Genomic DNA, 144179 nt, shown 5'->3' with positions numbered 1-144179 from the left:
AACGTTAGACAGAGTGGCATCTTGAACTCCCGAGAAACCTCAATGAGCTTGGTTACTGTGTGGATATAGTCGATGGTGCTGAATCCTTTGCGGAACCCGGCTTGCTCACATGGTTGTCCTTCATCTAGTGTTCTGCCTATTCAGGATTACTCGAGTGAACAACTTGTAGATGACAGACAATAGGCAGAAGTAATTACAATGGGTCTCATTCACCTGACCCTGAAGGCTTTTTAGCTGGGAGTGAGAAATTAGTAATAAGCATGGTAAGTGCCTAGTTGCAGGAACTCCCAGTTGATGGGGATAGCTTGCAGCATTGTAGAAATTATCATGAGAATGAGTTATTATAAGATCATGGATAATTCAGAGGGAAGGTGGGTTGAAGGAGAAGCTGTCTAGAGATGTGTTGTTAGGATTTGCATCTGTAAGAGGATAAGGTGGGTGTATTGCAAAGCACAATGCACAAAAACAGAGGAAGGCTGGTGGTAGGGTGTGGGGTGTTGGGGGGTGGTGGAAGAGAAATGGGGGACATCGGTGGTGGGAAATTTACACTGGTGGAGGGATGGATGTTGGATCATTGTATTACTGAAACCCAGTCATAAATAGCTATGTAATGGTCTATCTCATTTATATTCAATAAAAAATCAATGTTAGAAAAAGAGGGTAGGGTCGGTCACTCTGTAATTTCTTAATATCTGTGGGTCTGAAACTCTGCTGGGTGCTTGACACTCAGGAGTACATTTAATATTCGCATCAGAAGAGGAAATTATTATCCTTGCTTTAAAGATGAGGGAACAGAAATTTAGAGATGTCTCCATAGATGGCCCTGAGCATGAGTGTAGAAATTGAATTCAATTATGTCTTGACCCAGAACCCACAGAATTCCCAATACACCACAGTGGCCCACTCAATCCCTGTCTACTTGATTAAATCACAGAGTAGAATAGGAGGTGGGAAAGAAAAGAGAACAGAGGGAAAAAAGACACTATGATCATAAGTTTTTATGTGGTTTTTCTCTCTTTATTTCTCTCACTCTTGTTTCCTAGGATAACCTTCTAAGTTGTCCTCAAGTTATTCCAGGCTCTGATTTTGGATCATGGAAACTATGATAACTCCCTGGGCCAGAGCTATGGTACCAGTGTAGGGTATTTGCCTTTCACAAGGCTGACCTCAGTTTAAAGCCCAGCATCTTTTCTTTTAAGTTTTATTTATTTAATCACCATGAGAACAGTCACAAAGCCTTTCAGTTTAAGTCTCGGTTGGTTGATCATACAATGATCAAACACCCATCTCTTCACCAGTGCACATTCTCCACCACCATGAACCCCAGTACACCCCCTCCCACTCACCTTCCCCCCGCCTGTGTGGCAGATTTCCACTTTACTCTCTCTCTCTCTACGTTGATCACATTCAATATTACGTTCGGCAAAAGACCCAACATTATTATTTGGAATTTTCCCCAACATTCAGACCTGCCAAAAAGACATCATTAGGTAATTTGTTTTCTATTGCTTATTATGAAGAGAATATGGTGGAGCGATAGCACAGCGGTAGGGCGTTTGCCTTGCACGCAGCCAACATGGCCGACCCGAGTTCGATTCCTCCACCCCTCTCGGAGAGCCCAGCAAGCTACCGAGATTATCTCGCCCGCACAGCAGAATCTGGCGAGCTCCCCGTGATGTATTCGATATGCCAAACACAGTAACAACAAAGTCTCCAATGGAGATGTTACTGGGCCCGCTTGAGCAAATCGATGAACAACGGGAGGGCCTTTACCTTTACATTTTATGATATTGTATGGCTGCAATAGCGGCCATGCGATTTTGGATTTCTGATATTTTAGTAATAAGCCTATAGGGATTACTGCCAAAATCCCCTGGGTTCTGAGATAGGTTTGTGTGTCTCTGGGATCATGGTCATTCAGGAGATGGAGGAGGTGTTTGTGAGTGGCAACCCGGGGCCTTGACAGAGCGGGGAGCAGAGCCAATTCCATCCCCCATCCCATGAGGCCCCATGTGCCCCATCAATGCAGTCTCATACCTGGCTGTCCATTAGGCTGTAAAAGATAGAGGCCACCATGCCGCCACTTCAAGGGGGGACAGGCGGAGGGACAAACACCCTTCCCCTCCCAGGGCGGCATAGCACCATAGTTTAATGCACGGTCCAGATACATTTCGGTTGGGCATTATATTTTGCTCAAATTTTCCCACCACTATTCAAGCCTGCCTTCCAAGGACAGACACTAGATCATTTGTCTTCCATTGCTCACTTTACATATCAAGAAAGGTCACATAGCTGCATAAGCAGTCACACAGTTCGGAAGAATAGTCCTGGTGCCTGCATACTGGAGTCATGCTTGTAGAAGCTCATGATCGCTGGGATTCCATCTGGAGAAGGCGCGGAAACAGCACCCACCCCATCTGGGACCTCCCAGTGATATCAGATTGGTGTGGGGCCCAGAGAATTCTCCAGGAGTTGTGGAGCCCACCAGCCAGGTTTCTTCGCTGCTGTGTGCTGCAATATGGCGCTGGGGGTGGGTTGAGAAAGCCCAGCGTCTTATATAGTCCCCTGAGCCCAACAGGAGTGAACACTGAGTACAGAGCCAGGAGTAAGCCCTGCACACTGCCAAATGTGGACCAAAACAAAGAGTAAGAAAGAAAGAGAAGGGGGAAGGAAGGAAGGAAGGAAGGAAGGAAGGAAGGAAGGAAGGAAGGAAGGAAGGAAGGAGGGAGGGAGGGAGGGAGGGAGGGAGGGAGGGAGGGAGGGAGGGAGGGAGGGAGGGGAGAGAAAGAAAGAGAGAAAGGAAGGAAAGAAAGAAAGAAAGAAAGAAAGAAAGAAAGAAAGAAAGAAAGAAAGAAAGAAAGAAAGAAAGCTCCTAAAATAAAATTCATTAGACTTGATAACCTTTTGGATAAGAAGGACAAGAGGAGCAAATGGGTCGACCTCTTAAACATTTCCAGTGGCCATTTTACCTGCCATATACTCAGGTGCACTTTAAAACGAGTTTAAGAAGATGTGTCTTTTCTAATTTCTTTGGTTTGGATTTTGGAGAAACTAACTTTGGAAGCTGTTCCTATTTGGACTTTAACCCAAATGCCTCTTTTTCTAAGCAGTGATCATCCTTCAAGGAAATAAATCCGACATGAGAGCACAGATAATGCTCCTGGAAAGAAACTGAGATCTCTTTTAGTTTTTACCCCCGATTTTATCAGAGAGAAAGGGGAGACTCAGAGGCAGGATCACTGCCCAAGATCACAGCTCTCTGTCTATGGGCAACGGCAAATCATGAGGGATGGTCCAGGAGCCAAAGCAATAATGGGAGCAGAAAAGGAACAAAGGCAAGGAGGAGTAATGGTGAGTAGAGAAAAAGAAATCTAATGAGATGCATGAAGCCATACACCAGAGGAAACAGAACCCTGCTCACCATCTATTTTTAAACTTTTTTATTGAATCACTGAGAATATTTCAAAGCTCTTCATGATTGAGTTTTAGTCACACAGTATTCAAACACCCATTCCTCCACTAGTTTACACTTCCCAGCACCAGTGTCCCCAGGTTCCTTCCCACCACTGCCCACACCCAACCCCCTGCCTGCCTCTATGACGGGCACTTCTCTCTCTCTCTCTCTCTCTCTCTCTCTCTCTCTCTCTCCCTCTCTCTCTCTCTCTCTCGCTCGCTCTCTCTCGCTCTCTCCTTTTGGGCATTTTGGTTTGCAATACTGATACTAAAATGTTATCAAGAATATCTCTTACCTACTTTTAACCCTCATATCTTGTCCAGGGTGATCATTCCCAGCTATTATTGTCATAGCAGTCTCTTCTCTAACTTACTTACCCTCAGCACCAATTGAGAACGTCCATGGTCCTTAGAACTACCACCACAGCTCCAGGAAAGCTTATTGCCACTTGGACTTTCTCGAGATGCCAGAATTCCTTCCTCCCTTATCCTTTCCCTTCCTCCATAATTTGAAGATACAGTGAGAAGAAAATTATCTTAAGAAGGGCACCAGAAGCCAATCAGTAAGACATTCTGATCTTAGCCCTCCACCTGCAGACTATAAGAAAGTATCCTTTTGTCCTTTGAGATACTCAAAGTAGCATTTTGTTAGCAAACTAACATACATTAGACTAATATTAGTTTTCATATATTTTCTTTCTGGGCTGGAGCGATAGCACAGCAGGTAGGGTGTTTGCCTTGCACATGGCCAACCCGGGTTCGATTCCTCCATCCCTCTCGGAGAGCCCGGAAAGCTACCAAGAGTATCCCGCCCACATGGCAGAGTCTGGCAAGCTCCCCGTGGTGTATTTGATATGCCAATAATAGCACCAACAAGTCTTACAATGGGAGACGTTACTGGTGCCTACTCGATCAAATAGATGAACAATGGGAGGACAGTGCTACAGTGCCTATTTTCTTTCTACACACCTCTACAGTTGGATTTATAGTTTAATTTTATATCTATATATCAATGCCTGTATTTATATATAAATGTGGGATTCAGATCTGTTTTCTTTTTTACAGGTCTTGTGATCTGAATCTCTCAACACTAATAGCTCAGTTAGTGCTGTTTTCAATTGGTTCCTGAAAATAAAACCTCTGTCACCAGAATCACATGGATGGGTCTCTGCCTCCTACCAAGGACCATTAAAACTGCATAGATGCTCGCTCATCCTGCATCCTTCGTGTAGTGGTCATGTCTGTTTCTCTCTCCCACACACAGTCAACCAATTCTAGTGGTTTTTGTAAGAACAAAACATATCTCATCCAACACTGACACCAAGGGTCTGACTTGCACCATTGGAAAGAACTGTCCAGAGTGTGGGCATGACTCACCAGGCTGCTCCCTTTAAAGCTGCTCAGAGCATATGTTTTATGAGTTGGCTGGGTCTCCTTTTCCTTTTCTTCTATAATGCATGGCTTTCATCAGGGTCTGTAAAACTTTTTAAAGGTCATGTAACAGCTACCCAGTTTCATGTGAAGCTATCAATAAATTTCAGATGATGGCTCTTCCAAATGAATGGATGATGATGAAGAAACCAATTTGGACTGGGGAGTAATTATTATATTCATTTTAACAGCCACTCTGCATTAAGTCCTTACTATTGGCAAAGCACTGTGTTAAGCGTTTTCTTTAGACATTTCAAATAATCCTTATTCCAGCCTTATAAAATAACTGGTACCATAATTCCAAATGTACAAGTGAAGAAACTGAGATTCTAAGTTTCATGCTCTTAAGTACATAAACTGATGTCTTCAGCTACATTTATAACACAATGACAAGATGTATATTGAGTGTATTTTACATACTTCATACAAGACCACAGGGTCAAGTTCACTGGTTCTGAAAATTATTCAGGTTTGTTAGAACATCTAAAAGATAGATAAGATGCTAAAACATGATTGGAGTTTCTTAGATGCTTATATAAGAATCAGTTTTAGGAGCACTGTGTGTGTGAGTGTGTGTGTGTGTGTGTTCATGAGTCAGTCTTACACAGCATAAGACCCCATAAACATGGGAGTCTGGAGGTTTCCACCTTTCTTGATCACTTACTACCTACCCATTAATTTTGTTCTTTGGACAGACATGCAACCAGACATTCAGAGAAGCCAGTACAATTTTTAACTCCTTCTAGGATAAATGCTTCACAGTAAGAAAAGTTTATCAAAGTCTGAGGGTTTGGATGAGACCCAAATCCCATTCTGCTTTTATTTACAATCTTAAACACAGTTTTCCCATCTGTAAAATGAGGCTTATATGAATAAGTGGCACTATACTTTTCATGAGGATTTAGTAGCACATGTGATACATTATGGAAGAAGAGTCCCTTTCAGTTAGTAAATACTTGTAATCCCCATCATCATAAATGTGCCTTTCCCTCTAACTTGGAAACACCTGCCATTATTCTTGGATCCCATCTGAATGTCCATGTTCCACAGAAAGATACTAGGGGCTAGTGCTCTAGTTTAACTTGAATGAGCCATTCCAGAAAATGGCACCAATTTGACACTGCTATCCCTGGCTATGGTACTAAAAGGGGGTGTAGGGAGAGATCATAATTGTCTCTTTTAATAACTGTATTTCTGGTTTGTTGAGATAGCATATATCACCAGAGTACGTTACTTTTTGACCTAGTAAGGTCTAAGTCTTTTCAACCTAGTAAAATCTAAATCAAGCTATCATGATTGTGAACATCAAAAAGTAGAACTTGATTTCCTTTTCCCTCTGCATCTCACTCTCACCCAGTCAGAATTGGGGTCTCTGGAGATGGAATAAGCCTTGTCACAACTGAAAGCTGAAAGCACAGGAAACCGTACAAAATGCCTACCTCATTTAGGGCCAAGAGGGAGCATATTGGTTTCTAGCTTCTGTCTTTTTTTCCCCTTTTTTTTCAATTGAATCACCATGATATACACAATTACTACAAAGTTGTACATTTCCAATCACCAATGTCCCCAGTTTCCCTCCTGCCTTCCCTACCCCAAACCCTGCCTGCCTCTATGGCAGGTGCTTTTCTTCTCTCTCTCTCTCTCTCTCTCTCTCTCTCTCTCTCTCTCTCTCTCTCTCTCTCTCTCTCTCTCCCTATCTCTCTTTCTCTCTCCCTTTCTCTCCGTCTCTCTTATCTTTCTTTTTCTCTGTCTCTCACTTTTTCTTTCTGTCTCTTTCTCTCTTTCATTTTGGGCATTATGGCTTGCAATAGAGGTACTGATAGATCATCGTGTATATCCCTTTACCTAGTTTTAGCACTCAATTCTTCTCTAGAGTGATAATCTCCACCTGTCTTTGTCATAGTGGTCCCTTCTCTATCCTAACAGCTCCCCTCTATTTTTGGCAAGCTTCCAACATAGAGCAGTCCTCCTGGTTCTTGTTTCTACTTTCCTTGGATATTAGTCTCATACTATGTCTTGTGTTTTTTTTTCTAATATCCTACAAATGAGTGCAATCATTCTATGTCTGTCCCTCTCCTTTGATTAATTTCACTCAGCATGATACCTGAGACATACTGTACCAAACATCAAGACATATAATTTGCATTGCTACTTTTGTAAATTATATATGTGAAAAATAATATATATATAAATATATGATATATACTATATAAATATATGTATATACACTGATGGTAGTGAAAAGATATTTCTGTTTTTTCAGTACAGGGATCTGATTTCACCATTTTCTTTGTGATCAGCCCAACTCACCTTCAAGTGTCCCCCAGCCCCTCCCCCTGAAAGCCAGCTCAGAAAGGAAGGAAGGAACACACAGCACATGCGAGGCAGAGGACAGAGTTCACCCTGTGAAAAATCATTAATCATCCTGAGGTCACCAGCCCTGAGCACGTTTCCTTCTCAAAGCCTGTCCTGTGGGTGATCTGTCTCCTAACAGGTTCTGTGACATGGGGTTGTAAAGCGTTCCTGATGAATTATTGTTGGCACTCAGTCCAAAGGCTTGAAGGCTCAAATCCACGAGAAGGAAAAGCAGACTCCCTCTCTGAGTGCTTTTGTCTGTGGGGCCGGCAAAGGGCTCACTTTGTGTGTGTGGGCAGATGGCCTGTGGGCCCCTCAGGATTGCAGGCCTGACTCGGGCAAGGGCCTCAAAGTGGGGGTTTCCACTTTGCTTCAGAGCAGGGGCATTTGGGAGCACATGCCCCTTATGGCAAACCCCTCTAGGAAGGGGGGGGGGGATTTATGCTCTCTGCTAAGTTAGGAAACTAAGGATAGGTTGAAAGATGAAATGGCCAAATTGACCCAGATGCATTGTGGCAGAGCCAGAAATAGAAGTTGGACCTCGGGCTGGAGCAATATGTAGGGGGCCTGCCTGGCACTCAGCTGACCTGGATTCAATCCTTAACATCCTATTTTGTCCTCCAAGCAACATACCATAGGGAATTTCTGAGAAGAGTAGTAGGAGTAAGCTTTGAGTATTGTTAGAAAAATAAAAATATGAAGTTGGATCTCCTTTTGTTTTATTTTGTTGTTGTTGTTTTATTTTATATATATTATTTTAATGAATCACCATGAGAGACAGTTGCAGACTTACAAATTTTCGTGAAGACATGAAATCAATGTTTGAGTACCCATCCCTCCACCAGTGCTCATTCTCCACCGTCAATATTCACAGTGTCCCTCCCGCCACCGTCACCTCTTCCTACCCCCTGCCTCTGTGGCAGTCATATTCCCTCTCACTCTCTCTTTCTCCTTTTGGGTATTATGTTTTGCAATATAGGCACTAAGCACCCATCATGTCTGATCCATAGTCTACTTTCAGCACTCATATACCACCCTGAGCGATCCCTCCAACCATCATTGACTTAGTGGTCTCTTCTCCATCCCACCTGCCTTTTCCCCCAGCACATGAGATTGGCTTCCAAGCCATGGGGTGATCCTCCTGGCCCTTATCCCTACTATCCTTAGGTGTTATTCTCCTATTATACTGCTTTATATAACACAAATGGGTGCAGTCATTCTGTGTCTGTCCCACTCTTTCTGACTCATTTCACTTAGCATGATACTCTCCATGTTGTTAGATCTCCTTTTGGTCAAGTTCCTTTATGTGCTCATCCTGAGATAAGTGACTCTAAGTGATAGAAGCTTCCCCAGTGGACTTCAGCCCTTACCACTCCTGCCCCCATTCTGCACTGGAAAAGAAACAATCACTAGAATAAAAAGATACCCACAGATTGGGAGAAAATAGTTGACCACCACTTATCTGTGGGTAAATATCCGATAAATATAAAGCACTTATAAAACTAACAAAAATACCCAAACAATTATATAAAAAATAGGGAGAAGATATCAACAGACACTTCCTTCAAGTGACCAAACAGATGTCCAATAGGCATATGGGAAAAAGTGCTTTCTATCATTTATTATCAGGGAAATGCAAATCAGAACAATGAGATATCACCTCATACCAATGAGAACGGCACACAACCAAAAGAACAAAACTCACCAGTATTAGCATGGATGTGGGGTGAAAAGATACACTCATCTACTACTGCGTGGGAATCTCAACTGATTCATCTTCACTGAAGAGCAATATGGACACTTTTCCCAAAACTAAAAATTTAACTTCTGTACAACCCAGCAATTCTGCTTCTCAGCATCTACCCCCAAAAATCCCCAAAACACTCTTTTGAAAAGACATTTGTGCTCCTATGTTCACTGTAGCACCATTCACAATAACTGAAATCTGGGAGGAAAAAAAACTAGTTTCCAAGAGTAAATGCCTGGATAAAAAACATCTATAATAAAACACATATATGTAATGGAATACTACTCAGCCAAGAAAATATGAAATCATGCTATTTGGATGGAACTGGAAGATATTATGTTGAGCAAAGTAGGCCAGAAGAGGAGACAGATACAGAGTGATTTTTCTCACTTGTGGGCTAGTTCTTCCCAGATAGTTCTATCGATAACTATTATTATTTCAGTATAATATCAGTGCAGAGGAACAAGATTGTGCTCCCAGCTGAAACCAGTTGCAGAAACCTTCTGTTACCAGGGTGACAGAAGCAGAGCTGCAAGCGTCAGGCTAAGCACACGGGGTCACCGGACACTTAGATTCCCCACCAGAGACTCCGGGGCAGGCATGCCTCTGGGCCCAGTTACTAAATATTTCAGACGCTACTGATTAGAGAGTTTCTTTGGGAATGAAACCTTGTAGAACAAGGCTGCTATAGACTGATGGATCAGCTAGTGTGGCTGTGGTGACCACCTTATTGATAAATCCAGCTGGAGGTGGCAGGGAAATAGTTCAATGGACTGAATATTGGCCTTGCGTGGGGGGATCCCAGGTTTGACCACCCCCTGCTCAGTGCCACATCATCGACCACAGTGTCAGAGAAGAAGGGGAGGGGGAATACAGTGAAAGCAGGGAGAAGGAAATGCAGAATATTGAGCCAGGACGATAATGGTTGGTGGTGGGAAGGTGGAATATTGAACGCTTGTTAAGAAATCATCATGAACCACAGTATTTATAGAAAGCAGAAGAGGAAAATAAAATTTTAAAAAATTAATCAGAAAAGATAAAATGGATTGAAATAGTAAATAGAGCACTATATGCTCTCAATTAATTTATGGGATGCCCCAAAGGCATATCTCAAATAATTTTTCTTACTGTTTACACCCAAATAAAATCAGTGAACCAAACAAAAATTAAATAAAGAAGCAAAGAAGCCCACTGTCATTAAAAAAGCCACTAAAGTGAACCAGGAGTAGCCCCTGAGTACTGACAATTGGGAACAAAACTGTGGCAGAAGGCCAGTGATGCTGGCCCTAGTCTGCAGCCCTTGATGGAGGAGGCCCGAGTGGTCCCCTCGGGGCGTCTTCCATGGGTTTTTGGGAGGAGGCTGTCTCAGGCACCCAGACCAAGTCTGCAGTGTGGAAAATTCATCTCCAAAGACAGTTCCTGGGAAAAGGCTGCCTGGGGTGCTTCTGTAACAAACCAGGATCACTGCTAACAGTGCTCGGGGAACTATGCAGTGTCAGGGGTCCCTCTTGGTCCTCCCACACGCAGAGCTTGCACTCGAGATGATTTACAGAACTGTATTTGAACACACCTGCCCCCTCCCCCAGCCCACACTTGAGTTTCTTCAAGATGGAATGCTTATTCTGTTCTGTCAGAAAACTCAGTAAAAGCAGGGGTTGCCATGATGGGGTTATTGTGTATTTTAAAGATTTTTTTCAGTTGTGTTTTTGTAGGTGGGTACAGGTAGGTCATTTGCCATGCATGCAGCTGACCCGGGTTGGATTCTTCCATCCCTCTCTGAGCTACAGAGAGTATCTCGCCCTCACGGCAAAGCCTGGCAAGCTCCCCGTGACGTATTTGATATGCCAAAAACAGTAACAACAAGTCTCACAATGGAGATGCTACTGGTGCCCACTTGAGCAAATCGATGAACAATGGGAGGACAGTGCTACAGTGCATTATTTTACAGTGATGTCATTTTTAAGAATGAGTATGTCTTTTGTAATCAGAAAAAAAAACATAAGAAGACAATGTTATGAGTTGGGTCATGAACAGGCAGAACTCAGAGGATGTTTATGACAGCAAAATTACACGACAAAATTCCATAATGGTGGATATGTGGGTACACATATGTCCAAATTCATAGGATAACAGCACCAAGAGTGAACTGTATTTGAAATGGGAGCCAATGATATGTCCACGTGGGTTGATCGATTGCAGCAATCTACTTCAGGTGGTGGGGATAAGGGAAAAATAATTGAACATTTGGGAAGTGTAGATAGCAGGGGACAAGCTGTATTGAGGAAAGAGTCCTTCAATTTTACAGAGCACTTTACAATGCTCTAAGCATATTGTCTTAATTTAATACAGTGCAAAGTTGGCCCAGGGAGATATTAGAGGGGTAGGTGCTTGCCTTGTACATGGCCAATCCTGGTTCCATCCCTAGGATCACATAAGATCCCCTGAGCACTGCCAGGAGTGGTCCCTGAACATAGGATGGATGTGACTCCAAAATCAAAACAAACTAATGCAGTATCTTTTCCAAAGTAAAGGGAAATGCACTGTTGTGATCTCTCAAATATAGACACTCATCCTTACAGTCACAAATGTGGCATCATTTACAGTTATATTTGCATGATCATAGAATGTTTGAGCCTGAAAGGGTCTAAGAAATCATGTAGTCAAACGGTATCAAACCACATTTAGAGAACCCTAGGAACCCCCAGAGATATAATAAGGAGGAGGGGAAATGGGTGACCACGATCTTGCTTCGCTACTTCTTTGCATCTGCTTTATATTTGGGATTTACCTACAAAATTCTGTTTTTAAAAGAAATTTCTCTATAATACACAACCACCCATGCATGCTCAGAAACATGCACTCATATGTTCACATATAAAAACACCAGGAATGAGTTCAAAGCGACCTACTTTGAGTAGAGTAGAGAGTTCAAAGCCCTTTTCACAGGCTGAAGCTGAGTCCAAGAGAGCTCCTAAATCCACTGATAGGGACACAGAAGCAGAAAAATCAGGGTCTGGAAAAGGAATCCTAATGCCTAATCTTTTTTCTCCATATACCATTGCAAAACTCCCAGGCTGAGAGGCCCAGACAGACATGGCTCAGATCCAAGGATCAGATCATTGTTGGTGCTGTTTGTTTGCACAGTGTAGAACATTATTTAAGTCTTCAAGCTCGGAGACATCCCCTGGCATGGCCCTCTGAATTGGAGCCTGAAGGAGAGTGTTTCAAGAGCTAGTGGTCTGGGAGAAAGAGTCACAGTGAAGACGGGGTGGCTCTTCCAGGGAGTGGGGGGTACTCTGCTGGTCCACGTCACATCCCTTCCCAGTACTGTAAACACAAGTCCACTGTATGTTTTTAAAGCGTGAGAAGAAGCAGGATCCTGCCCACATGTTTTGACAGAGCCTGCAGGGAGGAAGAACGGGATGAGCAGATCTTGCCTGGACAGAATGTAATTACTTCCCGCATCTGATGGTTAATCTCAGACCCTGGGATGTCGGACAGACCCATCACCTACCTGCCCACACCCACCATCTATGCTGAGCAGATACCTGGGAGCCACATCAGGAGACGAGTGCAGTTCTACCCTCCAACGATGCTCAGAAATTGTGGTCTTTGGTTTTTCCTGAAAAATGAAAGGCTTGATCTAGATCATGGGCTTCCAGCTGTCAAAGAGTCTGTTAGCTTCTGTTTTATAATCACTGTCACTCTTCTCCTGTTGTTCATCGATTTGCTCGCCTGGACCTAGTAACTTCTCCACTGTGAGACTTGCTGTTACTATGTTTGGCATATCGAATACTCCATGGGGAGCTTGCCAGGCTCTGTCATGCAGGCAGGATACTCTCGGTAGCTTACCGGGCTTTCCGAAAGGGATGAAGGAATCGAACCCAGGTCGGCCACATGCAAGGCAAACACCCTACTCACTGTGCTATCACTCCAGTCTATGGTTAGGTACAAAAACATTAAAAAATAATTTTAAAAAACATTTAAAAATAATGGGGCTGATGTAGGAGTACATAGTTTAGGGCATTTGCATTGCATGTGACTGATTTGCATTCCATCTCTGGTGTTGCTTATATCACTGAGACATCCAGGATGCCCCAGAATGGGGCAGGTAGGCCCAGCACCTACCCATGCAGAGCTCTGACAGCTGAAAACCTTCACACTCCAATCCCGCCAACCTCATGGCTAGACTCCACAGGCTCCAGATGAGACTCCTTCAGAAATGAATAAGTTTAAAAACTCAGATATGCAGGTTTTGTTACGAAAATTTGCAGGCTCTCATGGAGTCAGGGATGGTGTACCTCCCCCCATTTCCCTGTTCTTCTGAAGCCTGGAAGTCACCCCCGTGAACTGCCTCTGGCACCAAATAAGCATATTAACTGGCCTGATACAGAGACTCATATAATTCTCAAAAGAGAAACAAGTTGCAGAGATTCTTTAAAAAATAATTGAAACCTCTATATGTGATGAAGAAAACTTGACTTAGGAACACAGACAAAAACTGAGCATGGAAAAAGGCAGGATACAGTTGACTCCATGTTGAAGAAACTGACTTCAGTTCAACACTGAAGATATCCAACAATAATATGGATTATCTGAACAAATAGTGAGTTCTTCAGCACTAAGAAAATTAACAATATTCTCCCAGGAGTCTGACTACAACTTTTGAGTCACAAAGCATATACTTTCTTTAATTCCTACATAGTTCCCAGGAAACTCCCTCACCTTTGCTGATGCAGAAGATGGAGCTCACCCTTAACAAGAATGATGTCTAAATTTGTGAGGATTTCACTCTGTGGAGTTTGTGGAATGCTGGCAAACCCAACCTTTCTCTCAGCATTCTGGGTCTTCAGAGTCTGGTCCCTTCACATTGTCACGGAATATCCTACCTCACCCACTTACCCATCTTTTCTTATATGAGTAACTCATGGAAACTCGTAGAATATTTTTTTAAGAAAATTAACAGACTTGTCCCTCAGAGAGCCTCGCCGTACAGGTACTCACCTGCTCCATTCATGGTCCTGATTCTCCTTTGACAGGAATTCTCATTTATTCACCAGGTAGCTATAATTGTCATGGTTCAGACCATGGGTGCTGTAGACAGATCACATTCATTCCCTGTTCTGTAAATCTGTTCATTATACTATGGAGGGTTAATGAATAAATTTTCTTACTTACAAGGGTCCTTACAAGGATCCCAATATGGAATTGGTCTTCAAAATATATTTGCTATTTGTCATATTGGTTTATTCTCTACCCACCATAGCACTTGTCAGTAAATATTTTCTAAACTAAAACTAACAACTGACTGTTGATATTGCATTCACTGACCAACCAACACACATTAATTAATCTAAAACAAGTAACTAATTCTGTGCTGGGTACTTAAAAGAATGAGGTGAAGAAATGCACTTTTTTTAATTTCTGAGAACATTTGCCATCTGATGCAACAAATACTATTATTTTTCAAGTGAGTAGGGTTTATTAAAGTGAAATACAGCTTTGTAAATCTATCTTTTGGTTGGGACCTCTGAGTTTTCTTAAATTATCCCATTGAATAATATTCTAAACTGCTAATAACCTCCAAGGAGGTTATTTTCTCTTTAAGAGAGAAAATAAAAACTCATAAGAACTTTCTGAATGGAAAAACTTTTTAACATTTTTTTCTAATGCTCTTAATTTTCTTAATATTCTACGAGTTTCCCTGAGTTACTCATATAAGAAAAGATGGGTAAGCGGGTGAGGTAGGATAGTCCATGACAATGTGAAGCTCGTTGGTTTTATGCTTTTTATCCATGATAATGCATTCAACTCCAAACTACTACAGAGTTTTTCTATGGGAGATTCCTGGGCTATGTTTTCTCTCCTCCCAAGGTAAGTATTCCCAGAGATGCTTCTCTGACAAAAGAGGGAACTCTGCCCTCTGATCTACCAAATGCCAAAAGGCAAACTGCTCCTACAGAACGGGTGTGTGCAGAGTTCCAGGATTCTGTGTACCTTTACCATCAATGTCCTCACAAAAGAAAAAAAATGAGCACCATTGACTGCCTTCTAATAACCATTTTATTACACATTTTATATTTATGAAAGGGCAGTGGGGGAGAACTGTTATTTTTCTCTAATGCAAAGCAGATGGGTCTGACAGAGGTAAATGGGACTTTCTGGGTGTGGCCCTGAAAGTTTGCGTTTTCCCGGAAGGTTTTGAGCCAGGGCCAAACCAGACCCAAAAGTTCCCATCCACCCTGGTCTCAACACATGACTTTCATTAACAAAATTGCATTGCTCTTTTCTGCAGAAAGTGGTACCATTCCTCTAATAAAAACATGTCCATTATGGATCCATTGCCACCTACGTGGTGGTGAGGACTCAGGGGCAAGAGGGCAGGGATTGGTGAGAACAAAGAAAGACTGCTTTCACTGCCACGGGGCTCCAGGTGGATGACTGGGCAGGTCAGGAGAGCCCAGACCTGTGCCTTTAGCACCACCTCCCCGAATTCATCTCCTGTGACAGAACTTGACCCTCAGACAGCTCCTGTTCCCATCACCAAATCAGTCCTGCCAACTGACTGAACACACCCTAAGCAAAGAATACATGCTTCTCATCGCTTCAGTCCACTCCTGACTTGGATCCTCAAAACTCTGTGTTCTTGTTTCAACCAATTCCCTTGAAATTTCCAGCCTCAAGCATATTTTTAAACTTAATTTGGATTTCTTGGTTGGGTCATGGTCATAGTATGTTCAAGTTGTTCCTTGCCTGGATAATATCCACTAAGATTCTGAGATCATGTACACTTTTGATAACTAAGAAATGCCCACCTTGCTGAAGGTGTTCTTCCCTAGGTTTCTGGTTCTCAAAATTTTAAGTTCATGAGAATTAGCTAAAGAGGAGTTAGAAAATGAATTTTGGATCCTACCTTCAGAAGTTTTGATTCTACTGGTCTACAATAGACCAAGACTCTGCATTTCTTTGGGGGAGGGTGGGCTCTCAAGAAATGTTCTGGGGGCCCAGAAGTTACTCCTGGTGATATTCAGCCAAGCAGGCTGGACTGTTCAATGCTTGGATTCAAACTATATGAAGCTAGTTGGTCCCTTTGGTGCCAGCAAGCTCCAAAGTCACATGAAAATCCGTGGAATGTACCTGAGCTATCTTCAATGGTGTTAGGGGACTATGCAGCATTGATGACCTCAATGCATTGGCACTTAACCACTGAACTAGCTTGTCAGGCCCAAGAACCTGTGTCTCTTGTGGTGAGAATTGGAGTGGATGAAGAATCTGTTATTCACTTGGAAGCACTGGCTCAATCTGCCTCCACATGTCCTCAGAGGTGGGTGACCCATTGAGAAAAGAGCAACAAGTCATTGTATCTGCACAACATACCATGATTTTCAAGCACCAGGGACTTTCTCATCCACCTATCTCTTTTTCTCCTTTCTGATTTTCTTTCTCCTTAAGAACATACCATCTCCATTTTCCAGAAAGGAAAGGACGACTTGGAGCTGTGAAATTCCTGAACGCAAGGATCCCAGCCTGAATGACTCTCTCCAACATCAGCCAGGAAATTTCTCCTTGAGGTTACTATGAAAAGAGCTTTCCATCTTGACCCAGACTCTGCAGAATGAGAGCTACAAGACGATGGCATGCTGAACCTGTGGCTACAAAGATGGAAGGTTACTCAAAAGGCCACAGAGGGGACCAGCCCACAGTCAGGAGACGGCTCTCTGAGGCTTGGGTTGGTGTCCATCAGGGAGGTGCAGTTTTGGCTGCCCACCTCATCTCTAAGCATCAGCACTGCCCAGTGGGGCTGAGTCCCACAGAAGTTTCCCAGGCCTCTTCCGAGAAAACCCAGCCTCCTTCCCATGCCCGCAGAGGCCAGTCCATCCGGTCACTTCTCACCCACTCACCCCCACTACATGCCAGCCACACTGGCCTTTGGTAACAGAACCAATCTCTCTCCCACCTCCATGCCTTTGTGCTTGCTCACCCTGCCCAGAGGATTATTCCCCAAGTTTTTCTTGTGGCTGCCTCCTTCTGATACTTCAGGTCTCCAGCTACAGTCATTTCCTCCCCTGAGTGAGTCCCACCAGCCTCTCTTAAGTAGGCCCCTCCTCTCTTTCTCCAACTGCTTCCTGTGTTCCTCCTCCACAGAAGAAACCAATCATGAGGTTACTAGTATCCCCATAGACAATAAAAGAATAAAGAACTTGCTTGCTTCTCTTCCATCATATCCCTAAGGACCTAGATGGCGTCTGCAACAAAGCCACCTATGTAAACCTATAGTTCAAATGGAAAAAAAAAACACAAATGTTCTCTGGTGAGAAGCTGGAGCACACTGGAATTAAACCCTAGCATGATAACTGTTCCAGACTATGTCCTTCCAGGGGACTGTCCTTCCAAGAACTATCCTCCCCCACGCTATCCCCACCCCACCCCATCCCCACAACACCCCTCACAAATAAAGCACTCACTCCAATATGACCAAAACACCATTAGCTGTAGCACATTGACTGGATGTAGGCTCCTGGGCAAACGAGGTCAGACTCCCATCATGAGCTAGTGTTGGGTGGAGCCAATTGCATCCTTCAGCAGCATTTGGCCTGGGCGGGGTGGGGTGGGGTAATGAGTCTCACATAAGACAGTGGGATTCTTTTCCTCTAAGCATTCCAGTTGTGTCCTCAAGACAAGCTCCGCCGGTGGGATGAGAACATTCTTCCCTTCCAAAGTTACCCAAAAGCACTGCACAAAATTAAAAAGAGACACTGTCTGAACATAAATTTTTTTAATCCCTAACTTGGCCCCTTTTTTCTTGAAATATCCTCTACAGAGGGATGCAGTGACTTGAGGAGGCCACCCACCAGGCTGGGGAGACAAGACTGAACTGAAGGCTCATTATCAAACACCAGTTCCCTCTGTTCCCTTTGGGTTCCTCCTTCATCCCACACTCTTCAGCAGTTCCAAATGGCCTTGCTGGTGCCCACACCCAAATTCCTACTCTGTACTCGGTTCTTTGCTTCAGCTTCCTGGAGCTTAAAATGCAACCTAGAAATTTCTCCACCAGAAGACCAAGGTGATCAGAGATCTAGTTATCCAGAGTCAAGCTGTTGGGGAACCATGAACAAAACTCTTCCTAGCCTTGGTTGAGTCATCTACGAAATCAGCAAACTGCCCTCATCCACATGCTGCCCTCATCATTTTCTCCATTTATTCACATCACCTAATTTATTACTTAAAACCTGATCAATATGTTGTTTTCATCTTTACCTGTTAAACAATAACATCATGAGTATGTTATGAATATTTTTATATTAAAATATATGTAACTCTTTAAAAACGTCATTTATCTACCACCAGAAATGATCTTGTATTTCATCAATCCAACATAAGAACACTTTTTGAAATAGTGCATTAAATAATGGCTCACAGATTTAGACACTGCAAGATTCATTTTTTTTCTTTTTTTGTGGGGGTTGGTTTGGGCCACATCAGGCAGTGCTCAGAGCTGGCTCTGTGTTCAGATATCAGTCCTGGTGGATTTAAGGGACTGTACAGAGTGCTAGAAATCAAAATCAAGTTGGTCGTGTGCAAGGCAAACACCCTACCCGCTGTACCATCTCTCTGGTCCAATACCACATGATTATAAATACAATTCCAAAACAAACATGGAAGAGCTACTTCTAATTCCCGAAGGAACAAAAATTGTGGTGGGGGGTTGGGTCATATCCACGGAGATAAATCCACTGATATCTATCCATGTAATTCCAAATCCATTTGTTGATCGTTACTAGTGCCAAGGGTAGAGGAGCAGTAGGAGTTATTCTACCTAATCTCAGCATAACTTTATTTTTCAAAAATTTAAGCTTTTAGGTGCCATGTTTGATGTCAGATACTAATGAAGTAGAAATGATAGAGAACAAGCTCTATATTCATTCATGAATGGCAGGAGACAATGCGGCAGATACAGCCATGCAAACTAAAATTCCAGGAACTGGAGAGAGAACTCAGTGGGCTGACTACATTCTTTGTATATGGGAGACCCAGGTTTGATCACCAGCACTGCATGGTCCCCTAAGCACCTCCAAGAGTTTTTTAAAGCAGATGTTTCAAGGCCAACTAAGTCAGAGGTTCCCAAACTTATTTGGCCTACTGCTTCCTTATTAGTATAAATAAAATCAGTCATCTTCCTCCTGGAAATATACCTTAAGGGAGCAAACAAAAAGCACCTCACCTCCAAGTTCACTGGAGGCTACTACCTCCCCTGACTCACTCTGCTCCCCCAAAATGAAACAATGTCAAATCAGACACACACACATACACACGTATCCTGTCTTACTAACAATATACAAACTAATAAAACACTAACCAATTTTCTTGTATTGGGTGATAGCCATTGGTGAAAGGCTTGGCATGTATTACTGTTGTGCATTAATGTATACACAGATAACTTGTTTAAAGCAACATTTCAAGAATAATCTCTAAGCTCAAGTCACATTGACTGTCTTCTTCATTCCTAAAAGGATGAAGTCAAATTCATCATTGTACCTCTCTAGTACAGTACCTAGCAGAACTCCTGCCACCTGGTAGCTCTTGAAGACTTGATATGAAAATAAAGAATTTCTTCAGATGAAGAACAGGCAGAAGCAATCAAGATGAGTATCAGAAATCTAAAGATGACCAAAGATCTAATATACACAGGAGCAATAAAACAAGTGGGTTTTTTTTTTCTTTCCAAAAGATTCCTTGCTTCTAGCATGGAAACAGCACAGCCAACGCCACTCAAGGGCTAAAACACGTCTGTTGACTGTTAGCGGGTATCTCCAAGGGAGAGTTACTCCAGTGGGGTAGATGGAGGTGATCGGGAGGGAGACCAAGGCGAAGTCACGTGTTCTCCAAGCTGCTTTGCCCTTCTGTTCTTGGGTCAGCTTCTTCACTTTCGTGGGGATTTACCAGCCTGCCTTTAACCCAAGGTACAAGCTGTCTCACGAATTACCCATCAAAGACATTAACTTCTACAGAGGCCTGAAGTTCTTTTTTTTGTTGTTGTTGTTAAAGTGATTGTATTCTCAATTTATTCCTGTAAGTGGTAATATTCAATAACTCCCCATCTGGGACTTCCCAGTGATCTCGGCTCTTTTTGGGACCTGGTACATTCTCCGGGAGCTGTGGAGCCGCCCAGTGGCCTTTCTTCTCTGCGGCTGTGTGCTGTAAAGATGGCGCTGGGGGGCGGGTTATGGGCGTGACTTCCGGAATCAGAGGTTACCTGGGAGCCGGGAAAGTCCCGGCAGTTTGGAGTGAAAGTCCAAGTCCTGGTTCCCGTATACTCGAGCTATGCTTGTAGAGGCTCATGATCACCAGGGTTCCATCTGGAGGAGGCGGGATGTGGCACCTACCCCATCTGGGACTTCCCAGTGATCTCGGCTCTTTTTGGGACCTGGTGCATTCTCCGGGAGCTGTGGAGCTGCCCAGCGGCCTTTCTTCTCTGCAGCTGTGTGCCGTAAAGATGGCGCTGAGGGGTGGGTTGTGGGCATGACTTCCGGAATCAGAGGTTACCGGGGAGCCGGGAAAGTCCTGGCAGTTTGGAGTAAAAGTCCAAGTCCTGGTTCCCGCATACTCGAGCTATTCTTGTAGAGGCTCCTGGTCACCGTGGCTAAAGTTCTTTTGAATAAAGATCCTCTGGGTCCTGCATCACTGAGAGACAGAACAAGAAGAGAAAGTGGGGCAGGAGGGCAGGGAAAGGGACAGGTCACCTACTGGGATCTTGTAGCTACCAAAGGTAAACTGTTGATTCATGCTCCCTTCGATAGTACCAATAAATAAGACACTCAAAATCACACAAAGATTCTTCTCTTCTGTCGGGATACCAGTGAGTAATAATAAGTGACCACAAGAACTCCCTGAATCATTTCTAAAACTTACAGGTATGAGTATGGGTTCTGGGACCACAAAAGTCCTGGAGCATCATTCATTCATTCACCAATATACTCAGAATAGTTCTAGGCAGTGGTAATAACAAGGAATGAGTAGAGTACCAGGTCTTGTACTTTCTTTTTCCCTTTATCCCTTCTTTTAGTCCTTCCTCCCCCCTCTCCTACTTTTCAAGAAGTACTTAGTACCTACTACAAACCAGATATTATTTTAGGTGCTTGGAATATAGCTATCAAGAAAAAAATTTATCATGGAACTCATGTTTTAATGGAAGAGTCAGTAAGGAAAACATATTATAAAATAAGTAAACACATTAGAAAGTAATAATTGCTATTGAAAAAATATATCAGAAATGACTTGATTATTCAAGTTTGTAAGGAGCAGAAGTTGCACAATGAAGCAGTCAACACAGGATTCCTTTATAAAGGCAGCAACGACCTGAAGGCACTAAAGAAATGAGTCACTAAACTATTCAGTGCAAGAGTCCCTGAGGTGTATACAGATATGAAACGTTATAATAATGGTTCTGATGGCCTACCCTGGGAATTTGATGTAATTACATCCTCCACCTGGGGCTGGGTCTTAGGGATTCTGGGCAGAGTTTCTATCATACTATTAATTTCACCATCACAAGGAAACTAAGCCTACTCCAAACAAAACTACTTGCTATTTATTTGCAAGATAGTGATACCAGTTAAGAAAATTTACATGTATTCAGATTTCAACAAAAAAGCTTTTTGCTAGAATACAATACCTGGTTCATTTGTTAGGAGAAACAAAAGGAAGTATGCCGTGTTCATTGAAAAAAGGCAAGATGACACTTTGGTAACACAAACCTTCACCTCTCACTAGTTTTTGCTCTCTGTAAACATCACTGTGAATTCTGATGGCTGCTAGGACAACAGCCTTCTATGGCAGCCTAGAGATCCACTCTGACTTTGTCTGGTAGAATTGTCATCTTGTGCAGCTGCCATCTTCCAAGTCATCACTGTGGTGGACACAGCAGCAGAAACAAGCTACAGGGGTCTCTTTGCAGTTACACACTTTAATCTAGAGGTGACACAGACCTTATGGATGATAGCCCAAGCCTCTGCCATAGAGGCCTACTCAAAAATGTCTTTCCCAGAGTCACGGAGGAGCAGGGACACTGACAGGATATGCAGTGGGTCTGCCCAGTTTCAGAGCTCATGCTCTCCCTACCCCGCTTCCCACTCTGCAAAGGGATCCTTGGAAAATGAGGTAAATTCTGAAGATCCCAAGAGGCTTCTGAGTGAAAACGGAGTTGGAAGTATTTTCTAGGGAACCACCCAGAATCTGTTCCACGCAAAGGCAAAGGTAGGAGAACACACACAAAGTATCAAAGGAGATATTCTCCCCAGGCTGGACACCAAGGTTATTGGAGCAAATCTTCAAAGCAAAGAAATCACAAGCAAAGCTCTGAGGATGCTTCTTTTCAGCTGCATCTTCTGCTTATTTTCAATAATCTGCCCACAATTCCTAGGCTCAGGATTGCTGGGGAAATGGCTATTGCTCTGTTCCCTAATCTCTAGTGAAACCAGGTGTCTGGCTTGTGTCTCTTTTATAAACAGTTGCACATTCACCCTCATTGCTCTGGTATTCTAACACTTGCGCAAAGCCTGAGACAGACCGTATCTGAGTACGGAGAGCACCAGCTTACATTCACTTAAATGATCCAGAAGGTGACTTGGTTGTTCCCAGTAATGAGACTGGAGAGCCTCAGAGAACAGCAAAGTGTTTCTTTGTTGACAGGACCCCAGACAAACAAGAATATTTTGACAAGTCTCTCAGGACAAAAGTGCTCAATGTGAACGCTTATGTGAGCTTTGAAGGGGGATACTATTTTAAACACATGATCGTTAAAACAAAAATCCAGGGTACCTCAGAGAGGGGCAGGTGAGAGCCCTCCCCATCCCAAGGGACCCAGCCTCGGAAGCCGAAATCCTCCACAACCTAACCCCTGCCATGCTCAAGGCCACTCCCCACACCCTCGGGCCAAGCCTCATGCATGAGTAAAGTCCAACAAAACCCAGGTAACGTGGAACTTTGTGACCTTGGACTCTGGATTCAACCGGACTGGGAGCAGAGATCCTCTGCCCTTTTTCCCCTGTCTCTGGCATCCCCAGGGGTCATGCCCATAAACGACCTCCTGCTGACGCCAGATAATCTTATCATGGGCCACCTTCCAGATCACAGTAGTTTTCTCCTAGAAGGGAGCAATATGACGCCCGCCAAAGCCATGCTACCGGACTCCACGCCAGACTTTCACTGGGGGCGCCCCAAAGGGGAGCGGGAGAGAGCCCTCCCCACCCCAAGGGACCCAGCCTCGGCAGCTAAAAACCTCCACAAACCACTGCTATGCTCAAGGCCTCTCCCCACATACTCCAGCCGAGCCTCACACATGTGAAACTATTCCTGGACCGTGTAGCCACGAATGCAACATATCATAAGACACTCCCTACCCATTATCCAAGAGTACCACACCACATTTGATGGGGTTCAAAGAGCATGCAACCAATCATAGAGGGAAATATATATATGCATATATACATATTTTAGATATATATATACAAAAGCTCACATCACTCAACCTTTAGCAACTTGTTAGCGTTATCCTAAAGAATGTCTGAATGGCTCCTGACAAAATAGAACAATCTTCACACTGTTTTCTCTATGAATACTTTTTTGTAGCATTTTCAGCGCTTTTTTATAATAGACAATACAAAATATATTATTTTGGTTGTGCTTTGGGACAGGGCTTGGGGCTTGGGATGGAAACATCCCAAATATGGTGGTGGGAAGGTGTTTGAATATTAAATGTAATCAAATATTGTGAACTAACTTATAAAATAAAAAAATTAATTTTTTTAAAAAGTCAAAATTCCAAGAAGAGTATGTGTCTGTTGTTTAAGGAGCGCCCTTTTGGTTCAGTGCCAACAGTGTAGGATAACATTGGTTTATCCTTTCTGCCTTGCCACAGGAAGCTTAGGTATACTGGGTTACTCCCATCACAGTGCTCCGGAAGTACTCCCATTCCTCTGTGTTTATTTGTAACCTCTTTCTTTGTGCTCTGTTTCCCTAACCAGTCTATAACCTTTATCTCCTAATCAGACTGTGTGAATTTGTAAATATTGCTTTTCTCTTCTCCTTAAGTCTTTTGCATAGTTAATTCAGAGCAATGTCCTTTTTGTACAGACACAAGAAGACAGTTAATGCTAAGCTTTTGTAACTTGGGAGTTAATTGACTCTGAATAATATTCAATCCTGGGCATCCATTTTCTTGACTTAAACCTCAGTTGCCCTTACTTCCTAGCACCCCAAAAGCAGGGTCCCAACGAGGGACTGGATGGACCCAGGGCAAGCTGTGAGCTACCCTGGCATCAAAATGGGCCAGGCTAAAGTGCCATAATATTTAACTATAAGTTAAGAGTATGGTCATGGACAAAGGGACTCAAACTATATATCCCATCTCTCTTCAGGCTCTTCTGAGCCCAGATCTGTGGCTGAGTAACAGAGGGAAACTATTGTCTTGGCACCCAGAGTCCACAATTCAAGTCCAGCCTCCCTCTCCAATGTCAGGATCTCTTAAAAGCAGCTCAGTTTATTCAAGTGCAGAATCAGGGCAAAAAACTGTTCCTGTAAAGTTGAATACAAAAGAAAATGACAGGTAGTAAAACACCTCACATGATATCTGCCCCAAAGTAACAATATGCTGCATCTAGCATCCCAGTTTCAGTAAGGGACAGTGACCTTGGAAAGGAAGGTTATAGGCAATAATGCAGATAAAGTGATATCAAGGAATGACCAGTCAGTATGTAGCCCTGTGTGGAACACATCCTTTGGGAATGCATCCGCTCCAAGGTCGGGTCCTTAATCTTTGAGATTTGGAAAGTGCCTCAGCATAAGCCAAGGATCCATCTCTTGCTGATGGATATACACAACAGCCACTTCCTTTATTTGCAACCTAGCCCTTCCTGAGATCCCTCTGCTAAGTATCAAAGAAGCCTCAAAATCATCTCCGAATAAGAATGAAAGCGAAGGAGCAAAAGTGCTGATTCCAGATGTCATAGAGAATACTTTTGTCCAAAGCTAAAATTATCATTCAAACTGTGTTTTCTTTAGATGACAGTCCCCCCAAAATTTATATGAGCATAGTGTAGGTCTACACCTGCTATAAACAATTTTGAATTCAAGTCAATTAAAATAACCTAACTTAAACATTTATTTCTTCAGTCCTACCAGCCATAACCAAAGTACTTATAGCTACCACATTGGGCAACGCAAAAAGTTCTGGTAGTGCTGTTTTAGACTGTCCCATCCACAAGTATTGCTGTAAGTTATAAGTGCTGGCAGCTGCAAATAGGTAATTCCAGGATGATAACTAGAAGACACAGTAAAGTCTCCCATTTGCCAAAACCTATGGGTCTGCTTACCAAGGCCACAGGAGCCATAGTATTGATTCTTTTGTATTGTTCACCTGATACAGCACACGTGAGTGCCTATTGTCATTGATGAAAACAACAGAGAAAACTTGCAAGGAATTCTGGGAAATTTCATTCCAAGACTTTAGCTATATGATTTAGGGATGAGTGTAAATAGTATTGATCTTGATATTTAAACTATACATGGTGGTGCTCAGGACCTACTCAGGGATCAATCCTTTATGGTGTCACGTGTGGTGCCAGGGATGGAACCGGGGCCTCATGCCAGATGAGTGTCTTAACCCCAATGCTTTCTCTATGAATCCTCTCACTGTGATTTTTAACTGATCAATATTATCTCTTTGCCGCTCTCTCAGTAGAAAGGAAGAACTCCCTTAGACTCAATGTAGCATCACTAAGTAACATTTTATGCTTTATCTCCTGGTCTCCTAGGTCTTAAAAATGCGTTGAAGGAAGGTGACAGATGAAATTCCCCAGTGACTTATTTTAACACAAGTGGTCATGGTCAGCTGGTGTACTTTTGATTCTGCTCTTCGCTGAAGACAAGAGGATTGTTAGCAATAGATGCAAGACATCTAACATTCAGGTGCTCCCCTCCTTCTCTCCTCCTTGCAGTAGTATCAGTTCATCCCATTCCACTCAATCTTCCATACAGAAAGCCCTGTAATTTAATATCTGTTTCAACAAAACCAATGTGACATCAGAAAGAGTCTTATTGGAGCACTGCATTGATAAGCTAATTTATTACAATGAAGTCTTTACAGTTTAAGGGTCCAATATACAGAAAATACAATCTAATTTCCATAATTCTGGGACACTATTTCTATCAATTCCAGAATACCTTTTCTGAATGTTCCAAAATGTCACTGGTTTTCATTTCAAAATGGAAGTCCAAGTGAGTTGTGTGTTTGTGTAATTTTGCATAATCTTTGAGTGCACCAGAGCAAGAAGCATAGGCACAAATACTGAGTCAAGCAATGACTAAATATCTGAGATCTCCATATGTTATACCATCCCATGAGAGGTATTCTGATCAAGAGAAATTAAGATTCGTCCCTGAAGGACCCTGAAGGACTGTTGAATGGCAGTCCAATAACCCCAAAAAGGCACGTGATAAGAAAAAATCACATCATGTACAAATTACATTTTACCAGGAAAAGAGTTATTCCTATTTGTTCCAAGTAAATTGGCAAGAACCCTATCAATATACCATGCCAACAAAATTAACCCAAATACAATATGTCTTCCATAAAGAAACTGACATCACAAACATTTATATTGCCAAATGAGAGCTCAGAGCATATGCATGTAGGTGAAGCAGGGAAAAGCCATTTCTGTATGAAAACCAAATGTTCTATCTTCACAGCTTAGGCTAGAAGAGTATTCAGTATGATCAAGTAGTAAGACCATTAACATAGTTCCTGCCTATTGGGAAAGAAAACCAAAAAACAGATTTCAAACCTTTTCATCACATACCCTTTGAATATGTGGTAAATGGTGACCTACTTTGCTACAGTTTCACCTTTTCTTTCCCATATTTCCTCCTCTGGTGACTAAGTGGATATCCTTCCCATCTCCCTGTTGCCTTATAAGACTATTAATATCAATGTATAGGTCTGGGGTGCAGGTGTGACCCGGGTTGATTGACCAGAGTAGCTCAATACCCTTGTTCCAGTAAATGGTAAAGGTGTATCTATGTCTATGTCTATAACAAATGGTTCGCAAATACAGACTATAATTCAGCATCACTCTCTGCATAAAATTATTTGGCCACACTTACTCATTACATAATGTCTAGCTCATAGGATTTGAGTTCAAGCAAATCATATCTCCATCTTAGATGCCCCCATAATTTATATAATAAAAGTTTGGACATAGTTTCATGACTAGGTGACTCATGCAGAAACTGACCATGACTGTCTTATTACTCAGTAGTATTGTTGGGAAGTGTGTGTGTCGAGTCCCTGGTTGCCTTTCTATCAACTAAGAAGCAAGAATCTCATTAGAATGAAGTCAGAGGTAAGCTGAGTTGAGATGTGGAGAAAGAGAGAAACAGAACTGCTTTATTCAACCATTCTGGAAGTTATTAGCAACCTGGATATGAGCCCATGAAAAATCGTCTGATAAATTATCATTAGGCCAAAGTTTGTCTTATCCAACTAAAAGAGTCCAGGCTAAACAGATCCTCTCCCTAAAGAAAACACACATGACTAGTGTCTTAAATAATTTATATAATATCAGAGGTTATATACTTTTCAAAGAGCCTAGGTTAAAAAGTTCCTGCCCTTCCAGTTTTCTAGCTGGACTTGGAGTAGAACTTATTTTACCATCAAAACCTTCCTTTTCAAAAAAAAACACAATCTTCCTCTTCCTATGCAGCAAGATTCTGTTACATACTAAAGTGTTAGGCTCTGGAAAGGTAAATGCCATGAATCATTACTACTCAGTAACAGCCATTAGCCAACGATCCGAGGATAATGACTATGATTTAGAACTACCTGCATAGAATTATTTGGCGACAGATGATGGACAAGTGATGCTTGGCTCGCAAGATTTGAATTCAAGCAAGTCATTTTCCTCATCTAAATGGCTTCCCTATTTATATAATAAAAGTCTGGCCATGTTTCCAAAGGTTGTTTGACTAAAAGATCTGTTAAATTAACCACAAGTGTTTCTTCCATTTTCTATTATAATACCATTTACAGCCAAGTCAGAGAAAAGAAAATATTTCTTCAATGAGCATAGCACTTTGCCTTCATCTGTGAGTTTCAGTGTTATACAGGCTAACTTTGGTTTCTTCTCCACCTGAGTTGTTTATTAGGATAGTATGCAGAGAGGGTCTAGCAGAATAATAAATGCATCATATGACCCTGGGGTGACTATTCTTTTCATTATTCCAGGAAGACTTCAGACTCAATTAAATTCTGTAGGCTCAGCAAGCTCCCTGGGACGATTTGGGAAATGAATGCATTAACATGTATATCTTAAAAAACAGAGCAAAACACTTTAAGATAAAATGATAAAATGTGAATATTCTCATTGGAGGGATAAAGTTTAGATCTTGAAATCTGAAACATAGAAGTGCCTTTGTGCTAGACTCATCTCGAGAGAAAAATGAGTGAATGAATAACTGTATCTGAAATATAGTGGGTTTTTTCTTTCAGATAATTTAATGGACTCCTGGTCTGAGCCTCATCTGTGCCCACTCTGAGACTTACGCACAGTTGGCATGGGTGGAGTCACAGTGGGGCTCTGAGAGGATATATTTTAATAAGGAAGAAAAACAAGAGTATCTTTGCAGGGAAAAAATGTCCCCCTAAGGAGAACCCACCTGGAGTCCATTACTGTCAGTGAGGTGGTCACCAGGTCCTGCATACCTACTCAAACCTGACCAATGGGAAGAGGACCTCCATAAAAGGACAAATTCATTTTAAGAGGATCAGACGATAAGGGAAAGGTGTCTCTTGGTCTGGAAGTCAACAGCCAAATGCCAATCAGACATGATGTGTTTGAGGCTAGCCTCAACCTCCCGAAGGCATGCAGTGGTGGGAAAGGCAGACCTGATGGGCTTTGTTAAATAATGCTCAGAGGTCTCAGAAACTATGAGTGACACAGAAAAAGAACCAAAGCCACATAACTCTGGTGGAACAGGTTCCTGGTGGCACAAAAGTAGCTACTCACTGGATCCCCACAGCACTTGGAATATTTTGAGGCATCCTTGGAGTCTGGAGTTTCTTCTATCATACTTCCATCTCCCAATCTCCTCCCAAGCCAACCAAGTAAAGCAAAGATGCTTTGTATTTTATGTTGCATGGTATTTTATGCAAGGAGCCAACTGATTTTCCACTAGGATGGCACAGCTGCCACAGCACCGGGTAGGCCAATGAAGCTCTACCCAAGAGTGGCCAGAAGATAATTAGAAGATGGGAATCTTGGGTGGCTGGTTTAACACCGTTTCAGGCCATCTGTCCAATCCCTGGAATAACACTCAAACTGAGACCAGCTGTCAGATTCCCAACGCTTCTCTCACTGGATTTCCTATTTCTCAAATAATGATGCACCCGGGGGTATGGTGCCGCCAGCAGGTCAATCTGTACCTGTGAGGCGAGTGCATCAGCAGCCTGATACCACCGTCAGACATTCAGATACCCAAAAATTGCTGCTGTGCCTTTGGCCATACCTGAAAAACTTGGGACAAAGTTTACCAAGAAAGTAAACGGCCAAAAATTAGGTATGTGGGAGACACACCTACAAACCACCTCCAGCACAGCTATATAATTGGAGGCCTGGCCTCTCTGGTTCCTGATCGAACTGCTTAATGGCCATAATCCCAGAGACTCAGAAACAAATCTCAGAACCCAAAGGCTTTTGGCAGAAATGCATCCTGTTCCTGCAGTAGGTTACTGGTGCTGGGCCACTCCAGGCGGGAATAGGTTTCGTGCCTTGGCCCGTTCCCACTGGTGGCCCGGTGGCTACCATCCTTCAGAGGCCACTGGACAGTCAGGTTTGGGCCTGCAGTGATGAGACACATAGGACCTCACCAGATGGGGGAGGAACCGGCCCTTTCTTCCCCATCCCAACAAGACCCCGAGTTGCCACCTACGAACGGCCTCTCTGGCTCCTGATCAAGCTGATTAACGGCCATGATGCCAGAAACTCAGAAACAAATCTTGAAACCCAGCGGCTTTTGGCAGAAATGCATCTGGACCTCATACAAGGTGGCCGCCTCCTCAGAGCTTATTGGAAAGTCAGGTATGAGCCGGTGGTGAGGGGGCAACTGCAGTCTCATGGGAAAAGGGGTGGTACTGGCTCATCCTTCACGCCCTACCGAGGTCACGAGTTGCCCCCCACGAGTGGCTCTCTGGCACGGCCATGGCTCCAGAGGCAAAAGGATTTAATCCAGAGCCCGGCAGCTTGCAGCAGAAAAGTGAATGGACCATGCGCTTAACTACGGCGCCATGCCTCCCCGGGAGGTAAAGAATGTTGCTCCCTTCTGCCTTTCCCCACCCCACCCCTGGCAGCAAGGTGACCACCGCCTCAGAGCTTATAGGAAAGCCAGCTCGTACCTGAGCTGGCGGTGATGGGGCAACGGCAGTCTCATGGGAAGCGGGGCAGTACCGGCTCGTCCTTCACACCCTACTGTGGTCACAAGTTGCCCCCCACGAGCCGCTCTCCGGCACAGCCATAACACCAGAAGCACAGAAACCAATCTTGTAATTATCTTGGTCTTTGCAGAAATCCAAAATCACGGCTGTGTGACGGTATATGATTCTCATAACCAGCTATAGAAAACAAAGTATTTCACAATGCCTTTTCAGCAATTCTGATTGTTGGTGGGGGGGAAATTCTAAATAATAATGGTGCATCTTTTGTCGAAGTAATAAATCTAATCAATGTACAGAAGAGTCAAGTAGAAATCATCTGCCTCACAGGCATTGGGAGGGGTGGGAGAGGGGTATATTGGGGTTCTTGCTGGTGAAAAATAAGTACTGGTGAAGGGAAAGGTGTTTGATCATTGTATGACCGAGACTTAAACCTGAAAGCTTAGTAACTTTTCCCACAGTGATTCAATTAATAAATATAAGAAGAAAAAAATAAATAAATAAAATTATTTTTAAAAAAAAGTAAGGTGGAGTTCATGCCCAATTCAATCAGTAATCAGTGGCTGAATAAATAGTAGTACTTCTACATAAAAAATAAATAAATAATGGTGCACCACTGAAAGTGACACCTTTTAACTGAAACACCCAGAGGAAGGGCAAAACAAAATGTGAATATTGCAAACACAAATCAATATATGGGCTGGAGCAATAGCACAGTGGGTAGGGCATTTGCCTTGTACATGGCCAACCCGGCTGACTCGGGTTTGATTCCTCCGCCCCTCTCGGAGAGTCCGGCAAGCTACCAAGAGTATCTTTTCCACATGGCAAAGCCTGGCAAGCTATGCGTGATGTATACGATATGCCAAACACAGTAACAAGTCTCACAATAGAGACGTTACTGGGCCCGCTCAAGCAAATCGATGAACAAGGGGAGGACAGTGACAGTGAAATCAATATACATGATACTTCAAAACTTCAGGTCTAAAATAAAGGAAAGAGGTTCAATATCCTGCAAGGCACAATTGTGACTCTCACTCTATTATTAAAAAATCTCTTCTGCTTCAGCCTGATGACAAAAATTAACTACAAAGAAGACAGGTGCAGTCAATAAGCACTGAAAAATGCCCAACAACTTGAGTCAATAATGAAATAGACTTTAAAATTACAATGAAATTATAATGAGTTTCCACTTTGCAACAGAAGAATGGACACAACAAGAATAAGATGTGCAATGGAATATTACTTGGCTGACATAAGGAATTAAGTTAATACTCATCTACAATGTTAGATAGTCCCTGAGGATATTTTGCTAAGTGAAACAAATCCAGATGCAAAGGCCATATTTTGTATGGTTTCGCTCACATGAGGCACTAGGGGATCAAATTCACAGAAGTTGAGTGATGGAGAACGATGCTTACTAAAGGCTAAAAGGAGCAGAAATAAGGAAATACTGATTAGTGGGAAGAAACATTTTATAGAACGCCAGGAAAGTTCTCAGAGAGATGGTGAAAACAATAGCATTGTTAAAAATGCTATTAAAACATTAATAGCATTTAGCCGAAGAGAAGGACTACATGGAGGGCGGGATCCACAGATCCCGAAGGAAAAAAAAAAAAAACAGGTTCCAAAAAGAGCCGAGATCATCGGGAAGTCCCAGATGGGGTAGGTACCGCATCCCGCCTCCCCCAAATGGAACCCCGGTGACCAGAAACCTCTACAAGCACAGCTCGAGTATGCGGGAACTAGGACTTTTCCTCAAAAATGCCGGGACTACACCTCCCAGGTAACCTCAGATTCCGGAAGTCACGCCCACAGCCCGCCCCCCAGCGCCATCTTGACAGCATTTAGCCGAAGAGAAGGACTACATGGAGGGCGGGATCCACAGATCCCGAAGGGAAAAAAAAAAAACAGGTTCCAAAAAGAGCCGAGATCATCGGGAAGTCCCAGATGGGGTAGGTACCGCATCCCGCCTCCCCCAAATGGAACCCCGGTGACCAGAAACCTCTACAAGCACAGCTCGAGTATGCAGGAACTTGGACTTTTCCTCAAAACCGCGTGGCTGCTCACGCAGCTGCGCGACATCTCTCTATATACAAAGTGATCCATGGGAAGTAAACCACCCAACATTTCTCTCTGAAAATCATAGTTAAGTTTGGAGCACGGCCACAGCCCCAGAAACACAAGTACTTAACGCATAACCCAGCAGCTTGGAGCAGAAAAGTGAACGGGTTATGTGTTAACCCAGGCCATCAAGTCTGACAGAGGGGAAAGGGTGTTGGTCCCTTCCGCCCTCCTCCCTCTGGAAAGAAAGGTGGCGGCCACATGGGAGCCTTGTGGACAGCAGGTATGAGCCGGGGGTGTGGGGGCGACTAAAACCTCATGGGAAGGGGGGCGTTCCGGTCCGTCCTTCACACCCTACCGAGGCCACCAGTTGCCCCCCACGAGCGGCTCTCCAGCACAGCCACAGCCCCAGAAGCACAAGGACTTAATGCAGAACCCAGCAGCTTGGAGCAGAAAAGTGAACGGACTATGCGTTAATCCAGGCCATCAAGTCTGCCAGAGGGGAAAGGGTGTTGCCCCATTCGCCCTCTCTTCTCTGGAAAGAAGGATGGCGGCCACATGGGAGCCTTGTGGACAGCAGGTATGAGCCGGGGGTGTGGGGGCGACTAAAACCTCATGGGAAGGGGGGCATTCTGGTCCGTCCTTCACGCCCTACCGAGGTCACCAGTTGCCCCCCACGAGCGGCTCTCCAGCACGGCCACAGCCCCAGAAGCACAAGGACTTAATGCAGAACCCAGCAGCTTGGAGCAGAAAAGTGAAAGGACTATGCGTTAATCCAGGCCATCATGTCTGCCCGGAGGGGAAAGGGTGTTGGTCCCTTCCACCCTCCTCCCTCTGGAAAGAAAGGTGGCGGCCACATGGGAGCCTTGTGGACAGCAGGTATGAGCCGGGGGTGTGGGGGCGACTAAAACCTCATGGGAAGGGGGGCGTTCCGGTCCGTCCTTCACGCCCTACCGAGGCCACCAGTTGCCCCCCACGAGCGGCTCTCCAGCACGGCCACAGCCCCAGAAACACAAGGATTTAATGCAGAACCCAACAGCTTGGAGCAGAAAAGTGAACAGACTATGCGTTAATCCAGGCCATCAAATCTGCTGGAGGGGAAAGGGTGTTGCCCCATTCGCCCTCTCCTCTCTGGAAAGAAAGATGGCGGCCGCATGGGAGCCTTGTGGACAGCAGGCATGAGCCAGGGGAGCGGGGGCGACTAAAACCTCATGGGAAGGGGGGCGTTCCGGTCCGTCCTTCACACCCTACCGAGGCCACCAGTTGCCCCCCACGAGCGGCTCTCCAGCACGGCCACAGCCCCAGAAGCACAGGGACTTAATGCAGAACCCGGCAGCTTGGAGCAGAAAAGTGAAAGGACTATGCGTTAATCCAGGCCATCATGTCTGTCCGGAGGGGAAAGGGTGTTGCCCCAGTCGCCTTCTCCTCTCTGGAAAGAAAGATGGCGGCCACATGGGAGCCTTGTGGACAGCAGGTATGAGCCGGGGGAGTGGGGGCGACTAAAACCTCATGGGAAGGGGGCGTTCCGGTCCGTCCTTCACGCCCTACCGAGGCCACCAGTTGCCCCCCACTAGCGGCTCTCCAGCACGGCCACGACTCCAGAGCACAGAAACCAATTTCTTAACTATCTGACTTTCAGTATAAATACTTCCAGGGTCAATAAGTAAAATAGCAGAAATCCAAAACCAACATTTAATTCTTGAACCCAGCTGTAGAAAGCAAATCACGTCACAATGCTTTTTCAGCATGTCTGATTTGGGTGGGGGGGGGGGGGTAAACTCTAAATAATAGTGGTGAATCTTTTATTGAAACAATGAATCTAATCAAAGCAGATAGAGTGTTAACTAGAATTCATCTGCCCCACAGGGACTGGGAGGGGTGGGGGGTGGGGTTTTATTGGGGTTCTTCATGGTAAAAAAAAAAGTATTGGTAAAGGGAAATGTGTTTGATATTTGCATGACTGAGACCTAAACCTGAAAGCTTTGTAACCTTTCCCAAGGTGATTCAATAAATAAAAAAAAAAAATTAAAAAAATAAATAAAAAAAAAAAAATGGTTGGAACCACAGAGAAATAAAGTTCTGAAATGGTAAAGGTAAAGGTAAAGGCCCTCCCGTTGATCGTCGATTTGCTCGAGCGGGCCCAGTAACGTCTCCATTGGAGACTTTGTTGTTACTGTGTCTGGCATATCCAATACTCTCGGTAGCTTGCCGGGCTCTCCGAGAGGGGCGGAGGAATCGAACTCGGGTCAGCCATGTTGGCCGCTTGTAAGGCGAACGCCCTACCCGCTGTGCTATTGCTCTGAAATGAAACATCAAAAAAAAAACATTAATAGCATTAATGTTATTAATAACATAACATTAAAAAACAATGTTATGTTAAAAAACAATAGCATTATATTTAAAGTCACAAAACTGGTTGATGAATACGCATGAAATGGCACATTTTGCCATATTTTGTTAAAGATCAGAATAGTCTTGCTTCTCATGTCTATGAACAGTGGCCTGATATCCAGCTCAAGACTCTTTGCCTCTTATTGGCCTCCCACATTTCCTGCGAGGGCGGCCCTGTCCCCAAGACGGGGTTGACATCACTCTACAAATGAAGCTTGTCCTCAAAGGTTTTCATGGGCAGCTATGCATGACTCACTGGGCTCACAAAATCCTCTCCCCCAACTGCATGAGGAGGCAGAAGACAGGATGGGGTGAAGGAAAACTGACCTCAAACTTGGTGCCTCTGCCTGAGAGTGGCTGACGGAGCCGGAGCCTTGCTCTGCGTGCCGGGAGAGGGACGCGCTTCCACCCCGGCTTCCCAGCACGCTTCCGCCACCGCCTTGGAGGCCCTGCTGCGTGTATGCAGCTATGCGGTTTCCAAAAAGAAGCAGCAGCAAAAAACCACACCACTCCATATGCATGGGAAGCCCTTGTTTAGAGAGACAAAAAAAGGGAGGTTCTTACTCTGTAATAGCTCTTCCCTGAAAAGCCCTTTGGGGCCTCCTCCGACCTCAGCGCCGCATAGAGATGTCAAGTGTTTATCCAAACTGCAGCCTGCTCTTCAGGGCCCCAGCGGGCCTTCTCCCTTCCTGCCGCCTCTGAATATCCCGGCTTTGCTGGCACCCCCTCCCTCTCCCTTCCTCGAGCTGATTTTCTTTCTTCTTACTTACCTGTTCTTTCGGATTTTTCCGGTTCATTGGACTTCACCTATTTGTCTCAAAGACTGCGGAAGCGCATCAGGATACAAAGGGGAGCAAGAGCAGTTAGGCAGGACTTAAGAAGGGAAGGAAGAATTTTTTTTATTATAAGATAATAATTCTCAATTTAATTAAAAATGCTAACTAAAAATTTCCTTTTGGAAATCAGTTGCAGAGAAGGACTTTTCAGAAACATTGACATGATTCTTGTCTGACGACAGTCGCGATGCATTTCCCATCCCCACCTTCATCGCTTCTAACTAATACAATTTTCACTCTGCTATTAAATACTATTTCAATGTGATTTTAAATGTAGTTATATAACTAACTCAAGTATTTGAAAATACATGTGCTAAAGCAAAATACCATTACATTAAAATTTCAATCAAGATTACTTTTCTGGAAATAAAAATATGGCAATAATTATGAAGGTATCGTGTAACTGTTCAAAATTTTTAGAGCATTGACATATCTTATCTGATTATCAAACTTTACTGAATATTCTATTAGTTGGAAGGAAGGATCTTAAACTGTAAAAACCAACACACTCTAGGGTGAATTTCAGAGGCAATCATGCCTTTCTCCGTTGCAATGTGAAGAAGCAGAGAACTTTCTGTGAGGAAACAGAGCTTATGAGGAGAGTAAATTCTGAGTTGCCTTACCTTGTAAGGTTGGTAGGTGCCAGTTGGATATTGCCAATGCTTTTACAGGCTAAGAAGTGTTTCGTGGGGCTTTGGCACACAGTGACTGCTCTTCCCTTGGAGACATTGAGTGACTCCGTCAGCCCATGTTTTCCTGCACCCTCCTGGTCTCTGCAGTGGCCATGTGGGGGATCCAAAGTTCTTGCAGTTTGAAGCGTTTCTGTGTGCTCTTTATTGTCTATCCTGTGGGGATAGTTCCATGGTGAAGCCCATGTGGAGTTGTGGTGTTGGGTAAACCCCAGAAGAAGGATACAGCTGGCTCTGTGAAGGCCACAGGAAAGGTGCCCATGTTCTACATCTGTGTATCCAATGCTCAGATGTCCACGGGCATCCAACTAGTTACCATCCCCTACCATTACCATGTGGAAGCACTTGAAATATCCAAGAAAGAGGAGTATGTAGGATCAACCACGGGGACTCATGGTGGCCCATGAGATTTGCTAATCTCAAGACTTCAGTTTGGGGCTGGAGCAATAGCATAGTGGATAGGGTATTTGCCTTGCACGTGGCCGACCCAGGTTCAATTCCAAGCATCCCATATGGTCCCCTGAGCACCACCAGGAGTAATTCCTGAGTGCAGAGCCAGGATTAACCCCGGTGCATCACTAGGTGTGACCTAAAAAGCAAAAAAAAAAAAAAAAAAAAAAAAGACTTCAGCTTACTCTGTGCTCCTTGACCCTAACAGAATATTGGCCAAATTCCCACCTTTCCTGGGGAAGACACAAAGATGAATGCTTGTCTCCTTTGTCTCAAGCACACCAGAAGACTAAAGTGAAAATGCTTACATAAGCCCACAGAGGAATAAAGGAGGTGAGAGCTGGTAGGACAAACAAGAAAGTTGACTTGAAGAACAGCCTCCAATCCAGGAAGTCTTGGAGATTAGGGGTGAGTTCTCTCTGTACCAAATGATGCCACTGGGTAAAGGAGCCAGTGGGAGGCTCATAACTCTGGAGATAACTGTTTGGCTATTCACTGTTTCCCATTGTGGTGGCCACTCTCTAGTCTCACTTTGTCCATATCTAGATTCCTCAAAGAGTCAAACCTTGATCATGTAGCCTGCCTTGCACCCCAGCGTCACTGTGAGAGTTTGACTCCCTTCAGTTGGAGGTTGGAAGTAGTCTCGGGGGGAGACATGTGTAATTGGTTAAAAAAATGGCCCCAAAGTTGTTGGTGTCCTTAATCCCTGGAATATGTGGTTGGAGAAAGGAAAGAACTCCCCAGAGAAAGGAAAGAACTCCCCATCTGAAGATGGGGAAGTTACTCTGATGATCCAAGTAAGCCCAGAGTTACCAGTTAAAGGAGGTCAAGAGACTCCTAGAAGGATCTGTGGCCAGAGCAGATTTGATATGACAAGAGATTCAATCATCAAGGGCTTCTTTGAAGCTAGAAGCATAAGCTTCATAAGTCAAAGAATGTGGACAGTCTCAAAACACCAGCGAAGGCAAGAAAATTGTTTATCCCCTGGAGCCTCAAGAAAGAGCACAGTTCTGGGAACACCTAGATCTTAGCCCAGTGAGAATTGTTTTGGACTCCTGACTGGATAAGGTTGTATTGTTCTTAGCTACTGTGTTCAGAGGGTGGTAATTTGCACCAACAACAATTACAAACCCATTTAAGTGTCTCTTCCCCAGTAAAAACACTTTTCCCTATTTTTTTCCTTCCCTCTTCTTGATGCACGCAAGTGAACAGAGAGCCTAAAGAAATAACAGTCCTTGGTCAATGGTTGGAACTAATCACAAGTGTGTGTGGGGCTGAGAGTAGGTAAGATAGAGAAAAGACCAGTATGACAATGATAGCTGGAAATGATCACGCTGGACAAGATCTGAAGGGTAAAAAAAGGTGACGGATATTTTTGATAACCTTTCAGCATCAATATTGCAAACCATAATGCCCAAAAGGAGAGAGAGAGAGAGAGAGAGAGAGAGAGAGAGAGAGAGAGAGAGAAGGAAAGCACCTGCCATAGAGTCAGGCAGGAGGTGGGGGGTGGAGGGGTGATGGGAGGGAACCTGGGGACCCTAGTGCTGGAAATGTACCCTGGTGGAGGGATGGGTGTTGGAACACTGTAGGACTGAAACTTAATCATGAACAGATTTGTAATGTTCTCTCACAGTGATTTAATAAAAAGGTTTAAAATAAATAAATAAAAGAACTAGCAGTCCTCTCACAGTCCTGCAGTCAAACCCATGATAATGAAGCACTCTGCCAGTGGACAGTGCAGAAAGACCCCTGTCTGCTGATTTCACAAAACACACAGCTTGGACTGCCTGTTCCTCAGCTTCTTGTCCTGTGAGACAGATAGAGCACATTAGGTTTAGGTCACTGGAGTAAGGTTTTGTGCAGGACTGTGCTGAAGCTGGCACAATATGCTCTTGCTGTTTCACAATGATCTCATGGAAAAATTAAATAATAGACTCATAACCCAATACACTGTATTCAAAATGTAGGTGACATATGCTCATCATTTCCAAAATACTTTATACATTTAACTATTATCTGTGCTATTCTTTTAGTGGGGGACTCTTGGTATCTTCTGTTCTGCTCCACCTGGTTCTGTGCTCAGGGATCATTCCTGAAGGTGCTCAGGAGACCATATGCAATGCCAGGAATCAAAGGTGAGTCAGCCACATGCAAGGCCAGCACCTTAGCCCCTGTACTAGCTCTCTGGCTGGCTTTTAAATATGCATTTGAATCTATAAACACCTACCATTTCTGAATGAAGGTACATAGGTCCTAGACATTACATCTTTTTTCACCAACTAAATAAGCCACATTTCACCAACAGTTTGAAATCAGCCATATTGACAGGCAAACCAGAGCTTCATTTTTCCCCATAAAGATTCTTGCTAATTACTTTTTGGACTGACATTGATTTCATCTTTGCCAAATACACTCCTAATTAATACTTTTGAATAGTTTTTGATGCTACCTGCATTAGGTTCAGGGCCCCAATTCATCCACCCAGATTGGTTTTGTAGAGAAATATTGTCTCTGAGTTTTTCTCTTCAAAGGCATTTTGGTACCAGGTACCGTGCTAGGCTTACTCTACCCAATAGTCCTTCCTATGTCCCTGAAAAGTGAATATTATCAGCAGTATTACACGTTAGGAAACTAAAGTTTAGAGGAAGAAAGTATTGACCACAGATCCAAGATCAGTTAGAGGCCAAGATAGAATTTGAACATCCTTTCATGTAACAAAAAACTCTGGACTCTTTCTCCAACAACATAATCTGCTATAAACACAAAGAGATATTTAATTACTATTTGTTGTGCTATTGGAACAAATATTAACTCTTTGTTGGAAAGAGTGGAGACCCAAGACTCTGAGATCATGTGAGAGGTATCTGTCATGGCATGTGTGCAGACAATGTTGGCACCAGCCTACTCTCCCCCAACATCAAAGGGAGCCCTGAAACACTTATGGTTAGAAGATTAAGTTTCATGAAAGTATTAAATTTATGTTTTTTGTGAACAGCATCACTGGGAGGCACCGTGGTTACAACTCTCTCATCTTGAAATAGACACAGACCAATTTCCCTTGCTGGTTGTTAGTCTGGCTCCCAATCATCTCCCCAGAGCTGGCAGAATTTCAATGACTCTAAAATTAATCTGTGGGGCAGAGAGTTTGTGCAGTGCCTAGAAATTGTCAGAGAGGAATTGATTTTGCTGTGTCTCAAAGTCAGTACCTAGATGAGAAGTGAGGAGGTCAAAGGTGAGGTTCCAGTTTTTGTCAGGTAAGTGGAGATGTTCAAGGGCAAATGGGCATACCGGTGTTTTGAAAAGGTCAACCATCATCCAGCTCTATATCCAATCTAGAGCAAGTCCTGACACACAATGGAGGGTTAGAAGCCTGAATAGAGTTTAGAAGACAGTATAGAGGTGGATATGGAGGGTTGTGGGGAAGGGGGGTTAGTAAGTTACTGAGAGTTGTTAAACAATCAAACAAAAAAAAGTGATCCAGAGAGTTTCTAGAGCAAGAAGAGGGTAAGAATGAGATCCCTGGGATAACCAACTTGGGATAACCACCTGGGATAACCAGATCACCTGGGACAGACCAGTGCAGAGAGATGGACATCCAGAGCATGGGAACCAAAAAGATACTTAGTCCAACCTGACGGATCTATGGAAGCTGGACAGAAGAGCAAAATCTGAGAGCTGCATTTAGACTGGTCTACAGGAATGATGTGGGGGCCTCTGGAAAAGCAACAGAAGAGAGACGGAGCCTGAAAACTCTCATGTAACATGGGGATTAGGGGAAAGATAATGGATAGGGTTACTTGGAGTCTTGAGCTCAGTGAGACAATGATGTGGAAAGGAAAGCCTTGTATACAACTTGCATGAAAATATGAGCGAGATGGAAATATCAACACGATAGTTCCATAGGGGCTGGAGCGATAGCACAGCATGTAGGGTGTTTGCCTTGCACCCAGCCAACATGGCTGACCTGAGTTCGATTCCTCCGCCCCTCTCGGAGAGCCCGGCAAGCTACCAAGAGTATCTCGTCTGCACAGCAAAGCCTGGCAAGCTCCCCGTGACATATTTGATGTGCCAAACACAGTAACAACAAAGTCTCACGATGGAGACGTTACTGGGCCCGCTAGAGCAAATCGATGAACAACGGGAGGACAGTGACAGTTTCCATAGGAGGTGTCCAGGCAAGATACAGGCAATAAAAGCAGAGGGAAAGTGTGGTGTGACTTTGTCATCAGACTATGAGAAGATGCTGGCATGCAGGACACTCCTTTGTCTATGCAGATGGTGGGGATAGCATCCTTAACTGCAAGTTAGAACCTGGGGAAAATTCATGCCCCCAAATTGGAAAATCGCTACATTACTATGATACAGATATTCAATGAAATATTTTATACTCATAAAACATAAGTTATGAAATTATGTGTCACATGGAACAAATGTTAAATGGAAGGGAGGAAGAATTACCAATACTTGATTTACAATTATTTTAAAGATAAAGATCTAGAATGTTAGTATCCACTGGGTTCATGTTTAGATATGGAGATTCTTTGAGTGCTTTTTCCTCTTTCTTTTCTACAAGTTTGTTGGATTTATTTTGCAAATAAAAAATAAAGCTAAGCGTGCATGTTCTCCATGATCATCTTGTCATGGTAATAATTCCTCTTCTTCTCTATTCATGTGTTTAGAATTAAGAGGCCCAGAAGTGCTATCTGGAAAGAAAAGGAAATGCTTCAAGTCACGAGATAAAGCCGTCCATTTACCTCATAATTTCATTCTCTTTCTCCTCTATAGGGCTTCGCCCTAGAGAATATGGAGGTTCCCAGGGAAAAAATACAATTTGTCAGAATGTCAACAAAACCTCTAGAAAAGCTTGTCTTTACAGAGAGCAGGTGGCAGAGGTGCCAGCCAGACCTAAGCTGGCATGTATTCCTTTGGACACTTTGCCTAATTTCAAGAATGCAATCAAGAACAGAGACTAGTGGGGGGAGAAGCCAAGAAAATAATAATGCATAACTAGATTGTATTCTTCATGCCTTATTCTTGTCTTGGTGAGATATGTAGGAAAACAACATGGAATCTCAACTTCCATAAAATGGGGTTAGTGATACTTGCTCACTGCTTTGGAAAATATCTTTAAAGAATATTGCATATAGGCATGAACTAGAGATATTGGCCGGTTCTGTTCCTAATCACAACATTATATAAGGCAAATATTACCATAAAGCAAGTCATACTAAAGTAACTACATATGAGACTAAAGACTACGTCCACGGTTGGAAGCTAACCACAAGTGGAAGTGGAGGACATTCAGAATAGAAAAGGGACCACTATGACTATAATGGTTGGAAATGATCACTCTAGACAAGAATTGAGTGCTAAGAGTAGGTAAAGAGATGTATATGATAACCTTTCATAAACTGTATTGCAAACAATAATACCCAGAAGGCAGACGGAGAGAAAGGGGAGAAAAAGAAAGAGGGAGCGAGAGAGGAGAGAGAGAGGAAAAAAGTGCCCGCCATAGACAAGCTTGGGGGAGAGTGGCGGGAGGGAAACTAGGGACATTAGTTGGTGGGGGAGGGGAAGTGTGCTGGTAAAGAGACAGGTGTTGAAACATTGTATGACTGAAACTTAATCATGAACAACTTTGTAACAGTGCATGTCACCTTGATTCCATAAAAATATTTTAGAAAGTTATACACAATTTTATAGGTTATTAAGTGAAGTTTATGTCTGAAAACCTGCACTTGCTTTAGTTAAATGTGACAAAGAGACACCAATGGAACATCATCTGTTGAAAAAGTGAAGCCAATAAGCTTGCTTGATGCAAGGTTGCCTTAAATTTTCAGTTTAGAAAAGAAAATACAGTATCTTTTGATGGTGGGAAACATACACTGGTGAAGGGATGGGTGATGGAACACCCTATGGCTGAAACCTAATCATGAACAACTATGTAACTGTGTGTTTCATGGTAGTTCCTTTTTTTTAATTTAAATAAAAATAAATAAATCCAATGTCTGCAAAATGCAATAAAGGGGCAATACAATGAGATCTGCTCATGGGTGTGTGTATTTTATGAATTATGTGTAGATACCTCAACATCTAGATATTGATCCATCCTCACGACTGTATAGCATACGCTATAGAATAGCACAGTCGGGGCTCAGCTTTTGTCCTGGGTGTTTGCCAACTAATACCACCCTGATGAAGAACATCAGCTCCTCGTTTCTCCCCTTCTTCCAGGACTTTCCAAGCTCCCTCTAACTATCCTTGTTCTGCTAATCAGGATGTGTACCCACTTGACAACATATGTCGGCCCAGTGGTCACACTGCCCTTTCCAGAATGTCTCTGTCTCTCTCTCATTTTTTTTTTTTTTGCTTTTTGGGTCACACCTGGCGATGCTCAGGGGTTACTCCTGGCTCTGCACTCATGAATTACTCCTGGCAGTGCTCAGAGGACCAATGGGATGGTGGGAATCAAACCCAGGTTGGTCGCGTGAAAGGCAAATGCCCTACCCACTGTGCTATCGCTCCAGCCCCCTCCAGAACTTGAACTTCTCTTGACTCAACTCTCCTGTGGTGATATCTGTCGGTGAAGGTTAGCTACTGCAGTAACTACCCTCAAGAACAGGGGATAGTGCCTAACAGAGACAGAATAAAGGAGATGTCCTCTGTATACACAACAGAATACCATTTAACTTTTCTTTTAAAAGATGAAACGTTGCCATTTTTAGGTGAATAAAAGAAATTCCAGGGGATCATGGAAAGTGATTGTCAAAGGAAAAAAGACAACTCTCAGTTGATGTCAACTATGTGTGTATACAAGAAAATGCTTTTTATAAGCAGACAAAAGAAAAACAAAACAATGCATGCTAACAGCAAAAACGTTACCTGAGGAGGAGAAGTGGGTGGGGTGGAGAAAGTGTAGAGAAAATAAAGAAGGAGGGCAGTGAGTGCTATTTTTGTTTCTGAAAAATAATTTTTTTATGTTTTAATACATCTTTTAAGAGAAAGGGGTCTGAAGAGCTAGTGCAGGGTATTTGCTTTTTTCAAAGCAGGCAATAATGATTCCAACACTGAACCACAAATGATCCCTCAAGTCACTACTGGGCAGTCACTCCTGAGCACAAAGCCAGATAAAGTCCCTCAGCACAACCAGGTGTGGCTACAAACAGCCCCCCTTCCAAATAAAATTTATTTTAAAAGAGGAGAAAAGGAGAAAGCAATCCCTGTTCCTGAGGGAAACCCTGACCAATGATGCACAGTCAAGCCCCGTGTCACCCAGTTAAATCTCTAAGGGAGAACCAGAGCATCTTTCTGCTCCAAAGAGGCTCCCATTAACTCTGGGCTGGATTTGAGAATCACTAGCCCCAAGATTTTCACTCACCTGGGATGAGCATTTGATAACATTGTGGCAACAAAGAGGTGAGAAGTCTTCTGGAAGGTGGGTCTTTGGGGTAATCTCTCTTGTTTTGTTCTTTAAAAGCCACATAAGGATATACCATAGTTGTTTTGTTGTTGTTGTTGTTTTGGGGTTTTGTTTGTGCTTTTTTGTTTTTTATCCAGTTGACTGTTCTCGGGCACTTGGGTTGTTTCCAGAAATCTGGCTATTGTGAATACTGCTGCAATGAGGATAAAAGTGCAGATGGTGTTTCTGCTGTGTGTTTTTGGGCCCCCAGAGTACATTCCCAGAGCGGTATTGCTGAGTCATATGGAAGCTCAATTTTCAGCTCATTGAAGAATGCCCATATTGTTTTCCAGATGGTATATTTACACAAAGGAATACTATGCAACTGTTACAAAAAATGAAGTTATGAAATTCACTTATAAATGGATGAACATAGACTCCTCAGAGTTCCAGTGCGCATGCCCACCCAGCTCCCCCACTTTCCTCCCCACAGGTGTGTCCTTCTATGTTCCCCCAGTCCTGTCCAGCCCCGTGATCCTGCTTGCCTGCCACCTGGACAGCAGCCCGAGGGCACTCCTCGGAGTTCCAGTGTGCATGCCCAGTCAGCCCCCACCTTTCCTCCGCTCAGGCCCTTGGGCCCAGGTTTGTGGACTAGCATCAGGACCGGCTGGGGTCATGGTCTCCACGTAGGGGCTTGGCCTCCTCAGAAGTGGGCGTGGCCTTCTCTGAAGCCACAGGTATATTTCCCACTCCCAGCACTCTCGACTCACATCCCAACCTCTATCACCTAATTCTTTGGAAAAAGTCCTGGCCACCTCAAACACAATGCGACAATAACCCACTGGCCTAGTCCAATTTCAACAAAGGCCAGTATGCAAGAAGCTGTTCAAGCCCAATATTAAAGAGCACCTCCTCCAACATGTTACTAGATGCCTATCATAAGCCACAGATTAATGTCTGAGAGGAAGGACAGATTCTAGAAGGAGAGAAGTTTGAGCACCATTGACCAACCTTATTCAGAATCCTTTCCCACAATAAGAGGGAACACTGCTAGTGACCCTCAAGGTTTTACCTCTATACAACCACAACAGCATGAAGAAACAGTGCAAATCTCCACTCTGAGGAGAGGACCAAGAAAACAGTCCCGAACCCTCAACAGGAGTTACCCACAAATACAATCTCTTCGATAAAGAATTCCAAGACAAAATGCTGAAGATGTTCAAGGAACTACTCAAATAATCAATGGAGCAGACACCCAGAATATTAAAGGAAGAAATGAAAGAAACAGTGTAATGGATAGTCGAGAAAATGCAGGAAAAAATGAGAGCAGATATAAGAAAGTTACAAAAAGAAGTGTCCCAAATAAAGGATTCAGTAGATGAAATTAAAATCTTAGTGGGTGCCCTCAACAGTAGAATGTCTATAGCTGAAGAAAGAATTAGTGATCTTGAAGATGAGCAACAGAAACCGTTCAGGCAACAACAAACAATGGGAAAAGACCTCAAAATAGCTCTACGGTGAATCAGAGAAGTAGGGGATGACTCCAAGAGGAACAACATTAGAATCACCGGAGTACCAGAAGGACAGGGAGGCAAGCCCAATGAAAAAGCCACAGCGAAAGAAATCTTTGCTGAAAAAGGTCCAGAGTTAAAGAATGCAGACATCCAGATCCAAGGAGCCAGAAAGGTACCAGCTAAAAGAAACCCTAAGAAAAATACTCCAAGGCATATCATAGTCAGTATGATAGATGCCGGGCTGGAGCAATAGCACAGCGGTAGGGCGTTCTCCTTACAAGCGGCCAACATGACCGACCCGAGTTCGATTCCTCCGCCCCTCCCGGAGAGCCTGGCAAGCTACCGAGAGTATTCGATATGCCAGACACAGTAACAACAAAGTCTCCAATGGAGACGTTACTGGGCCCGCTCGAGCAAATCGACGATCAACGGGAGGGCCTTTACCTTTTACCTTTATGATAGATGCCATGGATATAGACACAATACTGCAAGCAGTATGGTAAAAGAAGGAAATTACATACAAAGGAGCATTCCTTAAATTTACAGCAGACCTATCAGAGGAAACCCTCCACGCACGAAGACAATGGTGGGATATAGTGAAAAAACTCAATGATATGAACACCTCGCCAAGAATAATTTATCCGGCTAAACTCTCACTCAAACTCAATGGAACAATACACCATTTTATAGATAAACAACAACTCAGGAACTTCAGCAGCACCTGAACTGTCCTCCTGGTGTTCATCGATTTGCTCAAGCAGACCCAGTTAATGTCTCTATTGTGAGACTTTTTGTTACTGTGTTTGGCATATCGAATACATCAGGGGTAGCTTGCCAGGCTCTGCCGTGCGGGTGAGATACTCTTGGTAGCTTGCCAGGCTCTCCGAGAGGGGCAGAGGAATCGAACACAGGTCAGCCTGGTCAGCCGCATACAAGGCAAATGCCCTACCCATTGTGCTATCCCTCCAGGGGATAGTTCTCAGGAACTTCATAGACTCGAAACCAAACCTAAACAAGGAATAAAGGGGCTCCTGCAAGAAGGAAAACACCCATAAGCACAACAAACCCTTACAGAAAGATGGCACAAGACCCCATGACAGTAATCTCTCTCAATGTCAATGGTCTAAATGCACCAATCAAGAGACACAGAGTGGCAAAATGGATCCAGAAACTAAAACCAACATTCTGCTGCCTATAAGAAATTCATCTCAACAGTCAGAGCAAACACAGACTCAACGTTAAAAGATGGAAAACAGTCCTGCAAGCAAACAACTCCCTCAAAAAAGCTGGGGTGGCCATACTAGTATCCGACAACATAGATTTCAGGTTGAAAAAGATTAGAAGGGACGGCGAAGGCCATTTTCTATATATCAAAGGATATATACAACAGGAAGAAATCACACTCTTAAATGTATATGCACATAATTAGGGACCAGCTAAATACTTAAAAGAACTGCTAACATATTTTAAGGAGGACATTGCCAGCAATACAATAGTAGTCAGAGACATCAACATTGCCTTACCACCTCTGGATAGATAAACAAGAACAAAACTCAGCAAGAAAATACTGGTTTTGAAGAAATAGAAGAGAGAAGACTATACAGGGCTTTACACCCCAAAAAGAAAGAACACACATTCTTTCCCGGTGCACACAGAACATTCTCTAAAATAGACCACGTAAATAGACAAAACATAACTCAATTGAATCAGAAAGATAGAAATTGTATCAACTATCTTTTCAGACCACCATGTGCTGAAGATAGAAGCAAATCACACACAGACACGGAGAACTAAATCAAACACCTGGAAATTAAACAACTCAATGTTGAACAATGAGTAGGTCAGGAAGGAAGTCAAGGAGGAAATCATAAGATAACTGGAAACTAATGAGAATGAAGACACAAGCTACCAGAACCTATGGGACGCAGTTAAAACCATGTTAAAAGGAAAATTTATAGCCTTGCAAGCATTCCTTAGGAAGGAAGAAGGGGCCTACAAAGAGAACTTGACTTCACAGCTCAAGATCTTAGAAAAAGACCAACAGAAGAAACCCAAGCCCAGCCGAAGGAAAGAAATAATAAAACTTAAAGCAGAAATTAACGACATGGAAACCAAAAAACAATCCAAAAGGTCAATGAAATGAAGAGCTGGTTCTCTGAGAAAATAAACAAGATTGATTAAACCACTAACAAGACTCATAAAGAAGGAGAAAGTGAAAACCCTAATAAACCAGATCAGAAATGAAAAAGGGGACATCACAACAGAAACCAATGAAACTCAAAAGATCATCAGAGACTACTTTGAGAGTCTGTATTCCACGAAACAAGAGAACCTAGAAAAATAGATAAATTCCTGGATTTCTACAATCTCCCAAGACCGAGCCAAGAAGACTTGGAATGCCTGAATAGACCCATTCACATCAAGGACATCGAAAGAGCAATTAAAAGTCTTCCCAAGAATCTTATTGTCTTATTTCTACTTTGGACAAACTTGCAGGCTATCGAATGTAGCCTGCCCACAGGGCAGAGTCTGGCAAACTCCCCGTGGCGTACCAAATATGCCAAATACCAGTAACAATGATGGGTCTCATTCTCCTAAATAGCCTTGAATATAATCTCAGGGCTAGGATGAAAGAGACGTTACTGGGGCCTGCTCGAGACAATCGACGAATAACAGGATGATGAAATGAAAATGAAATGAAAAAATTCCCAAGAACAAAAGCCCAGGACCAGATGGATTCACTAGCGAATTCTTCCAAACATTTAAAGAAGACCTATTGCCAGTTCTCCTCAAGCTTTTCCTGGAAATTGAAAAAATAGGAACTCTCCTAAACAGTTTCTACGAGGCGCATATCTCCCTATTACCAAAAGCAAACAAAGACACCACTAACAAAGAAAATTGCAGGCAAATATCTCCGATGAACATGGATGCAAAGATCCTCAACAAAATATTAGCAAATAGAATCCAACAACTCATCAAAAAGATCATACACCATGACCAAGTGGGATTTATCCCGGGGATGCAAGGATGGTTTAACATTCGGAAATCAATCAACATAATCCATCATATCAACAAAAGTAAAGATAAAAACCATATGATCATATCAATAGATGCAGAGAAAGCATTTGACAAGATCCAGCACCCGTCTATGATGAAAACTCTCACCAAAATGGGCTTTGAAGGAACTTTCCTCAAGATAGTCAAAGCCATCTACAACAAGACTATGGCAAGCATTATTCTCAATGGGGAAAAACTAAAGACCTTCCTTTAAGATCAGGGACAAGACAAGGATGCCCATTCTCGCCACTTCTGTTCAATATAACACTGGAAGTACTCGCAATAGCAGTTAGGCAAGAAAAAGATATTAAGAGCATCCAGATAGGAAAGGAAGAAATGAAGCTCTCATTATTTGCAGATGATATGATACCATATCTAGAGAATCCTAAAGCCTCTTACCAAGAAACTCCTAAAAACAATATACTTATACAGTAAAGTCACAGGCTATAAAATTAATACCCCAAAATTCATGGCCTTCCTCTACACAAATAATGAGACAGATGAAAGAGACACGGAAAAAGAATCCTGTTCACAATTGTGCCCCAGAAAATCAAGTACCTCTGAATCAACCTAACTAAGGAGGTAAAGGACCTCTACAAAGAAAACTACAAAACACTACTCCACGAAATAAAAGAGAATATGAGGAAATGGAAACTTATCCCCTGTTCATGGGTAGGAAGAATTAACATTGTCAAAATGGCAATACTTCCCAAGGCACTGTAAAGATTCAAGGCGATCCCTATAAGGATACCCATGAAATTCTTCAAAAAAGTGGATCAAGCACTCCTAAATTCATTTGGAACAAAAAAACCCTCACAAATAGCTAAAGCAATTCTTGGGAAAAAGACGACGGGAGGCATCACCCTCCCCAACCTCAAACTCTACTACAAAGCAGTAACAATTAAAACAGCATGGTACTGGAACAAAGGCAGAGCCACAGACCATTGGAACAGGGTGGAATATCCCTATTACACACAACCTCAAATGTATGAACATTTAAGCTTTGATAAGGGAGCAAGAAAATTGAAGTAGAGCAAGGAAAGCCTCTTTAGCAAATGGTGCTGGCATAACTGGAAAACCACATGCAAAAACTGGGCTTAGACCTCGACTTAACTCCATGCACAAAAGTCCTATCAAAATGGATTAAAGACCTCGACATCAAATCAGACCAGAATCCATAAGGTACATTGAAGACAAGGTCGACAAAACCCTTCACAATATTGAGGATGACAGTTTCTTCAAAAATGACATACCACTGACCAACCAAGTGGAAATAAAGATAAACAAATGGGACTATATTAAACTAAGAAGATTCTGCACCACAAAAGATACAGTGACAAAAATACAAAGACAGTTTATAGAATGGGAAAGGATATTCACCCAATACCCATCCGATAAGGGATTGATATCAAGGATATACAAAGCACTGGTTGAACTCCACAAGAAGAAAACATCCAACCCCATCAAAAAATGTGGTGACAAAAAGAAATGAAGAAAATGACAAGCTCAGATTCTGGCAGTGTACAAATATCACTTAAAAACTATTCCTTGGCAAAAAAAAAAAACCCTATTCCTTGGCATATTTAAAAGCATGTGTATGTGTCTAGATGTATGTGTTCTCTTGCATTATCTTCAGTCACATAGACCAATGTGACTTTCAATGACTTTCAATGATCAAAGAAAGGTAATGGCCTGAGAATAAAGCAGAATATTAAAATAATATAAACAAGATCTCTCTGGTATGATTAGTTTGTAAGGAGAAAGGTGTAGTGCAAATTAGGAGCCTTTAAGACTGACTTAAAGTTCTGGCTTATAGAGATTTTTTTGTTTCTTTGTTGAGAAAATAAGCTTAATGTCTCAAAAAAAAGTGGGGTGACAAAATGAACGGAAACTTTCTCAAAGAAGAAATTCGAATGGCTTAAAGGCACATGAGAAAATGCTATACATCGTTAATCATCAGAGAGATGCAGATCAAAACAACGAGATATCACCTCACACCACAGAGACTGGTCCTTATCCAAAAGGACAAAAGCAATCAGTGTTGGCGTGGATGTGGCAAGAAAGAGACCCTTCTTCACTGCTAGTGGGAATGCTGACTCTTTCAGCCCTTTTGGAAAACAATATGGACTACTCTCAAAAAGTTAGAAATTGTGCTCCCATTTGATCCAGCAATACCACTCCTGGGAATATATCCCAGAGAGGCAAAAAAGTATAGTCGACATGACATCTGTACTTGTATGTTCATTGTTGCACTGTTCACAATAGCCAAAATCTGGGAAAAAATCTCTGAGTGCCCAAGAACAGATGACTGGTTAAAGAAACTTTGGTACATCTACACAATGAAATACTATGCACGTTAGAAAGGATGAAGTCATGAAATTTGCAAACAAGTGGTTCTATACGGAAAGTATCATGCTAAGTGAAATGAGTCAGAAAGAGAGGGACAGACATAGAAAGATTGCATTCATCTGGGGAACACAAAGTAACAGAATGAGAGACAAACACCCAAGAATAGTTGAGATAAGTACCAGGAAGTCAGTTCCATGGCTTGGAAGCCTGCAGCACATACTGGTGAAAAGGCAGCTCAGATAGAGAAGGGAACACCAAGTAAAGGGTGTTTGGAGGACTCGCTGGGGATGCGAGACGTGCACTGAAAGTAAACTACAGACCAAACACGATGGTGAGTCAATACCTCTATTGCAAACCACAACACCCTAAAGGAGAGAAAGAGCAAAAGGAAATGCCCTGTCATAGAGGTGGGGAGGGTTGGGGGGGATGGGGGTGGGTGGGAGGGCTACTGGGTTCATTGGTGGTGGAGAATGGGCACTAGTGGAGAGATGGGTACTTGACCATTGTATAATTGAAACACAAACACAAAAATATGTAAGTCTATAACTGTACCTCATGGTGTTTCTTTAATTAAAAAAAACTCACAGTATTTCCCCCCCCCCAAAAAAAAAGAGAAACAAAGGCCAAAATGTTGGAAGCCTGCCTCGAGCTGGGGGAGAAGGAAGTTGGGATAGAGAAAGGACCACCATTGGGATAGAGAAGGGACCACCATGACAAAGATAGTTGGAAATAATCACTCTGGATAAGAATGGTGTGCTGAAAACAGATAGAGGAACAAACATGATAACCTCAGGGGTGGGGGAAAAAAGAGAAAAAAAGAACAAAAACATGATAACCTCTCAGTACCTTTATTGCAAAGTATGGGGGGGGAAGAGAGAGAGAGAGAGAGAGAGAGACAGACAGACAGACAGACAGACAAAGACAGAGAGACAGGGAGAGGGAGACAAGGACAGTGCCTGCCATAGACAGGATGGCAGGAAAGTGGCAGGAGAGAAACTGGGGACATTGGTGGTAGGAAATGGACACTGGTGGAGGGATGGGTGTTGGAACACTGTATGGCTGTATTATTGAAGTCCTACCATGAACAGCTTTGGAACTGCTTATCTCATAGTGATTCATTTTAAAAAAAAAAGTTTCATGAGGGGGCTCGAGCGATAGCACAGCAGGTAGGTGTTTGCCTTCCACACAGCCAATCCAGGTTCAATCCCTGGAACCCCTTATGGTTCCCTGAGTCCCACCAGTTGTGATCCAGGAGTGCAGAGTCCTGAGCACAAATAAAATCAATATAATTAAAAGATAGATGAGCATGTGGTGAGCCCTCTTTCCTCTTTCTGGCCTATGGATTTTGTCATGTAAAGCTGTGGCGTCTGAAATGTTTATATCCAACTCGGGAGAAACGTGAGCTGCCAGCCTGAGCGACAACAGGCCAGGGCTGGCAAAGGAGCAAGTGAGGACTCGGGTCCTGAGATTCCACCTGTTGCAGGAGGCGATGGCCATCCCTAATGGCTTCCAACGCTTGCAATTGGCTATTGTGTTACCTGCAGCCAAAAGTTCTCAACAGAGACACCAGCTAATGACTTTCAGCTTCCTCTCCCAGAGCATTTCTTACAATGAGTGGAAACAGCTGCAGGAACATCAACTGAGAGTAAGGCCCAGATTCATCTTGCTGCCTTCAGGGATAGCCACTGAAGGGAGTCGAAGCAGACCATCCAAGGGTTACCTCCAGAACTGTTACAGTAATATCTGAGACAATGAGGAGGAGGAGGAGGAGGAGGAAGAGGATGGTGATGATGTTGATACACTTCCCCCATGTCTGGAAATGAACAGAGTGCAGTAACTGGGCTCTCCCCTCCCATCCTCCATCCACCAGTAAGAACCTTCGGGGAACGAGGCCCAGAGATTCCCTGGAACTCAAATGTGGAGCTCCGAGGTAGTTGGGGATCTGTTCTGAGCCTCTTCCTTACTTCTTGTCCTACCTGGACAGCACTGACCTGCACACTGCTGACCGGGAGGAATCCCCGCCTAATGCCCAGGGCCCTGATCTCTCCCAGGCCTGCTCTTAGGGCATGATCTGCAAGCTCTAATCTTCCTCTTTTGTCCAACTTCTCTGCCGACTGCAGTAGCTGTACACCCAGGGCAGCAACGTCTACCGCTACAGGCTGGCAGGCTGGAGCCAACAGCAGTCATGCACACATCCAGGTTGGGGACATTTCTTCCCCAGGGTCCAGGCCAGTGTTCTTACAAAACCTCCATTTTTTTTTTTTGGTTTGCGGGCCACAGCCAGCAATGCTCAGGGATTGCTCCTGTCTCTGCAACCAGGAATCACTCCTGGTGATGCTTGGGGATGCTGGGGGATGGAACCCAGTCATCCACATGCAAGGCAAACGCCCTACCCACTGTACTACCTCTCTGGCCCCAGGGAACACTTTTCGCCAAGAGGGACATGTGATAGCCAGAGAAAGGAACACATTTCCAGAGGGTACCAAGGTTCTGTCTGCTTCCTCCAGTCTATTATCTGGGTTTTCAGATAATTCAGGTTCAATTCCCAGCATCCCATATGGTCCCCCAAGCAACGCCAGGAGTGATTCCTGAGTGTAGAACCAGAAGTAACCCCTGAACATCGCTGGGTGTAACACAAAATGGAAAAAAAAAGATTGGGTTTCAGTTATATAATGTTTCAACGGGGCTGGAGCGATAGCACAGCGGTAGGGCATTTGCCTTACGCACAGCCAGCCCAGCTGAGCCAGGTTCAATTCCTCCGCCCCTCTTTGAGAGCCCGGCAAGCTATCTCTCCAGCACAGCAAAGCCTGGCAAGCTACCTGTGACATATTCAATATGCCAAACACAGTAACAACAAGTCTCAAAATGGAGATGTTACTGGGCCCGCTCAAGCAAATCGATGAACAACGGGAGGACAGTGACAATGTTCCAACAACACCCATCCTCCACCAGTGTAATTTCCCAAAACCAATGTCCCCAGTGCCCCCCCCCAACCTCCCACTAACAATCCCCATCCCAGCCTGCCTTCATGACAGACACCTCTTCTTCTCTTCTCTTCTCTTCTCTTCTCTTCTCTTCTCTTCTCTTCTCTTCTCTTCTCTTCTCTTCTCTTCTCTTCTCTTCTCTTCTCTTCTCTTCTCTCTTCTCTTCTCTTCTCTTCTCTTCTCTTCTCTTCTCTTCTCTTCTTTTCTCTTCTCTTCTCTCCTTTCTCCTCTCTTCGCTCTCTCTCTTCCCCCTCTTGGGCATTATAGTTTGTAATACAGATACTGAAAAGTTATCTGGTATATCCCTTTACCTATTTTCAGTACTGTTCCCATCCTAAGTGATCACTTCAAAGGACAAAATGTGATATCCTCTCAGTATCTATATTGCAAACCATAATGCCCAAAAGTAGAGGGAGAGTATGGGGGAAATTGTCTGCCATAGAGGCAGGAGGAGGGTCTGGATGGGGGGCGGATACTGGAGACATTGGTGGTAGAAAATGTGCACTGGTGGAGAGATGGGTTTTCAATCATAGTATGACTAAAACTCAATCATGAAAGCTTTGTAACTATCTCACGGTGACTCAATAAAAATGAAACAAGTGATCATTTCCAACCAAGACCTTTTAAAATAATTTGTTTTGGGGGCAACATCAAACAGTGCTCAGAGGCTACTCCTGGCTCAGCGCTCAGGGCTCACTTGCGGTGGTGCTCTGGAGATTAACATTCAGGCCCTCATCATGTGAAGCATGCCTACTGCGTGCTCTCTCCAGCCCACCACACTCTCTCTTTACCTCACCACACTCTCTAGCTCCACTCCAGGATCTTGAGGACCTACTGAAGATGCCGTTCATCAATAACGCCAAGCAGAGGGCCCACAGGTGACTGTTGCTGCAGAAGCAGTTACGTGCCCCTAAATGATAAAGGAAACGGGGCTCAACCTCTTACCCAGCTGGAGGCCTGGCTGTTGGGGTTGGCAGGGTCTCTCCCATCTCTATGCTGCCCTGCGCAGTCAGAACGACCCTGCCCAGCCTGCACAGGGCCAAAGAAGCATGTGGGAGTACCAGGGAGACGAGCTCTCTTCCATTCCATCTCGATTCCCTTCCCTTCCCTGTCCCTCTCCTCTCCTCTCACAGAAGCTTCAGCCAATGTTTCCTCCAGTTATCCCAGCTCTGGGGGCTTCTTCGCTCCTCTCGAGCCAAAGGACAAGTAGGATGAAAAGGCTCCACTGCAACCAGAAGGACGAATTTCCTGAGAGGTTCCGTGAGGCTCCAGTCCTCCAGCTGAAAGAAGCTGAAAGAGGAAGGAGGGCACCAGCAGGAACCGAGGCGAGGCCATGACCCTGCTCTGCATTTCCATTTCCTTTACATCCACTGCCCTTTCGGATGTCCAAGCTTCCAGCGGGCGCTGGCATGGGTCAGGCCAGAAAGCCGATCTGCTAGGAAAACCACTGCCCAAATGCAGATGCTCCATCACCTCACTCCAGAGATCGACTAGAAAGGAGCCTGGCTTACCTCCTCCCAGAATAATAAAGCGGTCACAGGACGCTCTCTGGGCCCCTCCAAAAACCACTCCCCGGTGGTTTGCCACACATAATAGAGGGTGCCCAAGAGAGAGCACCCAATGAGCAGTTCTGCCTGAACACTTTTGTGTGTTTCCAAAGTTCCCCACGTCGCAGACGTGACCACAATGTGTTTGAAACTTTATAGCATGCGTCTTCAGGAGACAAAGCGCCTGCCTGAAACTAGATGGAAAGACGTGTAATTTTTTTAAATTAGAAACTGTAGACAGGAGAGGTAATGGGCAAAGTCAAATCAGCATAAATCCCATGCTTCTGTTTCAAAAATAAAACCCAGGGCTTAGAGGGAAATCATCATTCGGAATCCAGGAATCTGATTGAGCCACGTGCCCTATCGCTAGTCAGAAAGCACCAGTTTGTCAGTGATTGTCAAGCTTTGTCCAGGGTTCATCAGTGACCCCTAAGAGCCAAAGCAGAGGTCATTTCTGTCCCCATGGAATGAGTGAGATCATAGACCAACACAGTGCCCAACCACACTCCAGGATGGGGTGGAGCAGATGAACCAGTACCAGCCACCATCACTTTCTGGAGGAATCCCCCAAACCAGGGGCTGATGTGAGCCCTAAGAGGGAGAATAGCTCCAGCTCGGCTCCAGCCCAACCCAGAAGTCATTTATGTCACCCTAGCTCCATGCTTGTCCTGGGAGAGACTTGGTGTGATCACAATCCATTTGGGTGTCCTGTGTGTAACGTGAGGTCCTGTGTATAACTGTGTATAACTCCTGTGTATAACTCCTAGAAGTTGGGGTGAAAATGAAGCCATCTGTCCAGTGCCCGGATCAAGGCCATTCTCTGCCCTGGCCCTTGCTCAGTCCTACTCAGCACTACGGCTTGCTTCAGCACTAGTGATTCGCATGACTGTGGGTCTTCTAACAGCTCTGTTCCCTTCAGAGTTTGCAGCACTTTCTTTTTCTAATCACGTGTGTGTGTGTGTACGTGTACACGTGCATGTGCTAAATCGCTTATTTCTGCACTGTAATGATGATTGAAAAAAGCTTTTATGGGGGCAGGGGAATGTTCATGGGGGGCCAGGGAGATTGGGGGGCACACCCAGCAGTGCTCAGGGTCTACACCTGGCTCTAGATTCAGGAATCACTCCTGGTGGGCTGTGGGGAACCATGTGTGGTGCAGGGGCTCGAACCCGGATTGGCTGCATGCAAAGCGAGTGCCCTAGTCACACACATCAGTGGGTGGTGTACTCTGTGCCAGCCAATCGCCAGCAGTGACAACAGTAAACATCCCTCCCCGCTGGTCAGTGATAATCTTTAGGTCTTGTTTGCTGAACCTCATCTTCTCTGAAGGAATTTGGGGAGAATTTATTCCACCTAGCAAACCAGCCTGTGTATGCTGAAGACGTGAACTGCCCTGAAGGGCTTCCACCACAGAGGATGGAAAAGGCTCCTGAACTAGAGGAAAAATAGAGGGAAGCACCTGCCATAGAGACAAGCGGGCAGTAGAGGTTGGGGGTGATGGGAGGGAAACTGGGGATCCTGCTGCAGAGGGACGGGTGTTGGAACATTGTGTGACTGAAATCCAACCAGGAAAGCTTTGTGACTGTGTATCTCACGGTGACTCCATTAAAAAAAAAGATCTTTTAAAGCTTCATAATATAAAACGTTTAACATTGCCACTATAAAGTTATAGGTTGGGTAGTTAAAATATAGAGATTAAACCCAATGAGTAAAGTCACAATTCAAAACTGTTACACTTCAAGTTCTTCTTTAAAAGATTTCCTAGAAATTTCCTCCTGCATCTAGCTTTGAGTCTAATGCTACGCTACTTCCTGCACTAGCTCTGCAACCCTCAGGGCCTGCAGCCACACAGAGACGTGAAATGAGTTCCTCTAAACCCCTCACAGCAGCCAAACTAGGTGGCCAAACCTCCACATACACCAGCAAGCATAGCCAAGCACTGTGGCCATCCACGATCGCCACTCACTCTTGGGGACAGAAGTAACCTCTGCCTCTGCTTCAAAGAGCTCACTGTGTCTCCCAGCCGAGTTCAGCAATCAGGGACAAATACAGGCACTTTCTGACTTGCCTGTGGTGAGGTTAGGGACAGGAGAGACCAGATCTGGGTCTGCTTTCCAATCAGCTGCTGGTTCCTGAAATAGGAACACAGGGACATGACAACGGCAATTCAGGACAGGAAGCGCAGCCTGCTGAGAGGTATCCTAGGGGGCGCTTGCCGTGCAGGGGGGTGGGGGGGGGGCTGTCTGGGATGACATTCGTTCCTGGGTCCAGGAGCAAGTGTGGCACGCTCGGCAGCCCAGACCCCAGGCCTCGGTGCTCTAGGAGAACACACAAACCCTCATGTGAGAAGCCGAGATCTGGAAAGGGGGAATTCTAGGTCAAGCTATCGGAGCACAGGCCACGCTCCTTCCTGCAGAGCTGGGCAGTGCAGAAGGAACTGCAGGCACTGAGGAGGACGGGCCCTGGGCACCCTGGCCTGGGGGTCTCGACTCCAAGTACCGAATGCCTCTGAAATGAGTGATCTCAAACTAAACTTCTCACCATCCCGGATTTGGTGTCCAAATGGACTGTGGATACAAGCTTGGGTTTTTTGTTGGTCCTGGTGGTGGTCATTTTGCTTTGCTTTTCTGCAACTAAAAGGAAGACGGCTGGAAGAAAATCCACTCGAAGAGTAATTTAAATAAATTTATTTGAAGGAGAGAAACATCTGAGCATCAGGTATGGTCGGACCTGATCCACAATGATTGGCCAACAGTCCTGACTCACTCTGGGGTACTCGGCTACAGTCTGCAGGAGAAAGGCCCCTAGAGAGTCAGTTGAACAAATAAATTTATCCAGATTCATAAAACCATCCAACCTGAGTCTTACTGATATACAATGATCGGACACAGTAATAAAAATACAGTATCAAATACTACTGTGTGAGCTACAATGTAGGCCCATTTTTCTAAATGAAAAAAATATTTCTATTACAGCTTTATTTCAAGCCTTTTCCATTAGATACAGCTTTATATACTTTAAATCACAATATGTAGGAAAAGAATGCCTTAAGTATCTGTAGATAAAATATATTACTGGTTTAAATGTTTGCACTCTGCCGTGTATGAGTTCAGACAAGAGAATCAAACTGTGCCGTGGCACAATCCGGCTGATGATGAGGACGTGGTGAGCTCCTTACATTCCCCTAAATGGGTTGACATCAGGGAACGGAGAAGTGAGAAGTGAGGACATGAAGGAAGAACAACAACAAGAACATTATTCTTTTGCAGTGAGGCATCTTCATTCGAGGGAATGGGCTTTCCACTTTGAATTCAGTGTGTGGTCCCGGTGGAGGTTTTCCAGTCTGAGGCGCAGCTGAGGCTGGGGGGAAGCGGCTGGGCAGGAAAGGGTTAAGGCTGCTGCTGAGGCAGCCACTGACTGGATCCCAGAATCCAAAATCCCAGAGAAAAATTCACTCACTGAACTGCACACATCGAGCTGCGTGGAGGATTAACATTCCTTGATGTGGGTTCCTGGTGGTAGTTTACAATATCTGCCTTCACCACCCTCTGTCATAAAAGAAAACAGAGTCATTGTCAGGATGTCAGAAGATGCAGAGAGGGCTCCTTAAAGTATATTTTCATTGTCTGAACTTTGCTGAACTCCTGATGAGAGATACCATAAATGAAGCAGGCACTGACAGGGAAAGAACCAACCAGAACCACCTAATGCAGCAAGAACTCAAGAGTTTAAAGTTGTTTTTTTAAAAAAAAAAAAAGAGAGAGAGAGAGAAGTCATTCTTTAGAAGTACATCTAGAAGTGATTATGTCTAGCCATAACTTTGGAATGTAGACAATAATTTCTGAATTAGTAGGAACCAAGGTATGACTATGAAAGGAGGACCACATAAAGATGAGAAGTCTGGGGCAATCCATCGTTCTACAGTTTGTTTAAACATTTAAGTCACCATGACAGGGTTCCATGCATACAATGTCCCAATCCCATATAGACACTCCACCAGAGTGACCCGCCCCCCAGTGCCTGACATCATCAACTCAGTTCTGGGATCAGTTCTGAGGTTCTGCTGCCTTTGGCCATTTGTTATTCCCTTGATGAGCTTCTCTAAACCCCACCCCTAAGAGAGATCATTCTGTTCCTCTCCTGGCCGCTCTGCGCAGCATGGAACCCTCCAGTTCCATCCCTGTAGGAACAAATGAGCAACTTTGAAAACCTTACCAATATTTAAGATTTTTCCATCTCAAACCTCAGTTTACTTGCAACCACCTCACTGTTGGGCTATGAATAGTGATTAAAAAAACACAGGCTGAGGGCCTGAAGCACAGTGGGTAGGGCATTTGCTTTGCATGCGGCCGACCCGGGTTCAATTCCCAGCATCCCAAGAGCACCGCCAGGAGTAATTTCTAAGTGCAGAGCCAGGAGTATCCCCTGTGCATCGCTAGGGTTGTTTGCAAAAGCAAACAAAAAACAAACAAACAAAAAGCAACCAAAAAACACAGGATGAGAAATTATTATTATAGAAAAGTATCCATGCTTTTAAATATAAGCTAAATGATGTTTTTAACTCCTCCTCTAAAGGAATAAAGGAATATCTTAAATGATAAACTTAGCAAGTGCCCAATATTCATCTCTAAGTGATTATTTAAATTAAAACAAATCCTTCACTCCTTTTCAATTGTGTTATAAAGTCTGCATACACAAGGAGACAAAGAAGGATAATTCAAGGCAAATTTTAAAAATACTCTCTCAATGACCTATTTCAGGAAAATAGGAAGCATTAAATAATGAAATAACTGCCTCAATGCTCCATTTCATTGCTCATGTCATCCACACAACCAGAGAGACAAACACGGCTGAAAGGAATTGGAACATTATTTTCGTTAATCCCCCATTCTTTGTTCAATTCCAAAGTCTCCTGGCAAAAGACAGATTGAACTTGAGCTAACTGATATTAATCCCCAATAAAAAATACAATAACCATTTAGACTTCATTTTTCACAAGGAATAACAAACAAGGTGGTGCTGGCTGGTTCTCCACCTCCTCCCTCCACCCCCAGTAACAATGCGTCCGTTAATACCTGCACTACTGCATGGAACAGAGCGAACTCTTGTAGAATGTGGAACGGTGGTGATACTCTTCCAGGTACTTCACTATTTCTGCCCTGACAATATGCTGCCAATTCCGTACCACATAAACAAGATGAAGAAGGAGAAAAGAAGGGCGGGGTGGGGGGAACACCAGAAAGCATATTGAATGACTAAAAGTAGAAGAGAACAACAACTTTAAACGAAAAAAGAAATAAAGTTGAAGAAAAAGAAAATTAACATATAGACTTAAACATAGGAGACAGCGAAACACACGCATCCCAAAGAAAATAAAATGGTCCAGGAAACATTGTATATTGTGATCCCGTTCAATTATTGATCATGTACTTATGGGCCTGCCTCCCCAAACCGAGATCCATTTTTTATATCACAACTACACATAATATATACAATGGACAGTATTCCAGAAGGCGATGAAAAAGTTGGGAGGTTTTGCTATACAAAAGACCAACGAAAGTATTAATTCTATTTCCTTTAACTAACACTAGCACTAAGGACCTACTATGTGCAAGCACCCTGTAGTAGGAAATCATGAATGATAACTGATGCGGGGGTGGGGGGAGGGAATCCCGTCACAAAATGCTAGAGTATAATGGTCAGAGTGAATATGCACAACTTTCAGATGACACAACTGCTTTAACTAGTGGACTTAAATATGCAGTCGGAACATAGAGGAAAAAGCAATTTCTCTGAGGGAGTAAAGAGGGAGCATCAATCAGAGGGAACCAGGTGCCCTTGACAACTGCTCCATGTTTCAAAGGATTTACTGCCAAAGATTGCCTTCAGAAGCTACTCTGGCACTCCCAACCTGATAGCCGCCATGCTTTAAAATTCCACATAGAAATTAACAAGTTCAAAATGCAATTTTCTGTCAATTTTTTAAAAAGAATCACGGTATCCCATACTTAAGCACAACAGCTCTTATGTTCACATATCTAAGAGTTTTGCTAACCAGTCAAAACACTGTTTGGCTTTTAATTGCTGATGAAAACAGGATGGAAGGAAATGGGATAAATACATACAACAGAGAAAACCAGTTCCCCAAATTATTCAAGACTTAAAAAAAAAATCCCTGCTTTTCCAAAGTGATTTTAAATATCTTATTTCAGAAGACTCTTCGTAACAGCATCCATTAGATTAAAAAAAAGTACAGAAAAACATAAATATGGGTTGTATTTATAACAACATTTATAATGTTGATACACAAATGAGAAATGAACAGGATGCTACAGTACATTAGCCAAGGAACTCTGCTTCAGTTCTAAAAAAAAAAAAAAAGCAGTATTAACTTTTGGCAAAGGCTCATTATTTATGAGGCACTCAGCCTGATACCATCAAGAGAAACATCACCAGCTGCCACAGGAGGTCTAAGAGGGACACAAAATCGTGTCAGTGAAAAGACACCATTATCTCACTTCCCTAAGTCTAGGGTTCCATGTCAGATGACAGTTATAATAAAGAAAAGGGATTTTCACACCCAAAAAGTAATTCATTAATCCTCAAAATACTGCTTTAAACCCTACTGTTGAAACACAGCCAGCCCACTGACCCACTGTGGTCAAGACAGCTGGCAAGGTAGAGCTAGCAGAGATGGTTGGCGTTTCACTATTAATTGTCATCGAATTAGTAAAGGGCAAGGCCAGGTGGCCTCTCTGTGAGCCTTGGCTGACAGGAAGCTCTACACCAAGCTTCTCTCTCAGAAGAGAGAAGCCAGGGCAAGTCTCGATGGGTTCGAAACTCTGATTTCTAGGAGTGGAAAAGTGTAACTTCTATGCCATAACAGGGATGGCAGGTGGCATCAGGGTATTTCTAAGTCAACCTGTAGGATAACACTGTTCTGTCCTTCCTGCATAGCCTCCGGTAAAAAGGTAAAGGCCCTCCCGTTGATCGTCGATTTGCTCGAGCGGGCCCAGTAACGTCTCCATTGGAGACTTTGTTGTTACTGTGTCTGGCATATCGAATACTCTCGGTAGCTTGCCGGGCTCTCCGAGAGGGGCGGAGGAATCGAACTCGGGTCGGCCATGTTGGCCGCGTGTAAGGCGAACGCCCTACCCGCTGTGCTATCGCTCCAGCCCGGTAGTTTAGGTTTATTAGGTTGCTCGCATCACAGTGCTCCCATTCCTCTGTGTTTATCTGTAACTTCTTCGTCTGTGCTCTGTTGACTTGTAAATATTGTTTTTCTCTTCTCCCTAAGTCCTTTGCATCGTTTATTCAGAGCAATGTCCTTTTTATATGGACACAAGAAGAGATAACATTGAGACTTGTAGGGCAGCTCTCCTGGGAACCTCTTGCCACAGACTCAGACTACAGTGCTCAGGCCAGATTAATCATTCCTAACTCTAAGAAAGGAGCTGTGTAGCAAACACTGCTGATACCTGGTTTGAGCCAAGAACAGGTTCCTCAGATTCTGGTAATGGAAAGGAAGCAATTGGGAGGGGGTCAGCAGGAAAGCAATCTGGCAGTTGTGACAGAACAGTGTACTCTTAGGAGGACTCCAGCTACAAATGTGGTCAATTGTGCAATTGGGCTTAGTCCAGAGCAAAGTCATTTCTATACCACTACAAAAGTCACAGACCATCAAGCTCAGGATAGAACATAAATGTAGCTCAAAAGCTAAAACCTTTGCCAACCATCATTCATCCAATGTCAACCACTATTCTGGGGAGGGAGACATGTGGAACAATCAGAGGATCTCTCTTTTGGAGAAGCATAAGAGTTTAAAACATCAACAGATGTGAAAACTGTGGAAGAACATTACGTTAAAGAATATTATACTTCAAAGTGGGGTCAGAGTACAGATTACTAATCAAAGTTGGATGCATCACTTTTTAGAAGAATAATACTTCACACACAGCAGACTACTGAAGAATGATATTCTTCTTTTTGCTTCTGTACAGTGGCTGTTAGAGTAAGCTGTTAGGAACATTCTTAGCTTTGGGAAAGTTATTTTTATTTTGCCTCTTTGGTCCTACAATCTTCCATAAAATACAGGATTTATCTTCACAATATCAATACAAGCTTGATCTTCACAATCCTTAAATCTATAAAACACAAGGTCTTCAGATCCCATATTTTAAATGATGACAATTATTGACCTAACAAATAAAATGGCAAATATATGCTATATAAAAATAACTAGAAAACATGGAATGTGCTGAAGAAATAATGTTCAATGTTTAAGGGCTAGAATGGAAAGTATAGTGTAATAGGTTCTGCAAGGGAAATGAATGTTGTTTAGGATAAGAAAGGAATCTCAGTGAGTCTGTAAACATAATAGAGAAAAAAAATGATTAATATCAGGGTAAATAATAAATGATTAATATCAGGGTAAAGTGAAGTTTTTTTCACTCCTTAAGCAAGGTCAATAGAAAGGGAAAAAAAAAGGAATGGGCACTTGTGTGGTAACATGCTATCATTCTATAATAAAATTCAACCTAAATTGATCAGCATGCTTAGTCCAAGCCAGGCCTTACTGCAACATACTTTTACATCTGCTGTCTAAGTATTCTGTAAGGACAGCAAGAAATATATATACACACACACACACACACACACACACACACACACACATATATATGTTTACTAAATTCAGTGAATATCTTAGATGTTAAGTGAATAACACATCTGTATTTCAAACACAAATCCACAAGTTATCATGTAAGCAAAATCTTAAAAATGTGTGAGAACTCTTAATGCCAAATATACTGGCGAAACCTTCCAACTTAAGACCAGAAAAGGTCACACATATGAAAAGTTTCCATTTTCTTGTTCGATCACCTCATGTATTACAGAGCTGAGTGCTGGTTTCTTGTAGCCATAAATTAATTCTTTTTATCCCAAGGGTTTAACAACAAAGAAATTTTTTGGACAATCCATGATGCTATGATACATATTAAGTAGTTGCTAATTATTGCACTATCTTTTTTTTTTTACTTATGGGTTGGGCTCGGGTTACTCCTGGCTCTGCACTCAGGAATTACTCCTGGCAGTGCTCAGGGGGACCATATGGGATGCCAGAGATTGAACATGGGCCAGCTGTGTGCAAGGCAAAAGCCCTATCTGCTGCACTATCACCACAGCCCATTACTGCACTCTCTTAGAGAAGAGCTGTGCATGTGTATGTGTATGTGTGTCTGGGGGGGAGGGGGGGTGGAGGGGTAGAAAATAAAACACAAGTCATAAAGGCTGAACTAAATTGTGAATTATTTAAATATTCATCTGCCCCACTTCGCCTGGGAATAGGAGAAAGAGCATTTCTACTTGAGAAAAAGAACTTTCTGCCCTTTCTGTGTCTCATATTCTAGAGTAGTCCCTGGAATCAGCAGATCCTCAAAAAACTTTGCTGTATGAATGAACTACATTCCTGCCACCCTTCCCTTCCTTGCAAAGCTTTCAAAAATGTGCTAAGAACTAACTTCATGTGACTCTCAAACAGGAGCAACAGAGGTCAGGATTGAAATAGGAGGATCTCCTTAAATAATCAGTCAATAGAACTAAGACGACTCCTTGTTATTTAATATGAGTTAATTGAGGTGATATTAATTTCCACGTGACGGGGAGCTGCCATTTAAGCACCTACTCTACAAAATAACAACAAGCACTTTCCAACATGAGGCCAAATTTTCTTTATACTCTCAAATGACAGAAACAGGCACTCTTTATATTTATATTTATATTTCTAGCGAATACAATCCTGGCATGGTCTAGTGTAATTTAATATAGCTCATGAATATACTACCTGAACTTCATTCTTTTTTTTCAATGTATTCACAAAAATATATCCAGAGAGAAACACTCATTGTGAAATAAATCAGTGACTGAGTTGGCAGAGGCACCATGTCCCAGGGTTGAGGAAATGAGAATGAGGCTTGTCACTGCACACAAAGGATCCTCACACACCTCACAGAAGCGGGCTGCAGTAGCCTGAATTCATCTTGGAATTAATGAACTCAAGAAAACACCACCTGGGAATGTCCACTAGTCCAGTCTTTCTGGAAAACAATGTGGATAGTCCTTCAAAAACTAGAAATTGAGCTTCCATATGACTCCTCAATACCACTTCTCAGAATATATACTGAGGATGCAAAAAAGCACAGTAGAAATGACATCTGTACCTACATGTTCATTGCAGCACTGTTCACAATAGCCAAAATCTAGAAACAACCCAAGTGCCCTAGAACAGATGACTGGTTAAAGAAACTTTGGTACATCTGAAGCACTGTCCTCCCGTTGTTCATCGATTTGCTCGAGCGGGCCCAGTAACATCTCCATCAAGAGACTTATCGTTACTGTGTTTGGCATATCAAATACATCACGGGTAGCTGGCCAGGCTTAGCCGTGCGGGTGAGATACTCTCGGTAGCTTGCCAGGCTCTCTGAGAGAGGCGGAGGAATCGAACTCAACTGGCCATGTTGGCTGCATGCAAGGCAAATGCCCTACCCGCTGTGCTATCGCTCCAGCCCTTAGTACATCTATACAATGGAATATTATGCAGGTGTCTGGAGGAATGAAGTCATGAACTTTGCTTACAAATGGATAGACATGGAAAGTATCCTGCTAAGTGAAATGAGTCAGAAAGAGAGGGACAGACGTAGAAGGGCTGCACTCATTTGTGGAGTATAAAACAACATAACATGAGGCTGACACTTAAGGATAGTAGATACGCAGGACAGATAGATTGCTCCATAGCTGGAAGCCTGCCTCCTGAGCAAAGGGGAGAAGGCAGCTGTAATAGAGAAGGGATCACTAAGAAAATGATGGCTGGAGAAATCAGTCGGGATGGGAGATGTGTGCAGAAAGTAGATAAAGGACCAAATATGATGACCTCTTGGTGTCTGTATTGCAAACCATAATGCCCCAAAGTAGAGAGAGATAATGGGGGATATTGGTGGTGGGGAATGTGCACTAGTGGAGGGATGGGTATTTGATCATTGTGTGGTTGTAACCCAAATATAAAAGCTTGTAACTATCTCACGGTGATTCAATAAAACTAAAAGAAAGAAAGAAAACACCACCAGAAAAAAACTCCTGTAAGCCTATCACATCAAACACAAGCATGGGCACTAATAACCGAAGCGGGTGGGAGGGGGCCACAGAAGGCCGAGAGAGCTGGACCAGCAAACATACCTCATCCCTCTTCAGGCCCTGGGCACCTGGACTTCATCTATCATGGAGGTCCAAAGAGCAACTGCCTAGCTCCTGTGACTTAGGGAGAGCCCAGGATATGAATCAACCTCTCCTAAAAACTCTGCCATTCTTGTTTTTTTTTTTTTCCTAAATTAAAGGTCTATGATTTACAAAGTTATTGATGGTTGAGTTTTAGGCATATATTTCAACACCAGTCCCGCCACCAGTGACAATTTTCCTCCACCAGTGTTCCCTCCCCACCCCAACCCCTGCCCCATCCCCACCCGTCTATTTGACATGGGTGAGTGGCAGAGCCATATATACAAAACCCTCTGCCTTTCTGAAGGAGGGGAGTCACTGCATCTTTCAGGAGTTCTCCCTGAACCGGGGAAACCGGCCGAAGATGCACCTCACCTCACTGGCCCTTCTTGCAGTCCTCTGGACGAGAAATCTAAGTGGCAGTGGATTTTCCCTTTTTCCTCATATCTAGCGGGTCCACTGAGGCCTCTGAAGTGCTGCTTCCCTTCACTCCGGCACTTCAGCCTGCTGGTGACTCCTTCTCCCCGCCTTCCATCTGCCTCCTTGCTTCCATCCCTTTCTCATCCGGATAGACACCGATAACTCCAAGAGATGAATCCTCTCCCCACACTGCTCTCCTCTATGCTCCTGCTTAAAAACTTATTTCCTACTCTCCATACGCTAGATAAAATCAACCCACCTGGCAGTCACAAAGCTTTATTATCTGTTCACAAACTCCCTTCCTACCACTACAAACGGCTACTGACTTCTACCCAACTCTTCTGTTTCCAAAGCACAACCTGAGCTACACAGCTTTTCCCTTCGACCTATTCTGGTCATTTCTTAACCCCTCTCCCCACTGCCCACGGAAACGTCCTCCAACATTGTGAAAGGACTGTTTTCAAATCCTGGTGCCCCCATAGTCTGACTGATGGTCAGCGGGTGGGTAACCTAACCCAGTCCACTCTCAGTTTTCACCCCTGAAATAATGAGTCGCCTGCTCAAAAGAGGTGCTACAGTACAAATGAAATGCCAGGGTGCCTGGCACGTCTTGATTTTTAAATTCCTTTAACTCTTTCAAAGAAGATTTAGATAGATAATGATGAGTCTATTGCAGATGTTAAGCATATAGTATGTGATGAATAAATTTATGACTGATAATCATTCATGGAATTTCTAATTAGACAGAAAAGAATATCCATTCTTGAGAGGAGTGGAGGGGGCGAAGAGACAGAGGAGAAGCATTGGGGAGGAGGGCAGGTCGAGGGACTCAGGTGCAAAGGTGGAGCTAAGGAACAACAGAGCCAAATATCTAGACGGGAGAGTCAACAACACTGAAATCAAGAGACCCAAACTTTAGCAACCAAACTTAAAAAGGGGGCAGGCTGGAAGAGTGGAGGGGATACAGGAGGGGACATGGAAGGGAACGTGGGAACACTGATGGGGGGAGTGGGTGCTCAGTGCAATAGTGTATGTCTAATAGAAGGACTGCACTCATTTGTGGAGTATAAAACAACAAAACATGAGGCTGACACCTAAGGACAGTAGATACACGGGGCAGGTAGATTGCTCCCTAGCTGGAAGCCTTCCTCATGAGCAAAGGGGAGAAGGCAGTTGGAATAGAGAAGGGATCGCTAAGAAAAAGATGGCTTGAAGAACCAGTCGGGATGGGAGATGTGTGCTGAAAGTAGATAAAGGACCAAACATGACAACCTCTCAGGGTCTGTATTGCAAACCATAATGCCCAAAAGTAGAGAGAGATTATGGGGAATCATGTCTGCCATGGAGGCGGGGGAGGGTGGGAAAGGGGGGGTAAACTGGGGATATTGGCGGTGGGGAATGTGCACTGGTGGAGAGATGGGTGTCTGATCATTGTGTGATTGTAACCCAAGCTTGTAACTATCTCACGGTGATTCAATAAAATTGAAAAAAAAATACTCCATGTCTAAAACTCAACTATGACTTACTTTGTGGATCAAGGTACTTAAAGAAAAGATTATCATTTCTAGAAACTGACTGAAAAGCCGAAAAGAATCATATAAACGCAGAGATCCACCAAGTTCTTTGGGATCAAACAAATCAGGGTGATTACTCATTTTTGTAGCCTCCTAGACTAAAATCAAGGAACAGTACTTACGGAGAGGGAGGGAAAATATCTTAACACTATTTCTGGCCAAAGTAAGTGCAGAAATAAATGTTTTGTGAATAATAAAAAGTAGCAAATTTCCAGTTCAAGTATTTCAATCAAGTCCAAGAAGCATATCAACACTGTGTGCTGAAAGTAAATAATGGACCAAACATGATAACCTCTCAGCATCTGTATTGCAAACCATAATGCCCAAAAGTAAAGGGAGAGTATGGGAACTATTGTCTGTCATGGGGGGGGGGGGGGGGGTATACCGAGGAGATTGGTGGTGGGGAATGCGCACTGGTGGAGGGATAGTTGTTTGATCATTGTGTGATTGTAACCCAAACATGAAAGCTTGTAACTATCTCATGGTAATTCAATAAAATTTTAAAAAAGAAAAAAAAAGAAGCATATCAACATAAACTTTTCCAACAATTATTCTCTTACACACCACAAAACACACTCACAGACACACATACACATACACACACCATGAAAATAAAACACAAAATTCTAAAAAAGTGAGAAAGTAATAACCAAACCACTTCAGAGGTTGCAATTTAAAACAAAGGCTCTGGTTTAAAATTTTGTTTATCAAACGTGAACTGTTGTGTTGTTTTAGTGTTTTCGGTTTTATTTTTATTATTTTTACACTGTACTAGGACAGAATAGGCAACCTCATTAGCACTGAGATTAACAGACATCAATCACTGCAGGTACTTTAGTAAACCTGGTTCCCCTTCTGCATCACCAGGCAGAGTTAGTGATGAGTTTGACCTAGATTTTGTTTGGTTCTGGAGCCACACTTGGTTGTGTTCAGGGCTTACTCCTGACTCTGTGCTCAGGGATCACTTCTGGAGGTGCTTGAACCATAAGTGGTACCAGAGATCAAACCCTGGCTGGCCACATGAAAATACCACTGCCTTACACCACTGAACTACCAGTCTTGCCCAGAGACATTGTAAGTGCCTGACTGCTGGTATTTATACTTAGTTCTCAGTATTAAGTAACTGTATATGCTACTGAAAAAATTCTGAAGTCCTTGATAAATCAATCATACAATTATAAATAATAACATCATGAGTCAATATCAGTACAGTGTAGGTTGTATTAAAACAAAAAGCAAGACTTTAAAAATAAAAGAAGAAAAAAAAACACCATCCCAGAGCAAACAGAGATGGCAAATGAAGTTATCACTCATTGATTAACACTAAATTCTAAAAAAATAGCTAGATTTTGTATGAAATATAAAATGATATCACATATTAACCTTGAAGAATTTAAATAAGGTAGAAAGCAATGCAGTCACATTCCAATCCATTACTTAAGTATTGATGAAATTTTTATTATACGACTCTCATTTTCAGAAAGAAAGGGCAAGTGATGTTTTAAGAATATCATAAAGTGGCATCCTCCGTCTTCTGCAACAAGCACTGATTCTAACACACAGTTCATTCCATAAACTCCTGGGATATGTACAGTGAGGGCACCCACGTGAAACCATTGGGGGATGAAATGAACATCTGAGAAATAATTTATTTTTTAAAATACAAAGTTCAATATAATCACCTGTGACTGTTCTATTTCTGCTTTGTTTAACTTGATTCCAAGGATCTCAGCAGCAACTTTCTGAAAACACAGGAAGACCTACAACACAGAAATAGGTTTAAATGATTTAAAACAGACGTGCTTAGATGACTTTCAAATAAATGGAACTTTCTAAAGAATGATAAACAGCAAGAATTAGAAAAATATGATGTCCCGAATGGTTCCAAAATTAACTTTATTTGACAAATACAGCAACATTTTAAGTGTAGCATTTCTTGAGTGACTAAACCATAATTTGAAAATTCAGATAATTCACTGAATTGACCCAAATATACATCTATTCCTAAAAATATGAAATAAATTCTATATCTATATAAATTCTATAGGTACATGAAATAAATTCTATATATAAGTATAGACATAGATATTTTATTACAGTGTCATGATTTGCAAAGTTATTCACAGATGGTAGTAGACATAATCTATTCTTGCACCAATCCCACAAATGGTGTCTCCCTCCCTCCATCAGGGTTTCCAACCCTACCCCCAGACACCCAGTCTACCCAGTCAAAAATTTGTGTCACCTGTTTGAATGACTTTTGCTTTTAATCTGAGTGCAGTGATACTCCTGTGAGAGGGCAGTCTAGTGTGATCTCAACTTTTTTTTTGGGGGGGAGGGTCACACCTAGTGATACAAGGGATACTCCTGGATTTGCACTCAGAAATTACTCCTGGTGGTGCTCAGGGGTCCATATGGGATGCTGGGAATAGAACCCAGATCAGCCATGTGCAAGGCAAACTCCCTACCCAGTGCATTGTCGCTCCAGCCCCATGACCTCAACTTTAACAGTCTGACTGTTGCACTGAGCACCACTGTGGAAGATTCAAGGGCACAAGGGCACTGAGAGAGACACTAATGTTAGAGATGAAGGCAGCTTGAACAGTGGGAGCAGTGAAGACGTAAGGAAACAGTCATCAGATCTGGGACATATCTTGAAAGACAAATCAACAGGCCTTGTGAGAGATGAGAGGTAAGGCAGTGACATCAAGGATCGCTATCAGATGTCCTCAGCCTTAACAACTCGTAGAACAGATGCCATTTCATTATGGGAATAAGGCTGAGATATGTCTGAGCACAAGGTACAAATGCTCCCTTCGGGGGCCTGAACTAGACAGGCTGCCCATCAGACAGTAAAACGGAGATGCTGGGAAGGCATTTCCATAGGTGAGAACAGAGCTCAAGGAAGAGGTCTGGTCAAAGTCATGGGATCAGTTACTGAAGTCCAGAAAGAGATATTTAAGGATTGAGCACTAGAGCACTCCAGTATTTAGAGGCCGGAGAGCTATCAAGGAAACAGTACGAGGAACTGAAACAATGGTTAACAAATTGGAGGAAAAGCAGGGGATGTAATTACTCTGAAAAGCCAGTGAAGAAAGACAAGTGACAGGCTACAAATAGGAAGGAACAACCATTCATTGGGTTTGGCAAAAAGGAGGTCATCGAGAATCTTGGGAACAGTCTGGGTGACAGGTTGGGTTAAAAAAAAAAATCTGGAATGACTCAAGAGAAATTGGAAGAACAGAAATGAGAAACAACTCAGAACTACACTGGAAAGGCAAGGAAAGATGTCGGATAAAGAGCCTGAAATAACTAGGAAAGAAGAACCAAGAAACAGTAGACAAGATGATGTGGCATGGTCCTGAGCAGCAGCACGGGTCCCCTCAGGGCTAGTGACTAAATCTTCAGGGAAATCTGGCCATGTTCCAATTCAAGGGTGCAGCCACAGGAAGTGAAGAGGGGCTGTGGTGGAACAAAGAAGTGAATTCCAGCCAAGTGAGTCGGATAAAATAAAAGAGAGAAATGGAAACTGAGGATATCTGCCTAGCAATGATCTTGATCACCCATACATTGAAACACACACACACACACACACACACACACACACACACACGAGGTCATAAGATATTAGATTCTGAAACATACAGACAGGATCAATATCTTGTTGGACATTGCTTAAATTGATGAGGATGGTTACTGGACTATAAAGAAACATAGTAAGGGAGTGTGGCCAAAAGCAACAGAATCTGCCAACTGGCTTACAGAACTGAGCTTACCAAGGTGGTGGGGGACAAAAGGGGGAAAAACCTGCGGGAAGCAGATGACACGGGTACAGGATGTGGTTCTGGAACACCTAAACATGAAACCCAATCATGAGCAGTACTGTAAGTCACACTGAGCCAAATTAAAAACAAACGAAAGGGCAATCACTGATTAAATACAACCTGCTAGCAGTAGTGACCATCAGAATAAGAAGACCAGGAATACAGAAAAAGTAAAGGAACATCAGGAGAATGACATGAAGTCATAAAGGGTCATCTCTCCATGCTTAGATTCAGTCTTTTTTAACTCATATTTTAAAATTCCCTCAGCAGCCTTAAAATTGTTAAATGAATTATAAAAAGCAATACAAATAGTATAAACGATTTTGCATTCCGTAGGAGTTGGTTTGCTGCAAGAATGAAATAACAAAAGTATACAACCCTTTAGTATCCACGAACCAAAGGGAAGCGTCACCTAAAACACTTCATAATCATCATCTACTTACTGAGTCTCCCGTCTTGGCTGAGACAAAGTGGCTACTGAAACCATTTTCCTGGCAAAACCGTAAGTGTTTTTCAGGCTTCACTGTTCGCATATGCTCCAAATCAACTACAAAGATATTAAAGAGAGAGAAAAAAACGGTTATTCAAGGGAGGGATACATACATTTTTAACATGTCCTAATTTGATTTACTTCCCAACAAGCACTGTATAATCCAACTTAGTCACCAACTACATAACCAAACACAATGTATGGAGCCTCTTCCAGCCTCAGTACCTAAATCTCAGAACGATAACAACTCCATCAAGGTACAGAGAGCTCCTTGGGCACAGCAGGAGATAAAGGGGCAGATAAAGGGGCAGGAGATAAACACTGAAAGTCTGTACTTTGAATAATGATTATAGTAGTACAACGTGGTTAGATACAGCGATTAACTGAAAGAGGGAAGTGCATGCCCAAGCATATTTGATTTATAACAACTTTGTTATTTTTTTTTTATGGTGGAAAAGAAATTGTATTTAGGATTAGCCAGCTGGACTGTTTAGATGATCCCAATTTTGTTGGCAGCATCCAAGGCATCATCATCAGGAGCCAGCCGAACATACGCTTTTTTCTCTCCATCAGGCCTAATCATGGTGTTGACCTTGGCTAAATCAATGTCACCAAGCTTCTTCACAGCCTGTTGAATCTGGTGCTTGTTGGCCTTAACATCCACAATGAACACAAGTGTGTTGTTATCTTCTATTTTCTTCATGGCTGACTCAGTAGTCAGAGGAAACTTGATGATGGCATAACGGTCAAGCGTGTTTCTCCTGGGGGCACTCTTCCGAGGGGATTTGGGTTGCCTTCTCAGCCGCAATGTTCTGGGTCTTCTGAAGGTGGGTGATGAGCGAATCTTTTCTTTTTCTGGCTGTGGATGCCTTTCAGTGCTGCTTTCTTGGCCTTCAAAGCTTTGGCTTTGTCTTCAACTTTGGAAGGGGCAGGGGCTTCCTTCTTGCCTTTGGCGCCATCTTCGTAAAAAGGGTTTCTCATCACAACTCTGTTATTTTAATAGCTATTTCTACCTATAATCTATAAAATTCATTGTTAACACAAATACAGAATTAGTTTTCTGCTAAAAATGCCAATATTTCATTGTATATTTCATTGATTTAGAGTCAGGGTTTGCTTTCACAAAGATACAGTTCAGTTTCCCAAACCTAATGCCTTCTCTTTGAAAGTAATAAGTGAGGGGATTTTTCCTTGACCAGTTGTGGGGTGCTTTAAAGTCCACAGTCCTCATTCCCAATCCTGGTTTCATGGAGCAGTCAACTTTTTTCAAATGTGATCTTTTATTGAACAGTTTCTCTTTTTAACAGCACTACAGACCTATAAGGGTGTTGACTCAATGCTGTCAAATTATATATATTCATAGGATTTAAGGACAAATAGGCTCTTTGAGTCAATAGAGGGAAGGGGAAAAAGACAAACCTTAAACTGATTTCCTGCAGAAGGGACCCATGCTTGTAAATTTCTGTAGCACTGTAGCACTGTCCTCCCGTTGTTCATCAATTTGCTTGAGCGGGCCCAGTAACATCTCCATTGTGAGACTTGTTGTTACTGTGTTTGGCATATCAAATACATCACGGGTGGCTTGCCAGCCTCTGCCGTGTGAGCAAGATACTCTCGGTAGCTTGCAGGGCTCTCCGAGAGGGGCGGAGGAATCGAACCTGGGCCGACCAGGTCGGCCGCATGCAAAGCAAATGCCTATCTGCTGTGCTATCGCTGTTAGTCTCCATAATAGCGGTGACTGATTATCAACTAAAAATGCTCTCATACTACAGAAAAGGCTTTATATAAAATTATATTGAAGGTATTCAGTTTGTAGACTCAAGAGACCTTTCTCTAGAAGATTTTTTATCTAGTGGGACATTCCTGAGAGCCATTTACATTGCTTACCCTGGATAATATGAAGCTTTTTTTTCTTTTCTGGCCACAATTTCTGTTCCTTAAACATTACCAAGTCCTTATTTACAAGAACAGGCCGAAAATGTCCAGATACCACAGGCACCAATTTGTAGAAGACCAAAATACTTGCATTGACATTTATATACCTAGTTCATCATAATATTGAGGCTAAACTATTTTTCTAATACAACAAGAAAAAGAAAAAATCCCGAGGGAAAATTCCCAATTAAATCACTATCCATTAATAATAATAACAAAGACTGCCATCTTTTCTCAGAGTGTCTGCCATTGTTTAGTTTGACTTGCTCACTATTTTTCCTCATCCTCCCACAATTCTTCCCAACTCCCTAAGTACCACATAAGTTTACCTATGAAAATTGGAAATTTAATATCTGAGCAAAATTTTGCCTAAAAACATAAGCATAGGAAACTATTACTGGTCAATTTTAAAAGGTAACAATGCACTGTAGCACTGTCCTCCTGTTGTACATTGATTTGCTCGAGCAGGCACCAGTAATATCTCACAACAAATTGTGAGACTTATTGTTGTTTATAAATATTTATTAAGTGCCTATTATAAGCCAAATACTGTGCCAAATAGTGAGAAATCAAAGATAAAAGTGATACAATCCAGGTTTTCCACCAGTATTGGAATCCAATAAAAAAAAAAGTCCATTAAGAGTCCTAACAGTTGTTTTAAATGTCTGAAATTCTGGCAGCTAAGACAGCAGATGCAGACAGGGCTCTACAGAGATGAATTTAGTATGCCCCACTTAAAAATGTTCTGTCACCAAGGCACTTGTCTTGCATACGGTCAACGCTTGTTCAATTCCAGGTGCCACATATGGTTCCCAAGCACTGCCAGGAGTGATCCATGAGTACTGCCAGGTATAGTCCAAAAACTGAAAAAATTTAAAAAGATAAAAAAAAAAAAAATTAGGGCTGGGGGCTGGAGCGATAGTACAGCGGGTAGGGCATTTGCCTGGCATGTGGTTGACCCAGGTTCGATTCCCAGCATCTCATATGCTCCCCCAAGCACCGCCAGTAGTAATTCCTGAGTGCATAAGCTAGGAGTAAGCCCTGTGCATCGCCAGGTGTGATACAAAAAGGAAAAAAAAAAAATTAGGGCTGGAGAAATAGCACAGCGGGTAGGGCATTTACATTGAACACAGTGGACCCAGCTTCAATTCCCTGCTTCCCATATGGTGCCCCAAACATCACCAGGAGAAATTTCGGACTGCATGAGCCAGCCCCGCATGCATCACCAGGTGTGACCCAAAAAGCAAAATAAATAAATAAATAATTTAATAAATAATTTTTTAAAAAGGTTAAGATCCTTTATTCTAAGTATAGTCCAGAAATGTATATTTACAGTAAAATACTTGGTAAAATCTTTCTTTTTCTCATTTTTAAGAGCATCCTTAAAATTGTTATCTCATACCCACATAACATAGCATAAATATACTAGCAATCTTAACCAAATACTGATTACTGATATAATCGCTTATTCAATATCTCTGCCCCCGCGCCTGGGTGTTCCTTCCCGGAGTCCCTTGGAGGGGAGCGGGTTGAGCTTTCCTCCCCGCCCCGACCAGGGCTACGGCAGCCGGAGACCTCCAGGACCAGCCACCACCATGCTGAGACCACTCTCCGCACACCTGAAGGTACTGGCAGAGGGACAAAGCCACGCGGGTTCCGGGGCCGAGACCTCCAAGCCTACTCGAATTGGAGTCGAGCATCTTCCACCCAGATCCTCCAAATTCCAGTAGGTGGGGGTCACACCCACCACCTGGCCCCCTGGCGCCGTGTAATCCCATCAGCGGCCAAGACTCAGAGACTATAAAATCCAGATCCCGGACGAGAACAGTGCAGTCTCTGCCCCCGCGCCTGGGTGTTCCTTCCCGGAGTCCCTTGGAGGGGAGCGGGTTGAGCTTTCCTCCCCACCCCGACCAGGGCTACGGCAGCCGGAGACCTCCAGGACCAGCCACTACCATGCTGAGACCACTCTCCGCACACCTGAAGGTACTGGCAGAGGGACAAAGCCACGCGGGTTCCGGGGCTGAGACCTCCAAGCCTACTCGAATTGGAGTCGAGCATCTTCCACCCAGATCCTCCAAATTCCAGTAGGCGGGGGTCACATCCACTACCTGGCCCCCTGGCGCCGTGTAATCCCATCAGCGGCCAAGACTCAGAGACTATAAAATCCAGATCCCGGACGAGAACAGTGCAGTCTCTGCCCCCGCGCCTGGGTGTTCCTTCCCGGAGTCCCTTGGAGGGGAGCGGGTTGAGCTTTCCTCCCCGCCCCGACCAGGGCTACGGCAGCCGGAGACCTCCAGGACCAGCCACCACCATGCTGAGACCACTCTCCGCACACCTGAAGGTACTGGCAGAGGGACAAAGCCACGCGGGGTCCGGGGCCGAGACCTCCAAGCCTACTCGAATTGGAGTCGAGCATCTTCCACCCAGATCCTCCAAATTCCAGTAGGCGGGGGTCACACCCACCACCTGGCCCCCTGGCGCCGTGTAATCCCATCAGCGGCCAAGACTCAGAGACTATAAAATCCAGATCCCGGAAAGTTCTTATCAGAACTTTTCTTTATGACATCTTATTATCTCATTCCTACTTTGGACAAACTTGCAGGCTATCGAATGTAGCCTGCCCACAAGGCAGAGTCTGGCAAACTCCCCGTGGCCTACCAAATATGCCAAATACCAGTAACAATGATGGGTCTCATTCTCCTAAAGAGCCGTGAATATAATCTCAGGGCTAGGATGAAAGAGACATTACTGGGGCCTGCTCGAGGCAATCGACGATTAACAGGATGATGAAATGAAATGAAATGAAAAAATATTGATTCGAGGGGGCATGGTGCCGCTAGCAGGTCAATCTGTACCTGTGAGGCGAGTTCATCAGCAGCCTGATGGCACCGTCAGACTTTCAGATACCCCAAAATTACTGCCGTGCCTTTGGCCAGACCCAAAAAACTTGGGGCAAAGTTTACCAAGAAAGTAAACGGCCAAAAGTTAGGTATGTGAGAGACACACCCACAAACCACCTCTGGCTCAGCTATATAATTGGAGGCATGGCCTCTCTGGTTCCTGATCAAACTGCTTAATGGCCATGATCCCAGAAACTCAGAAACAAATCTCGAAATCCAGCAGCTTTCGGCAGAAATGCATCTGGACTGCAAACAAGGTGGCCACCACCTCAGAGCTTATTGGAAAGCCAGGTATGAGCTGGCGGTGACGGGGCAACTGCAGTTTTATGGGAAGAGGAACAGTACTGGCTTGTCCTTCATGCCCTGCCGAGGTCACGAGCTGCTCCCTACAAGAGGCTCTCTGGCACAGCCATGGCTCCAGAGGCAAAAGGACTTAATCCAGAGCCCAGCAGCTTGCGGCAGAAAAGTGAATGGACCAAGTGTTAAACTACGGTGCCATGCCTCCCCAGGAGGGAAAAGGTGTTGCTCTCTTCTGCCTTCCCCCCCTCCCCCGCCAGCAAGGTGGCCGCCACCTCAGAGCTTATTGGAAAGCCAGGTATGAGCCAGCGGTGATGGGGCAACTGCAGTCTCATGGGAAGGGGGGCGGTACTGGCTCGTCCTTCACACCCTAGCGAGGTCAGTAGTTGCCCCCCACGAGCGGCTCTCCAGCACAGCCATGGCTCCAGAGGCAAAAGAACTTAATCCTGAGCCCGGCAGCTTGTGGCAGAAAAGTGAATGGACCATACATTAAACTAGGGCGCCATGCCTCCTCAGGAGGGAAGAGGTGTTGCTCCCTTCTGCCTAGTTACCCCCACGCAACCCCCTGGCAGCAAGGTGGCCACACGCCTCAGAGCTTATAGGAAAGCCAGGTATGAGCCGGCGGTGACGGGGAAACTGCAATCTCATGGGAAGGGGTGCGGTACCGACTCGTCCTTCATGCCCTACTGAGGTCACGAGTTGCCCCCCATGAGTGGCTCTCTAGCACAGCCATAACACCAGACGCACAGAAACCAATCTCGTAATGATCTGGCTCTTTGCAGAAATCCAAAATCGCGAGGCTGCTATTGTGGCCACGTGAGATTATATGATTCTCATAACCAGCTATAGAAAACAAAGTATTTCACAATGCCTTTTCAGCAATTCTGATTGTTGGGGGGGGGGGGGCGGAGATTCTAAACAATAATGGTGCATCTTTTGTCGAAATAATGAATGTAATCAATGTAGAGAAGCGTTAAGTAAAAATCGTCTGCTCCACAGGCATTGGGAGGGGTAGGGAGTATATTGGGGTTCTTGGTGGTGAAAAATGAGTACTGGTGAAGGGAAAGGTGTTTGATCATTGTATGACTGAGACTTAAACCTGAAAGATTTTTAACTTTTCCCACAGTGATTCAATAAATAAATATAAGAAGGAAAAAAATTGATTCAATTTCTTTCATATCTTTTCATAAACCACATCACTTCACTTGTTTTTGTATTTTATTGCTCAAAATAGAATTAAAATTTTCTAAGAACAAAAAATACATGCTTGTTTCTGAAATATTCAGAAAAAAAGAATCCAGAAAATAAAAGCACCAGGAAAGCTAAGGAGCAAGAAAAGCAAAGGGAACGAGTATAAAGGCCTCTTAAAAAACCCTGATATTTAGAAAACTCAAAGGAAATGAAGAGTCAGGGCAGTTAAAATGGGTCAGGCACAGGGCAAGAGCAGAGAATGAGTCTCCAAAGTCAGGGTCCAATGGTGTAGGGCAGAAACACGGGGTGCCCCCCCCAAAATAGCGTAGAAACAGTTCCAATCTCAGTATGCAAAGAAACATGACTGGCAAAAGTATAAAATAAAATACTAAAGCTTATATTTCAATCTGGCACAAATGAAGGCTGGGGATATGGCTCAGCAATAGGGTAACATGCCTCGAATACATGAGGTCCCAGGTTCAATCACCAGCACAAATAAAGAAGCCCCGATGCACTCAGAGACCGCGAGTGGCAACCCTACTGTAAACACACAATGTTAAAAAGAAAGAAATGTGGGGCTGGAGCAACAGCACAGCAGGTAGGGTGTTTGCCTTGCATGCGGCTGACCCGGGTTCAATTCCCAGCATCCCACATGGTCCCCTGAGCACCGCCAGGAGTAATTCCTGAGTGCAGAGCCAAGAGTAACCCCTGTGCATAGCCAGGTGTGACCCAAAAAGCAAAAAAAAAAAAAAAAATAGGAAGAAAGGTGCAGGGGGTGGGAGGGGGCAGAGAATAAACATGAGAAAACTCCTCCAGGTTGATAAAATTGGTATTACTGGCTTTCTGTAACAGAACTTGGGGCTGTGTAATAAGAATTATAAACTAAGATCGCCACCACATTACATGGGGGAAAAAAAGAGAGAACACAACATATCTGTTCCCAAATGGAAATAAACTTGAATTATGACACACTCATAACACTGTCCATTAAACACCGTGAATTAGGGGCCAGGGAGATAGTTGGTGGCACAGAAAATCGTGTGCCAGAGGCCCTGAGTTCAACCCCAGGTTCTGTGCGCCCCGGGTGTGGCCCAGCATCTGGCCATCAGGAACACATCAGGCTGCCAGAAAGAGAAAGTGCCCGTGAGTGCTTGGTTGGTAGCAGCCCTTCTGGACACAGTGGCATCAGGGGAAGGAGCCGGCCTGCCAAGCCTTTCTCTAGAAGCAACCCATACACACTGCGACGGGTCATTTCCCTGCTTTTATCATGTGCAGGCACTGACTGGGGGGTTATGTGTGATCTGGTGTGATTTGGCAGCTGTGATTGGAGGAGACTGGGAACACTTAAAAAAGTTCATATAAATTTATACTTACTCCCCCCACGCCCCCCTCCCCCCACCTGAGCTTACAGTGGCGTCCTAGGAATGCTCTGCTTATAGGCAACAGAAAGTCTGTAAATCCAGTGAAATGCTGAGACTAGAAGAGCACCAGTGTTCTGTACAGGTCATGGTACCAACAGAAATACAGAGCAAATAAATTCCTGGGGCCAGAGCGATAGTACTGAGCACAGGGCATTTGCCTGGCATGCCACAGACCCGGGTTGGATTCTAATAAGGTCCCTGAGCATCACTGGGTGTAGCTCCAAAACAAAACGAGAATGAAGACAGAAAAAAAGAAAAAGAAATTCCTAAAACTCTTCGAAGGTAGCAAAAGGCTCAGAGAGAGAGAGAAAGAGAGAGAGAGAGAGAGAGAGAGAGAGAGAGAGAGAGAGAGCGCCACAGAGAGAAACAGAGAGAAAGGCCTCAGCTGAAGCTTGAGGGATGAGCAGAAAGAAACAGGGTCCCCTGAAGGCAGAGGGGATCAATACCCCTGACCAAAGACTACCAAAGACGCTTGTGCAAACGAAGGGGGACGAGCTTAGCGCCCAGGCAGGTGAGATGGGCAAGGTCAGGGCCTGAGATTCAAAATAGTTTCTCCATGCAAACGCCTGTGCAGCTACAACTTTCACCCCTCTCGCCTTTTCCAGTGCACCTGAGCAAAGAAGAAATACAAAAAGGAAATCCTCCTTGGTGGTGTATAAAGAAACTTGTTTTGGTTGCATCCAAGCACTCACAATGACAATTCCTTTCTAGATTCAGTAACAACAATCTTTTTTTTTCCCTTTTTGGGTCACACCCAGCGATGCAAAGGGGTTACTCCTGGCTCATGCACTCAGAAATTAGTCCTGGCAGTGCTCAGGGGACCATATGGGATGCTGGGAATCGAACTTGGGTCGGCCGCGTGCAAGGCAAACGCCCTACTCGCTGTGCTATTGCTCCAGCCCCTCAGTAACAACAAACTTAAAATGTTGTGTGCTATAGATTTTTATGAGGATGAATTTTTGTTTGGGCATATTATATGCATAATTACCATTAACTACATTATAACCTTAAAAATAAAAGTTGAATGAAGTGGAGGCCAGAGCAATAGTACAGTGGGGAGGGCGCTTGCCTTGCACACGGCCAACCTTGGTTCAATTCCCAGCAACCCATATGGTCCCCCAAATACTGCCAGGAGAAATTCCTGAGTGCAGAGCCAGGAGTGATCCCTTTACAAAGTAAAGTTGATGTCTGGCATGCATGAGAACTGGATCTGAACCCAAGCAATAACAAAAAAAAAAATGCAATAATTATATATATGATGGCAAGTTATACTTAAATATATACCATTTCCTCCTGAAAATCATTACAGTTCTAAATATTAGTCAACCCAAAGATACTTCAAATTAACTGTGCAATTGCAAATATCATAGGGTAATGAAAAAAAATGGTGGTTGTGGGGTGGTTCCATAAACTTTCTTAAAAGAAGGCACGGTCACGGTCACGGTCCTCCTGCTGTTCATCGATTTGCTCGAGCGGGCCCAGTAACGTCTCCATTGGAGACTTTTTTGTTACTGTGTTTGGCATACGAATACATCACGGGTAGCTTGCCAGGATACCTTAAAATTCACTTATTAAACAAATATTTACTGCGTGTCAAGTACTGTGCTAAACAGAAGGAAAGGTAAAGGTAAAGGCCCTCCCGTTGATCATCGATTTACTCGAGTGGGCCCAGTAACGTCTCCACTGAAGACTTTGTTGTTACTGTGTTTGGCATATGAATACATCACGGGGAGCTTGCCAGGCTCTGCCGTCACAAATATCCTGATTCTCACATTAATGAGAATAACAAGAAAATATATAAACAAGTAAACAGTAAATATATAAGTTAAATATCTAAGTACACAGGCCTGTAACAATACTCATAATGTGAAACAGCAGGCGTGGAGATTGATCAAACTAGAGAGTAAGGAAGTGAGAGAACAAAAATAATAAGATAGCAATGATGGCAGCATTCTAGAGGGCAACTATGGAAGACCTAAAGGAGAGTCAGCCAACTACATTAGAAGAGCCTAGAGTTTTGTAGTGGTCTCTCTCACAGCTATTTAATTTAAAAAAAATTTAAGCAAACAATGGCTGAAGATTGAATGATTGAATGGCTGAAGAAACAGCAGTACTCCTACATTAACAAAAAGAAGAAGAGTTTAGAGTAGAAGGCTATTTCAGCCAAGCAAGGCAGAAGAAAGGAAGAGCAAAACAGACAGAGACTTCGGATGTCACCGAGACTCTTCAAGCTCTAAAACACACTGGGGACAGTCATGGCAAGTGGGGAAGGATTGTTCTGATTTCAGAAACACAAAACTTGAGGTTCCAGGTGTCTTACCAAGCAGCCACTGGTTAGTCACCAGAAGCAACAGAAGAAATGGCTTCTGGAGCCAAATTCAGTCAGAGTCTCACAAAAGAAACAATGTCAACTTCTGGGATGATCACTCAACAGTTTAACTTAAAAGAATAGGACACATAAAATAAATGCAAACATTACTGTCTTTAAAATAGGCTCTTATGAACCTGGTTTTTATATAATAGTACTACAGAAGTATTCATTAATAACAAATCATAAAACTTGGCCCATGTACATTATAAAATAAGATATGAGCCTTCACAATTTTATATAAGTTGTGTGGTTGATTTTTTTTTACAAAGTACTTGCAGCTGTCCATGCAAATTGTGGAATTACATTTTTAAAAATGATATTTAGTCCAAATATGACAAGTAAACACCCTGAATCACTTATTATTTATTTTTATAATTATTTGCATGTGCTTAGAATTATGTCTATATTTTGATTCTAAAACAGACACTAATGTTAATAAGCCAAGTGCATACCAATGTCTTCTTTTAAACCCAAGCTGTTTACTGGCATTCAGACATCCTTATCCAGCATCTTCACAGCATCACCATATGTAATTACAACTTTAAAGATATTCTCAAATAATGAACATGTTAATTATAATAGAGCTACTGAGCAGACTAAGTGATGTAAACGTTACGTGAAATTTTAAAATTCAGAGTCTCTTTACACAATGACTTTTGGTTGGCTTTCTGGACTCCATGCAGCAGAGCTCATGGCTATGCCTGGGTGATGCCCAGGGGTCATTCCTGGCACGGTCTGGGGGCCTGGCAGTGCAGGAGATTTGCACCCAGACCTACAGCACACAAAGCACGCACTGCAGCCTGCCGGATCAGCTCTCCAGCCCCTACGCGGTTTTCTATTTTAGTCTGAGACATTATACTTCCTACTTTTCTAAATATTCACTTTCAATATATAAAAATATGTTATATGATAGGAGTTTTTCATTCAAATCAGAATGTATTCATGTTTTCTTTAAAGCAGACGGTACTAAGTAATTAAATGATCCTCTATTCCTGGCAGAAAGAAAGCAATAAAAGGATGAACCTATTTCTTTGACTCCTCAAGCCATATATGATGGCAGAAACATAATATACTCAGTGAAATCACAGTGAGATATGTCACAGTTTAAATTAAAAAAATAAAGCAAAACATAAATACAGCACTTGTACAGATTTTCACAGTAATTTTTAGGTTATCAAGGAAACATCTAGAGTGTTGATCTGGTTATACTCAATTCAAACAAACTACTTGTCACATTAACTACCTCCAGGAAGTTACTCCAAACACAAAATAAACTGTTTATGCCCCTACTCAGATAGATAACATGACAGATTGTTATTAGTTGAAGACAGATGAAATACATTAATTTGATTGTGAGCATGTGTTTAATTTTACACTGCCATGTACACTCTCTAATGCTGTCTTTCTATGATGACAAAGTAAATCACACGGTATTAGAAGAATTTTAATGCAAGAAAATTTGAAATTGCCAGAAATGGACATTGTCTTTGAAGATTCTCAAACTGAGATTCTTAAAAACTGTGTTAAAAAAAATCACTGATTTTCACATAGAAAAAATTGTCTTCAAAGAAACTTATTTCTGTAACTCAGTTTTAAATTTCAGTGCTGGTTAACATTTTTTCTCAATCCCAAGTTTTAGAACTCTTTGTGAAATATCTCTTTCTTTATCCACTTTCTATGTGCTAAATAAGTGTATCTAATTACTTTGTACAAGTGCTTTCATTTTCCGTATTTAGGACAAATATTACCCTCAGGTTAAGAATTTTCTTTTTTTTAACTTTTTTTTCCCCTTTTAGGGTCACACCCAGCAATGCACAGGGGTTACTCCTGGCTCTGCACTCAGGAATTACTCCTGGCAGTGCTCGGGGGACCATATGGGATGCTGGGAATCAAACCCGGGTCGGCTGCGTGCAAGGCAAACGCCCTACCCACTGTGCTATCACTCCAGCCCCTCGGGTAAGAATTTTCTTTTTCAGTCTTCCATGAAGCTGTTGACACAGAAATTATGATTTTCTGAAAGTAAAAACACTGAAATATTGAGTTCATTTTCTTTTCTTTTTTTTTTTTATTAGTGAAGCACCATGAGGTACAGTTGTAGATTTACAAATCTTTGTGCTTGGGTTTCGGTCACACAACGATCAAATACCCATCCCTCCACCAGTGCCCATTTTCCACCACCATGGATAATATCCCCCCCCACCCCCCCTCCCACCCTTCCTCTGTGGCAGGGCATTCCCCTTTGTTCTCTCTCTCCTTTTGAGTGTTGTGGTTTGCAAAAAAGGCATTGAGTGGCAATCATGTTCAGTCCATAGTCTACTTTCAACATGCATTTCCCCTCCTGGGAGGATCCTCCAAACACCCTTTATTTGGTGCTCCCTTCTCTATCTGAACGGCCCTTTCCCCTAGAACACCCGGCTGGCCTCTAAGCTATGGAGTAATCCTCCTGGTGTTGATCTCAGCTGTTCTTAGGTATTGATCTCATATTTTGTTGCTTTATATCCCCCAGATGAATGCAATCTTTCTATGTCTATCCCTCGAGTTCATTTTCTTTAAGCTACTCATAACTAAAAAGGACAAAATCAAAATACAACAGCTACTCACTAAGTACCTGATAAAAATATGTTTAGGCTCTCAGAACAAAAATATTAAGTGTGTCAATGCCTCTTTTGCAGACCACAACACCCAAAAGGAGAGCGAGAACACAGGGGATTGCCCTGCCACAGAGGCAGGGTGGGATGGGGGGATGGGGGTGGGGGGGATATTATCCATGGTGGTGGAAAATGGGCACTGGTGGAGGGATGGGTATCTGATCATTGTATAATCGAAACCCAAGCACAAAAAATTGTAAATCTACAACTGTACCTCATGGTGTTTCACTAATAAAAAAAAATATTAAGTGTGTCTAATATGTAATCCTTTATTTGTAAAGTACTTAAAGGACAGAGACAACCAACACTTAGCTACCTCATGCCACAGTGAGTATCACAAACGTACTGAGCAAAAGAAGCAAACCACAAAGTAAAATGATAGCATCCGTGTACATAATTTATACACAAATGCTGATGAAAGCAGTAAACTGTTAGTGTCCTCCCGTTGTTCATCGATTTGCTCGAGCGGGCCCAGTAACGTCTCCATTGGAGACTTTGTTGTTACTGTGCCTGGCATATCGAATATGTCACGAGGAGCTTGCCAGGCTCTGCCGTGCGGGCGAGATCCTCTCGGTAGCTTGCCGGGCTCTCCGAGAGGGGCGGAGGAATCGAACTCGGGTCGGCCATGTTGGCTGCGTGCAAGGCAAACGCCCTGCCGCTGTAAAAGTCTAGACAATTACAAATACAGAATTTACTTTGTAACTTACAAACTACAATTTACTTTGTTGATGCTGTGTCCTCATTTAGACAGATTGTTTCATCTTAGCCTGAAGTTGCTATCCATTGCTATCCATTATCCATAATCAATGATTTAGATCATCTAATTCATAGTACTCAGTAGCACTGTCCTTCTATTGTTCATCAATTTGCTGGAGCAGGCACCAGTAACGTCTCCATTGTGAGACTTGTTGTTACTGTTTTTGGCATATCAAATACGCCACGGGGAGCTTACCAGGCTCTGCCATGTGGGCGGGATAGGTTGAGAAAATAACACGAATTTTGCATATTCCCTTCCTTGTCCTCTTGTTGCTGAGTGTGTGGTGATGTTCTGTGTCTGGTTAACATGTTTATTTCTCAGAATCCTTCTAGGTCCTTCTGTCGCTAAAGCTTGGAATAGTTTGGGTGATCTACAGAGTACTAGAAAATCGCTTGAAGCAATAATGCATGAACAAATGAAACCAGGTACGCCAAAGTATATGATTTGGACATTCAAGGGATAGTAGAGATCCTTGGGGAAAATTTGGAGAGCACAAATACTTTTGCATTCTGTAAGATCATATCAAAAATTAGGTTTGAAAACAGAGTTATCACGGGGCTGGAGCAATAGCACAGCATGTAGGGAGTTTGCCTTGCACGCAGCCAACATGGCCGACACAGGTTCGATTCCCAGCATCCCATATGGTCCCCCAAGCACCGCCAGGAGCAATTCCTGAGTGCACGAGCCAGGAGTAACGCCTGAGCATTGCTGGGTGTGACCCAAAAAGCAGAAAAAAAAATTTCTTGAAAATAGTTATCATTATTATAATTTTAGTGGGAATTTGAAACTCACTGAGATCTACATACGGAAAATCATGTAAAACAAATGCAGAATTTCAGGACTACCTATCCCCAGGTTAGAAAGTTCTCAGTTCAGGAATGTTGCCAGTCCCTTAGAGGCCTGCCAGGGCCTCTCTATCTCTAGAGATAACTATTATCCTTGATCTTTCCCTTACTATTATTATTTTTAGTTTAATCATGGTGTGTATGATTCACTCAATTATATTAAATTTTTTCTGTTTAAAATTAGGAAATTGGAAATTGAATAACCTGCCTTTCTTCATTTCTTCATTTTATTTCATGTTTCCATCATTCTCTGTCGGAATTTTTCCTAGAGAATTCCCTACTGGCAAGGTCCTATACAGGTTTATTCGTGAAGTTCTGCATGACGGGCCTGACAGGGTCCAGGTTCACTTAAGCTTTCACACACTGGCTTGTGTGGACAGAGAAAGTGGATGTGTCTTGCTGGACACCAGCATACCCCAGGATCTTGCAAAGAACAGACATCACCATAAAAACTGCCTCATATTATGGCTATTTGATTCCCAAGTGCCTAGAATGACCATGTCATTGATGTATGGCGGAAAGGAAACAGCAGAGCACAAGACCCAGTAAGAGGACGTCTAAGGAGGGGTAACGGCTCAGGGGCATGCGCCAAGGCAGTTTCACTCCCAGCATCACCAGGCACAGCACAAGGGCTCCCAGCAGTGCTGCAGCTCCAATGCATCCCTTGCACTGAATTACTGGCCTCGTTGGCCAAAAATTACCCATGCCTCCTGAGCATAGCTTGGGAGCCCCCCCCACAAGAAAATGAATGAAATGACAACAAAAAGTAAATAGTAACGGAAAAATTGCCAAAAGGAGCAAAATTCAAAGTAGTAAAAAAATAAATAAAATAGAACCCATATATCGGGGCTGGAGCAGTAGTCCAGCAGGCAAGGTGCTCATTTTGCATGCCCCAGATCTAGGTTGGAGCCCCAAAATCTGACACGGTCCCCTGAGCTCCACCAAGAATAATTTTTGAGTGCAAGCCCAGTAGTAACACCTGAGCATCACTGGGTATGGCCAAAAAACAAAGACAGAAAACACCATTTATATAGCACCATGCTGCTTTATAGGCCTTTTACACATAGTAAGTAATTTAATTATAATAACAACCATCATTTGACAAGTGTTAAAACTGAGGTGCCATGCCAAGAGACAGCTTACAAAGGACACTCCTTGGAAAGGAGTGAATTCAGATCTCAACTTCAAAGTTCAGTCCGGATCTTGAATCTGCATTCTTAGATTTCACACAGATTTTTTCAGAATACCTGTCATCTTTCTGGGACTGTGACTTTTTTTAAAAAACCGCAATTTATTTATTTATTGGTTGTGGGGTGGGGGAGGGGTGGCATGTCTAGTGGTGCTCAGCGCTGTCTCTGACCTCAGGAATTACTGCTGGCAGGCTCAAGGGGGCCATAAAGGGCACCCGGGATCGAACCCAGGTCAGCCATATCAAGGCAAAAGCTCCACCTGCTATACTATTACTCTAGTCTGTGATTTTTTTCACTCAACACTTTTTCATCCATGTCAACCCAAGTCATCCCAGTTCAATTATTTTCAGTACCAAGTAACATATCTTCACATGAACACACCACAATGCATACATAGCTTCTCCAACTGATGGACACTCAATTCTCTCCAATTGCCAGCTATCACCAAAGAATCACCAGGACTATTCTGCATCCATGACACCCGGTACATATATGGAGCAGTCCTCTAAGATACTTAAGCAGTGTACTTAAGATATAAAGCAGAGTAAAACTTCTGAGTCGTAGAACATACGACCACAAACCCTCAGCATTGCCCAGGTGTAGTCCAAATATAAAAATATAAAAATCATAATAAAAAAAGAAACAATGACCAGAATCAAAAGACACCCCATAGACAGGAGAGAATATTAACCCACCATTCACTGGGTACGAAACTAATATCCAAGATACACAAAAGCACAGGTAAAACGTAACAAAAAGCATCCAACCCCCATCAAAAAAGGTGGAGAAGAGATGAACAGAAACTTCAAGAAGAAACACAAATGGTCATTTCTGACAATGTTGGTTCTTCAAAAACCAGGGAACACCGTCCCATTTCCTAGAGTTCTCTTTATTTCTTTACGCAGGATTTATAGTTTTCACTGTATTAGTCTCTTGCAACCTTCATTGGGTTGATTCCTAGGGATCTGATGTCTCTAGACACTATATTGAAAGGTACGATCTTTTTTATCTCTTTTAAATCATTATTTGCATATAGAAATATTACAGTTGGGGTAATTTTGCAACCTTCTAACTTATTGTATTGGTTTATTGTTTCTAAGAGTCTTTTGGCAAAGTCTAATGTTTTCAATGTATATTGTCTCATCATCTAAATAGTGATAGTTTAACTTCTTTTACAGATTGAACCCCTTTGATATCTTTTTCTTGTCTAATTACTATGGCAAGTTTTTCCAAACCTATGCTGAATAAGAGTGGTAAAAGTGGGCATCCTTGCTTCGTGCCTGACCTCAGGTAGAAGGCTTTTGGTGTTTCTACATTAGATATAATACTGGCTATGAGTTGTTATAAATGACCATTGCTATCTTTAGGTTAACTCCTTCTGTCTATTTTGTGATGTTTTCTTTTTTTTTTTAATCCTAAGTGGATATTGGGTCTCATCAAAACTCTTCTCTGTATCGGTTAACTATATATAGTCTTTATCTTTTCATTTGTTGACATGGTGTGTTCCACTGACAGATTTGTGTGCACTGAAGCACTGCATCACTGAGATGAACCACATGTGAAGTTATCAGAGAGGATTCCTGTTTCCCCAATATTCTGGACAAGACTAAGGAGTGAGGACATGAAATTTTGTTCTAGGTTTGTTAAACTCACAAGTGAATTCATCTGGTGGTTTTTGTTTTGTTTTGGGATCACACCCAAAGGTGCTCAGGGGTTACTCCTGGCACTACAATCAGAAACACTCCTGGCAGGGCTCCGAGACCGTATGAGATGCCAGAGATCAAACTTGGGTTGGTTGTATGCATGGCAAGCACTCTACCTGCTGTACTATCTGTCCAACTCCACAAACAAATTCATTTGGATCGAGACTTTTGTTCTTGGGGAGATTTTTAGTTACTATTTCAATTTCTATTGAAATAGTAACTACTGCTCTGTTTAGGTTTTCTATTTCTTTATTGTTCAATCTTGGGAGTTTGTATGATTTTAAGAATTCATCCATTTCGTTTAGATTATCCAGCTTGGTAGCATACAGTTGCTCATTATAACCTCTAATGATCTTTGGTATTTCTGAAATGTCTGTTGTAATTTCACTCATTAACTCTGATTTTGTGCTGAAGTGATAGCACAGCAAGTAGGGTGTTTGCCTTGCACACAGCCAACCTACGTTCAATTCCTCCGCCTCTCTGAGAGAGCCCAGCAAGCTACTGAGAGTATCCAGCCCACATGGCAAATCCTGGCAAGCTACCTGTGATGTAGTCGATATGCCAAAAACAGTAACAAGTCTCACAATTTGTTGTGAGACGTTACTGGTATCAATGAACAACGGGAGGACTGTGCTACAGTGCTATCTCTGATTTTATTTGGCTTTTCTTTCCCTTTTTTTTCCCCAATCTTCATGAATCAAGTTAAGGGTTTGTTGATCTTGTTTATTCTTTCAAAGATCAACTCCCAAAAACTCTGGAATCTTCTTGGAATGGGGGTCAGGAGCCTCCCCTACCATCACCCCCGTCACTTTCAGAAGCCCCAGAAGCCACACCCACATCCCACAGCCTCCCCCATGTAAACTCAACAAACTGGCTTTACAGATTATGGAGTTCCTGGAGTTTATGGCCACATAGGCAGGCTTACAACACCTCCAAATTCCATAATACTGACATCCCAATAGGAGCACACGAAATTAGATGAAGTAACAGAGAAGCCAACTGAGTTCAATACACAAAAACAGTTAACACAAAAGGCTCAACTAGCAACCAACAGCTTTGCAAACCCTCCGCCAAGGACTTAATGACCCCATAATGAAATGTAACTATTTTCACAAAATTCTTTACTCGAGCGGGCCCAGTAACGTCTCCATTGGAGACTTTTGTTGTTACTGTGTTTGGCATATCGAATACGTCACAGGGAGCTTGCCAGGCTCTGCCGTGCGGGCGAGACACTCTCGGTAGCTTGCCGGGCTCTCCGAGAGGGGCGGAGGAATCGAACTCGGGTCGGCCATGTTGGCTGCATGCAAGGCAAACGCCCTACCGCTGTGCTAGAATTTCTTGATAATTCCATTAGCCATTTAGTTGTAACAAGCAATAGCACTGTAGCGCCTATAGCACTGTCCTCCCGCTTAAGCGGGCACCAGTAACGTCTCCATTGTGAGACTGGTTGTTACTGTTTTTGGCATATTGAATATGCCATGGTAGCTTGCCAGGCTCTGCCGTGCAGGTGGGATACTCTCAGTAGCTTGCAGGACTCTCCGAGAGGAACGAGGGATGGAGGAATCGAACCCAGGTCAGCCGTGTGCAAGGCAAATGCCCTACCCACTGTGCTATTGCTCCAGCAGAGCTCCAGCCGGGCGTGGTGGCACACGCCTGTAGTCCCAGCTACTCGGGTGGTTGAGGCCGGAGGACAGCTTGAGTCCAGGAGTTCTGGGCTGTAGTTGCACTATGCCGATCAGGTATCCACACTAAGTTTGGCAACAATATGGTGACCTTCCAGGTTGCCAGAGGGGTGAACCAGACCAGGTCGGAAACAGAGCAGGTCAAAACTCCCATGCTGCTTAGTAACAAGCAACACAAAATTAAATTATTTGGGGCCTGCTAAGGGGGAAGGCTTGAAGGGTGGACAATGGGGACAATAGCAGAGGGAGGGTTACACTGGTAATAGGATTGGTGTTGGAACACTGAATGCCCATAGCAAATGTATTATGAACAACTTTCTAAAGCACAGTGTTTAAATAAAGCAAAATACATTTTTTAAAAAGACATCTAAAATTAGTAATAGAAACAAGTGGTTCCTAATCTTACTCTTTGTATTGATTTATTTCTTATTATCATTGATTTCCACTCTGATTTTTATTTTCTCCTGCCTACTATTTACCAAGGGGTTCATCTGTTGTTCTTTTTCTAATCTCTCTAGTTGAGAAGCTAGGTCATGGATTTGAGCTTTTCTTTTCTCCTGGTATGAGCTTGCAAAGCAAAGAACTTTCTCCTTACTTCTGCTATGTCCCATAGGTTCTAGTAGTTGTGTCTCTTTCTCATTTGTTTCAAGGAATTCTCGATTTCTTCTTTGATCCAACTGTTATTTAATAGCATGCTGTTCAGTTTCCAAAAGTGTAATCATTTTGCTACTTTCTTTTTACAGCTTATTTCTACTTTTGTGTTTTTGTGGTCTGAGAAAATAATCGGTATGATTTGGGGGGGCGGGGAGACCATACCCAGCTTTTTCACTGCTGGCTCTGTGCTCAGGGATCATTCCTGGTGTGCTCAGGTACCATACGGGGTGCTAAGGATTGAACCCAGATTTACCACATGTGAGGCAAGTGGCCTGTTCACTATATTATCAGTCTGGCCCCACTGATGTGATTTCTATCCTTGGAATTTTGTGATTGTTCAAGTTTTGTTCGAACATGTGGTCCACTCTGGAGAATGCTCCATGAACGCTTCAGAAGAATGTCTATAATAAAGTTTTGGGGCACTGGAGGATTCGAAATAATAGAATATGTCTACCAAACCCTGTTCTTCCGATTCCTCCTTCGGGGCTGTTATTTCTTTACTTGTATTATATCTAGCTGATGTGTCCAGTGATGAGAGCAGCATAGTGGAAATTTCTGACAACTACTGCACTGTCTTCAATGTAAGTCTTCGGGTCTTTTGGCAGTTGTTTTGTAAACTTTGCTGCCCCTTCAACTTTTCAACTTTGTGAAAACACACACACACACACACACACACACACACGTCTGTGTGTGTGTTGGTGAGAGTTAAGGTTACACTGGTAATAGGATTGGTGTTCTTAATCTAAAGATCACTTAACCAGTATTAACATTCCTATTTTTCATTATCTCCTTTACTTGAATGCCCTTAGATCTGACACTAGTATGGCAGCCCCTGCTTTTTGAGTTTGCCATTAGGCTCTCTATGTTCCCGCCATTCACTTTGAACCTGTGTTGAGCATGAGAGCTTAAGTGGCGCCTGTAAAAAACAGAAGATTGGGTATTGTTTCCTGATCCATCCCACTCTTCTGTGCCACTTCAGGGGATATTTTAGTCCACTGGCATTTAGGGAAATTACTGGAATGAAGGCACTTACTGCAATTTCTACATGTGGAGTTTAGCTGCTTGTGCCATGTGATGTTTTCTTTTCATATGTCGTCTAGCAGTGTGCTTGCCAGAGCGAGATCAGATTCCAAATATGCCTTCAACTGCTGTTTGCAAACATTTTCATCCCTCCTTCTACTCTGAGTGGGGGTCTTGCTAGGATAGAGGATTCTTGGTAGCAATTTTTTTCATTCAATATTTTGTATATGTTATTCCATTCATTTTTTTTGGCTTGTGAGTTTCATTAGAGAAATCTGCTTATCAGCTTTGATTCTAATGCTATTTTTCTTGTATGTGAGGATTTGCTTCTGTCTTATGGTGTAGTGTCTGTCACTGGTTCTTGCCATTTTGATGACAAAATGTCCTGATATTGTTTTGTTTGGGTTTGCCGTGGCTCTTACTCTTTGGGCCTCTTGAGTAAGTTTTCCCATCTGATTCTTCAAGTTGGGGAAAACTCTCATCGATTATTTATTTCAACCAGTTTCTCTTTTCTCCCACTTTCTTCTCCTGGGATTACTATGATTCTGAGGTGTTCCGTAGAATTATCTATGATTTCCCATATATTCTCTTCATTATTTAAGTCTCTTTTCTATCTCCTCTTCTTTCTTGCTGTAGTCATTTACTGTATCTTCAAGTGTACCAATTCTACTTTCACTTTTACCATACTGCTTGTACAGCTTACCACTGCATTCTTAACTCCATTTACTTCTATTTGAACAAGAACCTTCATAGTTTCCATTCGGCTCTCTTCCAGTCTCCTGTTTTTCTACTTGAATGTCATTTTCAAATCACTGGGCACTAACCCAAGCACTAGTGGGTTAGTCCTGGTGTCCCCAGAATACCACTAAGCCTGAAAATCTTCATATGCTACACCAAAGAACTAAACCATCCAGAATCCCTAGTCTAGTATGGCTGGAAGTGGCCCTGACCCCCTTAGCATTGTTTTTTTATAGGCAGCAGGTATGGTGTTGAAATAACAAATACATAAAACTACCATTAATAGTAACTTGATCACTTAACTTCCCGTTAATCAGCGATTTGCTCGAGTGGGTGCCAGTAACGTCTCCATTTGTCCCTGTCTTATGCTAGAGTAGCCCAATGGCATCCGTTCAGTCTAGGAACATGAAGAGCCTCAAACCGATCGTTCATAATCTTGTTAAGGAAGTCTGACCATCTAGTAGGTGGGCGGCCACGTGGTCGTTTGATGTCCCGTGGAATCCAGTTGGTAATGGCTCTAGTCCAGCAGTCATCTCTGAATCTCATTACGTGTCCAGTCCATCTGATTTTTGACGCCTTGGCAAACGAGACAGCGTCCCTGATTCTTGATCGTCGACGGAGGTCGGAACTCCAGATTCTTTCTCTCATTTAAGCGTGATACTCCAAGCATAGCTCTTTCGATTCCTCTTTGAGAGACCTGAATGGTGTTCTCATCCTGTTTTCATAAGGCCCAGGTCTCTGAGGCTATGTTAATGCAGGAAGAACAGTGGAATCAAAGAGATGTGCCCAATAAAGTGACAAAATACGAAACTAACACCCAAGAATGGCCAAGATTAGTACCAGGAATTCTACTCCATGACTTGGAGGCCAACCACACATACTAGGGAAAAGGGAGCTCAGATAAAGAGGGGAACACCAAATAAAGGTGTTGGGAGGACCCTCCCAGGATGGGAGAAGCATGCTGAAAGTAGACTATAGACCAAACATGATTGCCACTCAATGTTTCTTTTGCAAACCACAACACCCAAAAGGAGAGAGAGAACAGAGGGGAATGCCCTGCCACAGAGTCAGGATGGGACGGGTGGGGGGGGGGAGATGGGGGGTGGGAGGGATACTGGGATGCGTGGTGGTGGGAAGTGGGCACTGGTGGAGGGATGGTATTTGATCATTATATAATTGAAACCCAAGCACAAAAATGTATAAGTCTGCAACTGTACCTCATGATGTCTCATTATTAAAAAGATTTTTTAATAAAAAAAAAAAGAGAGATGTGCCCAGAGCTGGAGGTTCTTCATCCTCTTAGCTATTTCTTCGACGCTCTTGAAGACATTCCAAGCCACTCTCTTCCTCCTGCGCAACTCAGGTGCCAGGTCATTTGTCATGTTGACTTCTCGACCTAGGTACACATAACTGTTTCATTTGGAGATGGTCATTCCGTTGAGAGCAAATGGGGCGTCAGGAACGAGGCTGTTTCTCATAAACATTGTCTTTGTAAGATTCAGCTGTAGTCCGACCTTTCCACACTCACGGTCGAAGTCGGCCAGCATTGGTGCCGCTGGCTAATGTTTGGTATTATTAGAACAATGTCATCAGCAAAGCGGAGGTGGTGTAGTTGCCGACCATCTATCTTCACTCCCATTTCTTCCCATTCCAGTCGATGCATGATGTTCTCTAGGGTGGCACTGAAAAGTTTTGGTGAAATGGTATCACCCTGCCGAACCCCTCTCTTGACATCGATGATTACTTCTTTGTAAAATGGTGTCCTTCGCCAACTACAAGACCAAGATGACTGCCCTGATGGATCTATCACATCTTCCAAAACGGCAATGGAGAAGATTATCCATGACTTCTACTCAAATCTCTTCGATAGCCAGGTCCACCTGCCCAAATACCAAATTCCACATGACGGATATGTCATTCCCAATGTTCTGCCTTCTGAAATCCGACACGCCATTTTGTCAGTAAAGCAACGAACAGCACCCGGCCCAGACAAGGTCAGACCTGAACACCTGAAGAACCTGCCATCTGTACTCATCAATACACTGGCTCAGCTCTTCACATGCTACCTGTCTGAATGCAAGGTTCCGTCCCAGTGGAAAACCAGCAGGACGGTACTACTGTATAAGAAGGGAGACATCCACGACATTGGCAACTATCACCCGATCTGCCTATTGTCTGTCATCTACAAGTTGTTCACTCGAGTCATCCTGAATAGGATTGGCAGAACACTAGATGAAGGACAACCATGCAAGCAAGCCGGGTTCCACAAAGGATTCAGCACCATCGACCATATCCACACGATAACCAAGCTCATTGAGGTTTCTCAGGAGTTCAAGATGCTGTTCTGTCTAACGTTCATTGATTTAAAGAAAGCCTTTGATTCTGTTGAGACGGAAGCAGCCATTGAAACCCTAGCCAATCAGGGTATTCAAACTCAATACATCAGGATCCTCCGTGAGTTGTATTACAGATTCACTACCATTAATAGTATCAATAATAATACTCCTAGATATAGTACTACTAACACTATTTGGACATAGGCCAAAACCTTAATGGCCTGTGTCCAAAAAAATTGGAAATAAGTATTGATAAGAACAAGGGGAAAAAGATCTGTTGGTAATGTAAATTGATGAACTCTTGAAAATGATGTAGGGATTCGTTCTTTTTTTTTATTTTTTTATTTTCTTTGTCTTCTAAATGGATCTACTATATGATCCAGCAATACCAATTCTAGACATTTAACCAGAGGCTATGAAAACACTAATTCGAAATAATATTTACACCCCCTTATCCACAGCAGCATTATTCACAATAGTGAAAAACGAGAATAAACCTGAATGTGCTCTGCACTTGTTTGTTCATTGCAGCCCTCTTTACAATAGCCAGAAACTGGAAGAAACCTGAATGCCCAAGAACAGAGGACTGGTTAAAGAAACTTTGGTACATCTACACAATGGAGTACTATGTAGCTCTTAGAAAAGATGAAGTCATAAAATTTACATACAAGTGGTACAATATGGAAAGTATCATGCTAAGCGAAATGAGTCAGAAAGAGAGGGATAGACATAGAAAGATTGCACTCATCTGGGGGATATAAAGTAACAAAGTATGAGATTAATACCCAAGAATAGCTGAGATCAGCACCAGGAGGATTACTCCATAACTTAGAGGCCAGCCGGGTATCCTAGAGGAAAGGGCTATTCAGATAGAGAAGGGAGCACCAAATAAAGGATGTTTGGAGGATCCTCCCAGGAGGGGAGATGCATGTCGAAAGTAGACTATGGACTGAACATGTTTGCCACTCAATGCCTCTTTTGCAGACCGCAACACCCAAAAGGAGAGAGAGAACACAGGGGATTGCCCTGCCACAGAGACGGGGGGATGGGGGGATGGGGGTGGGAGGGATATTATCCATGGTGGTGGAAAATGGGCACTGGTGGAGGGATGGGTATCTGATCATTGTATAATTGAAACCAAAGCACAAAAAATTGTAAATCTACAACTTTAAAAAAATAAAATAAAATAAAGGGGGAAAAAAAAAAAAAAAGAAAAGACGAAGTCCTGAAATTTACATACAAGTGGTACTACATGGAAAGTATCATGTTAAGCGAAATGAATCAGAAAGAGAGGGATAGACATAGAAAGACTGCATTCATCTGGGGAACATAAAGTAACAAAATAGGAGACTAACACCCAAGAGTGGCTGAGATTAGTACCAGGAGTTTTGCTCTATGGCTTATAGGCCAGCCACACACTCTAGGGGGAAAGGGAGCTCAGATAGAAAAAGGAGCACCAAATAAAGGGTGTTGGGAGGATCCTCCCAAGATGGGAGAAGCATGCTGAAAGTAGACTATAGACCAAACATGATTGCCATTCAATGCCTCTTTTACAAACCACAACACCCAAAAGGAGAGAGAGAGCCAAAGGGAATACCCTGCCACAGAGGCAGGGTGAGATGGGGGGGTGGGGGGTTGGGAGGGATACTAGGACCCGTGGTGGTGGATAATGGGCACTGGTGGAGGGATGGGTGTTTGATCATTGTACAAGTGAAACCCAAACACAAAATTTGTAAATCTAAAACTGTACCTCATGGTGTTTCACTAACAAAAATTTTTTAAAAATGTAAATGATGGAGAATGGGCACTGGTGGAGGAATGGGTACTGGATCATTGTATATCTGAAACTCAAGCACAAAAATTTGTAAGTTTACAACTGTACCTCATGGTGTTTCACTAATAAAATTTTAAAAATAAAAAAAAAAAAAAAAAAAAAAAAAAAAAAAAAAAAAAAAAAAAAAAACCTGAATGTGCAATAACTGGGTGACTGGAGAAAGATAATCAGATAAAGCAGCTGTAGTGTGAATACTACATGGAATACTATTCTGCTGTTAAAACAATGAGAAACAATGTCTATTTTAGAGACAATATGTATGGCACTTAAGGTGACTGTAATGAGTGATGTAAGCCAAAAAGTCAAAGACAACTGCTGATGGTTTCAATCACATGTGAAATGAGTAAGAGCAGATGAAAAGGCAAAAAGAGCAAAACTCCTAGACTCAGTGAAGACCATGGATGGTACCAGAGGGAAAAGTAAGTTGGGGTTGGGTGAATGGGTAGAAAGTTTTTCTTTTCCCCAGTGCAAGCGACCAAACCCAAGGTCTCGTGCATTCGAGGTACAGACTTCTCCCACTGAGGCACATCCCCAACCTGCTCCATCTTTGCCTTTCCCGTCATGTATCTTTACTCTTGCTCTGCTGTTACAATGCAGGCTCCCTCATCTGCTGTGTTGTGGTGCTCACATCTCACTTTGGTACTTCCCAGGGGTCACCCTCTTAGCTGGGGCTCTGGCGCGGCCTCTGATAATAAATTCACACACGCACGTGCTCACTGGATTACACTCCTGGCCGAGATGCTAGCATATCTTGAGTTATGACACTCACTGTGGGGGTCTCCTACTGATTATCTGAAGATAGCAAATGCCTCTTGGAAACTTAAATTTTTGAATCTTACAAGAGAAATAACTGAGCATGATACCTAACGCCTAACAGACACTTTATCACAGGGGTCATCATCCCAGCATTACAAAACTCAGCGTTAGCCCAGAAAGAAACAATAAGCTATGAACTGCTGCAAAAACAAAAAGGCATCAAGGAGCCCAAGTGCAAGGATCAAATTTTATTAAAATTCTGCAATAAAGTGATATCAAATCCAACATAAAAATTAAAGTATACTTTACGCTTCTTTTTTAAAAATGATAAATAACTCATACAGATTTTATTTAATAAACCAAAAATTTTAAGAAAAAGTCAAGATTTCATCAAAATTCAAGACGTCTCTCTAAATATGCTTGATCCTACAATGTTTGGGGATCCTACAATGTTTGGGGATCCTACAATATTTGGAGAATGTCAGGGATATTAGTCAGAGGTAGAACTCTCATTCTGCATGTCTAAAACCCTAGGTTCAAGCCCAGTACTGCAAGAAGTGGGGGTAAGAGGGAGAGGAGTAGACTCCATTTTGCCTGAAATCCAGTCTACCCTCTTAAGTATCCAAACTCAACCCATTTGCAACACTCAGTCTGCATTCCAGACAGTTCCTCTGTCTCCTCAGCTGCCAACTCTTCCTTCCCACTGATAGAGCAGTACTTAAGTTAATTGTAGGCTTTCTTCTGTTTTCTTGCCCATTATGTTATCATACTTCCATTGCCCTTTAACTTCACTGAAGTCAGGATTCGTGACTTGTGTGCCTAGGTAGCAGCCATGTGCTTCAAGAAAGAATTCATTACCTTCCCCCCAAAACTATGCTAAGGAATGTATTAATCTTGCTATTGTCTTTGGTATGCTGCTTCAAGGCATCTGCATTACGGAGAACTCAGAACATGCCTGTGAGTCACCATAAACAGAATCACATACAGACTTCAAAGCATCCTGAAGAATCAGAAAATGCAACCTGATTGATCATCTAGTTCTTTAGAGGCAGTATTAGATAAAATACAGACAGCAATAACATTTCTTCTTTCTCTCCCGTTGTCAGTAATGTATCTCTTCTACAGTTTACACCAGTTAATGTCTACCATTCCCTGAATGATAATGAGAATGTATTTTCACAGTAGCAACTGGTGACGTTTCTATAAATCAATGTGCTACACTGATACCTAAATAAGAGCTTATTTCACTGTAATGATGCTTCCAGGCTTCCCTCGAGTCAGGTGGTTACTTGCAGTTAATGATCCGCGACATACCACACAAGTAGACCTAAAAAGACTTATTATCCGCTGCATGTGCAACAATATTTGCTTTATGGATGGTTAAATGAATGAAGACATTCAACGTTACTATTAAAGCAAAATCAAAAGAAAACTTACAAGTAACATGTTTTCTTTAAGCAAAAGGGCTGTGACCATTTTCCATTAATACTTAACCTTTTGCTGGAGCAGTGCAACCACATATAACGTTCAAATCCATAAAGCCCAAGAGCTGTTCTGGGTTAATGCTCATTAACTGCCCCCAATCAAATGAGCAGCAACTTTCCAAAAATGTGAGATCATCAAACGCTATTGCTGACATCCAAGTCGTATCACGAAGGTTAATAAACAATTAAAAAAGACAAATATGCTTAATATGTATATGTATGTTGAGAACTTGTCTTTTAATCAAGTATATAAATACATATATAAGGTGCCAAGGCAGGGAAACATTTTTCGCGGTGCAGGAACTTTGCTAATCTCAAACAATACTCTATCTTTCATAGGTGCCAGACTTTGTAAGCCTTCACATGTTTACCATTTATAATTTTATTTCATTTACTAGACTCAGCTTTGTCCACCATATGTCCACTGTGGGTTAACTATTCCCTAAGGTACAATCAAGGCCTTTCCATTTGTTGTAAGAAGAGCTAAGTATGAAGGACACAGCCAGAAATAACATTTATACCTCAACCAAAAACAGAAGCACATTCAAACTCGAGCCATGGTTCATGCAGCATCTTTTTTTTTTATTAGACACAAGTCTGCGTAGCAAAATAAACTTGTGATAAAAATTCATGGCAACTGTACACCAGCTTTCACCACGCAGATCAGATATCAAAATTATATCACCTCCATCAAATGAATTCAAGTAACGTTTCAGAAAAATATACTCCCGAACTATAAATTAAGCTTGGCTTCCAAACATTAATTCTGACCAAAAATTTAACCACTATTTATTTCAAAAACATTTCACGAAGTTTTTATGTTTTTGACCCTTAAGTCCCTAATTTAAAAAAAAATGCACATATACATATCAATCTATCTTCCCAGTACCCATAACCAAAAGACAGAATCTGTAGAAGCAAAGAATAACCAACACACAAAAGCACTTACTATATTGCAGGAAAAGTTTGTGGAGCTATATATAAATGTATATTTATATAGACGCATATAAAATTCTTACAGCCCTGTCTATGAGGTAGATGCTATTATCATCCCCACCTTACAGATGACAAAATTGAGCTATAAACAAGGTAAGCACCATTAGCATAGTTCAAAAGTGAGCCCAGTTCAAAAGTGAGCCCCTATATGAACTTAAGTGGTCTGACTTAGAAATCTGTTCCCTTAACTCTCTATTAAAGTTACTGATATCACTTGCTATCATATAAATATTGTAAGTGAAAGAGAAAAATACAAATTCTTCTCCAGGGGGAGGAGAGTCTCTCAAACAGCATGCAGAGGCCTGGGGACCTCCTAGCCATTCTTGGCCAGCGATGGCTGAGTCCAATGCACGGGACCCCAGAGGCAGTGCTCTAGGGTCCTGTTTGCCTGGGGCTGTCTGGGCCAGCCCGGCAGGGGTTTCTAGGACACACTGGCTCTACTCTGGGTGTTACAGGCTGCACCTGACAAGGCACAGGCGACCCTGTGGTACCAGAGATGGAGGGGTGAGGGCTGCATGCCTCGACTATCTCTGGCTTATAAATTTTACCCTTTTTTAAAAAACATTTATTCTTAGCTCTGCACTCAGGAATCAATCCTGGCAGTGCTTGGGGGACCATATGGGATGTCGCGGATTGAACCCAGGTTGGCTGCGTGCAAGGCCAACCTGCTATACTATCTCTCCAGCCCCCTCAACTTTAACCAAAGACCATAGTTCCACACTTTTACCATGGCAGAGAATTACTTTTCTAAATCATTCATAGTAAGTGTTTACCAAACACTCTCTGTGCACCCACAACTGAGCTGGTGAGCAAGGCAGAAAGTCCTGCCTAGAAAAGTTGAAATTACAGAACATCTGTACAATTGCAAAAATAGTAATAATGATAATAGTAACAAGGGAGTATGGTGCCGCCAACAGGTCAACCTGTACCTGTGGGGCAAGTGAATCAGCAGCCTGATGTTGCCTTCAGGCTTCCTGATACCCCAAAACTGCCGCTGTGCCTTTGGCCGACCCCAACAACTTGGGAACAAATTTACCAAGAAACTAAATGGCCAAAAGTTAGGTATGTACGAGTTACACCCACAAACCACCTCCGGCTTAGTTATACAAGCTCACCCAGAGTCAGGATGGGCTACCCCCCCACTTCCCAATACACGGGAAGCGCTGGCAGTCACCCCCACGAAACAACTCCAGCGCCACCCTGTAAGCTCTACTATTGGCCTTGCCTCAGAGACCCCTGAACAAATCTCAAAAGAGATCAAAAGCCGCAGTTAAGCTCGACCCATACATGGCTGAACAGACCAGTAAACTGGAGGGGGCAGGTTGGCCTGTCCCCGCCCAAGTAGAGTCCCTGGCAGCCACTTGCTTCCACAATCTAAAACTGCCTCCATACCCCAAGCCTGACTCCAGCCGTCTCAGTATGGACCTCACCAAGATATAATGTGCTGAAACTTTTGTACTGTGGATCTTAGCACACCAGCAGCCCTGGCCCAGAGACACTGAGGCACATCCTGGTCAGGCTCACAATTTGCTTCCAAGCACCATCTTGGCGCACCAACAGCCCTATTCAGAGACACAGCAGCAAGTCCCAGAAGATACCACAGCGCCAGAGATCTCTCCAGGCCCCATACGGAGCCAATATCACCGGGCACCCCAGATGGAGCAGGTGCAGTCTCCCCACCTTCTCCAGATAGAATCCCGGTGACCACGAGCTTTCACAGCAAGGCCCAGGTATGCAGGTTCAGGACTAAATCTCCAGGCATGGCAGCAGAGGACCTGGGCTGTCCCTCCCCAGGTCCCCGCCCACCCAGAAGACTGACTGTTATGCCCACAATGAGCCTCCAGGAACCATCTTCGCACACCAACAGCCCTGGCCCAGAGACTCCCAACTGAATCCCAAAATGGATGAGTGCATACAGAGATGTCTCTGGAACCCAACCATTTACAAACTAGAAATTTACATTTACAATCGTGGCCACTCGAGCGCCTGTGATATTCGAAATGAGCTATGGAAAATATATTATCTAGAGTCTGCCCCTAGCAGGTAGGCTTGAATGGTGGTGGGAAAATTCGAGCAAAACTAATGCCCAAAATTAGAGAGAGAGTATTGGGGAAATTGTCTGCCATGGAGGCAGGGTGAGAACTGCAATGTGTATGGGGGGAGGGGGGTGTAATACTTGGGACATTGGTGGTGGAAAATGTGCAGGGGTGGAGGGATGGGTGTTCCATCATTGTATGGCTGAATCTCAAACACGAAGCTTCGTAACTCTATCTCATGGTGATACAATAAAATAATGTGAAGTTCATGCCCAATTCAAACAGCTTAATCAATGGCTGAATAAATAGCAGTACTCCTACATTATTAAAAATGATAATAATAACAAAGCAACATTTTCCTCTTTGGGGCAAAAATGTCTTTTTCAGAAGAATCACATAATTTAGTGAACAAAAAATTAGCAAAAAACGACAATGCCCAAAAGGAGACGGAAGGAGAGAGAGAGAGAGAGAGAGAGAGAGAGAGAGAGAGAGAGAGAGAGAGAGAGAGCACGCACAAGGTGAGCGAGCAAGACAGTGCCACAGAGGCAGGCTGAGGGGGTGGGAAGATGATAGGAGAGAATTGGGAGACACTGGTACTGGAAAATGTACATTGGTGGAAGGCTGGGTGCTGGAACACTCTATGACTGAAATCCAATCACGAACAGCTTTGTAAGGATCTATCTCACAGTGATTCCATTTTTTAAAACTTAAGTTAGCAAATATTAGTTAAATCAAGTGAGAAACATATAGCCCTCCTCTGCTTGCTCATGTCCCTTCAGGCCCTATGAAGAGTTTGAGAACTGGGGGAGTTCTCACAGGCATCATATGCTCGTTCACTGAACTGGACAAACAGAAGAGCAGGAATGGCAAGGGCTCATCCAGAGCTTCCTCGAGAAACACAAGCACAAAGAGCTTTGGAAATATGCTTTAGTCCTATCAGGCGCTTGCTTGTCCCTCACGCCTGACAGAGCACCTGTGGGGGTATCTGCCAAGAATTCCAACCCGCACCCCTCCTGCTGCTCCCCCAGTAGTGACCCCCAATTCTGGTGGCACTGCAAAGATGCACCACCTCAATCCACTTTCCGCGGCTCCTTTCCCTCCCTTCTCTCTCGGAGTCATTCTACTCCACTTTCACCAATTCTCCAAGGTCACTGCCAATATCCCCTACACATCTCCATGGCCTGGTCACATTCAGCCGTCAGCTGGAGAACACCGTCTTCCTCCCCTCTCCTTGAAATACCTTGACTCTGGCTTCTGGCATCCTCTGCCCTCAGGATTTTCTCCCTACCTCCACCAGCCAACTTTTTATTTCTTGCTGAGCTCACACTCACTTTCCCAAACTTTAAAACAAGACTGTAAGCTAAAGGCTTCATCTTTTTTTTTTTCAGTCTTTGGCTTTGGGGGTCACACCCATTGATGCCCAGCCTCACAGGGAAAAAGATCCCTGGCACCACCCCACATACCAGATGGGACCCCTGACTCTGTAGGTATGATCTCAGCAGTACAAACAAGCGTGAGGCCCTGCACACACCCACAGAATAATGACAACAAGAAGTAAAATGCTCTACTGCAGAGCCATATCCACGGCCCTGAATGAAAGTATCTTTTAGGCAGAGCTGGAGAGATAGAATAGCGGCTACAGAGATCTCTTGCCCTGCACGCAGCCAATCTGGGTTTGAGCCCCTGCACTCCGACTGGAACTGATCCCTGAGCACAGAGCTAGGAGCAAGCCCAGAGCATAGCTGGGTACAGACCAGAAACAAAAAAAATCAAAGCATTAACAAGGGCAAGGGAAAGTTTTAATAAAAAGTGGATAAAAAGAATAAATTCTTGAAACCCTCAAGGGTTTGTTTATACTTTTTAAACCATAACCCTCTTCAACTGATAACCGCGATAGACTCATTAACTGTTATACATGGTAGATGACAAATATATACACAGAGGATGCTGTGACTCCTTCAAAGAGGAACAAACATTGTACGTATTTCAGTTTCACATATCTATTTCTAGATAAAATAAGAATTTTTTAAAAATTCAAAAGTCACATGACAAACAAGTACAGGGGTATAAATTCCCACAACATTTTTCAAGCCGAACATGCAACTCCCACTTCATACTGCTCTATTACTGAGCAGAAAGAATCGTCTTTTAAAAGCCCTGTGATAATTTTATTGAGGACAGTAAAATTTTCAACTTGAAATTTACTTGTTTTACTGATACACTTTCAGTGAGTTCAGGGAACACAACTTACAGGGTACCATTAAAATGTGACCTGTGAACCTCACGGTGTAAAACATCACTTCCTGGAGGAAGATAGTAGTCCGAGAACAATCCATCACTGTTTGGAAGAATATACACTCCACGCTGTTAATTAGTGTAGATGCACTCTTCTCGAGACCCTCATCTGTCATGAAGATTGTTTAAGAATCTGAGTTATTAGTCTTTATTTGGAGAAGGATCTGGTTAATATCTTTTAAGAGCAGAAATCATTCATCCTTCCACTCTATTCTGGAGCGTGATAATTCCTACCCCCAGTACGAATTACTGATAACTACCACCCCTCTGCCAAGCAGTGATAAATCAGGACAGGGCAGCTCCTAAGCAGCCCCTGCTAATTTCTGTTTACAATCTATCCAACAGAGAGTGTTCGCTGGTCAGGGGAGAAATGAGCTGATGGACCAGATAGTAGGAAAAACACAGCAGCTTAGAGATAGAAAATAACAAAATGACAAATTAAAATGCCATGTGCTTGGATAGATGGACTGAATCTAAAGTTGGTCTCTAAAAATTCTAATATTACCGGAAGTTCCTTCCTTTCCTAATTTGAACCTGCCTTCAAACCCTGGGATACTACACCTGTATTTCAATGCAGACTATGATTTTTTTAATCATCTGAAAAGTTCAAAACTTGAAAGTCAAAAATATAGGTTTCTATGACAATATTAAAGTCACACATTGCAGAAAAAAAGCAAAGCTCCTAAATGATTAGATCAAACCTAAAACCGTGACAATAAATCAGTGACATTTCATCTCAAATCCGACCCAATATAAAGTAACTTGGACAAATACCAACTATGCGACTCTCTGACGTAATTCGCCACCGAGGAATGCAGCAGAGCAGAAGGACCTGAAGATCATCCGGAGGATTCCGATTCTACAAAGGCATTTCTCCTTGCTGAGAAAACCGTCATTGTCCAGGACACAGTACAGTGGTTGGAGCACTGAGCACTGCCTGAGCACTGCTGGATGCGGCCCTGGAAGTCCTGAAGCACCGTGGGGTCTAGCCTCAGAGGGCCTCAGGCATGTATCCCTGGGAATTCCCAGCACCCCAGGCCTTTGCACTGAACCAATGGCCCACTTGGCTGTGAACTACCAAAAGGTCACCATTTCCCGCACCCCCACCGCTCTCCTGAGCACTGTTTTAGAAAACTACCCCCCAAAAAAGTGTTTTTAAAAAGAAAGCAACCCCCCAGTAACATATTCAGAGGCCATAAACACTTTTTTTTAAATTTTTATTAGTGAAACACGATGAGGTATAGTTGCAGACTTACAAATTTTTGTGCTTGGGTTTCAGTGATACAATGATCGAGTACCCATCCTTCCACCAGTGCCCACTGTCTACCACCAATGATCCCAGTAGCCCTCCACTCCTCATCCCCCCATCCCACCCTGCCTATGTGGCAGGGCACTCCCTTTTGTTCTCTCTCTCCTTTTGGGTGTTGTGGTTTGCAAAAGAGGCACCAAGTGGCAATCATGTTCGGTCTATAGTCTACTTTCAGCATGCTTCTCCCATCCTGGGAGGATCCTCCCAACCCCCTTTATTTGGTGCTCCCTTCTCTATCTGAGCTCCCTTTTCCCCTAGCAGGTGCGGGGAGGCCATAAACACTTCTAACTCCAACAGTCTTCCTGAAAATATTTGTATTCACTCACTCATTCATTTAGGCACAGTTCTAAGAGATAAGGACCTTAGTTTTCACACAACTGAGATATTAGTAGGGGAAACAGAAATAAGAAACCTTAGCAAGTGGCAATAAAATGACAGAAATAGAATGACAAAAGGACTAAGTGGCACACAAGGAAGGGGTCCAAAAAGACAAACTTGCAGAGGAGAATCCAAACGACAGGTAAGAGGCAACCATGAGGAGATGAGGAGATGGTCCTGCAGCGAGATGCAAGCAACCTGAGCAGAGTCCTAGAACAGGTCCGGCCACTTGGAAGAGCAAAGCTTGGAGTGACCGGAGGAGTTTACAAGAGAGGCAGTGGCTGTGTGAGACGGCAGAGGTCACACCACCCCAAACCAAGCTGACCAGGATGAAGACTGCTCAGGCTCACTAAGGCTCCGTGGGGCCAGGCCTGATGCTGGCAGCATGAGACCTCAAACAAGAACCCCGCTATTAGAATCTCTGAACAGATCCTCCGTGCGTGGAGCTGCCTCCCAAACTCCCCAAGTTGCTCATGGCTGCCAGGTCCTGATGTGGCTGGCACTGCAGCCCGGGTCACTCTCCTGGGAGCGCCAGGCACGGACCTAAATTCAGCAGAATTTCCATGAAACACGGGGATTATTAAGTAGATGACTTGCCCTCTTTCCCTCTTTGAAAGCTAATACCAGGGACTTATTTTTAGCTCACTAGAGAAAAGAAGGGCTTTCATGAAGATCTGAATACAAGCCTACTTACAAATGTCAACAATCAGAGCCAAAGAAAGGCAGCTGGGTTTTTAGAAATTTTTAGGTGGGAGAGGAAAAAAAAAATTACTGAGACCTGGGTTAGCAGGTCCCAGTCACACCTTAAGTACTTCTACGGCTCAACCTTTGTGAAATTACAAACTGAATACACATAGCTAAATTCGTGGATGTCTGCTGAATGAACCGTCCTACCGAATACAGTGTGAGAACAATCTAAGAAAATACAAAACCAGAGAAACAATGAAATAGGATGGTGGCCAACAAATCTCTAGGAACCACTTCCCCAAGTCACTTTTATAAAACACCTATTATGACTCTACTAATCTGCAATTTGTGATCTGCAGCAGTGAAGCTCTGTCAGCAGTTTTCATTTGTGTTGAGACATACTGGCGGTGCTGGCAGTTGGAGGGTGCCCCCGCCCCCGCCCACTCGGCTCTGTGCTCAGGCATGAGATCAGATCCCTCAAGCCCAGCTCCCTGAGTGCAGACCACATGCAAGCCTGCTCAGCTGGGTCTCTGGGCACCAGTTCACAGTGATAAAGGCTATTGTAGCACTGTTGCACTGTCCCCCTGTTGTTCATGGATTTGCTCGAGCAGGCCCAGTAGCGTCTCCATTGGAGACTTTGTTGATACTGTGTTTGGCATATCGAATACGTCACGGGGAGCTTGCCAGGCTTTGCAATGCGGGCGAGACACTATCATTAGCTTGCCAGGCTCTCTGAGAGGGGCGGAGGAATCGAACCCAGCTCAGCTGGGCCAGCCACGTGCAAGGCAAATGCCCCACCACTGTGCTATCGCTCCAGCTATTATGATCATAATAAAGGCTATTATGATCACGAATATTCAGAAGTAACTGCTGAATACTATGCTTAAAGCCAAGTGCTAAGTGCTTTTCACACAGTAGCTCATTTAATCTTTAATTTTACACAATTTCTTTCAGACATTTGTTTCCAGATAAGGTAAACCTAAGCTGAAAGGATTATAAGGCGAGAGCACACATATTCACCGCAGGATGCCTGGGCTCATCCCCAGCACACAGGGTCCCTTGGCCCCGCCAAGGTCAACCACAAACATAGCCCCTTGATCACAGCCAACTGCCCCCCACCAAAAAAAAAAAAGTTTGAATAAGAAGATGTTAAGTAAGTTATCTCATATTACACTATTGTTTAGTGAAGAAAGTAGGCATATTAGCAAAGACTATATAGAACTTATTCACTGTATCACTGTCATCCCGTTGTTCAGCAATTTACTCCAGCAGGCGCCAGTAACATCTCCATTCATCCCTGCCCTGAGATTTTAGCAGCCTTACTCGTCTTTCCCAAAGCTGCCATTTTGGAGGCTCTTTCAGGATCAGGGGAATGAGACCCATTATTGCTACTGTTTTTGGCATATTGAATATGCCACTGGTAGCTTGCCAGGCTCTGCCAACAGAACATATTCGCATGTTAAAGTGACTGTCCTATAATCTTAACCAGAACTCAATACATCATTTTTTTTGGGGGGGGGGGGGTTAATTTGAGGCCACACTTAGGACTTACTCCTGGCTCTGCACTCAGGGATCACTCCTGGAAGGACTTGCAGGGGCTATATATGGTACCAGGAATCAAACCCGGGTCAGCCACATGCAAAGCAAGCATCCTACCTTCTGTACTATCACTCCGGCCTCAACATTTCATTGTAAAACCTTTCCTCTTTTCTTTTTCTTTTTTTTTTTGCAGTGTAAGGAATTAAACCCAGCATGTCACACAAACAGGGCAAGTACTCTACTACTGAGTAACACCCACAGACCTAAAAACCTCTGTACTATGTAAGAACACTAACTAGTATCAGAATAGAGAATTTTTTTAAGTTGCATAGACCCTTTACATACCATATTCTAGTATAATTTACTAATTGCCTATTTTGTCTATTTCATCAATGCATGCCCGTTCCTCTAACTAGCCATTTCATGAACCTCCTCTACTCTTTTAAACACAATCAAACCCAATTTCTCATTAAAATATGAACCCATAATTCATTCTTTATAAGATTGTTCTCAATCCAAGTGAATGAGAATTTACTGTAACAATAAAAAGCAATTAATTTCAAAACTGATTATACAATTCCTGGCATGAAATATTTTCATGCAAGCACACATATACATATATACACTCACATACACACACACACACACACACACACACACTTTATATTGGATTTTTCTTCTCTCCTACTCAACTTGGGCTAAAAGTCGGCTGTTACTGCCAATATTTTCACAACACACACATAAATTCAACATAATACTTTCTGTTTATGTTACAAAGAACTGGATACAATAAGGAGTAAGAAAGAGCACATTTAGACTGGAGATGCTTATGTTAGATAATAAACATAATCCTCTCATTTAGAGGCTTTCCCACCCTATTTCACACTGATTTATCTTTAACGAATGATTTATCTCTAATAAAAAAATTTGATGATTTCCCTGCTTTAGAGCATAACTGTATCTGAAAAAATAGAAAATGAATACATATTACTATACTAATGTAACAAAAACTTTGAAATACAAAGTGTAAGAACTTTCATTATGTATGAAATAAAGCCAGTATTACATTATGCAGTAAATAATATCTAGGAAAATGTTAGTATTTAACCTCTGCATTTTAAATACGTAGCTTTCTGTGTGACTGTATATTTTATCATATGATCTCATTCTAAGACTATTACAAATCCATACAAGAGCTTGCAGCTAAGCAAAAAAAAAAAAAACTCGACTTTTGTTATTAACTCTCAAATGTAATTCTGTGTAATTCTTTGCATAAATGAATATAACTTAAAGATTTATTTTTAAAACCTGGAAATGGCCCCACAGCACTGCCCCAGTGCCCATCCAGTGTGATGTCCTGTCTCTGACAAAGACCAATAGGGGATGCTCAGATGATCATATAAACACATCCACAGTGTATATAATTAGGTACCACTCCACCTTACTCAGAATGTAGTGAGATTATATCCTGAAAGAAATGAAAACAAATCCCAGCCACCATCCTTCCCCTACTCTGTCATTTCCCAAAAGGTGATGAAAAACCTGCAATAAAGCACAAATTTGACCATATGATAAGCCAATGCGTTTGCAACATTTCAATTAAGAAATGGTCTCATAAAACAAAAGGCTGGACTCAGAACATGAGCCTCATCTCATCTAAACTTATGCTCTGCATCAGAGGAGCTGAAGGAATTGGAAAGCATCTGATCCACTCAATTCAAATTACAAACGGATGAGAAGAATTTAACTCATATTTAAAACAAAATCCTGTATATTCTACCCAAGTCATCACTGTGTGATATGCAACACTATATTTTCTATAATGCAGGATAATAACTGTACCTTTAACTCTTTGACTGCTTTTTAATGGTTTGAAAGTAAGGTTTGGGTTTATTAAATCTTCATTTAAGCGTGCAAAACCACATAATGAAGAAATCTTGGTTTGGTCCTTCAGGAAGCACTATTTCCTAAACAATTACAGACCAAAAATGGCCTGACCCTTGGAGAAGATAATTCTCTTGGTAGTGTACTTGGGTATTGCTCTGCAATGCCTACAATCAGGAAACAGTTCAGATCTAACCCTCCATGGTATAATTTAAATTCATTTTCTCTTTTTTCTGACCAAAAAAACTTTCAGAAAATTAGATCATATCATAATCCATTGCATGTTTGAAAGCTCTGACTAAGGCCTCCTTTTTCAGGTAACTGCACCCTAGAAACCACATAACAGCCCAACACTGAATTCAGCCTAGGATGTTTACTTGCTCTATACCAGAGTTTCTCAACCAGAGAGAGGACCCCCAATATATTTCAAAGGGGAGGGGAGGGCAGGAAGGAAAGGGGGTCGGGGGCCAGCAGGGAAATAGACTGGGAAACCCTGCTCTACACCACATTCCAAGAAACATCTCAAGTTACTTAAGCCTCACTTTTACACATTTATTCCTCCCCTACTAGTCTCAAAAATATATATATTACACATATATATTATATATGTGCAATATATATTTTGGTATATATTTTAATGTATTTATTATTTGTACATGTATCTATGTGTGCATGTTGTAGACATATATAAATATGTACATATACACACAACTCAGACCAAATGTCAAAAATCCAGTAAAGGAAGTTGTTGAGAGACAGAATTCCTTTCCCGGACAGTACTTCCCTAGAACGGGGCTCCCCAAGTGAAAAACACTCTTCCGGAACCTCTGGGGAAGGGCTGGGTTGCTCTGCAGCTGTGTTGCCATTCTTAAGTGTCCACAATGCTTCCTTATAGACTTTAGATGCAGGAAGCCAAAACACACACTGTCGGAGCAGAACTTACCTCTCGAGAAAAATGCCACACAGCAAAGAAAGCTGAAACGGTGCTGTGCACTGCACGAAGAACTTTCTACTTTAGCAACTCACTTGCTCCAGAAAGCTGCACCTGTTTCTCTTATCAATGTCAACTCTTTAGGAATAAAAGCTTTTAGGAAGGCAGAGTATACCTAGTCGCGATGAGCTGGTCCTGGGGACTTACTTTTATTGCCCACCAAGGCAACAAGCGGCTGCGTCTCCGACTCCTCGCTCACCTTCTTCACCACCGTGTACCAGTCCTCGAGATTCTCAAAACTTTGAGAATTTGTAATATCATACACAAGGATGACTCCCTGCCAAAAGAGTTAAAGGATATTTACAGCGGGTGAATGATCTCCAGGAAAATCTGATATGCCCAGCAGGGTGAAAAATACAAATATGGGCTGTTTCACATATGTAAGATAACGTCAAAGAAATTAATTTCTAGCACGATAAAAATCCTAAATGTCTTCATTCATGATAATCTGACAGTGAAGATGCAAAGGAAACAAAATAGCAATATTATCAATTTATAATTGGCTTCCCAGTATGGTACCTGGGATATGTGCTTGGGAAATACATTTGGTAAATTAAATACAAGAAATATTATCGTGCAAGGCTGGAGCGATACCACAGCAGTAGGGTGTTTGCCTTGCACACAGCTGACCTGGCCAACCCAGGTTCAGTTCCTCTGCCCCTCTCGGAGAGCCGGGCAAGCTACTGAGAGTATCTCTCCAGCACGGCAAAGCCTGGAAAGCTCCCCATGAAGTATTCGATAGGCCAAACACAGTAACAACAAGTCTCACAATGGAGACATTACTGGGCCCGCTGGAGCAAATCCATGAACAACGGGAGGACAGTGCCACAGTGCTACTATTGTGCAATGTTGGGGAAAATCCTGCCTGTTACTTATGAGGTCAAACATTTAAACCTTTCAATAAGTAACCATCTGCTGCTGCTCTTTTAAAATGTTTCCAAAAATGAAGATTCCATACATCCCTTGATAGTCAATTTCAGTGTTTAACACAATTTTCTTTGAATGAAGTAAGTCAATTTCCTCTGTTGGGCCTCTGTGTATTAACAGAACAACATGAGAATATCCTCCTTAAAATAACCCTTCATGTGCCTGAGAGTGGACTAACTATGTTACCATCTCTTTTCCAGAACAAATAAACTCAATTCCTTAAACTGTCCTCAAAGGACCAATTTCGATTCTTTTTTAATCACAGTTGTTGTTTCTTCCCAGCACACCCTACACGCAGTTTTATAAAATACTCTTTAAAATGAGAACGTACAACTGGACATGATACTGTAATAAGAGGCTGAACCAAGCCAAATATAACAAAGGGGTTGCTTCTTGCCGCTTATATATCAGATTCCTTCTAATATGTACCACTGTTTTGTGTGGGCAGAAGTCGGACACACAAAAACAACGGAGCCACATTTTTGATTCCCATCCAGTCTGTGGTAAAACACTTAATACAAAGCCCTACACACAGCAGTCTGGGTCCTCACAGTATTTATGTCTCTCTCCTCCAAGTCAGAACCCTAAGTGTGCACTATTTTTGGTACCTGCCTATAGACCAGACAGAAATCTAAATCCTTTCATGAACGCTCACATGATCATTCAGGGCTATCTTCATTGAACCAAAGACTAAGGCCACAAAGCCAGATTACTGATGAAGCAAAGATCGGAGACAAGGTCTGGGTGAATATGTATAAAAAGTCCACTCATTCAGTCTCTAAGCATCTGTCTGCCAAGTGGATGCCAAGCACTGTTTCCGGTGCCAGGGATGGGAAATTCCAAATGCTGAGGAATTCAGAGTCTTCCTGCAGTCACGCAGCAAGCAGAAAAGTAGGCAATGCCAAAGTTCACAGCAATGACTGGCTGCTACATACAGATGAGCTAATTCCAACAGGTTGGGGTAGTGGAGGGAGATTGCTATGTGGTGTGCTGTATCACGATAAACCCCTGCAATGTAAATACTGCCATGAGTTCACTTTCAAGCATCAAAGGCCTTTCAGTAAAAAGAGAATTAGACAGGACAATGCTACAGAGTATCTCCACACCAGATACAAACAACCTCCAGGGTACTGGTAACAAAACTAAGTAATGCATTGTGCACCTTTGTTTTTCATATTTGAGTTTGAATAATTTATAAATCTGGATTTAAATTTGAGTTTCTCTAATGAGTCAAAATTTGTCTGGCTTTTGGTTTTTATATTACACCGTATGTAACATGGTTACACAAAGTTAGTTTCTCTACATCCCCTCCAGGAGCCCATCACCCCCCAACACTGTCCTTAGCCCCCTCTGCTACAATCTTTATTCCTCCCATTCATTCCTGTTTATTCATCTATCTTTTCATCCACAGTCAAAAGTTTGTTGCTGCTTAATACTATCTATTCTTTATACTCCACAGGTGAGTAAGATCGTCTGGTATTCGTTCTTCTCCTTTAGACTTACTTCACTTAACATGATACTCTCCAGTTCCAGTCACTCTGCAGTGAATCACGATGTCATTTTTCTTACATCTGCTTAATATTCCAGTGCTTATATATACCACAATTTCTTTATCCATTCATCTGTCCTTGGACACCTGGGTTGTTTCCTTCCCCTGGTTATTGTACCAAGAGGTGTGGTCGATGATTTGCTTCATTGGCAAAGATAGCAAAAACAAACAAATGGGACTACATCAAATTTTAAAATGTCTCCATCTCAAAAGAAACTTGAGCCAAATTAAAAAGATGTTCCATGGAATGAGATAAAATATCTGCATACAATAAGTTGGACTAAAAGCTAGTAGCCAAGATATAGAAAGCACAACAACAAAAACTCAACAATCCCACCAAAAATGGGGAATAACCAAAAGATGACATACAGATGGCCAGGGGGCATATAAAAAAGTGTTTACTATCACTTATTGTCAGGGAAATATAAGTCAAAATGACAATGAGGTATAACCTTACACCACTGAGAATGGCAAATATTAAAGAAAAAAAATGGAAACAACCAGTATGGGCAGAGATGCAATGAGACAGGCACTCTGACTATGGTCGGAATGCTTCCTGGCCCAGACTCTGGAAAACAATATGGAGACTTTTCAAAAGAATCTATTTGATCTTCTAATACATGTTCTTTCACTAATCCACACTGAACCTTGTCACTTAGAATTGCTAGATGTCAAGATATTTACCTCAAATTAGATTACTGATGATATATATACACATTTATGTATATATATGTATATACATGAAATATATATAAAAGTATATATGTGTGTGTATATATATATGTGTATGTGTGTATATATATATATATATATTTCCCTCTTTTCGCACACCCTTGTTTGTCTGAGTCATTTTGATAATTTAGGCTTCTATTTTGTCTTCCTAGCTGTTCCAAATAGAATGTCCAAGACAGGACTTTTTGAAATATTAAATTAAGATTATTAAGAATATGGCCTAGAACTGACCCCTGAAGTTAATCATCAACCTACCAAGCCCCATTTGGCTGAGATGGGTGATACAAGACCTCACATTCTAAGGGCACTGCCGAAGTCAAGCTGCTCTGGGCTGCATTTCAGGGCAATGCTTTTATAATGCACCATACCTTTAAAATAGTTGTAATGGCTAAATATTTAAGTGAAGCAGACTTATTTAAAACCTAACATTCTACACAGCAGCTGAAATTTTTCAATTATTACTATTATTATGAGTAAAAAAAATTTTTTAAAGAATTCTGAGATAGTTTATACACTTAAAATTAATGGCAAGTAGAGTCAGCCTGGCATATCGAATACTCTCGGTAGCTTGCCGGGCTCTCCGAGAGGGGCAGAGGAATCGAACTCGGGTCAGCCATGTTGGCCGCTTGTAAGGCGAACACCCTACCCGCTGTGCTATCGCTCCAGCCCGATACATTTTAAAATAGTATTTGTGGAACATTTTTAATTGATATGTGAAGTCTTCGTCTCAAATTGGGTAAAGATCTACATAAGAAAAAACTGCATTGATTTACATAGATGTCTAACACATATACATAAAGCACTGCCAATATTCTTTTTTGGGGGGTGGGAGAGGTTAGGGACCACACCCAGTGGTGTTCAGGTTTTACTCCTGACTGCACTCAGGGATCACTCCTGGCAAGGTTGGGAACCATATGGGGCTCAAGGATCGAACCCAGGACAGCGGGTGCAAGGAACGAGCCCTACCCACTGTACTACCGCTCCAGTCAAACATCTCTTATACTAAGTCTACAGAACAAAAATTAAATAGAACTGATCGAGATCATAGTTGGCAGTCATTATGCTGATATCAAAGCAGAAAGATACTGAAAGCAGAACCTTAGCAAACCAAACTACTAACACATTAAGAGGATGGCATACCATGACAGGAGAGATTTATTCTGACATACAAATCAACTCACCTAATATACCACATTCTTAAAAAGGTAAGATTAAAACAGTATGATCACGTCAATAGGACTAGAGAAGCTTTTGGCAAGATTCAGTGTCCGTTTGTGATTTAAAAAAAAAAAAATCAATAAAACGGAGGATTTACCTCAATAAAGTACAGGCCACATATAACAGTTAACACCATGCTCAACTGCAAAAAACAAAAGCTTTTCCAGAAAAATCAGGCATAAGGGAAGAATGTGCTCTCACACCACTATTACTCAAAAGGACATGGGGTAGAAAAACCTAAAGACTCCACAAAGAAGCTCCTAGAAGCAACAGACTTGGACAGTACTACAAAATCCACATCTAGGAATCAAGGCTTTCCTAGTTGCAAATAATGAAAAAGAAGAGAGAGAAATTTAAGAAGCAATACCGTCTAGAGTCGCGCCTCCAAAAATCAAGTACCTGGGAATCAACTTAATGAAAGGGGTGACAAATGCAAAGAAAATGACCTCTCCCTACTGAAAGAGACAAAAGGGGATACAAAGAAGTAGAAACACGTCTTGCAAGCCCCACAGTCCTCAGCTGCAGGCATCAAGTTGGGGAGAGGTCCTGGAGGAAATCCTGGCCAGCACACGGGCAGATTCTGCAAGCAAAGAGAGGTGGATTCCCTGAGCACTGTGGGCAGCAGCGTGGGCACCGCCACCCCGTGCGAGGCCCTGGCGAGATCACAACTTGAGAAAAGAAAGAAGGAAAAACTGGAGGGAAAAAAAGAGGCATCCTCATAATGATGGAAGGACAGTGAGGGAGGGTCCTGGTGGACACTTTGGAGCTGAAGGTGAAGTGACTTGGTACATCCAAACCACAAAAGCTAACAGGTGGTCATCCTAAACTGCATCAGATACCTGAACAGCATCAGCGTTCTATGTATTATGCAGATCCTTGTAAAATTCTTTACATAAGAATACATACATAATTCCATAATTTGAGAAATGTTTTCCACTCAGATCTGACTTTTGTTATCTGACAAAACATTTCATGAAATTTACTACAGTTTGGGGCTAGAGCGATAGCACAGCGGTAGGGCGTTTGCCTTGTGTGCAGCCGGCCTGGCTGAGCCGGGTTCAATTCCTCTGCCCCTCTTGGAGAGCCCAGCAAGCTACCGAGAGTATCTCGCCCACACAGCAAAGCCTGGCAAGCTACTCATGACGTATTCAATATGCCAAACACAGTAACAACAAGTCTCACGATGGAGATGTTACTGGGCCTGCTCGAGCAAATCGATGAACAACAGGAGGACCGTGACCGTGACTACAGTTTGATCCCCAGAGTCTAGCAAGGAGTAACTCCTGAATGGAGAGCCTATTCAGGAATAGCCCCTGAATATCACCAGGTATGGCCCAAACCAAAAACAATAATATTTAATAGTAATAATAAACGTAAAAGTTGAATTCAATCCACAAAATACATGGGAAAAAAAAAAACACAGGCAAAATACCCCATGACACTAGTTTCCATGATGTTCTCAGGAACTCAAATTCAAGGGCAAGACAAAAAAAGAAAAATTAAATAAATGGGATCAAAACACATCTAAAAAGTTTCTACACTGTGAAAAAAACCATCGTTCAAACAAAAAGCAACTTGAATGGGAGAAAATATTTACATTCCGTATATCTGATAAAAGGCTGTATCTAAACAACAGAAAGTACTCACAAAACAACAACAACAAAAAGAAAAACTTCCATCAAAATACCAAGAAAGAAGAGCAAACACTTCACCAGAGAGGGCAAACAGACAGCCAACAAGCACAGAAAAACGCTGCTCATCACTGTCAGAAAAATGCGGGTGAAAATGGCCATGAGGCATTCCTATATGCAAATAGTGAGAGAGAAGAAAATGACATAAAGGAAAAAAATCCCATTCACAATTGTACGTCAGAAAATCAACTACCTAGGAATTAGTTTAACTAAGGAAGTAAAGGACCTGTACAAAGAAAACTACAAAACACTGCTTCTTGAAATAAAAGAGGACACGAGGAAATGGAAAAATATCCCCTGTTCATGGATCGGGAGAATTAATATTGCCAAAATGGCAATACTTCCCAAAGCACTGTACAAATTCAATGTGATCCCTATTAGGATACCCATGACATTCTTCAAAGAAATGGAGCAAACACTCCTGAAATTTATATGGAACAATAAGCCCCCTCGAATAGCTAAAGCAGTTCTTGAGAAAAAGAAAATAGGAGGAATTAACCTTCTGAACCTCAAACTCTACTTCAAAGCAGTAATAATTAAAACAGCATGGTACTGGAACAAAGGCAGAGCTGCAGACCTATGGAACAGGGTTGAATATACTGACATCTCCCCTCAAACATATGATCATCTAATCTTTGATAAAGGGGCAAGAAATGCGAAGTGAAGAAAGGAAAGCCCTTTTAACAAATGGTGCTGGCAAAATTGGACAACTACATGCAATAAACTGGGCTTAGATCTCTGCCTAACACCATGTACAAAAGTAAGATCAAAATGGATTAAAGACCTCAACATCAGACCGGAATCCATAAGGTACATTGAAGACAAAGTTGGCAAAACCCTCCATGACATTGAAGCTAATGGTATCTTCAAAGATGTCATGCCACTGGCCAAGCAAGTGAAAACAGAGATAGACAAATGGGACTATCTTAAACTAAGAAGCTTCTGCACCTCCAAAGAAACAGTGATCAAAATACAAAGACAATCTACAGAATGGGAAAGGATATTCTCCAAATACACATCCGACAAGGGGTTGATATCAAGGATATACAAAGTACTGTTTGAACACCACAAGAAGAAATCATCCAACCCCATCAAAAAGTGGGACAACAAAATGAGTAGTGACTTTCTCGAAGAAGAAATCCGAATGGCTAAAAGGCACATGAGAAAATGCTCTACATCATTAATCATCAGGGAGATACAGATCAAAACAACAATGAGATATCATTTCACACCACAGAGACTGGCCCACATCCAAAAGAAAAGCAAACGTGTGTTGGCGCAGATGTGGTGAGAAAGGGACCCTCCTTCACTGCTGGTGGGAATGCCGACTGGTTCCTTTTGGAAAACAGTAAGGACAACTCTCAAAAAATTAGAAATTGAGCTCCCATTTGACCCAGCAATACCACTCCTGGGAATATACCCTGGAGAGGCTAAAAAGTATAGTCGAAGTGATATCTGCACTTGTTTGTTCATTGCAGCACTGTTTACAATGGCTAGAATATGGAAAAAACCTGAGTGCCCGAGTACAGATGACTGGTTAAAGAAACTTTGGTACATCTACACAATGGAGTACTATGTAGCAGTTAGAAAAAATGAAGTCATGAAATTTACATACAAGTGGTACTATATGGAAAATGTTATGCTAAGCGAAATGAGTCAGAAAGAGAGGGACAGACAAAGAAAAGATTGCATTCATCTGGGTAACATAAAGTAACAAAATAAGAGACTAACACCCAAGAACAGCTGTGATAAATACCAGGTTGTTCACTCCATGGCTTCGAGGCCAGCCGTAAACTCTAGGGGTAAAGGCAGCTCAGATACAGAAGGGAGCACCAAATAAAGGGTGCTGGGAAGATCTGCCCAGGATGGGAGATGCCTGCTGAAAGTAGTCTATGGACCGAACATGATTGCCACTCAATGTCTCTTCTGCAGACCACAGCACCCAAAAGGAGAGATAGAACAAAAGGGAGTGCCCTGCCACAGAAGCAGGGTGGGATGGGGGATGGGGGGTGGGAGGGATGCTGGGATTGATGGGGGTGGAGAATGGGCACCAGTGGTGGGATGGGTACTCGATCATTGTATAACTGAAACCGAAGCACAACAACTTGTAAGTCTACAACTGTACCTCATGGTGTTTCACTAATAAAAAAAAAAAAAAGAAAGAAAATGGCCATGAGCCACCACCCCACACCAGCGAGCATGGCCTGCACCAGAAAAGGCAGCAGGGGGGTGTGCTGAGAGAAATGCAACTGATTCCACTTCAGTGGAAAACAACATGGACAGGAAAGGAAGGAAGGAAGGAAGGAAGGAAGGAAGGAAGGAAGGAAGGAAGGAAACGAACTACCATATGATTCAGAAACTCTGCTGCTCCTAAACATTCAAAGAACATAAAATACCATTTCCAAAAGATCTATGCACAGTTGTGCTCATTAAGTACAATTTGCAATAGTCAGATGTGACACCAGTGAACGTGCCCAGTGGCAGCTGAGTGGAGAGTATGTGGGATGCGCCCACAGGGGTGTTTCAGTCAGATGCTCAGAAATCCTGCCTTTTGCTGTAACACAAAGGAAATGAGAGGGTCAGTGATGCGTGAGTGGGTAAGAAGGGCAGGAAGGGACAATGTCTGTCCCATGAAAGAAACAGAGGGAAAAATGATGTTCAATGGAAACAAACCTCAACTCTGACCTCGAATTTGTGGCCACCATGGGGGTGGGGACACTAAGAGCGTCGCCCAGACTGCAGTGGAGGGTTCTGGCACTTTGGCGCTGGGTGGGGTACAGTCACACTATAGCCCTACACTGTCATTCACACTCTTTTCAACACTTTTTAAAAATGAATGCAGGACAATCACAATTGATGTCAGAGATAAGGAATGATATGAAAATTCTTTGGAGAAATCTGTGATAACACAGATGAAAGGGACTGATTCTCTCAGAAGCCCACGGCCACAGCAGCGACTGACTCCCACAGCCTCTCTGCACCAGAAGCAGGCCCAGAGCAGTGAGTGTCCGGCTCTCTCAGGGCAGATAAAGGACTCAGGACCGGGTGCCTTCCCCGTCCATCAATCACAGATCTGACGCCTTCAGGAAAATTATTGGAACCTTCTCATCAAGAGAAAACATCATCCCTCAGAAAAGCAGCAAATCTCAGTGGCCACTAAAATTACAGAAAAATCTAATAGGGACCACTAAGGAATTTTCTTAGCCATCTCGTGGCTATCCACACCCACTACGTCACTGACCCCGGCTTTCACCTGCCATTCCTAGTCTCCTGTGTCTTTATTCCCACACAACCCTGGGCAGCCCTTTCCCAGGATGTTCCCCTGCTCCATGACTTTCGGAAACCTGACTGCGAGTTTCAGAAATCCTCCCATCTATGGACCAAACATGATGACCACTTAGTACCTGTATTGCAAACCATAACACCCAAAAGGAGAGAGAGTAAAAGGGAAACTCCCTGCCACAGAGGCAGGGGGAGGGAGAGGATGGGGTGCCGGGAGGGATACTGGGAACATTGGTGGTGGAGAATGGGCACTGGTGGAGGGATGTGTGCTCAGTCACTGTAAGACTGAAACATAATCACAAAAGTTTGTAAGTCGGAAAAAAAAATTTTTAAATAGATAAAAAAAAAAAAAAGGAAAAGAAGAGAAATCTTTCCATCAGCCTGGTTTCTCCAACAAAGTCCTTCCATTCTCTGTGCCATCCCTGCACTTTGCCCGCTTAGGGATTCTCAGAAGACCTTACCAGATCCCCTCACTGAAGACCTCAGGGCTTTTAGTACCTATTCCAGAAAGGTCCATGACATAGCACTGCTATCATCTACTTCACCATCACCAGATGGAGTGGGCACGAATGTCGCAAATGCTACTCGCAAAGGCAACCGACAGCAGCTTTCGGGACACCAACAGCGACAACCACACGTCGCACCCGTCTGGGGGGGGCCCTGCGGAGGGTCAGCTCTAAACGCTGGCCAGCGCCGTGCACACGCGCACCAGCTGCTGAGAAACGCAAAGGGGTTCTGCGAGGCGCAGGCTGCCCCTGGCCTCCTGGCAAACCAAGGGTTTGGGGTTTGAACTCCAGAAGCCAAATCGCGGAGATTATACAGCGCCGGGACAGTGTGCACTTGTTAAACACGGAAGCTGAGATGCCTGTGAACGCGATCCTGCAAAAGCTGGCAAACGTCCCCGGGTCGCTGTCCTCGGTCCGGGCGTCCAGCCGGGAGATGCGCTCGCTCCCGCCGGCCCGACCTCTTCCGGGCGCCCGCACAACAGCGGTTATGTTCCACCTCACAGATGACTGCGCTTCGCTGGGCTGACGCTCAGTGGGGCAGTGTTTGCAAACCACTTAGATTCCAGGGTGGAAAGAACTACAAAAACGAAACAGCCAGTGCTTCCCTGAGGTTTGCGAGTAGCCTCTGCGAGCCGCAGGTTACCGGGCACTAAACACTAGCTCTGTGTGTTTGCTCCTGACCACGAGGAAAAATAGCCCAGAACATCTTTTCCAAGACTCCAAGAGAAATGTAAGGCAATGTCACATCTTAAAATTTAACTGGGGCATACTTCAATTCTCAGAGCAGCACTCGTCAAAAGAACTCCCTTTCTTGGGTGTCAATTCAAGTCATCTCAACCGATACTGTTCGATGGACTTTTAATACTGTTGGTGAGAAAAAAGTGAAGAAAAGTGAAAGAACTCGGTAAGAAAATTCTCAACCTACCTACAGTAAAGGTTCTTCCTGGATGTTAAGGTGATTGAACCAGTTACAAAAGATTCACAAACTTACAAAAGATTCACAAACTTACAGCCTTAATAATGCATGAAATAATTCTTTCTATATACAATACATAAGTTAGAGAATATAGAACTACTCAAACCCCTCCATTAAACTGATATCCCCCCCAAACAGCTTATCATAGAGGTCTTGTTACAGACTTGTAGCATATTTAATAAAATCCAAAGTATCCCTGACAGGGGTAATAAGTCATGTACTACCCTACAAACAGTATAGGTAAACTTTAATATGTATATGGTCGATTCCTCCGCCCCTCTCGGAGAGCCAGGCAAGCTACCGAGAGTATCTTGCCCGCACGGCAGAGCCTGGCAAGCTACCTGTGACGTATTCGATATGCCAAACACAGTAACAACAAGTCTCACAATGGAGATGTTACTGGGCCCACTCGAGCAAATCGATGAACAACGGGAGGACCGTGACTGTGACCATGACATTTATTAAAATGTCATTAGCTAGGTCTAAAAACTCTGAATCTGAAAAGTAATATTCCCCCAAATTATGGTAATGAATAACATAGAGCTTCTCTGACCTAAAAATCAAATCCACATATATTTTAACAAAAGTAACTATAGGCAACTGTATTCTCCTTTGCATAAAATCTATTATAATATCAATCACATATGATGATACATTTATCTCCTCAGAAATTTCAACTTCTTGAGAATAATTTATGAAAATGTTTGTGAACTCAGAAGAGAATAGTGTACAATACTGTTGCTTAGTAAAATGGGGTCTACATGTATAGCAGGCCGGGAAATGATAAATTATACCACATATGAACAGAGACCCAAGTTTAAGGGCTAGAGCAATAGAACAGGAGGTCGGGTGCTTGCTCTCCACCTCACTGACACATGTTCAATCCCCAGCACCCCATATGGTCCCCCACCAGGCATGATTCCTGAGCAGAGAGCCAGGAATGAGTCCTGAGCATAGCTGGTGTGCCCCGACCCCACACACACCAAAAAAGAGAGAGAGAGAGAGAGAGAGAGAGAGAGAGAGAGAGAGAGAGAGAGAGAGAAATGTTCACAGGTACCTTTAAAATAGAAATCTTATAAAAGAAGTTCTAAAACTATAGTATTCTCTTTACTTCCAAGGAAAGAGGTATAAGAATTAAAAATAATAAGAATTAAGATGTTTTGCTAACGTACTCTCAAAAAGACATAAATTTTCCAAATTTATACAAACTGTCCCATTAATGCCCACTGATTATAAGTCACTATGAAACAACATGAAACGAACTGCAAAAAAGTATTCTGCACAGCCTCCCTGGCTCCTGATCAAGCTGCTGCTTAATGGCCATGATCCCAGAGACTCAGAAACAAATCTTGGAACCCAGCGGCTTCAGACAGATTAGATTATTATATAATATCCCTCCAGATTTAATTATTAAAATTTCAAAATCCCAAAATCACATGGGTGCTACTGTGGCCGCGTGACTCATATGTTATTCATAACCAGCAATAGAAAACAAATTGTCTACTGTTGCCTTTTCAGCAGATCTGAGTGTTGGGGTAAAATCCCAAATAATAATGGTGGGTCTGGTGTCAAAATACTGAATGTAATCAAAGTAGTGAAAGAGTAATGTGGAAATCATCTGCCACACAGGTAGGGGGAAGGTATGACATAGGGGGTTTACTAGGGGTTTTGGTGGTGGAAAATGTGCACTGGTGAAGGGATGGGTATTTCATCATTGTAAGACCAAGACTTTTTTTTTACTTCTGAAAATCTTAATAATATTTACGCTTAAACATATGCCTAAGATCATTATGGTATTTTTTTTAATTTTTATTAGTGAAACACCATGAGGTACAGTTGTAGACTTACAATTTTTTGTGCTTGGGTTTTAGTTATACAATGACTGGTACCCATCCCTCCACCAGTGCCCATTCCCCACCTCCAATGCTTCCAGCATCCCCCCTCCCCCACCTCCCCATCCCACCCTACCCTTGTGGCAGTGCATTCCCTTTTGTTCTCTCTCTCCTTTTGGGTGCTGTGGTTTGCAAAAGAGGCATTGTGTAGCAATCATGTTCGGTCTATAGTCTACTTTCAGCATGCATCCCTCATCCTGGGAGGATCCTCCCAACACCCTTTACTTGGTGCTCCCCTCTCAATCTGAGCTGCCTTCTCCCCCAGCATGTGTGGCTGGCCTCCAAGCCATTGAGTGAACCTCCTGGTACTTATCTCGGCTATTCTTGGGTGTTAGTCTCCTATTTTGTTATTTTATATGCCCCAGATGAATGCAATCTTTCTATGTCTGTCCCTCTCTTTCTGACTCATTTCACTTAGCATGATACTTTCCATGTAGTACCACTTGTATGTAAATTTCATGACTTCATCTTTTCTAACAGCTGCATAGTACTCCATTGTTTAGATGTACCAAAGTTTCTTTAACCAGAGATCTTCTTGAGCACTCGGGTTTTTTCCAAGTTTTGGCTATTGTGAATAGTGCAGCAATGAACATAGAAATGCAGATGTCATTTCAACTGTACTTTATGGCCTCGTTGGAATATATTCCCAACAGTGGTATTGCTGAGCCAAATGTGAGCTCAATTTCTAATTTTTTGAGAATCATCCATACCGTTTTCCAAAAGGGCTGAACCAGTCAGCATTCCCACCAGCAGAGAAGGAGGGTCCCTTTCTCGCCACATCCACACCAACACTGGTTGCTTTTGTTCTTTTGGATGTGGGCCAGTCTCTGTGGTGTGAGATGATATCTCATTGTGGTTTTGATCTGCATCTCCCTGATGATTAATGTTTTAGAGCATTTTCTCATGTGCCTTTTTGCCATTCGGATTTCTTCTTTGAGAAAGTTTCTGTTCATTGCGTCGCCCCATTTTTTGATGAAATTGGATGTTTTCTTCTTGCAGAGTTCAACCAGTGCTTTGTATACCCTTGACATCAACCCTTTATCAGATGGGTGTTGGGTAAATATCCTTTCCCACTCTGTAGATTGTCTCTGTATTTTGGTCACTGTATCTTTTGAGGTGCAGAAGCTTCTTAATTTAAGATAGTCCCATTTGTTTATCTCTGTTTCCACTTGGTCAGTGGAATATCGTCTTTGAAGATACCATTAGCCTCAATATCGTGGAGGGTTTTGCCGACCTTGTCTTCAATGTATCTTATGGATTTTTGCCTGATGTTGAGATCCTTAATCCATTTTGATCCGACTTTTGTGCATGGTGTTAGGTCGAGGATATGACCGAGACTTAAACCCAAAAGCTTTGTAACTGCTCTCACAGTGATTCAATAAATAAATGTATTAAAAATTAAAAAAAAATTTTAAAAAGTGTTCTACAAAGCATGCGGCTATGACCTCTCATGATATGCAAAATGAGCAATGGAAAATAAATGATCTAGTAGTGTCTGTCGCTGGAAGGCAGGCTTGAATGGTGGTGGGAAAATTCGAGCAAAATATGCCCAAAATTTGGAGAGAGTATCTGGGAAATTGTCTGCTACAGAGGCAGTGAAGGGATGGGTTTCAATCACTGTATGGATGAATCTCAAACATGAAAGCTTTGTAACTATCTCACGGTGGTTCAATAATAAATAAATAAATAAAAGCTACTGTAGTTAACAACAACAACAAGTTTTCTGCAACTGGCCAGAGGGACAGCACAGGATTGCACCTTGCTGCCAACCCAGGTTCAACCCTCACCTGCAAACGGGGTCTCCTCAGGGGGCCCCCAGGGTGGTGCCAAACACTGCAGGGTAGCCCAGGTCCTACCCAGCACCCAGAGGGCCCCACAGCACTCAGGCCCCAGTGCCAAACGATACTGGATACTTTAATAGCTGACTCTGGACTCTTTCACCTTAATTTCATGCTAATGAATTTTTAACTTATTAATGGCTCAATCAATGTTCAGATGATAAAAAGAAAGTCATAAAATCTGTGACCACAAGCTAGAGAGATATTACAGGGACTAAGGGGCTTGCCTTGCCTCTGACTGACGCAGGCATGATCACCAAGGTCCTGAAAGATCCCCGATCCCCTAGCAGGAAAGACCCCTGAGTGCAGAGCCAGGCGTAAGGCCTGAACACCACCAGGTGCAGCCCAAAAACAGAACAACAATAACAAAAAAAAAAGAAAAAAGAAAAACCCATGTGCACTATGTGCTCATTTACCATAAGATGCATAAAATCATTCTGTTCTCCACAATTCTGGATATACTGACAAGCCATCCAAAGCTATTCCATTTCACACAGATATATGTTGGACTAATAAAATTTTTCATTTTCAAGAAAAGCCGAAGTGTGTCCTTGGAAATCACTTCATGATGCAGAGCAAGCAATGCTGCTTTCTCCAAATTTTTTTACCCATCAGGGACAGAGAGATCAGAATTTGGCTTCCCACAAGCCTCATCAACCAAGTTTTCTTCTGCTTAATATCTAACTTTAAGCCAGTCTGTTTGAAACAGAAAAAAAAAAAAAATACTGAATGAGCCAGGCTCAAAACTAGGAAAAGAGCCTCGTGGGGGGTGCCTCCCAGAGGCGCTCAGGAGCTCTGGGGGCACCTCACAGGGGATTCTCAGCCAACCAAGTCTGCTCCTGAATGGGAGTCCCACCCCCATCCCGGGATTTGCCTCCTCGTTCCCCAAGCAGAGCTCAGGCAGTGCCAGGGGCACACACCCCAGGTGCAGGGGACACCAGGGAGAGAAGCAGGGTAAGCACATACAAGGCATGTACCCTAAATCCGGCACTGTCTCCCAAGCCTCAGAAAGGTCCTAAGAGAAAAGGAAACCTGCATAAATATAAAACGAGGGGCCGAGTGACTGCCTCGTCTGCAGCCGACCCGGCTTAGATCCCCAGCACCACATGTGGTTCTCCGAGCCCACCAGAAATGCACTCTGAGTGCAGGGTCAGGAGTAACCCTGAGCATCGCCAGGTCTGACCCCCCCCCAAAAGAAAAAAGAATATAACGACCCTCCCTCCAACTTTTGCCTCATGAGAATAAGAAAAATCCTATTAAAAGTGAAAGGAACTGGAACGTGGCTGGCAGGCAGAGCGACATCCATATTCGCGGAGAGATGTGCAGCTATACCACGGATAACAGCACAGTCTTCTAAAAAATTAAATGAAAAGTCAAAGGAAATGCAACCAAAATCAGTATGCCAAAATCTACTGCTTGAAATCAGATTACTACCAGGCATATGTTATACTTCTAATTCTTTTTAAATTTATTTTTGTATTAGATCACGTGGCCAAAGATCTTTGCTCTATATACTCAAGTTCTATTTCTTACTCCACGTAGATTCTCATCTAAAAAAAAATTACAATTCTAAAACACTGGATGTGCTTCACACAGATAACCATGCTTAGTTTGTGATGTGTACTGATAGCTCTATCTACCCTAAAGAACTGCAAGTATTCAGTAAGTTAATTCCCAGCACAAAAAATACGCAAATGTCTTACGTCCTTACAGCTCAAAAATGAAATTAAAAGTTCCCCTCCAATTTGTCTGTTCTGAGAGCAGTTGACTTGTCCCAAAGCAGTCACTATAACCAAACCAGCAAAATATAAAGATATCATTTATTACTGCATTTCTTCAACAGCTGGCAACATTATCTCGTGACAGAAGCAGCACATGAGAGTCAGGAGAATCAAACAGCAGTTACAGCAGTTCTCAAACCAAAATCTTTCTAGATTTAACTTGAGGAGAGTAAAACTGAAGAAACATAACCGTAAAGTTTCTCTTCATCACAGATTAGTTGCTGGGAAGGACAAGATGAACTGAAAGTGACAGATATTCCATAGCGGAAGATCTTGGGGACTTTGGTGAGTTACAGTGTGGTAACTTTCTAAGTCAGAACCATAAGCATTAATGACATTGTGATGTTACCTGAACTACAATCAGAACTTAAAATTCTGGTAAACATATAAGAATAAACTGAATTAGAGTGTGTGTGTGTCCACGTACCAATTTGCAAGGGTTCATGGAGTAACTATTTTTTAGTATAAGAATAACAATCACAGAATTCGTATTATACCTGTGCTCCATAGATATATTTATCCAGCATCTTGCCTCCTATTGTCTGCCCTCCTATATCCCAAACTTGAAGGGTAACATTCAAGTTTCCTAGAATATAAAAAATTAATATAAAGATCACCAAAAAATAAAACTAAATAACAATACAACAATAGTTTCACAAGACATTAAGTCACAATGATAAACTCCAAACCTAATTTGCCTTTTATTCTGTAATGAACTGCAGTTTCACATAATCAAAGCAGCCAGGAATTTAGCTTTATACTACTACTGGATTCCCAGGGAGCCACATTTAAGTGAGCGTCAAAGAAATCAGAGGGCGCACACCGGAGATAAGGCACTTACCTTGCATGCGGCTGACCCAGGTTTGATTTCCAGTTTGACTCCTGGCACTGCATAAACCCAGGTGCCACCAGAAACAACTCCCAAGCACGGAGCCAGGAGTAACATCCAAGAACCACCAGGCACGGCCTAGCCCTCCACCAAAAAAACATTTTCAATCGAAGTAAAGAAAATAAAACGAATTCTAACTCATAAATTGCACACGGCCCATGTGGCCGACCTGAGTTTGATTCCTCTGCCCCTCTCAGAGAGCCCAGCAAGCTACCAAGAGTATCTTGTCCGCACGGCAGAGCCTGGCAAGCTACTCATGACATATTCGATATGCCAAACACAGTAACAAGTCTCACAATATTACTGGGCCCGCTCGAGCAAATCGATGAACAACCGGAGGACAGTGACAGTGACAGTGAAATTTCTTAAGACTCAAAAGCAAAAGAACAATTTTCTTAATTGTGATATGGCTAAAACACTTTTAAAATGAATTTTATATACTAACCTACCAAGTGTACATACTAAATCTACAAATTCTAAAATTTATAGAAGACTTTTATATAAAAATATAAAATACTTTTATATAGACTTTTTAATATTAAAAAGTAATTAAAATAAATTAATTTAAAATAAAATTAATTAAAATTAATTTTAATTATTTATATTAAAACACTAGCTTCCGTTCAAATGACTTAGTTTAAATAATAGCAATTACACAGAATGATGAACATAATCAAAAATTATATTTCAAACTTAATCTATAAAATATACACGATAGCCCTCTTCAAAATTGATATAGTATAGTCAATATATCTCTAAATTTTATAATACCTTTGTACCTATTCAAAGCATTTCCATGAAAACAAATTTCATTATACGTGCTTCAGTTTTCATAAGACATTATACTAAATATCTTTCCCATGAAAAAGGCAACATTTAATATTACTAGTCCATTTTGCAGAATATTTGGTTGATGCAAAAATTTATGTTATTCTCTATCAGTGCATGACTAAACTACAAAAATCAAAGATTATGTCTATGCTGTTTATTTTTAAATTTCAGACTATTTCTCCTAATAGAATTATGTGATTTTCTCTGAAGACAAGGCTTTAAGTAGCAACTTTAAAAGGAGTTCCCATTAAAAAAATATATGTTGCTCTAGATGATTAGCAAACCAAGAAAACTTTAATGACTCAAAAACTTCAAAACCTTGAGAGAAACTATGAACAAGTGAATTATACCAATGTTAAACACTAAAATTGAAAAATGCTGGTCCCATCATTCAGTTCCACAAGCAAAAAGAAAATAGAAGCTAGATCATTCAGCCATGCTTTACCCTTAAGTCTACATTTTGTTAGGTTTGTGTTACAATCTTTCCATTATTTGGATGTAGGTCTTCTTGCATCTGCCAAAATGCAGAGGGTTTACATGAGGAACTTCCATTAGCATTAATGAGAGCTACTGAAGTTTATCATTCATCATCATTCCCACACACACACGTTTTAATGCTCATGGAGGAATGACCGAAATACTCTTTAAGTTCTGATACAAAAACCAAAATGTTACAGACTAAGATTTGTCCAACAATTTGTGTAAATGCAATTTCATAAAAATTGGGTTTGTAATTTTTCTCAAGAATCAAAGCAGAGGGGCTGGAGTGATAATACAGCAGGTAGGGCATTTGCTTTGCACGCGGCCAACCTGGGTTCAATTCCCAAGCATCCCATATGGTTCCCCGAGCACTGCCAGAAGTGGTTCCTGAGTGCAAAGCCAGGAGCAGCCTCTAAGCATTGCCGGGTCAGCAAAAAGCAAAAAAAAAAAGAATCAAAGCAGAAATCACTTTGTTATAACATTACTAAAAAGTAAGCAGGTGAAAAGGAGCTACCTAGTTACTTGTAGTTTGTCAAATCATTTAAAGGACTCCGATAATATAAAAGTTCCCTTCATTTTACTCACAAAATTCTTCAGTCCTTTGTTTACGTCAAAAAGGGCAGAACAATATTAACTTATTTTTTTCAATTGTTTTTGGGCCACACCCATCGATGCTCAGGGGCTACTCCTGGCTCAGCACTCAGGAATCACTCATCGAAGTGCACAGAGGAACATGAGATACTGGATCGGCCGTGTACAAGGCACACACCCTACATACCCAACTACCTCACTGGCCTAACGTTAACTTTTCAGAACAAGATTTTAAACAACACTTAATAAAAAGCCATATATAATCCCCTTTTTCCCAAAGATATCCCCTATCATTTAACTTCACATACCAAAAGATAGTAAGTTCATTTCTTTCTTCTTCTTTAAGTTCTGATATCGATGTGAATTGGGAGGAGCAAGAACAAAAACTTCGGCATTAACTCTGGAAGCATGATCCGCATTGCGTTTTCCAAACTCTGACTATAATCAGAACTCTAACTTGTTCATCCAATTGTCTCCAAATTTAGAAGCAAGGGTATTCTTAAAATCCATACCTTTACAAAAACCAGTAGTTGCTGGGAGTCTTGTTTGTGAATTAACATAATCTGGTGACTCAGAAATTAAAGTAGCCTGACAATACCGATAACTCACTAGTAAACGAAGCGATTCAGGAGGTAAAACCCTCTATCGCAGCTTCAGCAATGTTATGCACAAGTATATTTGTAACTTCCACGTCTGGACACTATTAACACATGAAAATAAGATCAGAGTGTCTTATCTTATTTAGGAGGTGCAGCAGAACACATGCCTGGCAACTGTGAGATCCGGGTTCAATCCCAGGCACCACTAAGAAATAATGACAAAAGTAAAATAATATAAACCTGAAAAATAAACTAAGGGCTGAGGACATAGTAAAGAACATGCCTCCCAAGTGTGAGGTCCTAAGGTTCAATTCCCCAGAATCACCCAAAAAAAGGGAAGAATTCTACTAAAAGAAAATAAATGTTGAGTACCTTATTTGGGGGTCAAAATTTTAAGAAGATGGAATTAAATTAATATTCATTCTGGGTTTTGCATATGTAAAGCATACAGTACCCAAGGACATTTTGAAAATGATATGCCTCTAAAGCTAAATGAATATTCAAATCACCAATATCACAAGAATCTTTTAATCAGGAATCCACCTTACATAAATTTCTAATTAATAGAGAACATAAGGAAATTATCAACAATTTAATCCAAATGCAAAATACAAGAAAACGCTCCTCCTCTCTAAGGACATGCATCTAGGAGAAAAATAAATGAGGTGACAAAGTAGAGACAGGCTGCTTTCGGTAAGAATCAAAGGCCCCAGAAGGATGGGAAAGTGACCCTGTCAAAGCACACTTGGTGCCTTGGTTAACCTTACTTAAAGTGCTGCAGAGTCAAGATGGAACTAAAAACACAAGTCTGCCCACTGCTTGTCCTGAAGACTTAAAAATCCTTTTCACAGTAGAACGCTGTTTACTGGACTGTACCCACAAGCTTCCTGAAAGTATTTTGACTAAGGCTCTTAAGAAGCTCTATCAGCAGAATCTCTGACTAACAGATACACTATTTTAAGCAGTAAAATCTGCACAGTGGTTGCATCCAGACTATACAGCATGCCGGATCATGAAATACACTAAAATGGATGGGTATTTCCAAAGTAATGACCTTGAAAACCTGCATGAGGAGAATATGAGCAGGCGGGCGGGAGGCATTCATTCCATCTCTAACATCTGAATGGACACAGGACTTTAGTCGAGTGCTAACAAATACTACATTTGTCCACCAACTCAAAATGTTTTAGCAAGTGATGCAAACATTAAACACCCTGGATCTCTCACAATGAATTCAAAATAAAGGCTAGAAAGAGTACACTATGAGCCCTGGAATTTATTCACCTCACTTAATACACCTATTACATATGTAAGACAAAAATACATTAAAACAATTTTCCCTACTGAAATTCCTACCATCATTTTGAGTCTATTATGTAAAAAAAAAAAATCAACTACCTTAAAAAAATTTTTTTCTAGGGTTCCGCATACCAAAATAAAAACTTAATGAGAAAAATTAGGATATTTATTGAGAGTATACATTTACCAATATCATTTTTATCAAAGTACTTCTTAATTCTAAAATGTCATATTATTAATTTGGAATTCAAAAATTCCTGATGGTTTTTACAAAAATTTGACAGCACTGTGCACCAGATGAGAAATCATCACACAAATAAAATGTCTAAAGCCGGTATCAAAATGTTCATATTTGAGTAGGTGATTGTTCCTCTTAGCAAAGTTTTTTTGAAATTCAGGAAAAATAAACAGTATTGATGATACAGAATGCTGGCACCTTTGCTAATTAAACATCTGAGTAAAAAGGCAGTAACTAGTCACAATGTTGAGATTCTCTGTGTTCCACTGACAATTCAAAAGAATTGTCTGAAGACATGAAGGATATAGATTATGTGATGCACTCCACTAATGACTACTCTTAATATTCTGACTGTAGCATTAACTACATAACATCTATAAGACTGAGAATAATAAAAACTAACTCTAATTTTAGGTTTCAAATGCATTCAACTAAAAATGAAAGAAAATACACACATGTTCCTCATTAAACTACTTGCTGAACAATGACTTAGTAATGGAAAATCAGAATTCTTTTCTCGTGCCATGTCTTCTAATTAATTTTCATTGGTAGCTGAATACAGTCCATCACAAAATATAATAGTGTACATTACTACCGAGACTGGCAGAATACCTTCAATTACCAAGAGTTTTCACTAGCTGCTCCAAAGCATTCACGGAGAGTTGTGTGATAAATGGGGTGTTTGAGAGATTAACATATTTCAATAATATCGGAATTTATTAAAGTCCGTTCCACTATATCGTTCACGGTCCAATATATGAACCTAACACTACCCTTGCAACGGTTTTTATTCAAATACGTTTTCTTCCAAGAGGAGAGGGATGGAGATAAACTGCTTTAATAAAAATACTTTAAACATAGAATTTAACTATCACAAATGAATGGACAGAGCATTTTAAAGCCCCAATTGTTGAGAAACTAACTTAAAACAGAAACCACTCTTTTTTGTTATTATTTCCCTGTATTTCCCACAAAATGTGCTGCAACTGGCATCTAAATAGTTTCTTTGCATGGTGCAGTGAAACATCTTGAATGCTCAAACTGTATTTTTATGAGTGCCTAGGGACCCTAAATTTTAGTGGTCTATTAAATGCCAGCAATTTCATGCTGCCTTGCATAAAACAGCATTCACATATTAGAGCACAGAAGTTCCATAGCTACACTATACCTCTGTTCCAACTTTTTCTCAAACAAAAAACTGAAGCAGTGGCTTAACCAAGCAATATTTTAAAATATAATGCTTTCCAGTCTTTTCACATTTAGCTAATACATTATCTGCTACGAACTGCATAGCACTGGACTTTTCCGAAAATATTTTCAAATTTTATAAGTAACTATTGTTTACTCTCGAAAAAACTGTCAAAGACGGAGAGGGACTGGAGTGTATAAACTTTTTCCCCCTATCCACAGACAATATGTCTTCATGATAGGCACTGATGAAAGTTAACTTAAGATTTACTCACTTAGTACAAATACTTAATTTCACAGTGAATCAGCCTCAAAATTTATTTCACACATTTCATTTGAAATCTCAATAAGATTACTTACAATAAGTTATTTTATGTGTCAAAAGACTTTTTCATCTCCTTCTCGAGCAACATCCAATCCCATAGTCCTCTTACCATAACTTCCTAAAAGTTTCTTAAGCAAAATATTTTAAGATTTTGTCATATCTTACCTGGCAAGGTTATCCTTTTCAAAAAGAAATCCAATCCTATAGTTTGCTTGTACTGTTTTCCAAAAGTTTCTTGAGCAAAGCATGTAGCTAAGGAGGTCTAAAAAGAATTGAGGCACAGAATTATCAAAATGTATGTCTGTCTTAGGAATGTAAGCATAAGAAGACTATTAAACCTTAATGTAATCTTAATATTTATACTCTCACTAATCCAGCAAGCAACATTCTAATCAGTTACAGGTCAGGAGGAACTTAACAGTCACCCAAGTAAGCTTCACTTGCAGCAGCTAACAGTGGGACTTGACTAATCATTACATCCCTTTAAACCCCCTACTGTCAAGCATCGCCTTGCTGAAAATTAGAATCTGAGGATTATCAACAGAGAAAACTACGATAACTACACTCAAGTTCTGAATCGAATATACCCAGAAGCATCATTTCAATGCAAATCCAAGAGAACTCTAGACTCTTTACTCTAAATAAATATTTTAAGCGGTGTGTGCCTTCTGCTAATAATAAGCATTACGGAAGAGAAACCCTGATCATGGAATTTTTCCTCTTTCAACACAAGTAAAGCATATTTTGTCTCATTTTCCTCTGTATTGAAGGTTTTAAATGATCCCATAGAATGCACTAATAAGATATATCTTAAGTGAAGAAGTTTAAAGAAAATTAATATAAAGCTAGCAAAAAAAAATGCTTTATCCAGGTTATTAAGTAACTCAAACTTGCATTCAAAACTCTGGATTTCTTCCAGAGTACCATTTCCTACCAAAGCAAAATAATCATTAATGTTTTTTGTAACAACCACAACAACTCAGTAACTCAAAAGCTTCTTGAACATCATGAACTATTTGTATACTTTCCTCAAAGGAAAGAAGGGCAACTTAATGACATTTTATACTCCTCCAGACCACTCTCCAAGTTAATATCTAGTTTTAAAAGTAAAAAAAAAAAAAAGATATCAACTCCTAAAATAATTAAAATGATGATGAAGTTTCAAAGATAGCCTATAATAACTATGATGTAAATACTGTGGTGCAAAAGAAAACCTGGCCAAATTTAAATTCCTTAAGACAAAAAAAGACCTAAAATTCCTTTTGACTCAGGAATTATATTTTTTACATAGATGGCAACTTGCCTGCCTTTTAATTCTTTTAATATTTAAATTTCAATATTTATAATAAATTTCTAAGCTACCTAGCCAAATATTTTCTGGGCATTATAGTATTAAAGATTTCTGTTAGACAATGAGAAACTCACTCCACCAAAAAGTTTGGTTTCCCTGAAGAAGATGAAGAAAGCAAAAATATAAAAACTAAGAGATCAGATTTTAAAAAGTAAGCATTCCTTTTCAAAGGCTTTTATTTTAATTTGGTCTTGAGTCTTGTCAGAGAGTTTAATTCTGTGAAAATTCTAGAGAAAAATCACGACGAAGTACCTATGCTCCTACAAATGTTGCAAAATGCTTATGAATGCAAGGTAATGGTTGAAATGCTTTCAAAGTCAGAAAGAAACTCAACAATAGCACAATGTCATATAAGGTAAGTTTTCATTTTCATAGAAGATTCTCAAAGTTCAGTATTTGTAAGTTAATTACTATTCAGATTAGTCCTGAAGTTTGTTTTGTTTTGTTTTTCTTAGAAAAAGAATTTACATCTGAAAGCCTCATCCTGACACTTTTAAAGCAAACTTCAAAGTTCAGATATTGAAATGGGATAGAGAACAGTCTGCTGTTAGGTCACTGAGAAAAGAGCACTGCCGTGGGTCCTCACACCATCTCCAGCATCCTAGTCTAAAAACTGGACAGAGTTCTAACCTGTGTCTTCTCTTCGATTATCTAGACTTTGCGTCATCTTTCACATTCAATGATGTCTCAGGAATCATGACTGAAATATCCTTCTTAGACAATTATGGAGTGAACTACCAGTTTCCATATCTGAAATGCTTGGTTTTGTTGTTTTTGTTTGACTGGGTTTTTTTGTGTTTGGTTGGTTGGTTGGTTGGTTGGTTGGTTTTTTTGATATGCACACTTAGTAACGATTTCTAAACATACTACCTTTTTAATAATAACAAGATAACACCAAAAACTTTTGCCTAAGGAAAAAACACTTAAATATGCAACAAAATCAAATGTTTGAATGAGAACAGGAAAGAACGAGAAGCATGTATTATTAGGGGAGGGGCTGAGTTTCTCTTAGGGAAACAATTAGGGGTCAGCAGCCTTCTCAGTACTTAGGTCCATCTGTTAATGTGCAAAAAAACGCCTGGAGTTAAAACCCAACAGTAAAAACTAATGCAGTGAAAATGGCCAGGAGTCAAAGTTGGATACAAGAGTGAAAGGCTGGACGCATAAAAGAGAAAAAGGACTTTAAAATAGAACTGTTGGTAGCTGCCTATTAGAACAGAATAAGGTACGGATGAAAAAAAAAGTTTGATATACGAAAAATAAAAGATGCCTACAGAGCTGATGTTCAAGGGAGGAAATTTCTGACTGAAAAAAAGATGCTCTGGTTGTAGGGAAAAAACGTCTTCGTCCTACTCTAATCTTAACTAATTCATATATAAGAATATATAAATACTGAGAGAAAAAATTAACAGAAGCTCTTTAAAATTGTTAAGGAACACTGGGCAATTTTTATCTTCAGAGTCTCGTACACTGTCATGATTTTCAACGGGGGTGGGGACCCGTTATCAGCTGAATGCAAAACTAGGAAATGGTCACAAGTCATTCACAAGAAAAACTGTAAAACGAGTTCTACTGACTAAGGCGTTGGGAACACCGTGGATACAGCTAACAAGTTGTATATACGGTGTTTCTCAGCGCACAATACTGGCATAATAAAGAAAAGTGACCCAAGGTTCTCTTCTCCCAGCTGCAGTCGTCTGCATCGAGCGTCCCAGGGAAAGAAAGCCGGGCCCTCGGCGCGTTCCCGGGCGGGGTCTCCCAGGGCAGCTTCCAGGAGCTGTCGGCGGCCCCCTAAGCCCAGGCCCAAACAACACCCCAAGCACCGAGATGGGGAACCCGGAGCCTGGGACGGGGAGCAACCGTCACCTGCAGACAGGCTGGGGAGCAGCGGATGGAACCGGAGAAGACGCGCTTTAGCAACATCCGCCCCGAACAGTTCCTGGGCTTCTGGACAGGGACAGGGACAGGGACACAGACACACACAGACACACACAGACACACTCAGGGTAGCGACCCTTCACTTGACTGGGGGGAGCGGGTGTAAAGGGGCGGGGAGGACACCACACCCCGCAGGCCCCCTCGGAGATCGATCGCCTGGGCCCCGCAAAAAAGCAAGCAGCAGGGGCCCGTTGGCCTGCAGGATGAGGACCCGGCCTGGGTGGGAGGTCCGGCGGGCGGGCGGGGCAGGGCGCTGGCCTCTGGGTTCCCTGGCAGCCAGAACACACGCACGCCAGCGACCGCCCCGCCCACCCCAGCGCCGGGAGGGCGACACCCCCAGGCAAGGCTCCCCTCGGTGCGGTGCGCAGAGGGTCCCGGGAAGGGGACGCCGGTGCCGACAGGTGCCGGGCTGCGCGCGCGCACACACACGGGTTGGACACACACACACACACACACGCACGCACACACGGGTTGGATACACACACACACACACACGCACGCACACACGGGTTGGATACACACACACACACACGCACACACGGGTTGGATACACACACACCACACGCACACACACGCGCCCGGATGCTCGAAGCTCGCGTCCCTCTCGCCCCCGGCACCGGCAGGACCCGGGACGCGGCGGCCCGGCAGGTGCGCGGTCCCCGGAGCGCCCCACGGGGGGTGCCGGCGCCCGCGCCCCGGAGCGCCACGACGCCGCCGCCGCGACCGGCCGCAGACAGCCCCGGGACGCGCGGCCCCGCCGGCGACCCCGGCCCGGGTGCGACGCGACCTGTGTGCCGGGCCGGGTGCTCCTGCGCCACGGAGGGGCCCGCACGCCCCCGGCCTCGCGAGCCCGGCGGCGCCACGCCGGCCCGAGCCCCGACCCGCAGCCAGGAGGACGCCGGACGCGGGGCGGGGCGGGGCGGGGCGCCGCGAGGGGGGCGGGCGGCCGGCGGGCTGCGGAGCGGGGGTCCCCGGGGCCGCTCGAGGACTGACCTTCCCGGAGGTGCCGTCCCCCAGCACCACGATTTTCAGCTGCCGGTCCTGGCTCTCCTCCTCCGAGTCCGACATGGTGTCCCGGGAAGCGGGCCCGCTGCTCCCAGCCCTCCTCCCCCCCCCGAGCCAGCAGGAGGAGAGGAAGGAGGGGGCTCCGGGGGCGGGGGAGAGGAGAAGGGCGCCGCTGGGGACAGGACCCCCGCCCCGGGGTCGCGGCGGCCGCTGGACCAAACCCGAGGCGAATCACTCGCCGGGCGCCATCTTGCCCGCCGCCCCGCCCCGCCCCGCCCCCGCGCCCCGCCCCGCCCCCGGGCGCCGCGTCACGCGCGCTCCCCGCCAGGGAGCCAATCAGCGCCGCCCTCCGGCCCCCCGGGCGGGCCGGTGCGCTCGTGGGCTGTGGCGGGGGGACGCACTCGACTGCAGCGGCGGAGACACGGCGCCGGCGCGGCGGAAGCTTTGAAGGAGAAAGTAGAGGGAAGTGGTCCGAACAACATGGACTGGAAAGGGACCTGCGAGCGTCCCTCAGTGGGTCTTGCCCCTCGGCCTTGCCCGCCTCTCTTCCCCAGCGCCCCCCCAGAGCGAATGGTTTCGCCTAATCCGACTGACGCGCGAGCCGCGCGCCGCGGTTGCTACGGAAACCGGGACGCGGAGGCGGCGGGTGGGCGGGGCCCGTCTCCGGTCGCCCGGGACGCGGCTGGGGAACCTCGGGCGGGAGACGGGGCCCAGGTCGCGCCCTAGGGGCCAGGTGGCGCGGCGGGGCGCGGGAGTTTCCACGGCCACCGCCCGGAGCGCTGGCTCCAGCTCGGGCCTCTCCCACGCTGGGTTTTCTCCACGCGCCACAGTCCGTCCAGCGCGGAGTTCTCCAAGTGTGGGGCCGGGGCAAACTTCGTCTTACGGAAATAGCAAGGGAATAGACGGAAAACCCGTTAGGTTCGGGAGGATTTTTTTTTAAATCACTGTGAGCACCCGTGGGGGAGATTTTTGATGTTTTAACGTGCTTTCATCTTTATTCTGCGACAAGTATGCAGAGGTTTCCAGAGGCTTCGTGAAATGCTTGCCACTGTCCCGCCAGCAGCCTGGGGAACACGGGCTTCTTGTGGCTCTCCTTCTCAGCATCGTTCCCTATAAACAGAAGCCCTTTAAGATCCACGATATGCATTTCTTAAATTCCGTTTCTCTTCGTTTTTTGCTGTCATCGTTGCTTCTGGGCTACTGGGGCCCCACTCACTCGTGCATTGTGGTTCTCACAAATGTGCTCTCTGGGGTCCGCACTGGAGTCAATGGCTGTCTTCAGGCTTGCAAGGCAAGCAGGTAGCCCCAGGCCCCCACAGTAGTTCTTACAGATGCAGAAGGACCTGGATTCCAAAAAACTGAGAACTGATTTCCCTGCCAATGAATGACAAATCCTAATAGTTAAATACAGTGAGATAAATCCTACCATTACAGCACTGGCTTACTGTGTCTCACTATTACTTTACATGGATTTTCCTGTTCACTCCTCATGAGAACACCGTGAGATACATACAATTGACACAGGTTAAAAAGACACTTAGGTTACCAAAACTTTAATTCAGAGGTGTAAATCCTGAAAGGAATATGAGTATTAGAAGTGGAAATGGTACAGAGTGCCCTACACGTGTAGGTAGGATTGGCTTTTAAAGCACAGACCTGGGCCTGGAAGGATAGCACAAGGGTTAGGGCTCTTGCCTTGCATGCATGGGACTCCTATTCCAGCACCACATCTGGTTCCACAGGCACCACCAAGAGCAACCTCTGAGCACTGCTGGGTATGGCCCCCAAACCAAAAATAAAGCAAGACCTTCATTGGACCTCCAACCACAGTTTCCACACCTGTGACATAGAGGCACTGACTGTCTCCTTTATGGAGTTGGGAATGAATGAAATTATCCATGTAACTTGGGTGGTAAAGGTGTAGTTACTATATAGCCTGGCGTATAGTAAACATTCATCATTAGCCTGTGGAACCCAGACCCTTGAAAAGCAATTGTCATTGCAGTAGTTTCAGCTATCGGTCCTAGGACCGGTATGCAGTCAGGTGCTGGTCCTAGTCCTCAAATGTGATCAGGTTAAAGAATGTTGATACAGAAGGGTCGGAGTGATATTACAGTGGGAAGGGCATTTGTCTTGCAAGTTGTCAACCTGAGTTCAATCCCTGGCACCCCATTTGGTTCCCTGAGCTCACCAGGAGTGATTCCTGAGCACAGAGCCAGGAGCAACCTTGAGTATTGCAAGATACAGCCTAAATCTGCCTCCCCCTCCCAAAATGTTGATAGAGTCTCAGTCCCTCCATCTCTAGTGGACTGGGCCAACACGCACCGCCCTTCCCATTTCTTTCTCTCCTCCCATCACCAACATCATAGAACTTTGACAATACTGAGATGTGTTCAGAATTCAAATGGGCATAGGGAGCATGTCAACTGTTGTTTGAGAAGTCTGCTGCTGAGAAAAGACTGAATCCCTTCTTTTCCATGGGAGAATTAGTATGGCAGAAAGTGCTTTACCACTCTTCCTTAATCGAACAGGTTCTATGGGATCAAGTTCCTTTTCCTTTTTTTTTTTTTTAGTGACATTGTAACCAACTAGGAAATAAAATACTCTATTTCTACTAGGGTAGAAGTAGTTCATGTAAGCACAGCATGAAGTTCAAGCTACATATGTTCAGGTGATTATGCTAAGTGAAGAAAATAAGACAATGACAAATATCAGGTGATTTCATATATGCAGACTCTCTTTTTAAAAAAAAAAGCTCACAAGTATATAAGCTGGTGGGTGCCAGACACAGAGTGTGTGACGTGGGCAAAACAATGTAAAGGGAAAAAAAGAATTTGAGACAATAAAAATATGATATAAAGGAGTCAACAGGTACAAAATTTTACTTATTTTGTTTAAATGCAGGGTCAGAGAGATGGTCCAAGGTTAAGAATTTGCCTTGCATCTGGCCAGTGCTGGTTTAATCCCCAGAACTCCATGCGGTACCCAAAGTACTACCAAGAGTGATTTCTGAGCATAGGACCAAGAGTAAGCATTGTTGTGACCTAAAACTAAAAAAAATTAATCTACTTATGAAATTAGACTTGGGTGTGTAATATTAGGCATGTCACTCTTGTTAATAATTCTGTGTTACCTATTTGAAAGTTGATAAGAGAATTCATTCTCACCATAAGAAAAAAATTGTCGAAGTATATGAATGGTTATTAACAAGATTTATTCTGATTATTTCGCAATATATGTAGCTACTGATCATTCTGTTGTATAATTTATATAATGTTATATGTCAACTATATCTTAACATATACATGAATACATAAGTACTAGTTATTCATGCACATGAAAATTTAAATACAAAGAGCAGGAGCATATGTGACTCCTTTAACTTCTTTGATTCTCAGGTAACTTGGAAAATAAGCTTCAATGATCTACCAGTGCATTCGACCAGACTACTAAAACAACAAAAGAATAGCATTGTCAAATGTTGGAGATGGGATGTATTTTCACTTTTGATGCACTGCTGATAGGAATATAAATTTTCAGCAGCCTGTTTGACATCACTTATTTAAGCAGTATAGAGGCTTTATAGCCCAACAATATCATTTCATGTTATATCCCAAGACATGTCCACAGAACCTGCATTATGAATACCTCCAGCCCAAAATATATGCACAGAACCAGCATTCAGAATACCTCCAGCCCAGGACATATCCACAGAAGCAGCGTTCAGAATACCTCCAGAATGGGACTAATCCAAATGCCATCAACAATTGAATTGTGACATATTCATCCTACAGGATAATATATAGCAAAGAAAATGATTTGTTGTAATATGGAAGAACCTTAATAATCTAATGTG

The 144179-nt window shown here is 42.8% G+C and overlaps 1 protein-coding gene and 1 non-coding gene across 4 annotated transcripts; both read right to left on the bottom strand.

The window, feature by feature from the left end:
• Positions 1–58416: 58416 nt before the first annotated feature.
• RAB28 (RAB28, member RAS oncogene family) lies at positions 58417–140475 on the bottom strand. 3 transcript variants are annotated; one of them, XM_056107299.1, is made up of 8 exons: positions 140312–140474; positions 136195–136291; positions 130087–130175; positions 113345–113474; positions 73274–73377; positions 70689–70766; positions 60820–60914; positions 58417–59292 (listed from the first exon to the last, which is right to left on the bottom strand). In XM_056107299.1, the coding sequence occupies exons 1-7, from the start codon at positions 140384–140386 to the stop codon at positions 60825–60827; spliced, it is 663 nt and encodes a 220-aa protein (XP_055963274.1). In that variant the 5' UTR covers positions 140387–140474; the 3' UTR covers positions 58417–59292; positions 60820–60824. The 3 variants fall into 3 exon arrangements, with proteins under 3 accessions (XP_055963274.1, XP_055963273.1, XP_055963275.1); XM_056107298.1 differs by lacking the exon at positions 60820–60914; XM_056107300.1 differs by lacking the exons at positions 58417–59292; positions 60820–60914 and adding an exon at positions 61800–62108 and having other exon boundaries at positions 140312–140475.
• Positions 69771–69897, bottom strand: LOC130016600 (small nucleolar RNA SNORA66). Its single transcript, XR_008791245.1, has one exon. It is a non-coding gene; the product is annotated as a small nucleolar RNA SNORA66 (small nucleolar RNA).
• Positions 140476–144179: the final 3704 nt, after the last annotated feature.

The sequence above is a fragment of the Sorex fumeus genome, unplaced genomic scaffold (assembly GCF_029834395.1).
Source record: "Sorex fumeus unplaced genomic scaffold, SorFum_2.1 ptg000157l, whole genome shotgun sequence".
Taxonomy (NCBI): Eukaryota; Metazoa; Chordata; class Mammalia; order Eulipotyphla; family Soricidae; genus Sorex; species Sorex fumeus.
This window is presented reverse-complemented; position numbering and strand designations above follow the sequence as displayed.

Coding starts and splice junctions, on each gene's coding strand:
- RAB28 (XM_056107298.1), bottom strand. CDS start 140,386: ATGTCGGACTCGGAGGAGGAGAGCCAGGACCGGCAGCTGAAAATCGTG. Junction 113,475..130,086: donor AATATATCTATGGAGCACAG/GTATAATACGAA, acceptor CTCTTTTGGCAG/GGAGTCATCCTTGTGTATGA. Junction 59,293..70,688: donor CAGAAATAGAACAGTCACAG/GTGATTATATTG, acceptor CTTTTATGACAG/AGGGTGGTGAAGGCAGATAT.